At 39.9% G+C, this 139,743-nt stretch overlaps 15 protein-coding genes across 15 annotated transcripts; 6 read left to right on the forward strand and 9 right to left on the reverse strand.

Annotated features, from left to right (window-relative positions):
- Window positions 1-786: 786 nt before the first annotated feature.
- LOC128375737 (TOG array regulator of axonemal microtubules protein 1) lies at window positions 787-12,464 on the forward strand. Its single transcript, XM_053336153.1, has 22 exons — window positions 787-1,878; window positions 3,717-3,783; window positions 4,666-4,794; window positions 4,937-5,200; window positions 5,319-5,599; window positions 5,725-5,942; window positions 6,145-6,245; window positions 6,329-6,493; window positions 6,583-6,648; window positions 6,882-7,051; window positions 7,151-7,322; window positions 7,775-8,011; window positions 8,456-8,579; window positions 8,750-8,855; window positions 9,139-9,374; window positions 9,524-9,682; window positions 9,928-10,054; window positions 10,149-10,264; window positions 10,413-10,596; window positions 10,756-10,975; window positions 11,078-11,164; window positions 11,272-12,464. Exons 1-22 carry the CDS (start codon window positions 787-789, stop codon window positions 11,523-11,525), a joined length of 4,575 nt encoding a protein of 1,524 aa, XP_053192128.1. The 3' UTR covers window positions 11,526-12,464.
- A 345-nt stretch (window positions 12,465-12,809) lies between these two features.
- On the reverse strand, window positions 12,810-18,588 carry ccdc28b (coiled-coil domain containing 28B). Its single transcript, XM_053335550.1, has 6 exons — window positions 18,395-18,588; window positions 16,847-17,166; window positions 16,225-16,394; window positions 15,844-15,998; window positions 14,561-14,583; window positions 12,810-14,450 (listed from the first exon to the last, which is right to left on the reverse strand). Exons 2-6 carry the CDS (start codon window positions 17,080-17,082, stop codon window positions 14,396-14,398), a joined length of 639 nt encoding a protein of 212 aa, XP_053191525.1. The 5' UTR covers window positions 17,083-17,166; window positions 18,395-18,588; the 3' UTR covers window positions 12,810-14,395.
- Window positions 18,589-19,742: 1,154 nt separating this feature from the next.
- Window positions 19,743-24,027, reverse strand: tmem39b (transmembrane protein 39B). Its single transcript, XM_053335509.1, has 9 exons — window positions 23,861-24,027; window positions 22,997-23,199; window positions 22,677-22,896; window positions 22,419-22,502; window positions 21,948-22,102; window positions 20,798-21,131; window positions 20,478-20,665; window positions 20,202-20,322; window positions 19,743-20,110 (listed from the first exon to the last, which is right to left on the reverse strand). Exons 2-9 carry the CDS (start codon window positions 23,125-23,127, stop codon window positions 19,877-19,879), a joined length of 1,467 nt encoding a protein of 488 aa, XP_053191484.1. The 5' UTR covers window positions 23,128-23,199; window positions 23,861-24,027; the 3' UTR covers window positions 19,743-19,876.
- A 3,188-nt stretch (window positions 24,028-27,215) lies between these two features.
- Window positions 27,216-31,024, reverse strand: LOC128375321 (KH domain-containing, RNA-binding, signal transduction-associated protein 1-like). The gene is made up of 9 exons (XM_053335645.1): window positions 30,676-31,024; window positions 29,980-30,107; window positions 29,375-29,491; window positions 29,145-29,291; window positions 28,892-29,019; window positions 28,410-28,677; window positions 28,193-28,269; window positions 28,028-28,089; window positions 27,216-27,896 (listed from the first exon to the last, which is right to left on the reverse strand). The coding sequence occupies exons 1-9, from the start codon at window positions 30,839-30,841 to the stop codon at window positions 27,787-27,789; spliced, it is 1,203 nt and encodes a 400-aa protein (XP_053191620.1). The 5' UTR covers window positions 30,842-31,024; the 3' UTR covers window positions 27,216-27,786.
- A 2,870-nt stretch (window positions 31,025-33,894) lies between these two features.
- On the reverse strand, window positions 33,895-36,303 carry zbtb8os (zinc finger and BTB domain containing 8 opposite strand). Its single transcript, XM_053335527.1, has 7 exons — window positions 36,126-36,303; window positions 35,913-35,937; window positions 35,701-35,822; window positions 35,512-35,594; window positions 34,843-34,895; window positions 34,577-34,613; window positions 33,895-34,381 (listed from the first exon to the last, which is right to left on the reverse strand). Exons 1-7 carry the CDS (start codon window positions 36,205-36,207, stop codon window positions 34,295-34,297), a joined length of 489 nt encoding a protein of 162 aa, XP_053191502.1. The 5' UTR covers window positions 36,208-36,303; the 3' UTR covers window positions 33,895-34,294.
- A 124-nt stretch (window positions 36,304-36,427) lies between these two features.
- Window positions 36,428-40,598, forward strand: LOC128375146 (histone-binding protein RBBP4). Its single transcript, XM_053335420.1, has 11 exons — window positions 36,428-36,531; window positions 36,969-37,116; window positions 37,233-37,378; window positions 37,752-37,925; window positions 38,015-38,130; window positions 38,354-38,514; window positions 38,633-38,759; window positions 38,872-38,949; window positions 39,230-39,364; window positions 39,790-39,900; window positions 40,013-40,598. The coding sequence occupies exons 1-11, from the start codon at window positions 36,516-36,518 to the stop codon at window positions 40,073-40,075; spliced, it is 1,275 nt and encodes a 424-aa protein (XP_053191395.1). The 5' UTR covers window positions 36,428-36,515; the 3' UTR covers window positions 40,076-40,598.
- A 215-nt stretch (window positions 40,599-40,813) lies between these two features.
- sync (syncoilin, intermediate filament protein) lies at window positions 40,814-44,279 on the reverse strand. The gene is made up of 6 exons (XM_053335177.1): window positions 44,147-44,279; window positions 42,774-42,832; window positions 41,829-42,323; window positions 41,141-41,551; window positions 40,934-41,058; window positions 40,814-40,856 (listed from the first exon to the last, which is right to left on the reverse strand). Exons 1-6 carry the CDS (start codon window positions 44,277-44,279, stop codon window positions 40,814-40,816), a joined length of 1,266 nt encoding a protein of 421 aa, XP_053191152.1.
- LOC128375239 (uncharacterized protein KIAA1522 homolog) lies at window positions 44,178-72,333 on the forward strand. The gene is made up of 8 exons (XM_053335535.1): window positions 44,178-44,479; window positions 52,682-52,987; window positions 65,801-65,944; window positions 66,130-66,173; window positions 66,289-66,424; window positions 66,617-66,727; window positions 66,975-70,952; window positions 71,440-72,333. The coding sequence occupies exons 2-8, from the start codon at window positions 52,693-52,695 to the stop codon at window positions 71,496-71,498; spliced, it is 4,767 nt and encodes a 1,588-aa protein (XP_053191510.1). The 5' UTR covers window positions 44,178-44,479; window positions 52,682-52,692; the 3' UTR covers window positions 71,499-72,333.
- Window positions 72,334-72,653: 320 nt separating this feature from the next.
- Window positions 72,654-75,225, reverse strand: LOC128374958 (zona pellucida sperm-binding protein 3-like). The gene is made up of 8 exons (XM_053335178.1): window positions 74,746-75,225; window positions 74,547-74,659; window positions 74,354-74,460; window positions 74,044-74,218; window positions 73,839-73,953; window positions 73,682-73,761; window positions 73,502-73,590; window positions 72,654-73,330 (listed from the first exon to the last, which is right to left on the reverse strand). The coding sequence occupies exons 1-8, from the start codon at window positions 75,223-75,225 to the stop codon at window positions 72,654-72,656; spliced, it is 1,836 nt and encodes a 611-aa protein (XP_053191153.1).
- A 1,788-nt stretch (window positions 75,226-77,013) lies between these two features.
- LOC128375111 (sodium-dependent lysophosphatidylcholine symporter 1-B-like) lies at window positions 77,014-88,190 on the reverse strand. The gene is made up of 14 exons (XM_053335368.1): window positions 88,046-88,190; window positions 86,166-86,294; window positions 85,403-85,527; window positions 82,428-82,551; window positions 82,256-82,334; window positions 82,018-82,169; window positions 81,812-81,902; window positions 80,676-80,794; window positions 80,495-80,578; window positions 79,234-79,317; window positions 78,991-79,103; window positions 78,719-78,862; window positions 78,254-78,430; window positions 77,014-77,649 (listed from the first exon to the last, which is right to left on the reverse strand). The coding sequence occupies exons 1-14, from the start codon at window positions 88,127-88,129 to the stop codon at window positions 77,595-77,597; spliced, it is 1,560 nt and encodes a 519-aa protein (XP_053191343.1). The 5' UTR covers window positions 88,130-88,190; the 3' UTR covers window positions 77,014-77,594.
- Window positions 88,191-98,884: 10,694 nt separating this feature from the next.
- On the forward strand, window positions 98,885-102,327 carry LOC128375369 (protein L-Myc-1b-like). Its single transcript, XM_053335705.1, has 3 exons — window positions 98,885-99,097; window positions 99,576-100,196; window positions 100,868-102,327. The coding sequence occupies exons 2-3, from the start codon at window positions 99,650-99,652 to the stop codon at window positions 101,485-101,487; spliced, it is 1,167 nt and encodes a 388-aa protein (XP_053191680.1). The 5' UTR covers window positions 98,885-99,097; window positions 99,576-99,649; the 3' UTR covers window positions 101,488-102,327.
- Window positions 102,328-113,483: 11,156 nt separating this feature from the next.
- On the forward strand, window positions 113,484-119,629 carry LOC128375398 (cytosolic 5'-nucleotidase 1A-like). The gene is made up of 6 exons (XM_053335744.1): window positions 113,484-113,630; window positions 114,818-114,985; window positions 115,248-115,377; window positions 118,153-118,275; window positions 118,442-118,626; window positions 119,258-119,629. Exons 1-6 carry the CDS (start codon window positions 113,484-113,486, stop codon window positions 119,627-119,629), a joined length of 1,125 nt encoding a protein of 374 aa, XP_053191719.1.
- A 5,317-nt stretch (window positions 119,630-124,946) lies between these two features.
- Window positions 124,947-127,689, reverse strand: LOC128375306 (interferon alpha-inducible protein 27-like protein 2A). Its single transcript, XM_053335622.1, has 4 exons — window positions 127,602-127,689; window positions 127,437-127,457; window positions 125,570-125,731; window positions 124,947-125,222 (listed from the first exon to the last, which is right to left on the reverse strand). Exons 1-4 carry the CDS (start codon window positions 127,609-127,611, stop codon window positions 125,137-125,139), a joined length of 279 nt encoding a protein of 92 aa, XP_053191597.1. The 5' UTR covers window positions 127,612-127,689; the 3' UTR covers window positions 124,947-125,136.
- Window positions 127,690-127,816: 127 nt separating this feature from the next.
- On the forward strand, window positions 127,817-132,802 carry LOC128375628 (interferon alpha-inducible protein 27-like protein 2A). The gene is made up of 4 exons (XM_053336011.1): window positions 127,817-127,853; window positions 130,459-130,482; window positions 130,848-131,015; window positions 132,435-132,802. The coding sequence occupies exons 1-4, from the start codon at window positions 127,823-127,825 to the stop codon at window positions 132,542-132,544; spliced, it is 333 nt and encodes a 110-aa protein (XP_053191986.1). The 5' UTR covers window positions 127,817-127,822; the 3' UTR covers window positions 132,545-132,802.
- A 1,620-nt stretch (window positions 132,803-134,422) lies between these two features.
- LOC128375497 (cytosolic 5'-nucleotidase 1A-like) lies at window positions 134,423-139,622 on the reverse strand. The gene is made up of 7 exons (XM_053335860.1): window positions 139,391-139,622; window positions 137,764-137,840; window positions 137,443-137,556; window positions 136,687-136,813; window positions 135,973-136,101; window positions 135,684-135,865; window positions 134,423-135,027 (listed from the first exon to the last, which is right to left on the reverse strand). Exons 1-7 carry the CDS (start codon window positions 139,398-139,400, stop codon window positions 134,710-134,712), a joined length of 957 nt encoding a protein of 318 aa, XP_053191835.1. The 5' UTR covers window positions 139,401-139,622; the 3' UTR covers window positions 134,423-134,709.
- Window positions 139,623-139,743: the final 121 nt, after the last annotated feature.

Raw genomic sequence — 139,743 nt, forward strand, 5'->3', positions numbered from 1 at the left:
TATACTATCATACAACTGGTTACGACTACAACCGACATTTCTGATAATTATTTAATAGTAAGTAATGTTACATTCGCAGGGAATTGTCTACAGCAGTAGATGTTATCTGACCCACACTGGAGATAACTAGAGTGGCAGGAAGCCACAAGTGGTTGAACATCCATACGCTCCCATATAAGGTAGATAATGGTCATTTATCGTGATGTTGGATGAGTGCGATTACATGCGTAGTATCCCGATATGATTGGGTTTTTGGAAGAACCTGGTTATGTTTTCAGCTTACTCCAGTTTCAGAAACCTGAATAAGACCTTATCTCAATTTGAGAAATCTGGCTACAGACTACTGATAATAACCAAGATAAGTTACTGTGGTATGTAAACATCTTACCCAGGTTTATGATTCATTTCATAGTGGCTGAGATGGCCAGAAATCAAGACACACCTGCAGGCAGATGATCAGGAGCCTGGATACTGTTATGATAATGTTACAGAGAAATGAATTACCATTTCCCCCCGAATATAAACAAAAACATGATACGGATCAAAACCAGGATATTAATGCATATGTAAATGCACTCGTTTTTAAATGTTTAAATGCATTGTTAGTGAAACTGTTATGATACACTTTTTGCTTCGCTGTTAGTAAACAGCAATAATCAGTCCTGTATGTTGTGTTAATTTACTGTGTTTTGCTTTTACAGTCTGACTAACAGGAGAGCGGTTCTCCATCACCAACCTGCTCAGGATGAAAGCACATAGGAAAGAAGAGGAATATTATTGTCCTCAATGGATTGTGTTTGCTTCCTTGAATTCTCAAATTTGACCACATCCATAAGGCCATCAATAATGATACTTGGATTAATCTCCCAGGAGTTACACCAGCAGCTTCTGGACCTGAAGAATTACCAGAATCGCACAAATGGGGTGGAAGAGCTCAAACACATCCTCTCAGAAGTGGACATGAAATCAGTCCCATCTGACAGTATTGAAGAGTTCATAAATTTTCTCCCACGACTTCTGGATGACAGTAATTTTAAAGTGTTGTATGGTACCTTACAAGTTTTAAACTTACTCATTCAGAAGTTAGATACAAACGCAGACAAATACATCAAACAGATCGTTTTAGTGGCTCTCAAAGCCCTAGGGGACACTCGCACCCTCACCAGGAATGAATATATGAATGTGTTTCGACAGATCATGAAAACTGTTTCTCCGCAACAAGTATTAGATCTTGTCATTGGTAACTTGAAACACAAAAATTCTAGGGTCCGGGAAGATGTCCTTAACATTATTATTGCAGCTATGCTCACTCATCCCAGGAAAGATTTCAACATCCCCAAACTTTGTTTTGAGGTTGCACCATATCTGGCAGACAGCAAAAAGAAGGTCCGCCATGCAGCTCTTGAGCTGTTTGCTGTTTTTGACTATTGCCTTGACACAGGGAAAAAACAGCCTTTAATGAAGGCTTTGGACATGGTTGAACTCAACGAGGATGCTGAGGGTCTTATGGCAGCTGTACAGGCGAGGCGAGCAAGGCACGTCCTCCCAAAACTCTCCTCGGAGGGGGTAGTGGAGTATGGCCTGGTGGTGCCCAAACCAGGGCAGCGCTCCCACCCACAGTATGGTTCAGGAGCTGATCTGGACTGGGTGATGAACGGCGGCCGGGCTAGCAGTGCCAGGAGCCACAGAACTGAACCAGACTGTGAGCGGTTGTATGGATATGGCAGCTTAGGCTCCCTTACTGATGACCCTCCACTTCAAAGGAGGATTGTCAGTGCGGGTAAAGGGAAGAACAAACTACCCTGGGAGATGTCAAGCTTCTCATCCACTGAAAATGACCAGCAACGCAGTACACCCAATGGAAAGTACTCTAAACAGGTGGGGTCTATCACCACTCGCTATATTCTCACTTCTCGCTCATGCTAATTATGCCATTTGGGAAAATTCCTGGATTCAATGTATGTTTCCACAAGCTTTATGATTCTCAGTCAAAGTAAGACATACAGCTTAGAGGGCTATTCTGGTAAAGGTTAGGTTACCCAAAAGAACGAATGGAAATTTTGTCCTTTTTGTTGTCATTGATGGACATTAATGAAGCAGTTTTTGACTCAGCAAGCTGTATTCTCTGTTTTGTTTGAAAGGGCATCTAAAAATACTCTTTGAAATCCAAGGCAATTAGAGCTTAATCAGTCATTTGTTAACTGCCTGTACAGCGGTTCTAGGAGCACCAGTGTTATTCACAATGACTTTGAAATTACGGTGTATTTCGGTGGCCAGGCAGCTCTGTTGATTTGCTCCCAATCACTCAGTGAGTGCAGTCATCACAAAGGAACTGAAGAAGAGAGAATGAAAAGTGGTTATTTGTGGTTGCGCTTGCTTCCTTTAACTCTCTCTATCATCTGAGAAATGATCAAGCTAAACCACAGTAAGAATTGATTCATTTGAATAAATCTGGGGTCTTGACTATTTGCCTTTTTATACCTGCGTTTTGAACAAGCTGAGTCACACCCAAAGGCACCAGCCCGAGGAGACGACAGAGACACTTTCCTTTGAGACAGTTTTGGTGTTGTGGGAATTTAAATATAACTTTCTCGCCTGACGCAGTATGGATACCTCGCAGCAGAGACGAATAGTTGTATCAGAGGCCCTGTTCACACCTGGCATTAACATGTGTCTTGGGTAGACACATTTTAAATTAACCGCTGTCTCGTATGTATGATTTACATCAGAGCATCTTTTCATCTCTTTTTGTCTCAACAACCCATAATGCTTGATAACTTCTTTTATTTACATTATTTTAAAATAAATGAGTATCTTTTGGCAGAGTAACACTGTGCTATGTTGTATCAGTGGATATGTGGCTCTCAACTACTTTAAAAAGAGAGAAAGATAGATGGGTAACATTTCAGAGCACTCATAGATCACTGATGCCATTCCTTGAAGAAACACAGTAGGTGACTCATTTTCTTGAACAGTGACATTTGGCTGTTAGGATAAGCCTTTACTGTCACGAGAAGTAGCTTTGTATTTAAACACCAGGCCAACCTACCATTTTTAGGGTTAAAGGATGCAATGTGGAACACAAACTATATTTTATCAGCTAATGACCGAGAGTAATTAAAATGAAGCTCTTGTCAGCCCTTTTCTAATAATAGTGAGTGGCTTTGTTTCAGGATGTATTAATTCCACCATATTTTGTTTTGGGAACGATTACCCAGCTTAGACGCTTCCATTTGAAAACCTTCTGTTTACAGCAGCGTCTGTTTCCCAGCAACCCCATTACCACATGGCATACTTCTTGTAGGGGGCGTGAAACATAATTGCTAATATTACAGGGTTATGCTTGTAAAACATGGCTTATTTACAGCTCAAGTGTTGATTGCAATCACACCCCGTGCTGCACAGTGAGTGTTGATCAGATTGGAGGCAGTGGGACTAACCTCAGCCACAGGCTCTCACAGAGATGTAAGCACGGATGGAAAAAAATCTCTCATTACTCTCTTAGTGCTTCATTTGTTTATTTTAGACCACGGTTTCACAGGTTGCATTGTGACGGTAAAACTCTGGTGAGAACAGTCATTGAGTTAAGGTTGTTTAAAGGAGCAGAACGTCCACTACTCTAGTCTGACCTATCTGGTCTGTTTCAAGTTATTTGAACTTCCAACATCCTTTATTACTGTTGCTATTGAATGAGATCATTTTCTGTCTACTCATAGGTGGCCAATGAGGATTTCCTTCCCCTGTCCAGGAAGCTGAGTCCAGAGACATACATACCCAGTTTTAGTAAGTGCCAATACCTTCCTTCACTGATACTCATATTAATCCCACATGAGGTGACAAGTGCAGGTGAATGGTTGCCTTGGTACACCTTAGCCGGACTTAGATTAGAGCAGCTTTGAATTGGATTATCTTGCTGAGTCATAGGAGTCACACCGCCACATGTCAGCAGAAGCCCTGAGAGATGAGCGCGGTTGAAAGGCTGCTTGGCAGATGAGTGTCATGCCAGAAGAGACCATTACACCGTACCACCTTACACCACTCACCTGCTGTTTAGTTATCTAAATTCTAGCCTGATAGTGGGAGTACTCCCACAAGTTTGTCTCCAAATTCTTTAAGATTTTACCTGACATTGCTGTTTTTGCATCTGTTAACATTACAAAGAATAAGACAGCAGCGTGCATATTGCAAACATGATGTGACATTTTCCTTTTTTCACAAGTTATTTGTCCAGTGCTCAAATGAATGTGTTTGCAAGGCTTCATTAAGGCTAGAAATGTGCAGTGTTACTTTTGCTGTAACTATAGAAAGGGGTTGTAGGTTTATAGCAGCCTGTCAGTGCCGTCAAACGAGCAGCTGGCTTAAACTGACTTCAACTCTAATTTGTTTATGAACTGACCACAAGAAGAATTATTTTAACAATTAAAAATGAATTTCCTGTGATACTACCAGATAAAGTACAATCACCAAATGACTTTAATTCCTTTATTCATTGGAGCGGTCTATAGTGCAGTTTGTTCTTTTTTGTCATTAAATGTATTGTAACAAAGGACTGACAATACAATACGGCTTTTTTAACCACGGGTTGACTGGGGGGTTGTGTTACTGCCATGTTAGTTGACTATTGTGCAACCCTGTTAGCATTTCAAAAATATAATTTCCATGTAGGTTCAGCAGAGCCACCGAAGCCACAATCCTCCACAAGGAGGGAGTCCCCTGCACGCATCAGAAGAAGTGGAAGCCTAAACTTAGACCCTGACATCTTTAAGACCACCAACTTCACTGACTCCGATAACAGTAAGGAGTTATCATCCCAAAATTATTTGCTAACTTTTCAAAAATATTTTAGAAATGTATTCTGGACGTTATTACGTGTATGTGAAAATTGAATTGGCAGCTTTAAACATTCAGCCTGATGTGTGAACACCTTGTCTCACAGTGGCCTCTAAGGGGCGTGTGCTTCCAAGGAACCCCAGTGTTGAGCGCACGTTTTCTCTCCCCTCTAACCCAACCACACCTGGCTCCTTCCTACTGCCCTCCTACCCACTGGCTACACTCCCGGGAGGCATGCTTACTCCAACATTGTCCCGCCATCATGCTGACTCTTCCCTCTCTATGTCCAACACCTGGCCCAACAAGAAAGACAACACCCCTCACCAGCGAGACACCAGCCCCTGGAGAGACACAGCAGGCACAGCAAAGGGTAATCTAGTAAAAAGATGTCAGTCAATATGTGGTTGTCTGCTGCATGTGGAAATGTTGTTGTTTTATGTCATTAGTTCACTTCATCAGTTCTTTCTTTCCTGCCCTGCCCCCTCCAGGAGACTTCTCTAGCAGATGCTCTCCCAGGCCTCTTCGTGCCTCCCTTGTGAGTTCTCCTTCCACCTCGTCGTTCCGTCGGGCTCTGAGCAGCACCAGGGCAACCCTCTCTATCTCACCAGTTGTTCCTCAAGCAGAACAGGCCTATTCTCATAATGGGCAGAGGTCTAATGCTCCAGGAAGCCCTCAAAATCAGCAACTAGAAAGGGACCTTCACCTAGACCCTGTTAGCATCAATACAGCACAAGATCCACAAGAGGAAGATCCTCTGGATATGCAGGAGGTCAGCAAACTGCCTGTACATTTTTTTATGATCAATAATGTAATGGGAGGGTCATGTCTGCTATTCCAGGGTGCCACAGTTTAGATTCATCAATAATAATTCTCCAATATGTGTGTTGCTTACAGATGCTGAACTCACTGCGCTCATTGCGCAACAGTGCTGCCAAGAAGAGGGCCAAAGTGAGCCTTAGCAGTTCAGACCCAGACAGCCCTGACTCAGCTGTGAGGTTAGGTCTGGACTCACCATCGCACACCTCTCCCATGCTTACCAGTTCAACCAGTGAGAGTGGTCTTTTCAGTCTGAGCTCAGTTGCCAACTCCGGTTTCAATGGCATCAAAGCCAGGTAAAGGATCCGCTATTTTTGAGCCACCATATGTTTGGTCATTCGTCAGCACAAGCCTGTTGTTATATTTCAGTTAGAGTAAATATTATCATAGACTTAGTGCCAATCTTAACCAGTAACCATCTGGTGTTGGATAACCATGTGTTGAACAGTGCCGGGCAGTTTTCCAGCTTAATTTCTCACTTGTCACATCTGCCAACAGTCCTGGAAACTCTACCTCTTCAAGAGTTAAGCCTCGCATTGCAAGAGATCCTTCTGCAAAACTGAGATCTTCTGTGTCCATGGACTATAGCAGCCTCCAAGGTATAAAAGGGATTGAAATAGTATTGGGTATTGTGTTGAATTGGTTTCAGTCTAATTCTTGTTTTTGTTTTTGTTCTGTAAAGGATTGTCTCAGAGAAATGAAATGTCATCTGAGGTTGGTGTTGTTGGGCAGAGAGTCACTTACTCCAATGGAACAATCAAAGCCGAGGAAGAGACAACAGGATCCTCCCCTCCGTTGGTCAAATCAGCCTGCCGGGAGTCAGTCAGAGCTTTGAAACCTGCTAAAGGTAAGTCAGCAGTGATATCGAAAAGAACATTTTGTGATTTTATTTTTTGTGCTTAAATAATGAAATGAGTCATTTCATTTTACCTTTAGGGTCTCAGAACCACAACAGCAGGAACTCCACAGTCATGGACATGCCTGAAGGAGTCATCGGAAGAGGTCAGTGTGGTCATGAGTAATTATTTATCCAATATTTTGCTCTGTGGCTGAACTAGTATTTTATTTCAGTGTTGTTTTACAACAGACTGAAAGGAAAAGCTTCCCAAAGTCCTGTTTGAGTTTCAAAGAAACATATATAACACATTCTTCCAATCATGATCAAAATTAAACTGTGCACTCTTAAAATTTTAAGTAGATGTTATTACTAATTACACCACCCTCATGTTTCATAGGCATGTTTGACACTGCAGTGTCCTCCAGTCGTCCAGGAGTGGCCTTGACACTTGAGCAGGGTGATTCAGTGGCCAAACCTCCCACTGATCCCTCAGGAGGCATCTACAGCCATGCTATGTCTGCCACTCACCAAGACAGTGGTGACATCCCTCGTCCAGATGAGGTTAAGGTTAGTCACACTTTGTCTGATGGTAAATCATAGTACATGATGAAAAGTTTCCAGTTACCAAAGTAATACTTGGTGTGTTTTCTACTGTTGCATGCACAGGAGAGGGTGAAGAATGCGAGATTTAGCCGGGATAAAATGCGGCTGCAGCGTCAGGATCAGTCAGAAGGGCCGTTTTGTCAAGGGGACAACACACGAGACAAGATTCGCCACCGTGTCAGACAGATGCTGTCAGACTCACCTACAGAGGAGATCAAAGAATTATTCATCAAAGGCAAGAGACAAGTTGTAAATCGGTTGTTTTAATTTATGCATACATTCATATTTCCTCATAATGTGGACCTTAATTTAAAGTTCAAATTGTAGTCAATTTTTCTCTTTTTTTAGATTTTTACTGATGGTTGGAAATATTTATTCCAAGGATCCTCTTAGGTCCTCATAATGAAATAAATAAATATCTTAATCTCTGTATTTAACAAATGCAATAAATTTGTGTCTCAAAACACATAATAGTTATTTATGATAGTTACCCATATGTGAAATGTTCAGACAATCAATAGCAAAAGAAAAAACACTTTTAATTTACAGAAATTTTTAAATTTGTCTTTATTTACTATATTTGTACTTATATATTTTGTTTTTTGTCATTATCTTTAAAGAAATTAAATATAATATCTTTCAGTGTTTGTAGCCACAGACTTGAAATGATTCTCTTCTCTGCTGTAGATCTACATCTGAACGGAAGCACACTGATTTCCTCTAAAGCAGACCCTCCCTCTGACGAGTCGCCCATCAGCCCCACCAGTCCTGTCAGCCCACCCGGCCCCCAAAGCCCCATCAAGTGCTTCACTCCGCCCCACCAGCCAAGCCCCCCAACAGTGCCCCCCAACCCCAAAAACCTGTCCCGTCTCAGGAGGGCTCCTAGCCTCAGCAGGACCCGACCCTCGCTGTCCCACAGCTCCGGTCAGTGGATCTGAAAGCCCCATGTTTCATCTACATGCTCCACAAAATGTCTCTTTTTTTACTTTTTAAACAACCAAAGCATGTTGCTCCATATCTTCTCTCAGTTGGTCTTGACACTGGTTTGCAATTTAGCAATATTCCACTGCAATAGATAAAGACTTTATATAGACTTTATAGATTTTTCCAATAGATAAACCAGTGATTTAACAGGTCTTTGTTTATAGAAATAGAAAATGTTGGAACATTAATTAGACTGTCAAAGCCATCGGAGCATGGGTGAATAAGATGTTTGCTTTGGATAATGTGCAACAGTGCTTTGTTTTGACAACCTACTGTTAATGCACCGCCACCCACACACACTGCTTGTTTTCAGACTGATAGAGATGTAACATGAGACTGAATCTGTGTGTCTGCGTGTTGTGTGGTGACTGATGGGCCATTTAGATGAGCTGTCTCCTGGTGCTGTGGGCCACAAGAAAAATCTCTCAGAGCCTCCGGAGCTGTGTCCATTTTCCAAGCCCGAGCTGGCACTGACCCAGAGCTTCAACCTGCTGAGCTCAGAGGACTGGTGAGAAACACTCGCAATGTTTTACTGCTTCAGATGAGAATAGTTTTGATCCTCATACTGGACTCAAATCCAAGGGTCCTATGGAAGTTTATAGAATCTAGAATGAGAAAAAGTATTTAGCTGCTTTTGATGAGCTAATTACCTACCTTGTTTTTTTGTTTTTTTTTAAGGGAGAAGAAGATAGAAGGTCTGACGTTCCTGCGTTCTTTGGCCCACTACCACTCAGACACACTCCAGGGCAGGCTTCATGATGTCTGTTTGTCTCTCATTCAAGAGGTAGCTATTCTTGTTGTGTAACCATCCCACATCATTTTTGATACATATTACTGAAATTGAACTGCTTTTTTCTCATTTACATATCTGATATCTGATTTTGCAGATCAATTTCATTTGTCAGTTGTGTAGTCAGGGCACTGCATAGACACAAGACACTAACTGTTTTTGTTAATTGCTTTTCTTTAATTCTGTGTTTAATATACTGTGTATCTCCATGTTCTATTGTTTGGTGCTGAAAGTATGCTGTTGCCCATTACACATCAATAACATCCTTCTTATTCAGGTGAAGAATCTGCGGTCAGGTGTGTCCAGGGTTGCAGTGTGTACACTGGGTGACCTGTACAGCCACCTGCAGAAGACAATGGACCAGGAGCTGGAGGGCACAGTTAAAGCCTTACTGCAGAAGGCCGGGGAGACTAATGCCTTTATTAGGCAGGATGTTGATGCCGCACTGGACTGCATGGTGCAGCACTGCACCCCCACTCGTGGCATCAATGCGCTTCTCTCTGGGGGGCTCAGGTCAGTATGCACTTATCACATTCACATACAGTAAAGGGCTATTTCACTAAATATAGTGATAAATCTCTTTATCTTTCACATTATCCTAAAACTGAATTGTTAAACATTTTAATCATTAAATGCTGAATGGGTTTTCCCTCTGCTGTTAGTCATCTTAATGCAGTGGTAAGGAAGTGCACTGCCCAGCATCTGGCCAATCTGGTGGACAAGGTTGGTGCTGCCCGTCTCCTTTCTGGAGGAAAAGATGTCACTGACAGAATCTTGCCTGCAGTCACCAAGCTCGCACAAGACTCCTCACAGGAAGCCAGGTATGTAGAGAGTTTCAGTGACATTTTTACAAATCTTGTATGCACTGATTCAATCTACATGTATGTGTTTTACACAAATGAAGAACTTTATATTTATTTATATCTTCTGATTCACAAAATGTTGGATGATTAGTTGGTACCATGAAATCTGCCTTATGAATCAATTAAAATATATTTGAAATACAGATGATCTCCTTCAACTCCTATGGTCTTGTTGTTTATTATTACTCTGGTGTAACCCACAGGTACTATGGGCGTCGAATGTTGCTGTCCTTGTCGTCCCACCCAGACTTTGACAAGATCCTGGAGAAATATATCTCCACCAAAGACCAGCCAACTGTCAGAGACACCGTCTTCACTCTCAAGACAAAGGTGCAGTGTTTGCTCCTGCATGTAAATACAGTGTTGGTGTTTTTGCTAAAGGTCAAATACTGTCATCTTACATTGAGACTGTGGGTAATTTTAGGGTCTTGGTGAGATGCCTCAAGATACCCAATCTGCCAGAGGCAGACGCTCCCTTCCAGGCAGTGGCACAGTGAGGGCCTCATCTCTCACCAGAGAGCCACTCAACCAGACCTACAGGTGTGTGTAACTATTAAACAGTACAGTACCTCTGAGATAGAGGTATAGCTTACACAAACTGCAAAAATACATATGAAAAGTAAATTACTAATATTTAACTCACAGGTTTATAAAGATATACAATTGACTATTTTCTGCTTTTTTACAGGGAGTCCAATAGCAATTACAGCTGTAGATCTCAGACACAGAGTATTGCAGACAAAACTGAATACATCAAGCAGATCTCTGGTCTGCTGAATTCAAAGGACTTCAGAGAGAGGATCAAGGGAATCGACCAGCTAGTGATGGACTGCCAGCACAACCCCAACATGGTCATCAATAGTATATTCCCAGTTAGTAGAGATTTCATTCTAATTTCATCAGTATTTCTTTTATGTCCCTTATCATGGTTCTTAATTTTAATCATAAAAATCAATGGGAAAAACATCACTTAACTATCTCTCTTCCACTTTTAACCTTTGTTCTTCTCTCTGTATTCTCCCTTCTTTCAGGTGTTTGATGCCTTCAAGGCCAGGCTGCAGGAATCCAACAGCAAGGTCAATCTGTATGCACTCGAGTCACTACAGAAAATTATCCACTTGATGAAGGAAAACTTGTCCCAAGTGGTCAACATCCTAGTCCCAGCAATCGTGGACAATCACCTCAACTCCAAGAACAACGCTATCTACTCTGCTGCTATTGGAGCTATTGATGCACTAATCTTAAATATTGGTACTAATTTCTAGAATTCAGAAACTTTTGGTATAGGTGAAATTTGAGGTCCAGTCTGATTTGAGAAATTGTACGTGATATATTTTTTTCTTTCCTTGGCAGATAACATACTCCTTCTCCAGCCTTTTTGCACCAAGGCTCAGTTTTTAAGCGGCAAAGCAAAGGTGGACCTTATTGAAAAGGTTGCAGGTATGTCTGTTATAATCACTCTGTCAGATGTAGTAAGTTTTACTCTGAGCTTTTCAACCGGTTTGTATGATTAAGCACCTCTGTGAATTCCCACTTTTTATATCCAGATCTTGTGACAGAGCTGTACCCTCGCAAGCCTCAGATGGTGGAGCAGAAAGTGCTGCCCTTGCTGTGGCACCTCCTGGGCACCTCTACCCACAGTGGGACCATTCATGGCCGGGGCGGCAGTGTGCGCGGTGCTACCGCCAACCTGTGCCAAGCCCTTTATGTCCAGATGGGGCCCAGCCTGACTGAGTTTGCTGCCTCCCAACCTGCCAATGTCCACAAAGGTTTAAATGAGGTCCTGAGGACCTTGTCCTAAAGGTAAAGCAGAATCCAAACACTACCAAATGTTGGAAGAGAAGAGCATTGACACAACACTGACCTTACTTGAAGACAGAGATGTTCTACATTTCTTACAGTGCCTGCACTTTTATATCAATAAAGAGAAAGTCCTTAAAGATTAGGAGCTCTTATTCTTATCTCAGTGAGATTTCCTCTGGTACAGAAGCATGGATAATTGTAACATACTGACATCAGGTCTTACACATACTCAACCTGCTCTCTTTGCACTTTGAAAAGGTAGCTCATTATCATGATAAGACATCATGAATTTTACATTTTACCATCATTGTCATCCCTTTTTTTCATAATCTAAACATGTACTGTAGACAAATCAGAAAGACTATTGCAGAATGTAAAATCTAAATGCACAAAAAGAAGGAAGAAGACAGGGACCTGAAAAGTGTATATTTTTGCTGTTTCATCAAATGTGATGTGATATTTTTAAGATGTCTTATGTAGTTTTAAAGATTTGTAAATTGAGATTAACAAGAATAGTACAAAATACTTTTGTACAGCTCAAATGTGTATTTGCACAGTATTAGCCTGGTCTGTAATCATATGCTGTATGACGGTACAGTTAATTTATCTATTGTGTAATGGTTTAAAATCCTGTTAATGATGTGCTGAGTTCGTTCTGTCTTTTTCTTTTTTCTTTTTTGCATGACCAAAATGTACTGGCAGGATCAAAATTGTTTATATTTTTGTTAAATAAATATATATATATATATATCTATGTACACTGATGCCTAGATCAAGGTTGGTTTCAAAAGGATAAGGAGTTCAGCTTTACTCCTGCGGTTGCCTGAGAAACATTAAAGGCCCAGATCGATGATTCTGTCTCAGTATAGTGCCAGTCTTCAAGTAGCCTTTTAACTCATCTGTTGTTAAATTATATTAAACTTGTTTGTGAACAAGAGCAAAGACAGATTGATATATAATAAAGTGTTTTATTTCTGTAAAACTAGCTTGTGTGAGTGTCTCTTTCAAAATATAGTGGAATTGGGGTAGAGGGGGTTTTGACCTTTTTAATAAAGTTCAACAGCATGTTTTATCAGCATATTGGAAAGTAAGCTTTCTGCCAAAAAGCCCAAACTGAGATAACCCTGATAACTCCATGAGTTTTTCAAACTTTCCAGAGCCACAGAAGACCTTACACAATCATGTTGACAGGCTGTGTAGTACACCACATGACACGTGTAAAAACCTGGAAGAGGCATTACGTTCTGTCACTGAAACACGTATTGTCTTTTAAGTTGCCAAATTAACATTTATTGATGGGTACAGTCAATGATACACATGAGAGAATCTTCAGGTTCTCTTTCAGTAGTGTCTAAATCATATGGCATGTTGCCTAACTCATCTTCTGGCAAATTGCCTTCTAACATGTAAAACAACAGAAAATAGCTGTCTAGGACCTTTTTTTATATAGTGACATCATGAAATGTAGCTTGTCACTATAGAGGCTATCCAGGCCTAGGCCTTGGAAAAGAGGTAGGCTTAGCAAGCTGTACAAAACAACAAAAAAAGTTATTACATTTTTAAAAACTGGATGTAAGATGCTTTGAGAAATTACACGCCTTCATTCCTCTGATTCAACAGTAACGTCGCTTTAATGGGCTTGTCTGGGATTACATGTTATGGCCAAGTCTGGAATTCAATCTAATGCAAATCATTATCTCACCACCTGAACATTTAATCATGAAAGTAGCTGCCATTTTGAAATTGAACTGTACAGAGATGAATACCTGCTGCTTTGCTGTATGAATGTGCTATTCAACAGAGTGTCATGAGAGAGGAGTGGATGTCAGACTGGAGATGACCTACATGTTACAGTAGGTGATTTTACAGCATTTCAGTAGCAGGGTGGACTAGCTTGTGCTTGGAGGGATGCTGCTGCTGCTGCTGCTGCTGCTGCTGCTGCTGCTGCTGCTCTCATTCATATACATGAAGGCAGTTCTGAAGAAGCACTGATAAAATCTTCCAACTTCACTTACATACTAAACCATCAAATACAGTAGCTGAGCTGCACATTGGCAAAACATCATATCAACCATTTTACATTTAATTGAATCAAATACTTTGTACATTAGGTCTTCCCACATAGTCCCTTTTAAATGCAGTTATAAAGAAAGGGTTCACCAGCTTTTAATAAATCCAGTTGCTTCCAGTATTAAACTTTTAGCAAAGATATAAAAATGAGGGAGTGCACTCAGAATAATAGCAAAAGTGAAAATTCCCTTAAAACATGTAGGTTAAAACCACAGTGTTGTCAACAGGGGCCGAATATGGTTGCTACCTTAAATATGCCTACGTTTTCCTGATCTTTCCTAACAGCATGTAACATTATGGGGTCTATTAAAAGACCAAACATAATATAAAATAAGAAAACACAATATAAGTTCATTAAGTTAAGTTCATGAGATGTGCTTTTTGTAATGGAGACTAAAGGACTGAAGATTCTACTCACTTGGATTCAGATATTTGTTACCCAGTGATGTAACAACTAACTGAAGCCAAGTTAGTCGACGACAACATTTCCAAACTTTGACACAATGTTTTCCTTTCAACACAACTGTTCGGTAAACCCGCCGATCATTTCTTGTGCTATGAATGAGGGGGGGGGGGGTTTATGATTTTGGTTGGCATGTTCATTTAATGCTTTGCTGCTTTTGAGTCACTGTATTGTTCCCTCGGCTTCGCTGACCAAATGGAAAAAATAGCCCCTCCTCCCGTGGATCTTTCCATTCTGTTACTAAGGCAGCTGGATCAATGCCATGGCAACCTGGACTGGTTAGATGTTGTGAGAAGATGAGTGTGTGCGGTTGCCGTCCTCCACACCTCACTTTGTCAGGGGCCAGATGTCTTGGGCAGGTCCTGGTTCTCAGCCAAGTGGAGCTTTTGTCTAAACGCAGACACATTAAGGATTCACACAAAAAGGACTTTGAACTGGAAACATTATTCAAATCCGGTGTTCCTCCGTAAACAAACAGTCATTGGATTAGAAAAGGATACATTGAGGTGCTGAGCTCCTCCAGCTGCAGGAACAAATGAAAGACACAGTTGCATGAGACGTGTTGAAAATAGAAACAGTCAGAAATAGAAAATGCAAAATGCTGTGGTACTACAAGGGCCTAATCAGTAAATGTGATCACATTACATAACAGCCTGTGTGTGTGTGTGTGTGTGCGTGTGCGTGTGTGTTAGTGCTTGTTCGGTCAATATTTGAATTCAGCTCCCATCATCTGACTACAGTGTTTACAAAGGCAAATTCTCAATGTCCCTTCTTATCCACACAAAGGGAAGTCACTTCATAGCTCGTCTGCTCTGTGTCAGATCGCTGCTACAGCTCGCAAGTATTCCTGGCAGCTCCGATGTCAGTAATGAGCTGAAAGCTTTTTCTCGCCTCCCTCACACATACTGTAGCGCTGTAATTTCCACAGCCAGCATACCAGCCTCAGGCGTGGGTAACTAGGAGGCACACAACATGCCAACAATAGAAACTGTTTCAAGGCATTCATGGATCACTGTTTGTGCTAGATAATATTAACATTTTAGCATGCTAGTACCTCAGCACCTCTTAACAATTTGAACACGTATGTTGAATCTAATCTCAAACAGTCTTCATTATACAGTGTTGTATTTATATTAGTATATCACAGCTAAGAGTGAACCTGAGGGAAAAGTGGACACATGCACTGAATATGTTGTAAGTTATGAGCTTGACCCATTAAAGATCAAAATAAAATGTACACTGTAGTATTTCACCACTGACCCATTCATTTGATTTCCTCCTGATTTTATGTTCTTATTTTGAAAAGTGTTAATATTTGGTTTTTGAGCCAGAGCTGAACATGCTGTGGATAAACATAAGGGAAACTGAATGCAATCAGTGTGTGTAACAAGTTGGAAATGCATTCTTTTTTTTTTACAGATTTGTTTTTGGGCTTTTTGCCTTTATTTTGATATTAGGTGGAATAGAGGGAGACAGGAAACAGGGAAAGAGAGAGTGGGAAGTGACCTGCAGCAAAGGTACCTTGCCGGAAACCAGGGATGCTGTCATTATGTGGCATGCACGGTAAACATAATGCGCATAATGTTCCTTGTTTGAAATACAGTCTTCATTTAGGCACCTAACTGTTATTTTAAGGCATATTGTTAAATCTTCTTAAAGTGTCTCAGTGGTGAAGCAATGTCAGTGTTGTGTGGAAGTATTTTACTTCACAGCTTCAGTGAAATCTACAGTGAAACCTGCCTCATTCTTTTACTATATAAAAGACAACCAGGACTGTGCTTACATTACAGAGGAGGTGCTCCAGGTTGTGGTCAGAGGCACATTTCCTCTGGTCCTCTGAAAGCTCCTCCACATGGCTGTCAAGGCTGAAATGCAGTCGTGCAAGCTTCTCCTGCATCTCACGCACGTGCTCCAGCTGCTCGAAGGAGCACACCTTCCCTAAAATACAGAGGGATTGAACCAGACAGCTGTTTGTGAGTTTCCTATGGAACAAAGTGTAGTACCAAAGTCAAAAGTATTTCCATGGCAGCAGATGTGCCAAAATAGCACCACAGTCATTCGATTACAGCCTGTTTCATGTAACAAAGCCAGTTTTCACCTGGCTTTTTTTTCAGGCTGTAACAAAATATTCCCTCGGTGGCCTTTCTACACAAGGTTGTCTTACCGAAAGCCTGCAGTTTTCCTGAGTGGAAGTCGTTGAGGAGGTTTAAGAGCCCTCCCTCCATCTCTCTCACATCTGAGACATCTGTGAGAAAGGAGTGCTGCAGGGGGGAAGACTGGACTACTTTACTGGGCCCTGCTGGCTGGGGGGCCCGGGGTTTCTCCTTGTGGGGCCTGACATATTAAAAAAACAGGCAGAAAACATCAGGAACCTGTTGACCTGCTGTTGTAACTCACTGACAAATACTAAAAAAACACTCCAACCTTTAATCTTTTCATCACACGCATACAAAGTCAATATCAGTGATAGTGTTTATTTTTGTGATTACATTTTAAGGTGGAGTGCAAACTTCCTTATTTACTACAGATACACTTACACTACAAGTCAGTGCAATATGGTGAGTGTAGTGTCTTGGATCCTGAGGTACTCCAAAAATGTGGTATTTACTTATTTTTACCAATGACTTTTTTTTTTTTTTTTACTGTATTCACATATAGCTGAGTACACTGTGTGATCTCACATTATCTTATTTGGCCAGTTATCTGCATGAAAATGAGAAATAAGTTACAAAATAATTGCACACGATGTTCTCTGTAGCATTTTCCTGTTATTTTAAAACACAAACCTGGTGGTCTTTGGTGGAGCTACAACGGCGGTGAACACCTCTTTGGGCTGCCCTGGTGCTCCTATGGACCTTTTGTACTTGCCTCTGTTCTTAGGGGAGGGAGGCTGCGGCAGGCCCAGAGAAAAGGTGGCACTTTTGCTGGCAGGCAGGACGGAGAGTTTGCGAGGGTTGATGGGGGGAGGAGGGGGCTGAGGAAGAGAAACCTTTGGGCTCCGCTTCTTGCGTTTGTCTTCCATGATTATTTAATTGGATGTTTTCTTTGAGTGAAGCTCTCTGGGGTAAGATGAGAGGGTGCAGTCTTTTCTGATGGCCAGGATATCCTGAAACAACACAAAGGTAGGAAGTTCAAAACCAGTAGCTCCTTCAGAGAAGGGCTCTGCAGGATTCGGACTGTGCCAATATAAATGCTGCAGCTCAGGATTGTCCACTCTGCAAAAAAATAAACATTTACTGACACTTTCAACAGCATCCCGAAACTGAACACCTGCAACAAATATCCAGTGTTTGTACATGTTAGTAACAAGTAAAAAAAAAGGAAAGAGTGCACCATTAATCCAATTTAATAGGACAGCACCCAGAGGAAAGACATTTTTTGAAGTGAAACAGTAACCTTGACAGAATATTTTTAGACTAGCCCAAAAGAGGAGAACATTTGGATGAACTGGAGAAGTGTGGATTGACAGTTTCTCTCCAAACAAAACAATTCAATTAAAAAAAAAATCCAAGAAATCCCAGAAACTACATCACATATGCATTTATTTTCATCTCTTACTGCATGAAGAAGTGCAATGCATAGACATTTGACTGCACCAATATGCTCTCAGAGAAGCTTACAGTATGTCATATAGATGGACCTAATGTTTATCACTCAGACAAATGGCTGAATGAGAAAATCAATACACTGCATTCCTACTGAGACTTCTCTGTGGCAGGATAGAGGGATTTAAAGACCTTCTCATATCTGTTTACATTAGAAAAACACTTGTGTGATGCAATGCAGTTGAACAGTGATGCTTCAATACTAACTTAACATGCAATTAATGTCCCAAAGTCATTGTATTAAACTGCATTACAGTTTATGTTTTCATCTGGTGTACAGCCTACTTGGTATTGTAGACTACAGTCCTACAGTAAGGAGTGCAGTTGTGCAGTGATGCTGCTGCCTTCAAACTATGACAGCAGTGGAGTGGTTGTTTATCATTAAAGCGTCTTATTATTGAACCTTTAAGGCAATTATCATCTCTGGCACCGGGCCTATAACGCTTTATTCCATTATAATAGATGACAGTACTGTAATAACAGCTATAACCTCCTCAACACTGCGCCAGCCTCCGTTCAAAGTACGATCCAAAGATGGCCACTAGACGTACACAATACCAACTTTATACGCTAAAATCTGCCTTTTCTTGGATTTGATCAAAACTGCTGAAGCTCCAATTTAAGGGCGCTATTCAGGCAGGGAGTTTGTTCTACCCTATGTTTAAATGTACTGGTAGAAAAGGCGTGGAAACAGATGTATCGTCTACAAATGACACAAATAAGACTTACCGAATCAATTACGCACCGGAGAGCAGATCTGCTGGGCGCAGCGTCACATTTCTCCTGCCGGGATTTAAACACGTTTGACTTTAGATGAATCCACCTTTAGAAAGAGATGTTCAGATGTTGAATTATCCCTGAAGCACCGGTGTAAATGCCTGATGAGCTATAAACGCGCGGCACCGATGCGCTCGGCTTGTGCGGAGCTGTTGTCTTTATCCCCCCTTAAAGGGCCAGTCCGCCCCTTTATGTGACGGGGAGCAGTAGCCCTGCAGAGAGCCTGCTGCTGCCTGCCACTGCCTGTTTACTACAGCTGCACACACACACAGAGATGCTGGGTGCTGCTCAATCAGCACTATTATCTGGATGCTTCTTCCAGACTTCCTTTTTGTATGAGGCTATTCTTTTAAGTACTGTTGTTGAAGGATTGCTATTACACTTAGTTACACAGGAGCTGGTGAGACTGCAAACAGGCCACACGGTGTCGCTGATGATCTCCAAAACCAGTTCACTGATATCTCAAAATGTGTCCATGTGACTGCCTGTTTATTGGATGGTACACAAGATTAGGGTTAGGGTTCTTCTGATTTTACAAATGACAATGATCTTCTCATTAATGACTTATTAAATATCACTGCATGACTTTGAACATGTTGAATAACTTTTGAGTCATAATAAGTTAAGTGTGAGTTTAAGTTATCAGGGAAGATATATTGGATAAGTCATTCATTTAAATAAAATAATAATAAAACCTCCCCACACTTTGAATACGCCTGATTAATTATTTCATTGATTGAATTCTAACTTTGGTTGTCATTAACTATTAATTAAGGTATTAATGAATAGGCCTGTCTATAATCCCTTTATAAAGTGTGTCTTATCAGAAAGTGGTACATAACACATGGAGTTTGAAAGACAGACACTTCCAAGCTGGATAGTCTAATGCCACGATCACATGATGTGAGATAGATGTTAGTGGGGAAGATTCCCAAATCTAACAAAACATCATCTCAGTACAAAACTCAAGATAGCCACACAGTCGCAGAGTTGGTCGTGATGGTTGAGGGTTCTGTGCAGGTACAATATACCCCTTTATTTATTAACTTGTGTTTAATTACTTTAAATGTCAAACTCTAGCTGACATTCAGCTAAATAATTTCTGGCCATAATCAATAATACAATTTTTGATCTCTGCATCAGTTTTGACCATTATTTTTTTACACTTCATTGAAGTGCAACACTAAATTGCTTCCAAATAGCTCCTTTAATAATGCAATATATGAAATGACTTATTAGAGGTCTCATAGTCAGACAGGACACATATTTAGAACCCAATGAAAGCAAACCTTTAAAGTAATACAAAAATATTTATTTTTTTATTATGGCAGATCAGAACAAAAATGTGACACAAAATGCAGTTTGTAGAAAAAATACAGAGCTCTTAGACATTTGTCTTGTTCTAACGTGACTGTGACCAATAATAACTTTGGTCTAACTGACTTTCTGGTCTGATGAGCTGTTCGAGTACGAGTATGCCTTTCCTAGGACTATTCTGTCTCTTAGAAGCTTGAAGAAGGCGTAGTAGTTGCTGAAGAGAATCAAAGCCAACGATATCGTTTGATGCCACTTTTCTGAGCATATCAACGAGTACAGCTGGTAGAATATCATGGCACCTTCCAGGATGATGAGTATGTTCAATATTCGTAAAGGCTTGTTGAAGAAGAACTAGGGGATGGAAAGAGAAAAGAAAGAAAAACATCTGTATTCATTATTCCAATCACATAGCAACATGACTAACTTAACGAGGAATACTTACATAGAAGCGATAATGGGACACATCTGATGGTACTGCAACATTGTAGTGACCCATGGCTTTGTAGACGTTCTTATTATGTTTGACCAAGACGCCCTGTGGCCACATATACTCTTCTGTCCATCTGTGAGAAAAAGAGGCAGCAGAGCGAGATGAAGATTAGACTTCTGAAGAAATGCTCTAAATGTGTTACTCGCCTAATTCGATTTTGTTGGAAAACATGTGACGTGACTAATTTCTTTCACCTGATGCTAGTAATGAGCTGTGAGCGGTACATACATGTGCTGAAGAACGTTGGAGCAGAGCGATGGGTCGACTTTCTGCCAGCAGCCGAGGTGAGCCGCAGCTTTGTGAAGCAGGTCACAGTACCGAGGTGGCAATAAGTGCCTCATGAGGATGACTGACGTACTGACTGACACGAGGATGAACAGCTCACAGGACCAGCGTTTGTCCACGTACTGTGTACTCTGAAGGAATATATAGAAGTGTAGATGTTGGCAAGCATTTAGGTGATGAAGAAATTATTTTCATATTTAAAAAAAAAAGAAGAGAAACTAGTAATTCCACAGTAAGGCAACCCAAGTCAAACAGTTTCTCACCTTGACAAACCACACGGGCACAAAGGCCACATAGTAAGCACTGAGCATCGAGCTGACCAGCACCTCCTTCATCCTCCAGTTGAAGTCCATCTTCAGGTACTCCACCTCTTTACGGATGAGGTCCGGGGAGAGGCAGCAGGCGTGCGTTGGCATGGCCTGGACGCCATACAGCTGGCTGGTGTGCTGCTTCCACGTCTCCTTCAGCACAGTCAGATAGTCCCTTCCCCGGCTGACGCTACCCACCTCTTTGGAGCCGATGCTGGCAATGGGGGAGAGCGGACCTGCTCGCCGGAAGTCACAGCTCAGCCGAAAGAACGGAATATACATCCCAAATCTGTGGAAAAGAAGGGCAGAGATCATATTTTCCTAGATCTTAACTCTGAACATTGCCAAGACAGCCAAGCACATATTCTCAGTGATGCTCATAAGTCAAGTAAATATTGGTTGAGCATGTGCATAGTTACTATTTGCAAAGTTTTGTGCAACTGTGTTTTATCAGTTCTAAATACTTTTCAAAACTGTGACGTATCCTTAAAATGTTGTCCTCTTTTGGATCAACATTCAACCTGACCATAGTCTGCACTTCACTGTCTATCAACTGCGTGCTAGGTGTTACCACTGTGGCCAACCATGCTGAAGGTGTTTGCAAACAGACACTTGGGAAAACAATATCCAAGCAAAATGCTAACGAGGAAATGATGTGTGTCATAACTAAATAAGTGAGTCTAATTTCAAACCTCATTAAATGATAAATATATAATGAACCAAATGTTACAAAATAGTGTTTGAAGCACTGCTCTACAATGCAAACAAACACCAAACATAAAATAAGATTTGATTGAGCTCTTTTACAACTGAGCAATGCTTCAGTGTGAAAATGTGGTTCTTAGTTCTTAGTAAGAGCAAAGTTCTTGCTGACAATATCCTTTGACATGCCAGCAAAAACCAAAAAAGCTGCAGTGATGTAACAGATAAGTAAAACACACTGGAAATTCAATAAAGAAACAACATCGAAAATATCTTTTAAGTGGATTTGGAGAACAGGCTCATGTGTTAGAGTAGCCAAGAAAATCAGTGAAACAAGACTTTGGCTGCAGTGTGTGCAGCTGTTACGAATGCAACCCTCCTTGTTTCCCCCAAGGATACTTACGGGTAGCAGAGGAAGAGCAGGCTGAGGACAGAATATGTTCTGAAAAGGTAAATGAGGGAGCGGCACAGGCTCCAGCCTGTCAGTGTAAGCACTGCAAATCTTGCCATCACTAAAAAGATCGAATGAGGGAAGGAGAGTTTCCCACTCTGTGATGCCTGCAGGAGACGAGAGAGGCCAGACAAGAAGAGTCATATCCATTAAAAGTTATATACCTTCCCAACTTTATTCATCATGGAAACAACATCAAAAATGTATGAGAGAAACACGACAGTAACAAAGTCAAAAGGATGGTTCTTGTGGCATATGAATACAAGTACAAGACCTGTATCTGCTTTTAGTTTTGATTATTTTATTTTTATTCATATTTACATATTTTTGAATGGTGTAACAAACAAACATGCAAGAGTATTCTGAGAGCTTTATGGAGTTAAATAATTAGAAAAGTGCAGAAGTCAAAAATAGAATTCTTACCTCTTTAACAATTGCTGCAATTAACCTCCTTGCCAGTATGATGATTGTGAACAGTAGCATGTTATAATCGATGAGGTGAAAGTTCTGTGAATGATAACAATGACTTTAAATTTCACCAAACAAACTAAATCAACAGTACATTAACTTATATTATTTTGTCAACATAAATAAGCAGTTTGACAGTATGATATCCACAAAGCAAGAGACTGAAACTCAAACAAAAAAAGACCAGGTACTAGCTGATCACTGAGTACTCACCAGTGATGTGTGTGAAGGAGGGTGTGACGGGGGGTACCACCATACAGTCTTGTAGATGTTGACATAGTGCACAAAGAGGGCAATGAGATGGCAGAAGAAAAGATGGAGCTCAAACAGCACATTGCGGTCCACAGACAACTCAGGGATCTTACAGTGTTTCAGAGGGACCACCGTCTGTGCAGCCAGCGGTGGGCTGGACATGCATGTCCCTGAACCATTCCTGCAGACAAGGCAGAAGATGGTGCTTATACAGAAAAGGCTCTTTAAGTAGTTTATTATGGTGTTTATTGCTTTCATATGGTGCAGGACAACTCTCTTACCTTGTACGAGATCGCACCCCAGTGACCGGGGAGCTGGTCGAGTGGTTACCATTGCTGACAGAGCCCGGCTCATTGCTTAGTGGAGGTCTGCAGTATGTGGTACGGTTCGCCCCTCTTCTTCCACCAGCCATTGCAGACACACCCACGGCTCACTTCTCTAAGCTGCTTGTCAAGTTTTATGACGTCTCTCCTTATTCTTGGACCTGTTTACATGAAAGGAGTTGATCAGACACCACTGACCTGCTACATTTAGTACACATGTAATAAAATTGCTTGAGAAATGGGTGTCAATTATTTAAATCAAGCTGCAGTATGTATCAGATAGGGTAGAGTTTACAAGCACAGCATAGAGACGTGTTGGTCAGTGATTGGATTATGGTGAGACACTGTGTAGATAGTGAAAGGAGTCAAAACAAACACAGCAAAAATAAACAATCTCATGCTTTGACTGCCAGTCAAAATAAGTGCAATGCCAAATAAATCTGGTCCAGTGACACGCATTGATTGTCTCTCATACATATGTATCACAACACAAGTTTGCTCTCGCAGCTTAGCATCACCTTAATATGGTGCATGTTTTTGCGGAAGCTGACATTGCAAGCTAGCTTGGTAGCTACGTCGTTTCATCTCTACTGCAAACAAATATCTTTTGCGGGAGCCGTGTGTGTTAGAGCCATGAGGCAGCTGGGGGGGGGGGAGACAACGTGGAGCTGCACAATGAGGGAAGGACCCCAAGCTGTCTGCCAAGACCACGCTCGATTAAATACAAAGATTGAGGCCTAGCTTAGGCTACTCTTGTTAGCTAGCCAAATTAGCTCCCAATCAGCCTACCAAACAGGTTAGACAAGAAGTTGTTGATCTTACCAGCGCCAGTGTCTGCAGTGTGTGGATGTCAGATGCTGCCTTGCTGCATAGATAATCCTTTAAACACAATACAATGTGAGAGCAGTGAGTGAAATGCTGGCGGGGTTTACATTGAAATAAACGGAGACAGTCATTGTTGATGTGAAACTAGCCGCTGCTAGGGGCGCGGATACTCCTCTTCTTCTCTGGTTTTTATTGGCGGCTGACAAACCAGTTTAGAGGTGCATTACCTCCACCGAGGGGCGCGGTCTCGTCAACGTGCTGTGGGACGAGAGGCATTTAAAGTGGCATTTCGCAGATATTTCTGTCATGACGCCTTTCATTGTAATCATGACCTGAAAACAGGAAGAGCTGCTGTAGTTATGTATATTGTCTGTTTATAATAATGTTTGTAGTGTATGTCAAACCAGCTGCGGTGCAACCTGTGTACTAGAAATAGTCTTTTATTTGGGAATATCATGATTTTCCTAACAAATTTAAGTGAATATTTTGTTTTTAATTATCTGATAGTAAACTGATCATCTTTCATTTGTACACTACTGTTCGACACAATGAGACATTTTGGGGCTGCATCTTGGGCCCTGTGAACCAACAATCAACATTTTGTGGACCAAATAGTTTGAGAAAATAATTAAGATGAATCAATTAAGAGTATAATCATCAGTTGCAGTCCTATACAATACCTTTTTGACAAGGTCTGCAATTGTCCTGCTTAGTTGTAACCTCTTTAACATCCTGGTGCTTTTTAGTACTGAAGGATTCTTTGGTCTTAATGTGTTTTCCTACCTTACAGGCTCCACACTGTATAAAAATGGGGTATATCTGTATGTTAAAATTACATTATACAAACCACAGCAAGCCAGATAAATGCTGGTTAACAAACACGTATGTTTGACTTAAACATTTACAAATTGGGGACAAGCATTTATAGTTTGGCTGCATTCAAATGTGGAAATGCATCAACAGTTTTGCAAATGCAAAAGACACAGATCTTACAGTGTAACACACTGCTGCTTGTAGTGTCCCAACTCAAGGCCTTTTCAGACCTGGCTGACACTAGAGACCGAGACTCCAAATCCTGCATCCTCAGGTAGAAAATAGTCATCAAATAGAGGCAAAAATACATAACAGGGTATTGAGATCTGCAGTGTAAATGTGGCCTACAGACAGGAAGGTACGGCGCCCTGAATAACAAACAGCATGTTGTTGAGCCGCAGGCCTGATGTAGTCCACCAAGGCAATTTCAAACATATTGTTGCATATAAATAAAAACAAAATAAGTGTAAACAAGACATCATAATGGTAATTCAAACATGGAAGGATTGATCTACACAGACTGAACTAGGAAGGAATTTGGAAATTTCAAGATCAGACAAATGGTTCTGCAAATTCTATCAATCTTGTTCACACAAACTTCTTATACCTTAGATTTAAAAATAAATAAATACACAATTTAGATTAAAAAACCTTTATTTTCAATTTCATAAAAAAGGTATGGTTAAATATGTAAAAAAATAAACACATTAAATCAAAAGATAAATAAAGTGATTAATAATATAAAACATCCTCTTAAAAAAAATATATACTTTTAATCGCTACAGCAATATTTCAGAAGAGCAGAGCACTTTCTCCGCTGTGATGGAGAGAGATCCCTCTACACTCTTTTGGTCAGACAAACCCTTTGAGGGATCAGTATTGATCAAGAAGCCATCAGTCTCAGAGACACTGCAAGGCCCCTGCTCTGTCCAGGGACTTTCAATGGACATGACCTGTTAAAAACCACAAGAGTTCATGTTAAAAGTCAAACTCAAGGTTTTTGTCACTTAAAATAAAAATAAATTCATGTTCCAATTAATGGCTAATTAAATTAATGTTTTAGGATATATTTGCAGTATTTGTTCATGTGGTCATTTGAGACTATACATTTCATACATAGTCAGAAAAGCTCCTCAGGTAGAAGAATGTGCCAACTAACCGTAAAAGGCCTGGTGAGCTGGAGTTCATTGTCTCAACTGCACCTACACAACTCTGTGACAACCTAAGAAGAGAGAAAGAAATGAGATCTCTGACACACCAGAGCCTGCATGCACACAGTGGACAACACACATGCAAAACTAACAAACTACAAAAGTATCATGCAACTCAAGCTGAAGGGTTTTTGTCCACCAATGGGATGTTTTAACGCTTTGAGTGCATCTATTAATTTTCAGTTATCTACAGTCTACAGAAATTTACAAGATGGAAATTGGTTAAGTATTGAGTGAAATGGATGAACCATTGTTTTTATTTGAGCAAGAGTTGCATCACAACCATTTCTGATTGCTTTGTACGGCTTATTTTGCTCGGAATAACTACTGATAGCATATTTTGTACTTCAATGTTTTGGATGTTTTGGATGACTTGCATTACTTGATGTTTTTCACATAAAAGAAACAAAACAAAAAATTCTAACAAATGAGTGTTGGGTTAGTTTTACCTTCTTGTGGCGATCTTTAGGCTTTTAGAATCCTCTCCTCTGCGATTTTTTTCTTTTATAAAAACCAGCCAGCATGACTTTGCATCAAAGTCAAGTAAGATCCCTGCAAGCTTGATTTGAAATACTGTTGAAATTCAGTTATTTCAAGCGGCTGAAGATACATTGCTCTCTTGAGAGCTTGAAGAGATACACTAACTAAAGGTTGATGACAATACATGTTCAAGCACTATATCATTTTCAAGTCAAACATGTATTTGGCAGCACATTACGTCAAGGAATGATGAGCTTTATTATTTTTTTTTTTTGGGAAGGTGACATTACAAGTGTAATTTAGAAACGTTTTGAAAACAGACAAAGAGGATGAGCTCTTTGTCAAAACACTGTTTTTTTTTCTTTTTTCGTTTTTTGTTTTTTTAAATAAGGCTGACTTATACATACAGCTTTTTCAGCTTTGAGAAACACTGAGGACAACTTTCACAAACTGAAGGCATTCCTTTGGTACAACAAAGGCAAAATACCATGTTTAGACTGATTAAAAAGAAACTAGAAACTTTATTGAAACAACGCACTGCAGAAAAACATTTTGGGATATATTTAGTATCCTATTTAGCCAAAAAGGTACACAAGCATTATGCATTTTGGAGACGGCACGGCTTAAAAGCAAACACAGTTGTCCTACGGTTATGTACAAAATATTGAGTTGGCTGCAGCCCTGCTTACACACAGTAAGAATTGTTAATCCTTCAACATTTACAACAATTAGTCGATCAATGATGATTTTGCAAGTAATTGTACCACCAAGATCAAAATATACCAATTGCAAAGGTGGCAAAAATAGAGGCATTTTTCTTTGTCAAATGGATGTCAATTGTATTTTGAGAGATTCTATAACTTTACACAAGACTAGATTTGTATTATAGTATAAATAAGTATATAAGACATACTTTTTGTTTTTCAAAACAGCTCAGGGCTGTGTCCGAGTTTGCAACTAAATATATTCTAGTTATAGTGAGGTTACATTGAGGCATTATGAATAATTTTTGTCCAGTCATGAAGGACTTTTAATGCAGCCTACGTGAGAAGAATTTATCGCCACAATCACATTTTGTATAGGAACAGCTAACTGAAAAGATAACCATCAAATATCACTAAAATATCACTGTTGTTTCTTAGTTAGGTTTGTCACTAGGACCTTGACTGTCAACTATGCAACTGAAACAAACATTAAATGGAAACAGATAAACAATGAAAAACCTTGCATTCAAGTTTCTCCTCTGGCACTATGATACATCCAACAAAACGTCTCTACTGAGTTTAAAAAACAAAAAATAAAATAAAATCAAGCATAAAAAAAAAAAAAAAAGTTTAAGCGTGACGGGAATTACTTTTGAAAAGTTAAGTGAGTTACAATCGGAGACAGTTGCCATAGCAACTCTCTACCAGTAGCCGTTCAGTATCTTCCATACGGATGCTCTCTGTAGGACCCCTTCGCCTGCCTGGCTGGAGCGGATTTGCCTCCAGCCCCGGAGCCGGACCATGAGTTATCCCAATCATCTTGAGCTAAAAAACACAAAGACTCATCATTCATAGTGTGAAGCAGACATGAGTCCTTATCATTGCCTCTCAAGACTCCTCAGAAAGTGTGTTCATTATTTAAAAACAAACAAGGGGCTTAAAATTAAAGATCTTACCGTATGGCACATATGAGGAATCCTGAGCCTCTCCGTGTCCGTAATCATAATATTCTGTGTCCCTGAGGATAGATTGTAAAGAAATGTCAACACAGCACCTTTTCCATGTAAGAAGAGTAAATGGAGGATAAGTTACTCTGGAAATACAAATCCATTTTGACTTACGCAGGTGCAGACTGCTGACTGTAGTAGCTATCATATCCCTCATAGGCAGGCTCTGCGTAGGACTCTTCATATGGAGGCTGAAAGTGGGAAAAAACAGAAAAGAATAGGTAGTGTGAAAAAAAAACATAAAACCACACTCTCCAAGAAATCACTGCCACTCTCACTTCAGTGAGTGACTAAACATTTTTATGAATCAAAAGGGCACACAAAAACTTACATAATCATCATAGCCATCAACTTTAGGCTGTGATGCTGAGGGGGGAACCTGGAGCTGCTGGTGGGAAAGGGCAGAGGAGGGGAGCATCCTTGGTGCACCTCCTGAAGGGGGTCTAGAACGGGAAGCAGAACCACCTCTGTTAGGCACTGCAGGTGGTCCTCCTCTACCAGAGGGTGCACCTCTGGGAGCGTTGCCCCGTCCCATTCCTCCCCGTGGAGCTCCACCACGCATTTGTCCACGAGGGGCCCCACGTGGCATTCCTCGTCCCCTGTGGGAGAAAAAAAAAGCCCAGTTATAAAGTGCAAGGAATCATCGAAAACAGATTAGCAACCTAGGGTGATTGTGTCATGTGAGCAATTTGCTACAGGAGAATATTGAAGAGTACTACATAAATACAAGTTATTATTCATACATTGTGCTGTGGCAGATGTTAAACTTAAAGTCCGAATTAATACGCAACTAACAACCAGTAAGAGCCCTACCGTGGTCCTCCAGCACCGGGTGGTACACCTCTGCCTCTTCCTAAATGCCCGCCACGTCCTCTGCCTGAACCATCCTGGGATCCATTCAGGAAGTGAGGATCCATGTATGGGTCCTGCTCACCAGGTTCCTTCAAACAGAAACAAAAACAATCTGTTAAGTGGGGGGTTAGCCTCAGGGTGGCCAGAGAAGAAACTACTTCAATATCAACCAATACACTATTTGTGCATAAATAAGAGTTTATTGGACACATACTGGGATTAGGAACTTCTTGACTTCCTCCATTGCATGAGCCATGCGCAAGTATGCTTCTGGGATAGGTGCCGTCACCTCAATGAACACATGCAGCTCCATTGCAAGGTGAGCATATTTAGCTTCACCACCTTTCCTCAGCTCTTCCTCCTGAAGAATATGAAATACAAATAATTAATAGTCTGCTGTAAAGTGTAGCATCCTTTAAACAGTGCAAAGTCCTCCTCACATACCTTATTCTTGTCTCTCATGGAGCCTTTACCAAGGACTGAAATCTTTGCACCTGTCTCCTCTTGAAGTCTCTTGATTGTGCTGCCCTGAGGTCCCAAGAGCTTACCAACAAAGTTGACCTGTGAGAAGAAGTGAAAAAAAGAGTCAGTGCTGTATTGCTTCTTTCTATTACCGTTGCAGAAGTGAAGCAGAATAAATAGTCAAGTTTAGGTATGTCTGCTCATACATGAAACCAGATTATGGCAGTAACATTAACCACAATTTCCCTCCTTGACTCCACAGTAGATGCCAGAGCCACTCACCATCCTACACTGTCTTTTTTCACTACTGCAGACTTCCTCATGCAGAAATAAGCTTACTGTACGCATGACTTAACTCTGGAACAGTAAAGCTGGCAGAAGAGAGGGTCCTTCAATCAGCTACACAAAAAATATAAAATATGCCGTTTACATTTAAGGCCCTAAAAAAAAGGACTATTGAAGAGTCACTAAACACAGCTTTGGTGAGTGACCTGATTTGCCAAGGTGACCGAGCACACGGGATACATATTTATACTTTGATCAGACCCATGTGATAAAGACAAGCAGAAAAGAGGAAAAAAATTTACCCTGGGGTACTGCTTTGTAGGAATGAGTACTCGCTCCTTGAGTTTGAGATTCTTGGTGGCAAACAGGTCAAGATATGTCTCTTTCTCTGGTTCTTTCTTGGTTTCACCTTTCTGGATCCTCTCAATCTCTGCAGGCAAGAAAGAACAACAATATTTGAGAGCTTGTTTGGCATACACACATGCAGTAACATGCAACTAACAAACAACACTTGCAATGTCATTGAAAACAGGGCAAATTTAAGGTTATCTTACAAGAATATGCAGAGAACCAAAACAATGCTTTATATTCTTATTTCCAACTGAATTTCCAGCATCTTAACAATTTCCCGCCTTATCAACGCCCTTTTAAGAGCACTCGTGTATTTAAGGAGTGCAGTGAGTCACCGTCTAGGTCGAGCCTTTCAATTAACTTGTGTTATGCAACAAAGCGGTTTCCTGCATAAATCTAACATATTTATGCATCCTATACAATAAATATACCTGGCGAGTTAAATTTAAAAAAAACGTGACACATATATGAGCAGGAGGGTTTGACCCACATCTCTTAACAACCACGTGTTTGATGGGCCATTGTTCAGGCCTCAGTTGTGCCGCTGAAGACTCACACAAGGAGCAGAAAAAAGACAGCAGGCCTCACGCCGGTTACGGCTCGCTAGCCTGCGTTAGCTTTGATAAACTAGCAAATAATAACAATACCTGCAGAGATAAGTTTCATGGCGTGGGTGAACGATGAATCCAGACTGTCCTTCTCAGCCAGGAGCTCTGGGAGGTATTTAGTGTCTTCCATTTTGCTTTTCTTCTGTGCTGGGCTCGACTCTATGGCGTATTCTGGTTTGCTCTTGCTAGCATCCGTCTGGCTCATAATGCACGGGCACGGCCAGATTCAGTTACAGCTTCTGCCTGAGCGAAACTGCAGCTACTTAAATAACAGACGTTTCCCGAGGAGAGTAGCGTAGTAAACGAGCAGAGTTGCAGAGAAACACCCCGGTATCTTTACGCTGCAGGCCGTCGAGCTCTCCTCAGTGGACAAAGGAGGGATGGCGCAGCTGTATTTGAGCGCAGAGAGGAAGACACGCAAGAGGAGACAATGACGTCACCACCAGAGAGCACCAGAGCGGACTAAATACTGAGCAGTTATTGCTACATTTACTGATAATTTAACTGCATATGTTGTAATAATAATACAGAAACATTTTCTAACCTATTTTTTGATTGTTACATATTTCAAACATGTTTGACAGATGTAGAATTGATCTGGATCTGCTGCTGACTCTGTCTACTCTTTAAATCTAAGGAGTGGATCTGGTTTATTGTACTTTTATTATTAACCTACATTGTTTTCTTTGAAAAACAACAACCTTGCTTGCACTACTAGACAATATAACACAGTACTGAAGGCAATTTTTCAAGAAATGATTCCTCTAATTAAAGGCATGCTGACTTAGTGGTTATTCCACAGATGCCTTCATTAGTTAAAGATGGATGTAGCTTTTTGGATAAGAAAATGCAATAATTCATTATTAAGGACTACTCTCACTTCAATCTGTTTTCCATCACCCTTAAAGAGGAAACATATGCTACAGGAATACATCAGTAATGTCATAGTTAAGATAAGAACCAGTTATGTCTCCTTCTCAGTTCCAGTTCTAAAGAGGTTCATTTTAAAATGATGAATGAGGTTTACATGTGTAATGACTTATTGGGGACGAGAAGCTCCCCAATAAGTGAGCTTAGAAATATAATATATAATAAATATAATAAAGAGCTTAAAAATTGTTAGATTTCCTTTTCATATTTAATGACCCCGTGACGTTTGACTGGCCCTGACCGACTGCTCTACTATCTCTACAATAGATTAGATTATTTGTATTATTTATTGATACTGACTGCACTTTTTGAACTTTCTTATTTTGCCAAAATTGTCCTTGTGATTTCAGTCAGTGCCCAATAGCCAAAGCAACATGTGGACTCAGCAAGACTGCACACAATCCCTGATCTGTGGCAGAGGGATGTGGAAAAGTTTTTGCCTTCTGGGTAAGTTGTTGTGCACTTTATAATTAAAAAGTAAAGTAGCAATCACATGGTTCACTTTGGACATATCAGGTGGAGAAATAAGAAAGTATTTAATATAATAATATTTCAATCTCAGGATGTTATTTGTTACTATGATAATCCAGATGATGGCGCTGTCGGTTCTAAGATTAATTTCATTATTCAATATGGAAAGTTCAATCTACACACACATTTTCTAAATCACTACCTCGGATCTCACCTTTTCTCCTAAATTCTCAACTGAAATCACTCACTTTATTAGACAACAAAAAATGAATCAGCTATTGAAAATTATGGAAACTTTTTCCCTGTATGCTCTGATTTGATATATTTATATTTATGTATATCTGTACTCCTGTTATAACTTTTTTTTTTTTACTTAAAGACTATGTCAATGATCATATTCAGTAAGTTTAGATCATGACAATATCTCCAGGTTTATCCAGTGCCTCCCATTACATAACAGTTGTACTTGTTAGAGCTATGATGGAGACATTTTCTCAAAACTGAATTGAACTGTACAGTTCTCATTCTGGGTGGAGCATTGTGTTTACACACAGAGAGAAACTATAATCCAGTAATCACAACACAGTGTCTTTATTTGCTCAAGAAGTGTAGAGCTGCTGTCAGTCCCCTTGCTTTACACTGTGTCCTGATACGCAGTGCTTTGTACATGTAATACATCAATGACAATGAAACCAGTGTATAATCCAAAATAACATCAATGAGAAAGATTGTGATCATTTTAGTCAATATAATCTGTAATTTACTGTGAAAATACTGTTTTAGCCATATTATCAAAATCTCTGCTGCACATTTCTTTTATGTCATTAACTTAAATGTAGTTGTTTGTGCTGTGTCATTTTATTATGTTCCGTAATCTGAGCTATTCACTCAGAACAACTTTGAGAAGTCTGAGAAAACTTTGTTCAAATGTTGTTTTTAAAGACACAAGCCCAGACATGTACTTCCTTTATTCTATGGTGCACAAACATATTTTGTAGAATCTGCTCCTCTTTTATTTGATGTCTCACACATGACAGCAGGATTTGCTGTGATCCGCTTTGATCATGTTTGTCAGGTTTCATTGTTTTTCACTGAATGTCTTTGACATGATCACTCCAGCTAAACTAGTACATGCGGTTTGACGGGCAGCTTGACATGAAGAGCTCCAAGTTCACTCCTGACCTCTAGACTGATGATCACATGGACGGTGACATCATGCAGTAAGACACATTGGGTATTAGTGGTATATTCATGAATTCATGAGACCTATAAGCCCCAATAAAATCTAAATCCACCTGGGACACACAGACCAGAGGACTGAACACCAGGTATAATGAGAACCAGAATCACATCAACTGACTCCTCCTTAACATGACAAATCCACCTGTATGAAAATATGGCAAGTTTCCAATATCTTAAACCTATAATGTACTAATGTATGAATCTGTTTGTTCCTCTTTGGCATTCAGCCAATAAACCAGTGACTGGAGGTATTCTTCATTTTAATGTCACATATTCTCAAATTACAATCCTTTAAACAGGCATGGACCTGCACCATGAAGTAGTGTATCTTTAGCTTTCATTGTATATTTAACAGCCAAGTGACCCTGTTAATTCTATATGAAAAACAAATAGAACATCATTTTGTTTAAGCTTGTACTGTACTGTATTGTATTAACATTGTATTGAAGTAAAGTATCAGTTTATTCTCAGAGAATTTTTTAAGCAAAAAAAGATTAAAGATCTGATGTCAATATGTGTCAGTTTCTACTGTGTTGCACCTACAAAAAAAGTGTTAATTATGAATTAATTCGTATATGATGTTTACTGTTATTTTTTCTAAAGTCACCACATCTACTGAAAATATTCAAAAGAGAATTCTTTAAAAAAAAATTAACACAATTTCAAATTTGTGATAAATAGGAATAAGAATTTGCTAAACCATTTCAAGTAAACCTGGGTAAAATCAATCACATTATTCAAAATCAGAGAGTTTGTGATTCAATAATGACTCAAGAAAAAACATTATTTACATGCAATCCATTTCCCTAAATATTAACACATTCGAAGCCTTCTGAAATCATGTCAATTTCATATCACTGGTATGTAATCTGTCAGGGAACTTACTGATTGCATCATGTTTATTAACATCACTAGAAATGCTGAGAAATTATCTTGTTGGTACAAAACTAATTCAATAATCAATCAATAATAATCAGTGCCTCAGTTCCATTGAACCACAACTCTTGAGGTGTTGTCAGATATCAATTATGGCAAATATCTCTGGTTTTTCTATATCGTGGATCTGCATTGCGGAGTATGTAATGGCTTTCACTTCTGTACCCTAGAATGACAACACAGTGCATAACAGTTAGGAGCCTATCTTTGATTATTCATTTAGGTTAGTCTTCAAGTAGAACACATATGATTTGTACAATTTTATTTTAAATTTCATTCTTTACAGCATTATCTTCTGAGAATCTTTAAGTAAGATCCTTCTTGTGTATGCTGCATAAATTGACTTCCTGAACTGACTTACCTGTGGATGCTTTTCCAGAGAAAATTCTTCACCCCAACTTCAACAAACAAAAGAATAAGATTTTTTTTATTATTTGTTTTACAACGATCTGAGACATTTTGGAATAAAAGTATATATCTGGATTCAACAGTCTCACTAAAAATGTCATGAAGACAAAGAAACTGTGTAAACACCTAATAGAAATGACATTTTCTGTATCTAAAAACAATTCCACTTTATATATGAATAATAATTTTCATGTAAAAGTAAGAGGTACCCAAAATTACCCAATGGAGCGGATCTTGAAGTGCATTCTGTCTAGGTGCACAACTTTGACTTCCTGCAAGCAGAATATCATTAGAAAATCACTTCATAATTTAAACATACAGTATGTAACGGTCTACACACAATCTGCATCTATTACAAATTTTAAGCGACATTTACATTGCAGTTTAAGATAACTCGTGTTATGTTTGGATGTATATAGCACATGCCATGAGTCTGACTGATCATATCTCTCATAAATGATTTTAAATGTATGATATGATCAGCACTGCATAACTACCGTAATTTGTGGCAATTCAGTGTTGGGAAATAACTAGTTATATGTAACAGTGTTGCATAATTTCATTACAAAATAAATGTAAATGTAATTCATTAGAGTTATTGAGAAAAAAATGTGTAATTAAATGACAGTTACTTATGAAAATGTTGATTACAAAAGGGGGTTACATCTGAAGTCAGGCCTTTAAGATTTTGTTGATTTCCTTGTTTTTTAAAAATATAACATGTTACTGAATACATATATTGCTGTTTTTAATTTTTTGATTTTCTTCTTTCATTCTTTTTTGTAAAAAAATCATAACGTGGGCTTATTTGGAGAACACATGGGCTTATATGGGCTTATATTACATTTCCAAAGTAATCTTCCCAACCCTGGTGACCAATATACTCACCCTGGGAACAAAGAAGAGATCTGCACTAAACTTGTATAACCAGTCATCTAGAAAGTGGAAAAGAAGCGACTCCATGTCTTCACCTTTAGAGACGGGGTTACGTTTGAGTGATTTGGTAACAGCATGATATGAATAGGTATAATTGAGGCTTGTGGTGAAGTGACAGCGGCACATCACCAGTGCTCTCACCCTCTGACTCCACTTCAACAGTATCAAGGGGCTCCACAGTCTCTGTGTCCGTCATGTAGCCAAACATGCCCATGGCACACTGCTCAAAGGCTTCCTCCAGAGAGCCTCCCCAGGAGTGGATTCTTGTGAGAGAGACCACATCAGAGGTTAATACAGTTTATCCCTACTGAACAACAGAGAAACATGACATCTGACAGTTTTACCACACTCACTGTACATCTGCTGTATGATCCAAGTCTGTAATGATAATCAAACACATGCCGTATTAGACCAAAGCAGAAATGATGAATCTGTATATTGCATATGTCGTTCAATTTAGATACACAGCTTCATTTATTTCAAGAGTAAACTGGGGTCACTTAAAGGTAACTTGATTGCGAAAAGATAACAACATAGCTAAGCTATCTACAATATCTCAGACTCACATTCATATTTCTTGTTTATTGGCGGATATTTTGACTTTGTAGCTTTCTGTGCCTCTGTCAGGTCCAGCTCACGGTCATCCATTAGAGCTGTGAGTTTGTTTATCGTTTTAAAAAGTGAAAGAAACTCAACTTTAGCATGTTGCTGTGTGGTTACAACACGATGAAGATATGAGAAGGAAGTGCCGCATGTACTAAATAAACACCAAAGAAGAAGAAAGGGGGCGGATGTAGCGTTACGATTTCCTGTCGGCTTTGGTCGACGCTGATTGGCTGCTTGCTCTTCTATGGAGTTGGCGCCATTGCGAGCCTCTCGTGCCGTGCTGTTTCCAGAGCGGTCTCCCCCTAATTACTCCCCTCTTCCACCGGTATCAGCTGTTTAACGGCGACACAATGACTGATAAAGACGGTAAGAGCGTCCACCTGTCTGAATTGGGTGGTTCAAATGGTTTGTGTGTTGTCCATAAACATATACATTACAAGTGAGGATGGACCGGTGTGTATTGGCGCGCCTGGCAGCACCTCCTTTCATTGTCGCCAGCTAGCTTTTAGCTAATTTTAGCTGCTAGACAAGTTAATTTACCTGTGCTGGTTAACTTACTGTTCAACATAGGATGAGGTTTTGATTATGATTCTTGTGTCAACTCTGGCAATGTCCAGTAATGCAATAATGCAGGAGAACAAACCAAAGTGCAAGTAAACAAGAAGACTTTGCTGGATGGAGTATAACTTTTATGTCACCTTAAACACATGCTGTTCAGTACAGGTTGAATTGGTGCTGCATGACATAGTTCTTACTATCATTATAACACAGCTGTGTGTTGCTATTCAATGTTACTTGTGCAGCTGCATTTGATGATGCTGTGGAGGAAAGGGTGATCAATGAGGAGTACAAGATCTGGAAGAAGAACACCCCTTTCCTCTATGACCTGGTCATGACTCATGCCCTGGAGTGGCCCAGTCTCACCGCCCAGTGGCTGCCAGATGTTACCAGGTAGATCTCCTGGACCTTGACACACGCTCGCAACATGCCAGGAGATGGCAGCCTACGTTTTACTTCCTGGAATGAGCGAATGAATGAAAAACTTTTTGTTGTGTTCCTCTTCACAGACCAGAGGGAAAAGATTACAGTGTGCACCGGCTGGTTCTGGGGACACACACGTCCGATGAGCAAAATCACCTTGTGATTGCCAGTGTTCAGCTCCCAAATGATGATGCCCAGTTTGACGCCTCACATTATGATAGTGAAAAAGGAGGTGAGAGATTTTTATATGCATTTTAAGTGTCTTTATGTTTAAAGTTTTACACAAAATACATGAATCAATGGATAAAGTATGTTGTCAGTATCACATTTTTCATCACAACTGCAACAATTTCATATTGCAAGAGCAAATGCTTGATAAGTGCATGCATATCAACACAAAGTTGATATACATTTGAAGTCAACCTCTACTAAAACTTAAATTGGAGCAAAATCTCACTCAGAATTAGATGTTAAATGCTGTAAGACAAGGTTTTCATTATGGATACATTTTAGGAGAATACAATGCAGTTTTACTTAATGAGAGTAAGATCAATTACAGGGTAAATGTAATTGCCATGTTATGTTTTTCTTGTGTTTTGTTTCAGAGTTTGGAGGATTTGGATCAGTAAGTGGTAAAATCGAGATTGAGATCAAAATCAACCATGAGGGAGAGGTGAACAGAGCCCGCTACATGCCCCAGAATCCCTGCATCATTGCCACCAAGACCCCCACTAGTGACGTGTTGGTCTTTGATTACACAAAGCATCCCTCTAAACCAGGTAGGTTTACCGCTATGCCACTGTTGTGCCCATGGCAGATACTATTTCTGCACCGTTTTATAGCATTGATGGCTACTTTTACATTCTAGACCCCTCTGGAGAATGCACCCCTGACCTGCGGTTGAGAGGTCACCAGAAAGAAGGCTATGGCCTCTCCTGGAACCCAAACCTCAGCGGCTGCCTCCTCAGTGCTTCTGATGACCATGTGAGCAACATTTTAAAGCAAACCTGAATTTTCTGTTCCATGTTTCTGTTAGTTAGACTAGGGTTGTATTTTACTTTACTTACAATTAACCCGCTTGTTACTATTTTACTTCACTTATTTAACTAATGTGTTGATATGTCTTTTTTGTTTATTTGTTTTTGTGTTTGTTTTGTTTTTTGTTTCAAAGTGATTTGTTTCTTACCCATCTCTGCTTTCTTTACAGACTATTTGCTTGTGGGACATTAGCACTGTGCCCAAAGAAGGAAAAATTGTTGACGCCAAGACAATCTTCACAGGCCACACTGCTGTGGTCGAGGACGTCTCCTGGCACCTGCTCCATGAGTCACTCTTTGGATCTGTTGCTGATGACCAGAAACTCATGATGTAAGCTGTTTCCAACTTGACAACAATACTTGCTCAGCTCACAGACGACTTGTGAGAAACAAAGTTGTTGCTCGGTTTCGACTTTTTCTTGAACAATGGGGCCTTTGTTTTGGAACAGTTGGGACACACGGTCCAACAACACCTCCAAGCCCAGCCATGCAGTGGATGCCCACACCGCTGAGGTCAACTGCCTGTCCTTCAATCCCTACAGCGAGTTCATACTGGCCACTGGCTCAGCAGATAAAGTGGGTCCGCTCTCTGTTACACAGCACATTACTGTCCAAGTATCTGCTCTCATTTTTGTCTTGTTTGTGTAATGAGTTTAATCAGTGGAAGCTGACTACTTTTTATTTTTAGACTGTGGCTCTGTGGGACCTGAGGAACTTGAAACTGAAGCTGCACTCTTTTGAGTCACATAAAGACGAAATCTTCCAGGTAAGAAGTGAACCTCAGTTTAGTTAAAGTAACTTAAAATTAAGTTTGTTGCATGGTTATTTCTTGGCCAACCTGGAAAATGCTGACCGTTGAAATGTTAAAGGGAAACCGATGGTTAGTTGGCATAATCAGATTCAGTAGTGTAGTCATGAATCCACAGTATCCACAGAACAGGCTACAGATTGTTAGTCTTTATGATGGTGGTTATTTATGTTTAGTTTTATGTTTATGAAGCATGCTGTAGCAGAAATGTAACATTTGGCCCATCTCTCCCAAACAGGTTCAGTGGTCTCCTCATAATGAAACTATCCTGGCCTCCAGCGGCACAGACAGACGACTCAATGTCTGGGACCTCAGTAAGATCGGAGAGGAGCAGTCTCCTGAAGATGCTGAGGACGGCCCTCCTGAGTTGCTGGTGAGTTGTGGGAAAGGTGATGATAGCAGGTGCCTAAAGTTTGTGCATTTTAGAGCTGCAACTATAAGTGGATTAATTGATTATTTGCCATCTTTTAAATCAGTCGCTATTGATTATGGACTATTTTGATAATTGTTTTGAGTCATTAATTTGTTTAAAGAAAAAAGTCCACATTCTCTATTTCCAGCTTCTCAAATGTGATCATTTCGTCTTTCATGATGATAATCTGAATATCTTTTGGGTTCAAAGATATTCAGATTACCATTGTCTGATATTTTATGGACCTAATGGAATTTATTGAGAAAATAATTTACTGATTAATGGATACTAAAAAAAGTTGTTAGTTGCAGCCCTAGTGTATTTTTAAAGTAAGCCTTTTATGAATATTAAGTGTCATACAAATCCTGTTTTCTCTTCCTCTTTAGTTCATCCACGGCGGACACACAGCTAAGATCTCAGACTTCTCCTGGAACCCCAACGAGCCATGGGTCATCTGTTCTGTATCAGAGGACAATATTATGCAAGTCTGGCAGATGGTATGAACTTTGTTTGCTACATGGTTTTCATTTAATTATGTGGTTTCATCATTTTTGTAAAAGCTAAAGCAGCAGAAGGATGAGACATACTTTAAAATGGTTTCTTCTACAGGCTGAAAACATCTACAACGACGAGGACCCAGAAGGTGCTACAGATTCAGAGGTCCAGGCATGATTCCCATCTCCACATCTCTTCCTTCGACCTGCTTGTTAAAAATGGATATATTTTCCACTGCTGGGTGCGTTAGCAGTAATGTTTTTTTAATGAACATTTTGGGCAGCCGTGTTTTTTGTAGAAAACGAAAGAATAAATTGCTGAGCTGTCATCATGTTTAAGTATTTAAAACAAGTCTATCAGTTGGATTTTTAGGTCTTTTTAGTTTTTCAAACTTCCAGTACTCAACTCTGACTCTCATCTATGATCAAACCTGAAAGGTGTGCCCTTCATCATTCAGACTTGCCTTTTGTATGGTTTTATTTCTTCCCTCTGTGCAAAACATTTCTACCAAGATCCATTTTTATTAAAATTGTACATAACGTAGGTTTTACTTTATTTGCTTGATTCACATATGAATTTTCCAGATTGTTTGTTGCGTCTCTTATATGTGTTTTTCTCTGCATTTTTTTTGTGTTTTTCTGTGCTGCATCTGAACTTTTGTGCACTTAAGTATATTCATAATAAAATATTTACAGTTAATCTGTTTGCTTGATTTCTTGGCACAGCATGTTAGACATTAAATTGTACAAAAGAGTAATTTCATATACAACATGAATTGATTAAAAACTAAATGAATGAATACCAGGTTTAAATTGTGCAACATATTAGATCTTATCTTTGACATTAAATACACATGCAATGCTGTACTTTGGTCTGGTGGAGATTCTGGTTTAAGAGTATCCACTGAAAACAAAGTTAGGGATCCTCTGCAGTGGCTTCACTGGTTTCATCACGGCCTCTATAAAACAAGATAGTAATTTCAGTTTTTATCCTGATGCTTGCAGTCTATAGTCAAACAGTATAAAAGAAACCTACCTGAGAAATATCAGCTCTCTCAAAAGGCCCTCCTTAAGCTCCTCCAAATTATTCTTAGATTTTCTTTGAACTTCAAATTCCACTTGTAGCTCTCGCAGAGTCTCTTTTAATGTCTCCACCGTCCCCTGAAGTGGATAAATGTCTGTGTTGGCAGTTTTACCAAACACCTTTTGTATCTGTTACACTACCTGACTAAAACCACTGTACCTTATGTTGTGCGATACTCTCCTCCCTCTCCCTTTCCATCAGGTGGATTCTCTGCTCCAGACAGGATCTCTCCATCTCCAACCTCTGTATGTCCTCTCTCAGGGGCCTCAGTCTGCCCCTCAGGTCCATTGCCTGCTCCCTGCTTATTCTCAGGGCGTCCTCCCCAAACTGCCTCCTCTTCAGCAAGACCATGAACCGAGGCTCGTACCATCCCTCCAGTGCCTGCACACTGCCGCTGAGCCGACGTTGCAGTCTGACAGAAGCCTGCCGGCACTGGCTGAGGTCACTCATGGCTCTTGGTCTGCAGGGCTTACTGGCCTGGTCCCTTAAGGAGTTGAGCTCTTTCTGGTGAGCCTCCCGGAGCTGAGACAACTCCTGGATCAGACTTTGAATACGGGCCCTGAGCTCCTCCTGTGGATAGGTATAAAACTGATTTTAAAGAAACACAAATAATACTCAGTGGCATTATTGATTTAAGCTATGAAAGTAACTTTTACAGAAACTTGCAAATAAAGTGAGGGTGATTGTTTGTCATGATTTTATGAGGAAGGTCAGGATAAAATCTGAATTACAACCACATCAAAACAAAGAATTGAATTAGATGATAGGTATCAAAAGGAAACACTTCTCAAACTGCAGAATACTTCACACTGAAATTGTCTCAGTAAATGAATCATCAGAAGGTTACCTGTGTAACAGCAGACTGAGCCACCTCATACTCATGTGCAGACAGTGTCACCTGGTTCTGGATGCACTCTCTGACTGTGGCAAACATTTTCCTCTTCACCTGCTGTACTTCCTCATAAACAGCGATATAATCCAGCTGAGCCAGAGTGACCAGCCTCCGTGTGTCTACTAGCTTTCCTCTCAGATGTTCTACAACTCGCAGCATAGGTTCCTGTATTTGCAGGAACTCCTGTATCAACTCGTCCCTCTGCAGCTCTAGATGAGTCACATGCTGGATGCAGCACTCGAAAAGTTGTCCTAAGCTGTCCAAGTCCCCCTGGTCTATTTGTATCATGGGGAACTGTGTGCGCTCCTCTGGGGTGATGATTGTGTCTACTTCAGAGTCAATATGGCTGTTTTCTGTGACATCTTCAGCAAATCTGAATTCCATGTTTGAGTCTTCAGTTGATAACATGTCAGTCCTATCATCTGTTAATCTTTGATTGTCCATGACCTGCTAAAAAGATAGAAGGAAAGAGAAGGTTAAAACAAGAGAGCTGCCATTAATCAAAAGGCCAACATAAATAATTGATTAGACAAGGGTGGTAAAATACCTCTAATCAGGTCCTTCATTTCAGATTATTTTGCATAACAAATAAACTTAATGTAGCTGTTTACAATTGTGATTGCTGTAAACCCTAAAAAGGACATCCAAAGATCACACACAGGAGGGTCTTAACTTCTCAGTCATACACTCATCAATAACAATACATATTAACACATAGGGCCTATTTCTACTCACTCAGCTCCAAGAGGTACAGCCAGCTGTGAACCCAATTTGCTTTCAGCTTTAAGGATCTCTCTGCAGTGTGTCTGTCTCCAGGAAAACAGAGGCACACTTTGTGTTTATTAATAACAACTGGAGTCGTGGTAGAAATACTATCTCTGGGTTCGTCGGAGGACTCACATGCCCCCACATGGGAGCACAAACTGTGTCAGTGTTGGGAGCAGACAGGCCCACATGCTCTGAATGCACCAGTTAACACATGTCTGGACCAGCCTGGGTGCTAGCAAGTTATATTTATATAGCTTCACAGCCTGTTTTTATGTGACATCATTGTTGAAAATGGTTTGAGAATTAACTTTCCTCAAATTTCTACCTTGAACATTTTCCCGCAGACTACAAGCAGAGGTTTATTAGCAGGCACATGCAGGCTTTTCTTTTAATAGCTTCCTGAAGTATTAAGGTCAGCTGTCCATGAAGTTTGCATGGTTTATATACAGTATTTGTTTGTAGTGTTTTGCATTTCCCAAATACAAATGGTAACATATAAAACTACTCTTACAAGAGGGAATGTAATGAAGGAGACAAGATGAAGGGTTGTACTAATTTTTGTATAATATCCCATATTTTCCATTAGAAATACAATAAAACACATAAGGTATGAAAACAATGATGGCCCTGTCATAAATGGGTACTGTATGTTTATGTAAACTGCCTTTATGATAACATGACTGCATCAGTCCATGGCAACATTGTCCCCTTGTCACCCATTTAGCTAAACCTCATAATTTAGGCAAATGCATGCAAAGGTGCTTCTCTGTGGGGAGGAAATCAAACAGGCCTTATTAACTTAAACTTAAATTATTATTATATTTTATGAACTTTTTTTTAATGAAGTTGTTGTTCTAAAGACATGGTTTCCACAGGACAGAAACTAATGCCCATATGGTGCATATTAACTGTGTCTTCTGTGTTTTGCATGATTGTGTACTGTACAAAGGGTTTAAAATTACTGTTTGGCAGTATTTATATGATCTGCTGTGACTTGTCTGACTTGTAGATATTTTATTTCTCACTGTGCATGGAGGAATAATTTGTCCCCCTACATGGGATCAATAAAATGATAAAATGTAAAAATAATACTTACACAACTAATAATAATAATGATAAAATAAAAACAAACAAAAAGACAAAAAACAAAACAAAACTGGTGAGATCTAAGTAATACATTTTGATTTAACATTCAAATTGGAATTAACATGAATGTAAATCTTGTCTATTGATTGTTAGATATTATTATTCATAATATACTGGATGTTTGTAAAAGTATGTACAAAAAAATAGGAATCGTGATTTTCAACCTTCATTTAAAAGTAAAAACATTGTTTTAGCAGAATAAATGTTGACGTCACGCTGACAGTAACACGCAAACTAAGCGTGGAAAAGAAAATTCTTCATCTCTCTCCCTTGTTCAGATGTAAGGTGTTGTACACTTCCTACATCCCGCCACTAGATGTCCTCACAGCACTGACCGCAGCAGAGCACACGTCTCGCACCTGAGCCCTCGCCCAGCCTCCAGGTGGGACCTACAGGTCGATAGCAGCGCAACTTCTCTTCATTTCCCCCCGTGTGCTCCACTGGAGCGCCCGCAGGCAAACTACATAGACGGCGGGGAAGTCTAGCTGGCATCCGGATCTGTACCGGCCGGGTACGAACAAATCCAGATTGTCGCTTCCTCAAGTGTTTTTGTCACGGAAATGGTTCACCTGAAGTTTTCCTTCGGACGGTGAAAGTTTGTAGTTGGGGAGGAAGGACGCAGAAGGGAGACGCTTCAAATGGAGAGAGGCTGGAGTTAAATCAGCCCATCTGGATCATTAAAGTTAAACAAGGTATGATCACCAGTTGTTTAGATTTTTTTTAGATGTAAAGTTTTTCAAGTGTCAGTGTCTAACATGTCTTGTCATTTCCACTTAACACCCTCTTAAACTATATGTAGGCATGTTAAATGGTTGAAATATAGTTTAATTAAATTTAAATAATCTTAAAATGACACTAGAGTCGAATGAATCATCTTTTAAACAATTTCAGAAAGTAGCCTACATTTTTAATTCGTGTTGTGTGATCAATGTAACAATTGCTCTGCTTTAAAAATGTAAGATAGGATACAAAATAAAGAAAATAAAAGCCTCATGTCTTAACCAGCATTATCAAGTATACAGGGGCGGATATAGTGATTTTGGGGCCCCCGGCAAACTCTGTCTCCCTTTATTTTCACCTTTTCTCTAATTAAATGTTGGTATTGAAACACAGGCAAAAGAACAACAAACAAAAGGCTATATTCATTTATATGAGAAAGAGAGGTAGGCTATTATCAGCACAATGTACTTACATTTACCTTTTAACGTGTGAAGATTGAGCTTGTAATTCTTGTATATTGCTGGATTCAATTAATTATAATGAATCATATTTTATTTGTTGTTATTCTGTGAGTAAAGTTTGAATATTCAACATAACCAGTAACGTTTATCTGCCAGGTGAATGTAGTGATAGGGGCCTTTTGTAAGTTATTTTGGTATACATTGAGTTTGAATAGTATAATTAAATATTTGTCACATCTAAATATCATAAGAAAGTAGAGGTTTGGGGCCCCAGGCAGTTGCCTACCTTGCCTAATGGTAAAGTCCAACCCTGATTAAATAAACTGAGCTGCCAGTGGATGGCATGAGTATCAGCATTCATGAAAAACTAGGTGTGGGAGATTTGCTTAGCTTGGCCTTGAGGGATCCTAAGTGAATGTAATTTAAGACCAGTTGTGCTCCTCTGTGGAACCCATGACAATCAAAGCTATTGTGTTATTTCCATCACTGACCCAGCAAGTGACTGCTTGACAGCATACTCTGACACTTGGTTTAATCTGTTCCAGTCAATGCCCTCCATAATGCTAGACCCACTACATGTCGATTAACCTGACAGAAATAACAGATAACATGACCATCTCAGGACCTTCTGTGCCCCCCCCCCCTCTTTTTTTGTTTGTTTGTTTGTTTGTTTGTCTGCTGCTTCTCCTGGACTTTGGAATCAGAAATGGAATCAGAAAAGGGTTCTAAACTTTACTGAAAACTGTGCTTCCAACAATCTAGGGCTGTTGGCTGGTGTTTTTCAGCCGTATTGCTTCAAGTTTATCTCTTATACCCTGTAGTAGGTGAGGCTGAGACAGAGCCATTTGTTTAGAAAGGGTGTGTCTCATACTGGTGCTCTGTCTTCACCAGCCTGCCATGCCAGGGCTTGTACCCATGGAGATTACAGGTGTGTTATGTAAGCACCAAAGGCACAGCAGAACCTGGTAGATACCTGAGATTCAGAGATCAAGGTAGACATCAGGGTAGAGATGGGACAAGAACAGAGAGGCTGTGAGAGATGAGGGATATAACAGGATAAAGATTTCACTGGAAAGAGGACTGCTCCTAGGATATGGTGCAGTAGGTCTGATACTTGAGACAAGCAGGTAAGTAAAACAGTTTTAAAACTTTTTGAAAGTCACAACTGCATAACATGCTGTGTTGTCATTGATGAAGTGCCAGTTCAGTGGAGGAAAGGTGAAAGCTACCAGTCAAGAGAGAGTAACAGGAAGTATAATTGATGTAACAGTTAAAGACTCATGATTACGTAGAGTTTGCTAAATGATGTGTGTGTCTATGTGTCATGCAGGCTTGGAGAGGGGGAAGGGAGGGGGGGTACACACCTGGCTGATGAGTGGGCTGTTGATCAGCAAGATTAGTTTATGAGTAACTCATCAGTGGGTTCTTATCCCTTATCCCTTCTAAAAATGCAATCAATATCTGTAATGGGCTTTAGTGTGAAAGCAAACAGACATACCAATTTCACAGTGTCACATTAACACCCAGACTTTTGCTCTTCTTGTCCTTCTGAGAGTTCACATAAGTTCTGATCTACCCCCCCCCCCCCCCCCCCACACACACACACACATTGACTGCTGTCCTGTAGTCGGCTTTCAGACTGAGTGAGCTTCAGACTGAAAGAATTTCAATGTGGCTGCAGAGTTTCTGTTTTGACTGGAGCTGAGCAGAGACACTGAGATGCCAGGATGTATTTTTAAACTGCAGTGTCCGTGTTTGCCTTCGTTGTAAGATGGTCACTGCTGCCGCATAACAGTTGCTTTTTTACCACTGTCTGACCTGTCAGTTCAGGGGTCTTAAGCTCCACAGAGGCTGCGGTCCAGGCCTAGACCCCTGGCAACCTCTGGGAGCAAAGCAAACAACTGTGCAAAGTCTTTGTTGGCTTCCATCTCTGAACACTGCTGGAGAAAATGTATATTTCTACTAGGTTTCTGTCCTGTTTGTTGGAAATAAACAAAGAAGTAAACAATGGAAACTAAGATACTAGAGAGACTGAATCAAAAACATGATCTGAGGGTCCTGACTGAACATATTATATTGCAGAATATATTTAAAGTATTGCAATAGACATGTGAAATGAAATTTTTTTGTACACCCTGGGCTTCAGGAAATGGGCCATTTTGACTATTGTATTAACTGTTATATTCTCATATTTTATATACCAATCAATTAGTTGAAACATTAGGAAAATAATGAAATCACAATTAGTTTGAGACGTAGTTGCAACACAAACACAACTTTCTCTGCCATCTACATTTTAGGTACAGTATGTAACAAAATAGTAAAAATATAAGCTAGCCACTCAAAAAAAACAAACAAAAAAAACTTTTTATATGTGAAAATCCATCATTTTTCATATTTTGTGTGCACATAATTTCAACAGTGCTCAAATATTTGTGACTGCCCTCTGAAAAGGATACACAGTGAACAATAATGGCAAGCCAGTGCACACAACCACGTATTATAATGTTATCTCAAAATGACTCTCATGCGCCAGCCATTATCCGTTTTCTTTCATGGCTCGGTCTCCTAGGCCACTGAATTAGGGATGTGTGGCAGGGGAGGTGGGAGGGGGTGGCGAAAGGGAGAACAAGAGCAGGGGATGGAGGCGGAGGTGATGGTGGGTGGGTGAAAGCAGATTTGGAGAGAAGAGTTCCTCAGTTGGTAATTATCAATCTCTCAGGAATGCAGCCGCTGCTCTTACCAGACAAGCTGCTGCATGGCTTCAGTGGCCTCGCAGCACGCCAACTGCATTACCCTGTCCACAGATCTCTGCACGTTACCACTGCATGCACACACACTGTTCTGAACCCCTGTGACTTCAGTTACATAGCGTTTTGTTTTATTTGTGTCATTATTGTCTTACTGCGTTGTTGTGTTTATGCAGTGTTTATTTTTATAACTGTCATTATCTACATGGTCTTTTTCTGAAACTTTATCCTTTCTGCACCAAACAAAGGGACCACATAATGTCAGTAAGGGGTTGTCTTTCAGTCGAAGTCCTTCACCACTGTGTATTTATGATGATATGTTGGTTTAGAATCAAATTGTAGGAAACTTGTGGCCAACCTGTACTCTGGCTCTTGAGATAACATTTTTATTTTAGCTATTTGGCATCATTATCTTCCCTGTCAGTACAAAAATAAGTCAACTGTGAAAGAGGAGGCCACTTCGCTTAAGATCGGAAATCTTTCATTGATGCCTGACTCCTGCAGAGCTTAAGAGTCACCGCTTTTCATTGTTAAAGCTTCTCAGGCATTTACAGTTTATGTCTTGGTGGGCTCATTGTCCATCACAAGTTTTTCTAAACGTTTGTACATAAGGAGTGCGAGGAGTTCTACCCCAGACAAGTTTGCTTAAGTCTGCTTTTCGGTAGCAGTGCTCTCCTTTGTTTGATAATGCCCAGAGAAGACGGGCAACGCCCTGATTGATGCCTGCAGGTGCTGCACAGTAACACCAGTTTTCACACTGCTTAAACACTTGTCATTTACTCATTTTAAGAGTAGTTTAAAAACTGTTATTGCCCAAACAAGCTGTTATTTTTTGCTGGTTTCTGCAGGAAGACTGGAACAGATCCAAAACATCCCATTTTACACTCTGGAAATGAAAATTTTAACCTTGCTAATCTATTATTTCCTGCTTGTGAAGACTAGCTGTATTCAGCCCGACCTTAACCTGGCGCACTGATGGCTAGGTCATGCCATGTCAAACTCTGCTGTTCAGACGTACGTAGATGTGAACGGCCTCCTGGTTAAACTGAGCCAGTCCTAATTCAAACAAATGTGACTGCCTGTATCACCGCCACTCCCTCTTGGCTTTGGCTTATCCTTATGAAGCAGTGGAGTCTGCTCTGTCAGCTTCCCTCTGTGTAGTCAAAGATTCAGTTCCTGGAGACCCCCCACCCCCACCCCTTCCCACATGTGCCTGTGAAATTCACATTGTCCGTATTTGTCGGTGTCAACAAGGGTGTGATTACACTTCTCTTCTGCTTCAAAACAAGTGAGAGTCCACAGTATTTTTATGCTGTCAAACTCTGAATTAGGGTCAGATGGTGTTTTATGCATCATTCGAACCTACTTTCTGGCGACGTGGGTGCAGCGTGTTACATAAAACAATGGAAGGGGTGAGAATCTATTTTTAACTTCAGGACAGTTCTCTGAATTATACTGTGGTGTAAATCCCACTTTAAAGGCATTCTGTTTGATGACAGAGAATATATTTGCAATTCATCTTTGGCAAAGCTCTGTTCAGGGTGTGGACACTTAAGTCACATGGATTTAATGTAGTTTTCAAATATAACAAGAACTGGATCTCCCTCTTTTCATTCACACACCAGTTTGTTAAAGAAAGATTCAGACAACCCAGTGTCAGATCAAGATCTGTGGTTTTTAATCCTGGATTTGGGCTCTGGCTTAGTCTGCACAGTAACCTATGATTCTGTGCTTCGCTTGAGGCAAGCAGGTGTCAGTGCTCTGCGTTGCTTTAACTCTGTTGACCTGTCTGCATAAATATTAAGAGGGGACCCAGATTTGCTCTGGAATGTATGTCCCCGAGCTCCACAATATACAGCATAGCTGTCAAAAGTACACAATCAATACCTGCCATTTTCTGAGTCTCACTGTCTATTTCTTGACAGTGTGTAAACTATTATCAGTTCCAGGTTGCTTCAAGCTGATGTGTACACACTGCTGTCAATGTCAGATAATCAGTCACTGCTGCAGGTATTGACACTGCATTGAGGTTACCTGTGTTCAAGCAGTACCTCCTGTCCAATGTGAGAGCCTGACGTCTTTTGTAAAGGATAAGTAAACAGCATGTTGGAACACATGCCTGCTCCAGCAGGACTGGGGCTGGGCTGAAAAACCACAGCGGGTATAGTGTGTGTGAGAAACACGTACAAACTTTTTTGTTTGCAAGTCGGCTGAGAGCACATGACTAGGTTAGTCCTTCATGATAATATGATAGACTCTGATGTGACATGGTGTAGGTGTCACTAGGGTTTTTTGGTCAGGATTGTACTATAAATCTTCAAAAAAGATCAGGTTTGAAACTCTTTTGTGCATCAACTTTTATGAATTAAGAGGTGTGGTTGGGGGTTAAGTAATTGCGGGGTAAATGAAAGTCTGTAATTAAGATGTTGGTGTTTTAACTTTGAAATGTTTAACTTTTACTGTAAAGAAACCTAAGAGATGTGAAGTGTACTCAAGTAAACCTTTGGACAAATTGTAAATAAAAGGCACTCTGCTGCATGCGTCACACCATTAAATTTGTTTGCAAAACTGAAAATTGCAGGTTGCCATGTGTAACCATGGAAGTGGTAGTGTGAGTCAACTCCTTGTGACCGGACCAGAGGGCAGTTCACTGGGTGGTCCTCTGCTCTCTTACAGAGTTTTTAGCATTACTCTGGTCCCTATTTGGTGGAAATAATACAGGGAGTTATTTTACTCTCAGCAGCCCACGGGCTATAAATGAATGAACCAGCCCCCTTTTCCCAAGAGAGGCGTCTGATTATTGGCGACTGTTGCCAATACAGATGCACGGATCTTAGTCATGCCCAAATGACTGTAATTTCCAGCAGGAGAAACACAGGGCTTAGTGCAGGGAGAGGCCTGACGCTTTTCTCTAGAGAAGATGGATGCTCCGTCTTGTTAAAGGCCTTTCACTACAACTCACTCCTCGTAGTGCATCTACTCTGTACAAGATGTGCCACTTAAGATGCTGCAGTGAATAACAAGTACAGCTTGGCTACATGAATATAACAAACTACTTTAAAAATTTCCACATTTGTATAAAGTTTATAAAAGTATTCAAGTACTTCAAGTACTCATCTTAAGTCTTTCATACATGTGATTGGATGCAAACCACACTTTCTGCAGAAGGTAGAACCATATTTAACTTTACTTAATGTACTCAGTGCTGCCTGCTTTTGAAATGATGCTCTGCAAATTCCAGTGTTGAGATTCTGACATTGTCAAGATTAGACTGATAAAAGGTAAATTTATGGCTAGTGTATGTCAGGCGCCTGGCTTTGAAAAGTGTACTGTACATCTGCCCGGACATTTTCCATATGATACCCAACCAGTGTCTTCTTATTCCTCATCCCTCCCTGTTTTGATGACAAGAAGCTATTTGGAAAAGTCACATTTGTAATCCTCAGAGAAATCATGACTGGTTTCTGTGGTTTAGTTTCATACTCTTGTCTGGGGCTGTCACGTATTCCTAGAGACTCTTTTACCAAAAAGATGTGTGGTTATATTGCTCACACCTTGCATGTGTTAAAACTTCTCGGCAGTGTTTTTCACACATGACTGTGACGCATCATAGTAGCCAAAAACTTTTCATGAACTTTTCTCTATAGCAAATCAGAATTCTCATACTCTGACCAAACTCCCACCTTCCTTCTGACTTTGACTACTTATTTACTGACTTTTACTCCTGTCATTCTAAGAGCGGGCTCCTACTTTTAGCCTGTGATTTGGAGATAAGCGTCTCATAAAGTACACAGCTGGAAGACACTGAGTGTAAGCCACAGATCCCCATGAGCAAGGCTGGGAAATCTGTCTCAGAGAAGAGTTGAGCAAGGTGGAGGGCAGAGGAAGTTAGCAGAAGGAAGGCGATGAGCTCATTGCACTTACCACAAAAAAACACAATAATGGAAGACAATTAAACATAACAAGGAACATGAAACAGAAACTACTCTGATATGAAAGGACACCATTCGTTAAAAGAGTGCACATTTGCGACTGTTTATTTTTCTGTTCTTTACCTCTTCCTGATTTGTGCTGTTGCTCCTGTGTGTAAAAGTGCATGAGCTTACGGGTGCGGCTTTGTGAATTATGACTCCATGTTGTGGAATGAAGGGAGCGGTGCCAGGTCTTTCTTTGCAGAACTGTGAAGTTTGGTTTAGAGGCGGGAGGGGGGGTCAGTGTAGGCTGAGCGTGTGGGCTGAATGAGCGGTACCCACGGAGACATGCAGACACTAATACACACACATACCAAGTGGAGGGGTCTATAGAATAGGCAGCATTATGGGCATGTCCAATGCTGTGTTTAGTGTTTAATAGTGTTTATCTTACTGAATTTAAACTTAATTTGAAACCTTTAAAGCTAATTTCCTTCAAGACGAAAGTCACCTTGCCAGAACCTCAAACCTGTTTGGCATATATAATCCATCACTGAGACCTTGCTGCTCTTCTTGCCCTCACGTCCAGTAACTACAGAAAAGCATGCGTAAGTAGATATGAAAAGTCTTGTAAGGCGTCCAAATTTGGCAGCAGAGTTCCTTTGTGGCCATCAAATCTCACATTTCAGATGTTGTGATTTCCTTTAACATAACAGCAAACCAGCCCCTGCTTGCAGCTTCACACAATGACAGGATAACTTTTAATCACAAGTAATACAATCAAAGCAATAGCTTCAGCTTCTCTTTTTTGTCACTTTTCACCATGATGGACCACCTAAGCCTTGCAGCCTTAATAAGTTTGTGCAAGTTGAGTTCAGTACTGCATTGGCATTAATTGAAACCAGTGGGTGGCAGTAACGATAGAAATGAATCAAACAAATCTGTTGCCCTTTAGTCAACCACAGTTAGTACCTTTCTTCAAGTGCCAGCACATGTGGTTCTTGGACGATGATGACTGAAATTTGTATTTCTTTTTCCCTCTCTTTTTTCAGGGTGAAGTGGTATGTCAAACCGTGACTCACTGGGGTTTGGGGACCTGATTCCCCAGGATGTGGTTGAGATTTTTGCCCAGGAGAAGCACAACAAAAGGGGTCGGAAGAAGCGCAGTCACTCCCTGGGCAGGGCTCTGGGCTGGCTGAAAGGCAAGAAGAGGAAGGATCTCCGTGTTAATGGGCAGAGCCTGGGCCTAGGTCCTGCGCTTGACTTGGCCTTGGATGGGCACCCTGCTGGGCATCAGGGTGGACACAAGGGAGGACAGAAGTCAGGAAAGCAGAGCCATCCACAGGGAAACAGTCATGGTAAGAACCCACAGGATGCTCAACTGCCATTTAATCCCCTTTAATATTTTGTGAGGGTGTTTCCGTCCTCTTAGTTGTGGTGTAGTTATCCTTAGTCAAATCCTAGACTGTAGACTATTTCCAAAATATTAAATTAAATGATGCCTCCACAATGTTAAAACAGCATACCATTTAACTATTAACTTGCCTCTATTTTGCATATAAAATAATAATTTCCCAAACCAAACCATTGATGGAGTACCAAGATTTATTTCCTGCTTTCCAGGAAGTTGTTAGTTTTCGTTTCAGTCTTAAAAGCTGCTTGAGATAGCCGATCCTCTATTTTTTGTCAGTTATGTTGATGCTGTGGAAAACTCTGTTCATTTAAAACTGGTTTGACCAAATGTATTTAAACTTCTTAATGAAATAATGTTTGCTCCAATAACATAACTCGGTCATGTAGTTTCGTTTTTGGATGCCAAAACACCCTTGAATTGCATCACCACAGGGAGATCAGAATATGGTCCCAACTTGGAAAATATAATCAGCTTTATAAAATTGCCAAGTGAAGCAATTTGTTGCTAACAGTCTAAAACCCATCAGTGTGATTCTGTACCCTATCATAGTAATGAACTCTTTGGAGGCACATTAAAATGAATTTCCATTGAGAGCAGTTTAGTTTAATAACCTGGCATCTAAGAAAAGAAATAAGTTGCTGGGAACCAGTTGAAGATCCTGCTCCTTAGCTCCCAGGCATGTGTATTTGTTCACTGGAGGGATGTTTGAACAGACTGACTTCCCACTCACCCTCTGACCCTCAGCTCTCTTTGTTTGCTGTGAAAAATCTCTGTCTGTCCTGTTCTGTGATACCATACCTTACTTACCTGGTCTTCAGATTACATGGAGGGTGAAAGGCTGCACTCTGGCTGCCATCCACACGGCACATACACAAAATGGAGCTTACTTAATGTGTCGTCACACACACTATAAATACTTAAACAACAAACCAACTCACACACATTGTGAACTCATAAAAAGACGTATTCACAGTCTTCAAGAAAGAAACTGCAAGAAATTTGCAGCAACACTTTGACTTTTCCCAGTGTTGTGCTCAGCAGATCTTGTTGGAGCTTGCACATGTGCACTCATATGTCAGCACAGTCCACTATCCCAATCCGGTTTTCCTCTTTGCACTCTGTGCAACAAGTTGAGTGAACAGAACTTTCTGTTTTGTTCAGTTTTCAGCGTGAATTGTGAGAACAAACTTTAGTTTTATACCCTCATTAATTGCACCTTCTTCTTAGCGAACTGGAACAGGACAACCTTGTCCTACAGAGACAGGTCATGCAAAAACCCAAAAGTTGCATTTGGTTAGGATTGTTTTATGTGTGTTTGTCTGGCACTGCTTGTGCAGTCTTGGCTAATTGCTTTACAGACAGAGGAGACTCCGCCTGTTTCTCTTGCTGCCATTTCTCCAAGTGGAAGCCCAGAGCTTGTAGTTTAGCAGGAACAGTATTGTGGGGATTTCCACAAGATTCAAACACATTCAGTGTCACACAGACAACTATACACACTACAGAAGATGAATATGTAGAAACATGCTCTCAGTCAAATCTGCAGCTTTGGTAGATGATGAACGCATAAACAGCGTGTTAAGATTGGCTGTTATATATGTATGTGGACTGCATTACTCAATCTTTGCCCTATATTGTGCTACCCGTGGTTAGTTACAACATTGGTGAAGCTGAGAGTTTTGTAAGAGAAAGTAAACTGTGAAGAGAGATAAGGTATTTCTCTCCTACCAAGGTCAATTTAGAGGCTACCTCCCACATCGGGCAGGGGCCATGAATTCCTCTTTTTCACTTTCACTTTTTTCATATGTCCATTCTACTAGATTGCAAAGTGTAAGTTTGATGGATTTTTATAAAGTTGGAACCCACTTTTGAACATTGTTGTGATGGCAACCACAATAAATGTTGTTGTAAATGGTATATGAACTGCCAAAATAGGCCTTGAGGTTACAGAAATTAGTATAAAGCTGGAAGTGTCAGCTATTCAGTGTGAATTATGTGCCAGTTATTAACGTGCTGCTATTGAGCTCTCAGCAATGATTGTGTTGTGTATGATTGTTGGTGCTGGCAATAATCACAGCAAACTCTTTGCCAGACCCTTCCTCTGATTTAGGAAAGAGTTCAGCTATCCCCAAATTACAATCAGAGGAGGTTTAATGCAGGAGTGGGACACAATACTGTGTAACACACTTGCCCAGAAAATTGAATACCTCCAACTGAGCCCCTGATGATGATCTGTATTGATGCCAGAGGGGCCTCCTGCCCACTAAATGCCTGGTATGGCAGGCACAGTGCCAGTTAATTAAAAGCCATGCCAGGACTGTTACAGTGCAGGAGGAACAAGGGGTTCTGTTTTTCCTGACCCCTCTGCTCACATTGTTCCTCCTCCTCCTCTTCCATTTATCTGACTAGTATGAAAGCCTTAGTATTGAACCTCAATACTGCTGAAATGTAACAAACTCTAACTTTGAGAGACACACAGTGAGCTGCAGACAAGAGAGAGCTTTAATACAATTCAAACTTCAGTACTGAATCAAATATGATTCCATGATTTTTTTGTATATGATATAAAAGAGGGGGCTACTGGGCCAAGATTAAGATAAATGATGTTGGTCAAAGGCTGTGGTCCAAATAAAATAACTTCATTCTTATTGTGCTGGAGAATATGTGCAGCCATCCAGGATCTGATGTCTTGAAGTTGTGTTATTGAGATAATTTTGTTAGTAGTGATTAGGCTCTAGGGTGATTTAGATCTGTGTAGTGTTTTTGAATAATGTGGCCTAGCTGAAGTAAATAGATGGAGAAAAGGACTGGACCTAGTATGGAGCCTTGCAATACACCACAGGACATGGGAGCTGAGGAAGACAGAAAAAAGACTCTGGCTCATTGATTTAACCTGTGAATAAGAATTAAATTATCTACTGCAGTTAGATTTGATTGATTGACAGATTTTTTTATTAATGTGTCATGCACCAGAAGTGCCCAGCCCAAATGGGCTTACAAGACACCAAAACAAAAAAAAGAAAAGAACAAATAATAATAAATGAAAACCAGATAACAGACATTAGAGCAATTAAACATTTAGATGCTTTTTCCAGGCTTCAGATACATGACAAACTTAAAGACATTAAAGTTGAACAACCAGTCCATTCTGTCATTATCAGAGCACCAGAACATTTCTTGCTTTTTAGCAGACATTTCAGGAAATGTTAGATCTAGGAGCACAAGGACAGAGCAGTTATCTGAGTCAGCAGCTAGAAGGAGATTATTAGTTGTGAGCCATTTTCATTAGGGCCCAACCAATACAGATTTAAGGGAGTAAAAATAAATTCTAATTTGCGATATATCAGCTAATAATATAAAGACTATAAACATAAACAACATTTTTTTGCGGTGAATGATCCCTCACATGTGATTATCAATCATCTGTGGAGGCATGATATTTTACACCTTAACAATAAACTTTATTGTATAAAATGGCATCAGTGGTCTGAAACAGTAAACTTCGCTGCAAATTTAGTAATTATAAATAACTATAAATAAATAAAAACACAACAAAACAACCTTATATTTTTATATATATTTAACTTGAAATAAGAAAAAGGATCAAATATACATAAAATGCTGCCTTCATAACTTACAAAAATAAAAAGTATTGGCACATATCAGACAACATATACACCAATACCGATGTATGTGTGATAGGCTAATAACAGCTTATAATATTGGCTGACCGATATATCGGTCACACTAGTTTTCATAATAACCAAAGATAATCAAGTATTGTTTTGTTATCAGTTGTAGTTGTCGAATAGTAATAACCCTCACAAATATACACACAAATTGATATGATAGGTCTTCAATCATATGATAATACAAACACAGTTCACTGCTAATAACACATAAAATAATTGAATCTCTTCATGTGGTGTCTTTTCAATTTCATTTAGGAATGACATCTGGATTCTGCATCTAAACCCTGTATAGATTTACCATAACCTTTGCTCTTTGCTAGTTTTGTACTAATTTTGTAAACAAGGCTTATGGAGTTTGACCAGAAGGAAAGCTGCACTGTAGCAGCTTTGTAGCGATAAACTCTGGCCTTATGGACCCACTGTCCTACTAACTGTGTATTGTTGTCTCTGATAATGGCGATATTGTGAGCGAAAACAACAGAGGTAATCTTGTCTTTACATGTTGATTTAGTTTCATGGATCTCATACCATTAGCAGTTAACATGAGCCTTTGCGTAACTGTCTGACAGTAGCTTATGTCCTTGCTGTACTTTCAGTTTGCGTGATCCTGTGTTAAATGGAAATAAGGGGAAAGGAAGACTGATTAGGTCATGCAGTCCTAACAAGGTACCTTCAGAAAGGTCACCTGTTTGCTCGAAACACTCCCTCTGAGATTCCTCAAATTCCTGAGCATTATGAATATATTTCTTTGAGGAAGATAGGGAGCCCTTTGTATGTGTGAGTGTGTTTTTGGCATGCATGCCAGGTTCAGATCATATGAGTCACCTTTGTTGAATATTTTGTCACAGATATGCAGGATTGTTAATAAGTGTGTGTGTATCTGTTGATTTATGTACTTTCTGTCTATGTATCATGTGGTGTAAAGCCCTGTCGGTTAGAGGGGCTACGTGTTACAGATGCAAGTTTCATCAGGTTCATCACCAGGTTAGTTTTAGTATCAAATCTGCTCGATTGCAATCAAGGCCCAAAGGCAGAATGCACTGTAGCATAGAAAGGAAGGAGGTGAGTTTTTATGGCAAGTTTTTCACTTTGGGATGGGAGATAAAAATAACTTACAACAATTTAGCCAAATTTAGGAAGGTGAAAGAAAATAAAAATCTCAGTACCAGCATGAAGGGGTACGAGGTACAAGTTACAGCATCCTTTACAAAGGAACTTTGGGGCTTATTGGAAGTGTAGTTATTTTTTCAACAACCTATAACCAGTTTCTGAGGCCGAAAATATTGGTTGTGGTTCTTTTAACAAGTGAACCTAATGAATTGTAAATATATTGCTGCTAAAAGTAGTTAAAAATGACCTTTAATACTGTAAAAACTCTTTAGTTTTGTGGGAAGATGTCTTATTGTCATTATGTTGTGATGATGACACAACAACAATGAAGGGCAGGAGAACAGGTTTGAGAAAAACGACAATAAAAATAGAGTTTCACTTTCTTGTTCTCATGGCGGGAAGTAATCAACTGCCTTTTTATACACCACCGCAGGGAGGATTATTCCTCTGAGAGATGACCTCATTATTTTGCCTTTACATGAAAATCACAATGTTGATTCTATCTTATTCTTTTTTTGTGAATTAGAAGGCCTTTATGGAGAAGGATGTAAAGGATGAGGTACATGTTTGGGGTATTGAGGAGATGATTGCGAGCTTTGTCATTTTACATGTAAATGATCTAAAAGATGGGTTCAGGCTGAAAACTCTCACAAGCATGTACATAATAAATGCAGGTACAGACTGCTGTGTGTTTTGTGAGGGTAAGAATCAAGATCATGGGATTTTTTATAGTTGAGAATTGTATATTAAGTAGTTACACAAATGCTTGTTTATAATAACAGGGTTTTATGGGCATTTAGGAGAATTTTGTTTCAATAGGTGAAGAGTCACCACGCCCAAATGGCAGAGGAGATCATATTCAGGTCATTCAAACTGTAAGAGAGGTTTTACTAAGTGCCAGTTTGCCCTCTGGTCCCATTTGAATAATGTGTTCCAGTTTCATATCATCAAGTTCCTTTTTCTTCTTTGCAATCTTCTAATGTTAGGTTTGTTAACGCTGACACCAAACAGGACGGCCAGAAGCAACAACTTATGAAATCATACATTGTTTCATTGTCAAGATATGCAGATATGTTACAGTGGCTTTGCACCAACTGCACAGACTATTGTCACGAAAGGAAAATGTTTGCCAACACACTGCGGCAAGTCTACAGAAAGACTGATAAATATGTGCTTGGAAAGTTTCGTGAGTCACCAGTCAGTACTTCTGTAGTCAAACAATGCTAACTTTGGAGCAACAGGATATTATATATACAACAATATATATATATATATTGCATAAGACACGTTTGTACTCCAAAGGAACTTTCAGTAACAAAGGTGGTGGTCACAGTGCTTGTTGTTAATGTAGTTTTCCTGTCCCAGAACACACTGTACTTTCTGTATTCAAGGACTGGAGCATGCAGTGATAAGCTCCCCTTGTATATATTAGAGGAACTTTAAATCAGCCCAACTTTCTGCTTTAGTGCCCAGAGGCATTAGGATGGTGATCTATCATTTCATTTATTCAAAAAGTGTAGAATTAATGCTAAAGAAGAGTCTACAGCCACACTAGCATCATTGTGAGAGGTACTAAAGCACAGAGGGGCTTTGAGTTAAATGTCATAATGCTAAAAAGCCACTAATGACAATGTTAACATGCTTTTTTTTATCAGGTATGTTTTCTCTGGTCGCCATTTTACTACAGTGTGTTAGCATGCTGATAACCACTAAACATAGCTCAGGCTGATGGAGATGTCTTTGGTTTATGTCCAAATAAAAAAAACTCTGGACAAGTTCAAAGTGTTAGATGACCAGTTAGATCACACAAAACACAGTTGTATTGTCTGTAATAACAGACAGTAAACACCTGTAGCAAAGTTGTGCTTACATTAAACAGACACTAGCAGCACTGAATACTCCTGCACAGCTTTTAAATGGGATTTGATTTGTTGCTTATGGTCTGTCCAGAGGGCCATATCCCCTCTGAAGCTGGTACTGATGTCTTTTGAGTTTGAAATGACAGATACAAGTTGTTGATTTAATATTCAGGACATACGTTAGTATAATGACTCTGGTGCCAACAATGACAATCCTGACATACATTTATTTGTGTGCATCCTGGAGATATTTGTGGATGTGTCTGATGCATACTGATCTGCTGGCATACAGATTGTGTTGTCTTACAGTGAATTAGAGTGTAACCCTGCGGGCCAGTTGATGCAGGTCTATGTCTATGACCTGGATTGTAATCAACATTTCTTCCTTCCTTTTTTGCTCAGCTTTGATGTTGATGTTTGATTAATTAAAATGCAAGAGTGTGAAAATAGTCAATGGAGCACACAAGCTTTGACCAGGATGCATGGCCACACTATGTTGACTGTACATGTACTTGGACTCACAGAGACACAGCGAGCCGGCAGCTCTTTCCCACTGTCATTGCAGTGTGTTCAGTTGGTTTTGTGCTGATTAGAGAGGCTTAAGCACCTGGCAGACAGCACCCTCAGAGCTGGAGAGAATGTTTCTGCATGGCTGTCTGCCTGGTGCTGCAAAACAAAAGAGAGGGGCAAGTTAGGGCAGGGACATGAGGTGTGTGTGGGATATTGCACCTGATTTGATTGTTATCAGCCTATTGAATAGGGGTTGTCATCCCACATCTGTCTCAAATATATGATGTATGAGGTAGTAGGGACCTACTTAACCTACTAGTAGGTTCAGGAGACTGTTACTACCCATTTATTTCAATGAGCCAGTGTTGGTGGAGCCCAGTAGGCACAGACAGCTTGTTATTAAGCATGTGACTGTCACGTTTCTCTGTGAAAACAAACAAAATGGCTGACATTGCTTCTATTCTCAGTGGAAAGTGCAATATTTTGTATAGTGTGTGTGTGTGTGTGTGTGTGTGTGTGTGTGTGTCAGTGTGTCAAATCTTCGTCCCATGGCCATATAAACAGGATGAAGATGGGGTTGTCAAACTGGACTTTCTGGACTTTATGCAGTGCAATGCATTCAGCCTTCACTGTTACATCATTTATTTATTTATGCACATGTCACATTTAATTGCTGTAATAATTAATATTTAATTTAGAGTTTTATATACCATTTAATAACTATTCAATTTTAAAATTTCAATTTATTTAAAATTGAACTTTATTATTATTATTATTAGTAGTAGTAGTGTTATTGTTATCATACTTTTGTCTATTTTTATTCTTCTGTGTTTTTCTGTGTGTTTTTGGGAGCAAACACCAAGACACATACTTTGAATGCTTGCACACAAAGACCTGTGATGGCTTGTGTCAAGGAAATGAGCAAATTAAAACTTAGTTGTGGAGCTAAACCAAATACATTGTTGGAAAGTCCCGACCTGGCGAGTAAAATATGTCCGTATGAAGATTCTACACAGCTCCTACTTTGAAATACTGACTGATTCAGTATTTACAACTTCCAATTCTATGGAGAAAAAAAAATTCTATTTTAAAATTTTAAATTACAATGCCATAGAGCTGTGCCATGCAGCCTGATACAAATCAGTACCACAGTTGTAGTTCTTCCGGTTTGCAAAGTAGGGTTGTAAAACAGGGTCATCAAAAGATATATCTACTGAATATATCAAATATCTACAGCCTATCTAGTAATTACAGTGCAGTGATCTATATGAAGGAAAGTAAAGATGTTGGTTTATATCAGATATTTTAGCTAGTATTCTAGAAATGGGGTTTTGGGTTTGTGGTTCTTCCAGTTTCCGTTTTGGCAAATACAACTTTTATTTCTCAGAATACAAGGAGACCTATCGACTTCGCAAGGACTTTTTTTTGTTGAGAAATCTTTAAAATATAATTAAAAGAAAACTTGAACACAGTGACAGTGAGGAAAATAATTTCATTCAGCCAATTGCAAAGCTTCAAACTCTGAACAAATTCAGTTCATCTTAATCTGAAAAAGTCTTCATACTAAATGGCAAACTAAGCATCTTATACGTACACTGAAAATTCAAATTCTGCCAGAAGTGTCATCAAAACAAATTGTAATGCCAAAATTCTGTTAAAATATTGCACTTTCCAATGAGAATAAAAGGAATGTCTGCAGTTTTGTTTGTTTTTTCAGATAAACTTGACAGTCATGTGACAGTCACATGCCTGATAATAAGCTTTCTGCACCTGCTGGGCTGCACCAACACTGGCTCACTGAAATAAATGGGTGATAGTGGGTGATACTAGGGTGACTAGTAGGGTTAGTAGGCCTCTATTAGCACATAGACGTGTGCTGATTACACCTATTCAACAGGCTAACAGGTAAATCGAGTGGGTATATGCATCTGGGGGTTAACTTTCTACAATTAAAATTGAGGTACACACTTTGGTGTTTTGTAGTCTGATTCCAGTGTTTCTTTATACTGAACTAAACTAAGATATTTTTCCATCCTGGCTGCAGTCCTGGTGTAAGATGTGCTGTGGTCAGTGTTAATGTAGACTGGTTGCACAGTTAGTCACAACTAGTTAAAGTCAAATATGAGATAAAAAGCCAAAATGTATACTCTGATTTGTGGCCTTGATAGAAAAAATGATTAAAGTAAAAATCTAAATGGGTGAAAAACCACAATGGGCTAGATTCAACAATAAATTCAAACACGTGATAGCTCTTCTTGTCTTATGGGCCAGATCTGGCTCCAAGGAAGGTAGTTGGAGACCGCTGATCTCAATTTACGACTCCTATACATGTCAGTGGTGACTCTGTCTTTCTTTTAAGCTTAGATTTCTGCTCTGATACCTCCTGGGTAATTTCTCTGTCTCTCTTTTTTAACATCTTAATCAATCACAGAACAGTATTGCTCATCTAAAATGGGTAGTCATAGCTTCAAGTTACTTAGTATCTCCATGGTTGCAAATAACAAACACTCCTCACTGCTGTCCGTTTGGCTCTTTACAAACATGTTTTCTTCTGTCTCTGTCTAGTTCCAGAAAATCCATATTTTATCAAAACAAAACTTGCCAACAGCTGTTTACTCATTTAATACGTTCTCCTTTAAAGCCACTATTATTTACAACTAATCTGATCAAATGTAAGCATAATTCCTCAAGAGGATTTCAACACATTGTTTTTCCTCTCTGGGGGCTGCAACTTGAATTGGTCACACAGAATCATTAGATTTAGTGTGTTTACCCAGATCCGAGATGTAAACATCAGTTTGGGGTTCATACATAATCACTTCCAGCCCGTTAATGTCGCCAGCAATCCAACAGTGACAGATGCCGTCTTTAGTATGTCAGTGATTAATATGGACACAATTACAATGTGATCACAGAACCAGTGATAATTTGAGCCCCTCATTAACGTGTAGCTGTGTCCCATACACCACTCCATGCCTCTCCAGTAAGGAGTATTCAGTCATGGTAACTAGATACTGTTAGTGTTGTCCTAGACTGAATTTACCCTACACACACATATCAACTTTCTGTTTATCTACAAACAGAGCTATCCACTTTAGTTGTGATCTACAGTATTTATATGCGTTACTAGGTACTGGTAACACATGCGATTAATTTCTGCTTTTTTCCTTGTAAACCGCTTTCGTTTGAGTCACTCAGTAGGATCACAACCATGGGAATGTTTTCCACTTGTTCAGATGTCATACATTCCATGTCATGTCTGCTCAGCACACCAGGAAGTGAATAAAACCCTTTCAGTGCAGATGAGCTTGAGGTGTCCTAAATAGAAAGTGAAAAGGAAAAGACATAGTTACAACAAAGTATTTGTCCCAACATCAGAAATTTGACTCAAGAACAAGTTTAATAAAAGTTTGATGCTTTTATAGTTCAGAAAATACATTTCTAGTTTTCAGTTCTCAGTGAATTGAGAAATTAACCCCCTGTTGTTGTCTGTATTCTTAACACATTACAATCCTAACGTACTGCTGCTAGAAACAATAGGGAACATATTTCACATGTGTGACCATGTGCTGTGTGGAGCTGCAGGCCTCTTTTTAAACATGTTTTTAATCTTGTATAAGGAATGAATTAGTTCAATTCACTTACTCCCCCTTGTGGCTACATGATAAAACTAGATATCTCTTAATAAATGAATGTGAGGAAGTAAAACATTTGTTATGTTGGATTTCTATAGTGATAATGCCACAGGATGTAACAAAGTATTATAGTAGTTATGAACACAACTCAAGCTGCGGCTCAAGAGGGAGCCACCCTGATGCCCTGAAATCCTTGACAACAGCTTTCTCCTTTCTGTGTTTATATGCATGATCTCAGTTTGATCTGTGTGCTGACTGACCAATCCCAGAGCAAGCGTATTTGCAGATGGGGAACAAGAGGGATGGCAGGAATTAGGCTGCAGAGGATTAGTGTCTGAGCTCTGATTGTGTATTGGCTGTTGAGAACTTCTCCTCTCCGCATGGACCTGAACTGACAAAAACAACTTCATCTAAAAAACAATCAAGATCATCCTTTCTTCATCTTCTTTTTTTGAAACTGATGGCAAACTGATAAACGGTATCTGTAGATCTGACAAGACTTTGATTTTCTTCCACTTCCTTTAAAACATCTTTGTCATAGTTTTTGGTGCACTTTTGGATTATTTGAAGAGATATAAGCGAAGTCATGGTGGTGCTTCTGACTAATGACCTCAATACTAATTTCTACTGCTTTCCAGCAGTCTTCAAAAAGAAAGGTGAGTGAAAGCAGTAAATGTCTACTGATTGTAACAATCAACAGACCTGATTGGTTTATGACTCAAACCAATTACACCTGTCCTGATTGTTGAAATGTATTTGCTATTCAAGTGTGACCAGGACAGGCTGGGTCAACTGGCTCTCCTAAGACAAGCAGTAAAGTAATTTAAGTGTAGACTATGAAAAAAACAAACAAAAAAAGGGTTAGCTTGTCAGCTTGTAATGTTTACTCTGCTGATGCAGATTGTGCTGTGATTCATATTACACCTGTTCTAAATGGCAGGGAAATAAAATATAATTTGAATTTTGCACATTTATAGATAATTGATTATTGGGATTTTCTATACTGGAGCACTTCTAATACTGTTACAGAAGCGACAGTGGTAATAATTAGTAGCGATCACTGAGCACATGGCTGTCAAGGCTAATTCCAGCATGGTCTTACTGCGACAGTGTGGACTAGAGAACAGTAGGTGTCTAAATGTAGAGCAACTGCCACTGTTACATAAATGTGTCTTTGCAGGTTGTTAGCCCAATGATCCCACACTGTGGCCTGGAAATGTGAGGACACAACCTGTATTACACAGTTGCATCACATGTCAGGTGGTCAGCTGTCCACAAAAAATGTAGCCAGCTACTCTTTTTGTTGATTTTTATCAGGGTTTTATTGAGTTTCCTATTTGAAATGATTATGTTTTCTTTTTAAATTTAGTCAGTATGCAGTAATTCATTCTGAGTTTTGCATGTTCTAAGTACACAGCAATATTGAAACCAGTAAATCCACTTCACTGTGTAAGGCATTAGAAGAGGTTTTTCAGGTTTAAAGTTCATGTGACTGAGTGTAATTTGTATCTCTATTTTTTTGGCTGGTGCCAATGGTTATGGCATGATACTATGGTTTTTAAAAATATAGTTATTTACTACAGATAGAATTGATGCAGTTCTAACTCTAGTCTAGCCCTGCATTGCAAGTAGAAGTGATACCAGTTGTATTAATTTCCTTCTCACTGTTGGTTGGTAAAATGGGTAAAACTGAGCAAACATTTCTGGGTTTTTATATAACCCCTTCTTAGAAGTTGTTGTCAAACTCACCAGCGTTTAATCCTGGGGTTTCAACCCTTCAGTTTGTTTTTATTTATACATCTTATTAACTCTGAAACAGTATTTATTGTTTCTAGGCTTAAATGTGTCCAGCAGAGACCTGAATGCTCTTGCCCTGTCCATATGGCTTCTTTATCTACTGTTAAAGTAGAGTTGATCCATGCTGATCCCCTCTCCCCTCTCTCTCTACTTCAAGCCGTCCCAAAGCGAGATGATGATGACAAGACCCCTGCACCCCCATTGCTGCAGGAGAACGTGTTCATTGAGGCCAGCAGGCCAAAGTACTTGGAGGACCTCCACACGGAGGCCCTGGAAGGATTGAAAATGATGCAGCAAGAAGGTACAAAACACAAGTGATGCAATCTTACAGCTCAGCACTAAATTAGAGGTGTCCTGTGCCAACATGTTGATAACTGTCTGCTGATTGTTTTTTTAAGAGGGTGTGTACCTGAGGGTATAAACACGACTAAGAATTTTAAATGGCATTGTAAATCTGCACAGAGTTAAATATTGCTCTCTTTGCAGAAACCAATAATGGAGTGGTGTACCAAGATAACGAAAGCACAGTTGTAAGTGACACATCACACCCAGAATTGCTGTTTGCACACACTACAAATGCACAGTTCGGTTATTTTTTTTCCTTCCAAAGGGATTAACAGATAATTGTATTTCTGCTTCTGCCAGTCCGCAATGACAGTCCAAACAGAAGGTGATGGTGAAGGGTTTATGACAGACAGCACTGTTGCTGATACATCTTCGGTTGTCTCAGTACAATCATCTGTGTCCACAAGATCCTCCCGCTCTGGACTCACCAGGCAAGGTAACTTCATCACAAGCAAAACGCTGTTCATATCCACTCTTGGTCATTATGGAACATCTGGTGATGTACACACATAAACTTACTGATATGAACAGGTTTGGATTTAGTTACAATTTTGGCGTTTTAAGGATTCATGACAGGATTGTGTTTGTAGCTAATATCATAATTTCTCCACTGTCTGTGTTTCCCAAGGATCAACATTCAGGCCCTTAAACTCTGGGAAAAAGTCAGAAAAGGCCAAGACAAGAAGACGACACAGGAAGACTGTTGGGGGTATCCCACAGCATGTCCAGAGAGAGCTGGGTATGTAGCTTATCTTTTAAGTGTATGACTTACAAAAGAAATCTGTTTGTGGATTCAATTATATGACTGGAGAACATTCTATATTCAAAAATATAATGGTATCAAATTAGTTAATGTCTTCTATTGTTACATTTTTGTCTTAATGTGATTGTTTTACCCCTGTAACCCTACACAGTGTCCATTACAAGTCCATTCCCTTAACTTTTAATATGAAGTTGTATTAATTCATCCTTTTATCTTCCATCAGGTCTGGACAGAGTGGGCTGGACAGCGTCTTCGAAGTTAGAAGAGGAACAGCTTTTTAATGGTGAGACTGATGACAGCATGACCATTGATGAGCCACAGCTGGCAGCAGAGTCCCAAAAAGAAGCCAGTCCCAGCTTTCGGGTTACAAAAGTCATCCAGCCCATCAGAAAACACCAAGATGAGCAGCTTTGTGCCACCCATGCTAGTCATAAGGATGACTTGGCCCTGCTGCATCGCTTGGGCCCTGACTTGTCAGGTGGGCAGAGGCCTCGGTCCCTGGCTGTTCCCTGGATGACTACTGCCAACAGCCTCCAGCAGGAGCCACCCAGCCCCGTCATGTCAATGTCTCCCCAGGCTGCTTACATGTCCAAAATCATTCCCAATGCTGTGTTGCCACCCTCCATCGAGGTGGTGGAAATCAGTCGTGGGCGGAGCCGCAGCAGCGTCCGCACTGTCAGCAAGACCAGCCTGCTGCTGTCCAGCCCGGCTCCCTCCCGTGCTTCCACCAGATCAACTTCCTCGAGATCCTCGAACATCACCTCCGCTTCTCAATACAATGCCTCCCATCTGTCTGATAGCTCTTGTTGGAGCAACTCTGAGTCCTCAGAGACCTTGGTATCTGACTCATCAACCATCTCCAGCAGCAGCACCCCTAGACAGAAGAGGTCGCAAGATGGAGATGCTTCTGGTAAGGAAGACAAAGTCAGTGTTCGCTCCTCCATCAGCAAGGCTTCAACATGCACCTCCAATGGCAAGCTCATTAGTAAGGGAGACAAGGCTAAAAATGAGGGGCCCTTTGTGCGTAGCCTCTCTGTCATGAAGCCCAAGCGGGCTCCTCCTCCTCCAAACCGCTCCTATTCCCTTCACAATAAGCTGAAGCGACGCTCACGGGATCTGGCAGAAGTTAGGACCAATTCAGGGGAATCCTCTCTCCATAACGTCTCAGGTGAGGAAAATGAAAAAAACAAACCTGGACCTTCTCCTTTGTCTTTGAGGATCATGGACAGTCCAGACTACAATGCTGACACTAGCTCTCTGGATGACTCTACAGGCTCTGGGTCATTCAGTCCATTTAAATCCCAGCTGCAGGCAGTGAAGACAGAAAAAGCTGCAAAAGTAGAAGAATCTAAAGATGCTACAAAAGAGAAGCAGGAACCACTTCAGGAGAATAAGCTAAGCAAAATGATCTCCCCGTCCAGTGGCTACTCAAGTCAAGATTGCACATCCCCACAGCTTTCTAAACAGCCCCACAGCTCATCTCCAAGGCACAAGAGAGGCATTTTAGCCAAGCTTCAAAGGTTATTTCCTGGATCCACTCCTGCTGGTTCAGCTCCATCCCCTCTCACAGAGCCACAGGCCTCTGAAGACACAAAATCCACTGCTGATGCTTCACTTGACACTGTCAGTGTTAACCCCTCTGTACAGGCGTTGAAAGAGCTATTTAATATCCCTCCGCCACCTAAAGTACATGCACCTCCTCCTCCTCCCCCAGAGGTATGGGCTCACAATAAGCGTACCTTTGAGTTGCTGCTGGGACCCCCAGCACCTGATAACACTTACGCCATCATAAAGAAGAATCCTAAGGACAGGCGACAACAAAGGCAGTCTCCCTCTGCATCTGCAGAGGGCTCTGTGAAAACAAAGAAAGTTCAAGAAAGTGAGTTTTTGAATGTAGAGATTCTCAAAGAGAACAATGAAAGACTGGCTGAGCAGAATGATTTGAAAGGAAGTAGCAAAGTGACAGAAAAAGATGAAACAGTAAGAGTAAGTGAGAAATTAAATGGCATGTTAGCTAAGGCTGTAGAGAAACGTGGAGAAAGGCTGGCAGCAATGAAGGAAGAAGAAGCAAAGAAGACATCTACACAAGCAACAGAAGGAAAGACTAACACTGATACATTACCCACCATTTCATTAGTACACATTTCTCCATCTCCCTCTTCACCTCCAGTGCAAGCTGTTGTGTCCCCTGAGTCATCCTGGCCCCCACCACCTCCAGCAATAGACCAAGCGGGTCCATTGCTTAATGGGCCTGATGACATAGATTTCCCATGCCCACCTCCCCCGTTATTTTATGAGGAAAGGTTAGTTATGGCTGTGCAGGTGCCACCAGAGAAGTCCATTCCTAGTACAGTACACAGTGAGCAGGTTAACTCCTCTTGCCCAACTACGTCTGTTGTACCAGTTGTGAAAACAGATTGTGTTAATGTGACCACAGAGGTTGAAACATTGAAGCCTAGTTCATCCCAGGGGATTGCATCACCACCCCTTAATATCCCTCCTCCACCACCCTATACAGCTCCCCCTCCACCAGTTAAAGAAGTCTCTCCTCCCACGAGTAAAGAGGTCATTTTTTCCCCACCCAAAGAGTTTTCTCCTCCACCACCTGAAGAAATTGCTCCTCTACCACTTAAAGAGGTTTCTCCTCCGCCCCCTGAAGAAGTCTCTCCTCTGCCACCTAAAGAGGTTTCTCCTCCACCACCTGAAGAAGTCTCTCCTCTGCCACCTAAAGAGGTTTCTCCTCCACCACCTGAAGAAGTCTCTCCTCTGCCACCTAAACAGGTTTCTCCTGTGCCACCTAAAGATATATCTCCTCCACCACCCATAAAGGTTTCTCCTGAGATGCCTAAAGAGTCTTCTCCTCCCCTGGTACAAGTCATTCCTCCTCCTGTCACGGGTGTCTCCCCCACATTAGTTAATGTGGTATCTCCTCCACCAGTTAAAGAGGTCTCTCCTCCTCTGGTTATCAAGGACTCCGTTTTGCCTGCTGAAGAATTTGCTCCTCCATCTTGTCAAAAAAATGTACCTCAAACTTTGGAAGAAGCAGCACCTGAAAGCAAACTTCCTCAACCACAAAGTATTTCACCTCCACTGCCCACTGAACCTGTGACTTCCCTTCAGTCACAACCCCAGTCAACAGAGCAAAAAAATGATGTTCCCCTTGAGAGCATCTCATCTGAATCTGAAACTAACCCTGTTTCCTGTACCAGTATTCTCACTCCCCCTCAGAGTATTCCACCTCCGCCTCCCTCAGAGTTTCTCCCTCAGTCTCAGGTTACATCCCAGAACACTGTTGGTCCAGCAACCCAGGAGGCCTCCCTTTCATTACCACATGAAGCCTCCATCCCACCAGCTCTTGAAACCACTCCTCCTCCATCTGCAAATATTTCTTCACCTCCACCTCTTCCTGCGCAGGATCTTGCCAGCATCGAGCCTAGCCCAGCAGGTACAGAAAACCAAAGCCCAGAGCTGCTCTCTGTCCCTGTTGTACAAGAGGAACCCACTCCCATTGTCACGCCCTCCCTTCTTCAGATGGTCAAGCTGCGGTCTGTCAATAGCAGCCCTGAGCCTCCCAAAGCTCAAGAACATGCCCAGGCTGAGGTCACCATGATGACTGAGCAGCCCAACAATCAGGTGCCAGGTCCATCTGCCAGTGGTGAGGCTCCTCAGAAACCCATAAGACGATCTCTGATCATGACATCTCCCACATCCACTTCTCCACCTGTCACAATCCCATCAGAGCCAACTCTGCCCAAGTCCCAGTCTGCTGTGATCTCAACCGCATCTTCAGCCACAGTCCTCTCACCTATGCCCAAAAAGTCTCCTCCTGCCACGACCACCTCACCTTCCATGAACCTACAGGAGGCCATCCGCCTGAGGACAGCAGCCAGATCAAAAGACAGCCCTGCATCTCGCCTCAGCCTGCACTCACCTACATCACCAGTAGACTCCCGAAAGTCCCCCTCCAGCACAGCCAGCTTTATCTTCTCTAAGAGCAACAACAAGGCAGTGATAGAGACCAAGCCTACAGTGGAATTGACAGAAACCTCACAGAAAAACCCAGATGTTTCCTCTGTAACAAAGGGAGTCAAGATGCCACCGCCTGTTGCGAAGAAACCCAAAACAAAGGCCAAAGAGATGGAGACCAGTGAAGGGGCGGAGCAAACTGCAGGACAGGAAGCACAGCCAGAGAGTGTTGGGGGTAAGAGAGATAACCAACTGTAATTAATACACGAGACTATAATGATGTGATGTTTGAAACAAGAATATGAAAAAGGCTAAGCGTCTACAGCCACATTAGCAGCTCTGTGAGGTTGTACTTGGGCACAGCAGTCCTTAGAGCTAATATCAACACGCTAACATTAGCACAGTGTTTACATGCTTGTTGCCATTCGTCTAGTATAATGATTACCATGTGCACCATTTTTGTTTAGAGTGTTAACATGGTAACAATTTCTAATTGGCAACAAACACAATGTACAGCTGAGGTTGATGGGAATTTGTTATGCACGTGTTTGATAATGTGGCCCACATGTTTTATTATTATTTCATAGCAATTCATCCAATAGTTTTTAAGATATTTCAATCTGGACCGACAATACCATTCTTAGAAAAATCCAATAATTTTATAATTGTACAATCTTTCTACACTCCATTAAACTAACTTTGCCTATATTTTCCAACCTCAGATACTTCAGAGAAAACAAACATGACAGCAGCAGGTTCTGTTGAAGGAGGAGCCACATGATGGTATTGACTGAAGACAATGACCTGGGAAGGACCTACCAGTAACACTGACTTTGCTGCAAGTTGGTGTTCACGTGAGAGACAAGAAACTGGATTTTTTCAGAAATGGGATTTAAATCTGATGTTTATGGTGTGGGTATTAATTTTCTAAAGTATGTATTTTGCATTTTACTAAGCGTAAATACAGTATAATTTTGCCAGATGGTCCTCTGAGCTTTACTGTTGCAAAAGATGGGAATATACTGCCCTCTAGTGTCTAAAAATGATTGTACCACTTACGTCCTGCTGAATCAGAGCTTGTAGTCAATGATCTTGACAATGGGACTTTTGGGGGCTCATCTGTAAATATAGCATACATTTGTAAATTCAACAGTAATGATGAGTTCTGCTGTTTTCCCAAAGGAGTTTCTGCACCATTTATATATAATTATCAAAGTATAATGATCTTAAGTTATTTTTCTTTCATGCTCAGAGGATGGTCTTAACAGACATTGATGTCTGTCATTAATCAATTTATATATAAATTCATGTTTTCTGGAAAATCCCACATCATTCTTTGTTTCAAGACTTTGCATGAACACAACCATTAATGTAAATCATTTTCACAAACAATGAGCATACATGTCAAGTTATATTAAAAATAATTATTTTGGAGCATTTTTTCTGCTGCTTTTAGTTACTGATAATGGGGGGGGGGGCTTGGCCTTTCCTCATAGTTGTTGCTCCAACAATGGTATATTTCTGTGTTTCAGTTTAATATATTTCAAACTGGTTTCAGAGACTAATGTAATAAATGATTTATAAAAGAATAAAGATCTATGGAGAGATGAAATTGGGTCAGTGACTGAGCAAGATCTTGTGTTCCAATGTTGCAGTTTTCCTGAAATTTCTTCCCAAGTCTGTATGGCACAGTATGATACAAAGTATGTAGTTGGAGTCACTAATATCTCTTGCACTTGTAATTGTCAGAAATCATAATTTTATAGCTACTATTGGCAATCTTTGAACAATTCATATACTTTAACATTTTAGACATAGTTTGATGTCAAGTTATGCCACTAAAGTCCAATGCATTTTCATGTTTCTTTTTATTGAAGTTACTCACACAAGCTTTATGTTATGAGAGTTAGAACAGCATTGATTCATTAAACCAATACTACCTCCATGTGAAATACCAGGTCAGCTGCTCATCATCCACAACATCTGTCAGATCATCATTTCTCTTCTCCACTTCAGAGGCTCTTGTGCTCTCAGCCTCTTCACTTCTACCTGTGTACTTCCTACGTTCTTCCTCACCTTTAGAGTTCAACAGCTGTACCTCTCTCTGTATCCCATCATGTGATAATAATTGCTCTAACTGCACCCTATTACGCAACACTTCACCTTCCTTCTGATGATTCAAGTGGACCAATTGCTCACCTTCCCTTCCCTCAAATCCTTCCTCCTCTCCACTCTCTAAAAAATTCTCTTCTACTTCATACCCTGATCCATCCTCACTGAATCCACTTGAATCCTTCTCTTCAGAATTTTTCCTCTCCTCCACTAAGACCCTGTCCCTGAAAACAAATGTCTCTGGCTCAGGTTCTGTCATCACTCCAAGGATAAGCCACCTTCTGCTTTCTTCTTCAAGCTCCTCCTCCTCCTCCTCTTCTGCCGTGGAGCCTTCTCCATCGTGATACTGGAGTACATCCACATTTTCCCACAGGTTCTCTTGCGCCGTTGTGGTCTCTCCCTCTCTTCTCATGGTGATTAGGGAGGGACTGACTGGGAGAAAGCCATCTTCTGTTGTGTATGGCTGATCAGAGACCAACAAAGACCCACTGCTGGCAGAGCCTTGGAAAAATTAGATGTCAGATGTCATTTTTTATGATTAGAAGATTTTGAATCACTTTGCAGTAATGCAGCTCATTTTGCATGTAGTTAAAACAACCACTAAACATCCAATCTGACTAGGCATCGGTGCCTAAATAAAAATCTAATAAAAGCTAAAAGAAATTTACAGACCTTCCATAATGGCTCTCCGGGGTTTAGAGGTCACACATTGTGAGTTACAGCATTCACATATAGAGTTGTCACCAGCTAGGGCCTCCCACCTAGTATCAAGACAGATGTGCAAATGTGCTCAGTCTGGTCAAATTCTGCTCGTAGTCCTGGTAAGCAAATTAATGTAGTGTTAAAATTCACCTATTGCTTCTGTAGGTGCATGATTTATGAGCAGGACCCAGTTCCTCTGATGTAACAAATAATTTGCAGTGAAGGCGGACCTGAAAATGGAGACAGGATTAAGCCTTTGTCTAAAATTATGTGAATTCAGGGAATCCTAAAACTACTTGACACTTGCCTCAGTGTCAGGGTCAGAGATGAACTGGAAGGCATTCATGGAGAATCTCAGGGTCTTGTCTGTGCGAGAAATGAACTGAGAGGCCCCTGGGTCCCTCTTGCTGTCTAGCATACAACTATGGATGGCAACAAGATCACACTGACCTCAGCTGATTGCAAGTCAGAGCACCATGGGCAAAATCAATACATCGGTCCACAATACATACCCAAAATTGTCAATGATTGTGTATTTGAGGGACGATTTAGAGCCACTGGATGGAGCAGCATAGCAGGTACTGATGTACAGTTTCCATCCAGTGGGAAGTTGAGAAGCAGACACTTGAAAGTTAACTGTATGCCCAAGCTGGTATACCTGAGACATGGCTGGTCTGCTCCATGAATCTAAGAGTTGGTGAAAAGGGAATCACATCACATGGAGCCATTTGATTGACATTTCTCAAAAAAAATTACTTCCTAATTTGCTACGAATAATGCAGTACTTTTAAAAGTCACCAGTCCAGAATTCTTTATGCATACCGTCCATCAGTTCAATTTGGAAGTCATTAGGACGTCCTTTCAGCTTTTTACGCACAACAGCAGTTTGCCAGGTGGGCTGCACAGCCAGTTGGTAAACATGATGGTTCCTGAGCAGGATGGAGGTTTTGAAAATTGTAATTAGTGGGCCAAGACTTGACACACAAGATGCTGAACATAGAGGAACAAGTCCGACCTCTGATAACGACATTCAATCTCGACATCCACCCGATGCGCTCTGCTCGGGAATCGTTTTGGCGACGGCTCATAATGGAGCACGAATTTGTAGACCAGATAACCATGGGGCAGCTGTCAGGAGGGATTGTAAATTGAGATTTAAAACTTTAAAAAAGTAGGTATAATCTGGGAACAAGTAACAGTCTTGGACACAATACCTCACGCTGGAAATCGCACGCTGTCAAAGGATATGTGAAGAGCAGGTCGCCATATGGTCTAAGAACCCCGTTGCTTTTGCAGGTGCTGCCCAATTTCAGCTCCGTAGCTTCAGCACCCAGCCCGTAGAAAGCTGGTTTGACTCGCACGACAAAATCAGACGTGGAGCAGGTCACAGAAACGTCTGGAAGTGCAGCAAAGTCCGACCGGATCTTTGCTTCAGGCTTTTCTGGAGGCGTTACAGGTGACGTGTGGGAGCTGATTTGAAACAATGGAGAGGAGCCTGGAATCACCCTCTGGCTGGATTTTCTCTCGCCTGTTACTGACAGTTTGATTGCGTCGGGTTTGGATTTCGTAGCGCCCAGTTTGACAATCTTTTTCCTTCTAACAGCAGTTGTATATTCATTAGTGTCCGCTGCACAGCTGAGGAGGCCAAGTGATAAAACACACCACATAATATAGAGATGCCACTTTGTTTTCATCGCAACAGATTGCTATCCTTCTATCTTTCCTCATCGATCTTCGCGTAAAACCACCACTCAGCCACAGCTGGAGGTAATTAGTGACGATGATAAATTGGCAGCCTGCTGTCAAACTGGCTTAGTTAAGCCTCGTTACAGTTGATTTCATTCTCTAAAGGGTAGCTTTCCTTGGCTACAGATGTCTTTGTGTAAATACTTTCTTGATTCATGACACAATAACTTGATATAATGGCTATATCAATTAAAGTCAATTTAGGAAACAAGCTGACTTTAAGAAACGCACTAATGGTTTCAGCCATAACTTTCATATTAAATTAAATAAAGTTGAATTATAAGTTATAATATATAGTAATATGGCTTATTAAGGACCTTGTGACAGTGTTTAGTATACTGGTAGAAAGCTGACCGTTACATCAACTTGCATGAATTTAATGCTGCAAAATATATTGGGAAATAAGTGCTGAGGTGGAGGTTTTGGTTTTTAACTACAGTGTCTGTTGGTATCTTACAAAGAATAATGAAACTGTTTTTTTCCGTTTTGACAAACTTTATTCAACAACATTAAATTACAAATTTACAGAACATCATCTCTTCACTGATTTATGTATATTGCTCATCATGGTCAAACTTAGAAAACAGTATTTACACTTTATACATACAGCAGCATATAAACACCAAGTAGAGAGTCATTTTGCTTCATTCAGTGTATTTAGTGCAATTTCAAAGCCCTAAAGATGAAAACTATGCAGGAATACACTGGTATTAAGATGTAGAAGTCATTTTTGAAATCTTAACCAGTAAGGATGTAAAATAATTTAAGATTATATAAAGTCATCTATAGTGCGGACTAATGTCTCCTGCATAATACTGTAAATGCAGTTCATCTTTCACATTACAGCACATTGTGGTGTATAAAATCCTTCATTTTCATGTTCAAAATGTTTTCCACAGGACTTGAAAAATCACTTGTCACAGCCACCAATAACCATACACCAATCTGTACTGTTAATAAATTATTTCATAAGAATCCCTTAGATAGTTTGTTTAAATAAATAGTTAAATAAAGCATTTTCCTCCTTTGGGAAGTGAGAATATGCAAGGTGAAATGACTTCACACTGAAGCTGACTTCACTGTAAAGCACATTCAGAAATGTATATTAAACCTGACGGAGACTTGTTGAAATGTTAAAGCCCAAAAGGTGTGACCAAGAGTTTAACGGAAAATCTCATTGCAAATAATATAAATACAAGCTGTGTTTGTAAGGCAGTAATTCAGATAACCTACATACAGCAGGCTACATGATGCCATGAAGTGCCTTTCCCCATTCAGAAAATTCAAGTACACTTAAAGTTATTTGACTTCATAAAGTGATCAGTAGGAAACAGCAGCCCCCAAAGAAATGTAGAAATGTAGAAAGCACAGCTCCATACAACTCTGATTAGTGGAATAGTGCTGGTATGCCCTTTATAAATAAGGGCTACTACTGTATTCTTTCCTCAGTGCACAGTCTGAATGGAAAGTCAAACACAGCTGACCTACACATGGTAAACATCAAAGATAACATCACACTCAGGTCAGCTTAAGTGAAGGTCTCATATTGCAACAGCAATAAACACTTTACTGACAATACAGCAAATCAAAAGCTGTGTTCCACCTGCAGCCTATTCTAATCTGGTTTTGAGTATGAAGCGCATCAAGTTATTGATTAACTCCATTATCCCACATTATAATCCACAAAATAGAGGGGCTGCTTGTAGACAGTTCAAGGAACTTTTTTCTTTAAAAAAAAAAAAAGTGAAATCTTTGGAAAACAATTTGCTTTCTTTGTTGAGTTTCCATGTCGACTACAGCTCCCACAAGTCTTTGCAATGGGATTGCAGGAGTTGTAGCAATTGAACATCTCAAACAAAAAGCATGTTTTTCTTTGTTAGATTATTGAGGTGAACAAATTTTACTGTCCAGTTCATTTAAGTTAATCTATGGACAGATCCCAGTACTGTGCTTTAGCTTTTCAGAAGGAACAATGAAAGAAGAAAACTTCTGTTGGAAAAAAAGGAACTGAAAGCAAGAAAAAAAAAATCTAGCTTGGGACTTTGGGGCCGTGAAGATTTCTATATCATGTATACTTAGGAAATACAGTTTAACTGGGACACAACTGGAGAGAGTGGAGAACAGAAAATACTAATCTCACATGAGATGACACTTGATAGCCACTAGAGGGCGAAATACACTCGCGTGATCCAAGGCCAATGTGTGGGCTCAGCAAGGCAGCAGTGTGGTCTGTGGTTCCTCTGTTGGTCCAGATAGCTGGTGGTCTTGTCCCTCTTCACAGCCTGTGCAAACATGGAAAACAACAATGCCACTGCAGCTACACGTTGCTCCCAAGTGCTGAAGTTTCAGACTCAGAATCTGCTTCAGAATCTCTGTTAAAGAATAGAAAATAGCCAGGAGTCACACACAGAGGACTTAGCTTGTCCAGACTGAATTAATTAATGAATTAGATTATTTAAAAACCACTGCACTGCAGTCATTACATATGCTAATATCACAGAGGATGAAATCACAAAAAAGCCCAAAGGCTTATTTCCATTGCCATCCTCTAGTATAACACTTAATACACCATAAGATAAAAGCAAACAAAAACAACAACAATACAGCAAGCAAAGACAATACAATCAATATATATAGCAGACGGCAGGGTAGTTATGTCAATGTGCTCATATTTACTTGGTCATAATGTACTGTACTGCCGCACTGCAGAGAAATGTGTTTTAGCCCATTAGGCTACTGAATCGACAGGATGCATAATATATGCCAACACTGGGGCAAAACAGTTTTTTTTCAATGTTTCATTTGAATTTAGCTTAGGTTGACAGAACAAAGCTGAATTTAGCATCTCACTGTGAAACATTTGTCTTTTTACAGTGGTCACACAATAGTCCTGCATCCTGGTCAGTTGGTGTCACCCAGGATCAAGTTTAAACCTCTGTTATTTAGTAGTTGTGCATGTGTATTACTCTCACTTACAGCATTTCTTGCAGTAGTTTTCGGTTGCCCTGCCTCTTTTCCTCATCAATAGGGTAGGTCCATATTATTAACAACCCCACAGCGATAAGAACCACTGGCACAGGAGAGACCAGCACCTTTAGGGTTGTACTGACCGTTTCGGGTTGTGAACACTCCCCAGTCATGTAGCCGGCAAATCTGCGAAAAAATGCAGAAAGATGGAGAAATGTTGAGCTGATGCAAATACAGTTTGGCAAGATTGTTAGAGGAAGGATTATGTGATTGTTGACCACATGACCAGTGGACTGATGAATGAATGTTGAGCTAATCTCAAATAGTGTTAGATCAAGATAGTCTTAAAATTCCTGTCTTATGCTCTAAGATCACAGCAGACTAGAGTATTAACACAATTTTAAGGATGACAGGTGAGGGTGAAAAGAAAAAAGAACACAATATGGATGGTGAAAAAAAAAGAGATTAACTTACTTTAAACTGAGGGTCGAGATACCCAGTGATATTCCAGAGGCAAACTTGAGGAAGAAGACATAGAAGGAGTAGAAGAGGGCTTCATGACCATGAATGTCTGGGTTCTTGACCTTAAAGTCATCCACAACATCAGGAAGCATTGACCTGTGAGCACATAGAAAATATTTGGAAGTAAAAAATTAGACACAGTCAACAAAACTCCACCAGTGACACGTCTGCATTCAGGGATTCAGGGATTCAGGGAAGAACTCTGTGGATAAACTTATGCTCACCATGGCAGGAGGAAAGCTGCTGCCACGCTCACACCTGCTGCTACTGAGACCAAGTAGGAAATGATCAGATGGCTCTCAACGGAGATGATCAGGATCATGAAGGGTACTGCCCACTATAGAGAGACAGAATAATTATTCCATAAGAACACAATGTATTTTGGTTTTAGACTGTTGGTTGGACAAAAATAAACACTTTTAAAACATTAGTTCAAGCATTACACATCAATAGCATCCTGTACTAACCGATGTGCCAACAAAAACGGCTGTCTTCTTCCCATACCGGGTCAGGAACCACTGCCACCACGGGATGGTTAGAGTGCCAGACACCTGGAAAAAATGTGACAGAATTATCAGTATTGTTATTATATTAAATTTGCTTACATAAGTGTCCAGAAGAGCTACAGAACAAGGGGGTTACACAGTTAATTGAGAATTGATTATTACAATAAAAACATCTGATTAATCTGGAATGGATCAATTAGATAAAACTTAAGACTAACAATGCTCAGATGTGTTTAGTTCTATTCTATTCTATTCTATAACTATTTGTATACTTTTTTTAATCCTTTGCGCTGCTGTGTTTAAAAGTCAGAGGGTAGAGATGTTAAATTCTATAAACTTTTTTTTTTTTTTTTTTTAAGAGCCTACTTTCTTTGTCCCCATGTATCTATCTTCTTGGTAATATTTCAGTTGCATCACAAATGGGGCAAAAACAAAAAGACAAACAAACCATGCTTGTCATAATTAACATTCATGTAAAGGAATTGCATGAAATGGTTACTCCTAAAGAAACATATTCTATATTGAAGTAATGAAGCTGTTGAAATTTCATTCAAGATTGTAATAAATGTGGGAACTAGAAAACATAAAAGTGTAGACTGGAGGAGGAGCTCAAGGGACCAGGACACAATGTGCTACATGGGGTCTTGACTTGCCCTTGCAGGGGGGACCTTTGACCTCTTGGCCAAATGACCACACAAGAACAAGCTTTCTACTGAAACCTCAGCAGCCTGAGAAAGGACATGAGCATCAACTGTGAGCAAATACAGTGGAAAATAATTCCTTTCTCCCACTCAACTCCCACCTCCCCAAAATATGATACTTGGTGCCCAAAAATGTTTCCACTCCTAATCAGAGGGAAAGGCACCAGAGAAGAAAGAAACGGGAGGAGGATGGAAAGGAGTGTGCAAGCAATGGTGACAGTTCCCATGGTGGCATTGAAGGATCGTCAAGGCAACAAAAGCTCCACTGTGTGCCTGACTCGCCCTTGATCTGCTGCTAACGCAGAGCGAGTATGTGACTGGGAGACAGGTTCCCATGGACCCAAACAACAACTCCTCTCACCCTGAAAATCTGCCCTCTCGGCCCTGATGCCATGGCTGTTCTCAACTCAGAAAGGCCTCTGAGTATCGCCCGTAGCTTGTGCAGATGTCCTCCAAATCTCATACCGACTGATTTTTACAAGCAGGTAAAGAGCCCCTCAGAGGAAATTAGAAATACTCACCATTATTACCAAGAGAATATTCTGATAGTCATTCCGATGGCCAAGGGCATGTGTGATGAAAAGGGCAAAGTTTCCTTCCAGTAGCTGTAAAAGACAAATGAAGACAGTTGCTGTTAATTAGTACCAATTAATACAAAACCTCTGCATCATATATGAAGTAAATAATGAAATGCATTATTACCATGAAGGCAAGAGAGGTGAAGAGGAAGCCAGTGACTAGTTTGACATACGGTCCGTGACTCATCACCACCCTCAGGCCCTGGCAGAAGCCGAGGGGCTCTGTTTTTTTCCGCCCGGTGTCTACAACCCGATAAAAAGAAGAGAACACAATTAAAACATCTTGATATCATACACCATTATATGGAATTTAATACACAAAACTGAGCCGCTGATGTTCTCGTCTTTGTCTCATTTGTAAGTAGGAAAAAGGTGTTGCTAACTCCATATGCATTTCTTTTATTTTGATGACATTTCAGCCATCAGACCTTCTTCAAGATCAACAATAATAGTAGGACACAGGCGGTCACTGATATGTTATGTAGGCTAGACCCTAGTAACACATCTGATGGTGATAAGACAATCATTTTCCATCATTAGAGTTAGAAACGCAATCAAGAGGCCTTCAGCGAATCAAAACTCTTAAAAAAGGAACTACAGCCAATCAAATCACTCTAAATAAAGTGACCTTAACCATTATGCCTTGTACCACACATAAAGATTTAAATGTTACATTATTTTGATTAAATATTGTTTAATGATAATATGACACTGCAGTGCCTATGCAGATATAAAGGACTCATCCTAAGGTAACAAAAAGAGAACAATTTTTATTTGTAGGAGACTATACTGTGATTAAAAACATACTTATGAATTTATATTCCATTTCTGCCAAAAGCCTTCCACTAGATGCCACTAAATTCTACACACTTCAGCTTTAAGTTAGCGGGATGTGTCAAATGGTTTGTTACACAGAACCATCAGAGAAGTCATGGAAAGGTGATTGGATGAACCATCAGCCTATCCTGGTTTGTCACCGTCTATGTCTTATCTTGCAAGGCAGCTGGATTAACAATGCTGATCGGTCTGAAACACCAGAGGTTCAGACACAAGTACATAACTTGAAGCCTGGCAAGATAGATTTGTGTGATCATGATGTTGTGATCTTGTGAATCCAGCTTCACAAGGAAAACTTTAAGTCGGGTCTGAAATCATAGGATTTATGATGTCATGTATCTTGAGTATACAGCTCTACTTCGAATATTATAAATATTCCACAGTCACATTTGACAAATGAAAACGCATCTAATGGGTTCATACCTTTTTTCTCTTTCACACCCAAAAACAAGACTGCGGCACAGAAGACGTAGATGATGCATATCACTCCTGAAGCAATCAGGTAAGCTTGTTTCTGAGGACAGAAGAGAAAACATTAGCTTGGACAAACACTCATGTATACACTGTATGAAACAGTTATCAATATCATAATTTGTCTGATAAAATATGCAAGACCAAAAAAGTCTCACCGTCTCATCCAGTGAAACTCTGGATATGTTGATTTGGGACATGTTTCTACTGTCTGGTGCATCAGACTCAGTGGGGCAAACTTGGGCTCCACCTACTATCTGTCCCTGGATGGCAGTGCCCAAAACTGAGCCTAGCACCTCCACCATCATACCTGAGAGCAACAGAGGAACTGAGTGTCAACGCATGAACAACATAAGCCATGTCAAACTATTTGATCACATAGTGGAGGTGGCGTACGGTAAGCAGTGGCAGAATCTCGTTCTTTCTGCTCGTTGCTGATGAACATGGTGAGGGCTGAGTAGGGCACATGGAAGCACTGGAAAGGGTGCAAAACACACAGTTAGACTAGTGTACATAATGGGACCAAGGGGAACAAAGTGCAGGGTAATAGTCAACTTGTAGTACTAACCGTCTGCATTGTCTGGAAGAGGCAGTAAAAGATCAGGTACCAGATGACCTTCCCTTCTTCAAAAGGAGGCACATACCAGATCATGAGGTAAGTCAACACAGCAAATGGAGTAGAGACAAGGATCCTGGGAAAAAAGGGGTGGAGGATTGTTTAGAAGAAAAATTGACAATTTGCAGCATTCTCAAACAAAAAGTGAAGATGTTTTTTTCTCATTTGAGTCACTAAAGGGAGGTTGACCTTGCATTCTGCCTGCTGTTTCACACCGCTACAAATGTGTTGTTTGAATTCTGCCAACTGTTACTGTAGCTTTACCCTCTGCCCCCCACCCACCCCCTACATTATTCTTTCCTTGCAGTCACTTCTTTTTCTCTCTATCCCTGCCGTTTTGTGAATAATCCCCCTAATCCTGCCTTGTTAGAGCTCGTGTATGGTGAAAGGGCTGCATAAGGAGATGAGGGTGGGCTGGTGGGGGCACTCTGGCCCACCTCACTCTCACCCCACTCACAGTCACAAAAGCCTTTTCCTCACTTTTGTATGCTCTCTAGCTGACCTATGACAAGATATTTCTGTGCCAATGGGAAATCACATGTCTATTGCTTCCAGATGCAACAACAATACACATCTCAACAAATAATTCTGTAGAGCTGAAACAACTTGTACATTAACCAAGTAGGAAAAAGCTGTTTTGGTGATTAATTAATCATTTCAGTAATTTTTCAAACAAAACAAAGCCTCGCATTCTCTAGCTCCAGCCTCTCAAATATGAGGGTTTCCTGTGTTGCTTCTTGAATGAGAGTCAACTGAATATCTTGGACTGTTGGTCGAACAAAGCAAACTGTGGAAATGTGTCACTTTTTAAAACTGTTTTCCGATATCTAATGGATAAAACAATAAATTGAGAAAATGCTAGTTGCAGCCCTGTGTAGTGCTGTGAAATAAAAATTTAACATCTAAATCAATATTTTTGCCTTTACTTTGTTTTTGAGTCATTACACAGTAGAGATAAATACTGACTATCACTAAACACAGAGAGATGTTTCTTGTTTTTAATAGGGCACTTCTTCACACATGCTTAGTCATATGAAACTACCGAAACCGCCTTCTTGTGTGACACATACAGACACGTGGGACATAAGAAAGCCCCTCCTGGTTCCTTCTAATGTCTGACTGAACTAGGTTAATGAAAGCTAATTTAAACCTAGGAGCATTTTGACTGACTGTTTTGCACACTAACATGGACAATTGAACACAGACAAGACTCTGTATGTATCACATTTAGAGGTCAGTAACACACAGGAAATAACCTTGACTAACATTTTGTATGTATGTACATAGCACATATATCAAGAAGAAATTAACATAGCGCATTCACGAAAGGACTGTTAACATGTTTCTATTTCATATAAAAAATACATTTGCACAAAAACAAAACAGCAACAATATTTTCATGTGAAATATTTTCAGCATGAATAGACATCTGTTTAATGATGTCACTTGTTCTGACAGCTGGGTGCTTCACTTCTGTTTGAGAAACTAAACAGGCCAAAGAGGATCATGTACATGTTGCCTTCATAAGAATGACTTCCTTTATTTCCATCGTGTGTGCCTCTTGACCCAAGGTAACCTCTCTCTGCTTTTACCAAAGCACCCCCCCCCCAAACAGTTGGGGAAATCGAATACACACACATACAGACACACCCCTATTGGTTTTGAGCTGATGGTGTGTTGTGGGTTGGACCAATCACAGCAGAAGCCGGTAAAACCCCCTCCCCCACAACATGCTGCTCGACATGCACAGCCGGCATTTCTGTTTTGAATACCCACGATGCTCAAGATATCTCTATGACATCATACAAAAATGCCTGTAAAATATTCAGATCTGTTCTTGTGCAAATGAAATGATAGTGTGGCCTTAAGTAACAGTTTCTGAGCCCGACACACACACACACACGCACACACGCACACACGCACACACGCACACACGCACACACACACACACACACCTCAACCTGCAGGCAGAATATCAAGGTCACCCGTCTTCACCATGGAGAGAGCCATGGAGAGAGCTAGTTTTTATAATGCCATTTTATAATCTGTAGCCTTTGCACTACATAGCAATGTCATCCTGTGTGTCTAAATTTAGTTGCACACTTTCATTTCAATTTTACAACCATACAACCTGCACGTCTCCCTGCTTCATGTTGAGCCTCTCAGTCAGTGGCACATTCATACATACATAAGACTGACAATACATTGTATACTGTGAGATAATGGGAATTTGTCAGCAGAAATATTTTTGATATATTATTTATAGCAAGTTACATACATTAATAGCAGAACATTGTGGCAATAATTGATGTATATTACAACAATTTCTAATTATAATTATATAATTTAATTAATTAATGTTATCTGTACAAGCAGCGTAAAATGGATGGCTGGATCAACCAATGAAAAATGATTAATTCACTTAAGTTTTGGTTAAAGTTTTTGCTTTTTTAAGACTTTTCTAGACCTGACGATACGCTGAGGACATAATGAGTTTTGAGGAGTAATGCTTATTGTAAATTAACTTACAATTACTTACAAAGAAAACTCCGCAAGGCACCTTTAAAATTTGCCTGAGTCCATTTCAAAGAGTGAATTTCACCATACATCAGCAACCAGGAAGAAATGAAAACAAAGCACACTTCAACTGCTGTATGTGCATGAAAAGGGTCTCTGCTGTGGCTATAGTATGTGCCATAAGGATATCTGACGCACATATTTAATGCACCATTTTCCTCAGTAGCCACTTCAACCTTGTTGCCACGGTTACTGCTGACAGCTCACGAGTTCCCTCACGAGTTCCCTCACAACTCTCTCACCACTCAATAAGCTCCACTTATTTTCAAGATTTTCTTATTGTTGCTTAATTTCATCTTTGAGCCTGTCTTGAAATGCATATGCTGCTCATGTGTGACTTAGACTCCTACCAGGGCATCATGCGGCCAACGCTGGTCCATCTACTTCGGCTCACAAGGAAACCCACTGTTGGGTCCGTGACTCCATCCCATGCGCGGCCCACAAACAGGATGATAGAGGCATAGAAGGGATCCAACTAGAAGGAAAGATAGGAAAAAGAGTGAGACATGAAACCAAAATAAAGAGAATGCCAAACATTACCTCATATGGTACTGCTGACTGGCTTCAGTGAATCGTTCAAAAGAGCCACAACACCAAGTAGGTTAAGGGGACATTTTGGGGCTTTGTAACTGCTTAGAGTACACCAGCAGTGGACTATACAACATTGTTAAGAACAAAGTAGCCATTCATTGCCATGTTAATGATCTCATACCCTAGGCTGAATAGCCTTTATTTAAGTTCTTGCTGTGTACAGTGGAAATCTTTAATTTGTTAATTGAGTAACAAAGCAAAGCAGTAGGAGTTCAGGTTAATGCGCTTGACCAGCTACTGCAGGATGGAGACTGTTAAACTGATACTTAGCTGATAAATAGTGAATACAAGCTTTGACCTTGAAGCTTATCAATGTGTGCTAATACAACAATGCAGAGATTTTACAACTATCTTGCAGAATTCACAGATAAACTTTGAAAGAGTAGTTTTCTTGATATGCAAAATATCTTTTTTGTCAGTGAATCAAAACTACAAAGAACATCATGTTTTCTGGCTCTGACAAATGAGGGGCCAAAGTGTGTCTTTTGTGGAACATGTGTGTAGCTTTGTGTGTAGAAGCACCTGGGCAACTTCTAGCAGGTAGATCTGGAGGAAGAAGCCGAGAGCGCTGCCTGTGATCTGGTAGGGAGCCCCACCGATCGCATAGCACAGTTTGCTGAGCACACACAGGCGACTTCTCTGGTGCGTCCGCTGGAAGATATAGATGAGAGGAGGACATGCAGTTAGTTTGGCCTTAAAACAGGTTGTGACTCTTTCTGTGTAATCAATGAAATGCTCATATTGCTGGTGGTAATGTGAATGAAGGTAAAGTGATGTGTGTAGTTGTGTGTTACATGAACACCAAAGCTCTCTTCTGTACTCTGGAGTTTTTTTTAATCACTGTTTTCTTCCGTTCAAAACTCTTGGCAGGAAATATGTCGTGTTAAACAATCTGTTACTGTGAGGAACTAAGATTGGCTAAATTCCCTCACCCCACCGCTCAGAATGTCAGATTAGAGATAAATCCCCAATAATGATGTCGTCTGAGCCTATACACTGCAGTCTAAAAGTGATGTGAAACTGTGAGGTTACTCTAGTTCACACACACGCCACTCCATGAAGAATGCAGCGCAGCCATTGGCTCTAGCAATAGGATGTTAGAGGTAGTGTGACATTTCATGCTGAGTAGCCAATAGTCTGCGGACTATGATAGAGTGTAGTTCTGTGGCTGTAGCTAAACACCTGTCTGATGATGTCAGCCAGCAGGAGTTTAAAGACCCTGATTCACATCCACCACGGACACAAAAGCAGCATCACTTGATGCCAGGAGCAAAATGCTGTCTTGTCACAAATCAGGAATTATACTTAAACTAAAATTAAAACAATAATAAAGCTACATGAAAGAATAGAGCCTGTGGTGAGGAAACTCCATACATGATCAAATGGATTTTTACAGGAAGTCAGTGGTCACAACAACATGACTCAAGATACAAGGAAACACTCACAGGAAGCTTCAAGGGGATATTTTTGAAAAAGAGATATTTAGGGCTGCAACTGGAAAACATCTTCATTATTGATGAGTCTCCTGACTAGATTACATATTTTATGTAAATGTCACAAAATTGAGAAATGAGATATATTGAAAAATCCCATACCCCAAGGTGATGTATTCAAACCCTTGTCCAAAACCACAATACACAGTTTGCTTAACTGACAGAAAACGACAAAAGGAAAAGCTTCAAATTCTCACAGAGAAACTGAACTCAGTGACTTTTGCTTGAAATATGACTGTAATGATGAATAAAACATTTTTTTATTAAAATTGATGAATACATGTGATCATGTGATCTGTAATCTGAGATGTAGCGATGACAAGGAATGTATTTTCAGCAGTAGATGTGTAAAATGTAGTCCTGAGTACCTTCCTCTTTTATGAAACAAAAAAAATATTAGAACTGTTTTTCATATACAATTTGAACAGCTAGTGATTATCTGCTTAAATCGTGATAACGCTCTGATGCACATAAAAGTCACTGCATACCAACTCCAAGAAGCTGGCTGAGATGCTTTGGAACATAACCATCCCCACTGACGCAAATACACCTGACTCCCAAATCAAATGTATCATGCATCTCTGAAGCCGCTCCAACACGGCTCCTTTCTGCAGTAGTATATCTGTCAGCATTAAGGCTTAAGGCTGCTAGATATTTGAACCTACTGCACAGTTAAAGTGACCGCTTTCATTTAGATGTGGCCTCTTTAAAGCCGGTGTATTGGCCTCAGCAGCAGCTACTCTAAGGACCGCCGGGTGAAATTCAAATCTCGAGGACAGAGAGACATCGAAAGGAAGTAACCCATTTTGTCTAACGTGACACTCTCCTGAGTAAACGGAAGCAATAAATGAAAACAGCTTCATAGAATAAGCTCGATAAAAAATTAGATAAGGAAATTCTTTCACTCACCGGTGCTGTCTTTATCTCTGTATTTATAGGTTTTATTGATAACAGAGTGGCGGAGTACTGCTCGGTGCCCTCTCCTCGTGCCATTCTGCTTTCAAGATGATGAAGTTGAATGTTTTTTTCCTCTTTATTTTTTCAATCAAAGTCAGCAGTATTATTCAGTGCCAGAAGAAAGCCCGCTTCGCATTGCCCAGCTGTGTCGTGCTCTGCTTGTCAGGTTGAACACTCAGTCGTGCTCTCTGTCTTTGGCTCATTCATTCTACTACGGATCCTACGTCACCATCATGACGTGTCAATGGCGTGTTCCTGAAGGCTGCATCGACTTTGTGATACCGAACAGTATAATGAATCATGTGATGGGAATAAAAAGGAAGAGCAATAAGATAAGATAAGATAAACTTTTTTTGATCCCACAGTGGGGATAATCCACCGCTACAGCAACTCAAAAAGATATGGATATGAGAAAAACAATTAAAAAAACAGCCTATGTATATAACTACAATACAATTAAATACTAAAAAAGTACCTTGAAGTGCAATGTAGTGCAGCATTGTACAGTCTGACTGCAGTGGGAATGAAGGACCTGAGGAAGCGCTCCTTCTTACATATAGGGTGTATGAGTCTGTCGCTGATGGAGCTGCTTAAGGCCCTCACAGTCTGATGCAGAGGTGATGATGGTGGACACACATATATATTTGAACCAAACTTTTTATTCATGGTGAAACTCGGCTATCAATAACAAAGAACACACAACATGAAGACAATAAGAATTAAGATGAAATATCCTCCCTGAATAGATTTTTTAAAGGCCTTAAAAAAAGAAAAGAAAGAAAAGAAAATAGACCATAGTCAGTACTGCCCTTAGATGGTTATGTAGGCTCATCCCCTGCATGGTGTGGAGCTTAGTAGGTTTGACTTGAGGCCAGGAGGAGCGAGCTGCTGGCAGATCCGAGGATGTTATAAAATAGTGGGCACCAATGTTAAAATCACCTTGATAGGAAGTTTTATAGTGAACACTTTCATGCTGCTAAGGCGTGTAGTCACAGATTTTGTAAAATATTCATCACCCATCAAATATACATGTGTTGTAGGTCCATGTTTACCTGGAAGAGGATGTCATATGGTTGTTTTTGTACTAGAGGAGAAGGACTTTGCAGTAGCTCGTGAAGGATAAGTTCACAGTTTTCATGTCTGTCCTGAAACAATTCAGGTTCCCATATGAAAACTGACACAGAGTTCTTGCTGTAATCATTCCTCCTGTTCATACTGGATCTTAAGAGATACCATAATAATGAACTTTATTATTTAAATATGGGGGACAAAATCCACAGCCCTCCATCTGTACAAAGATGCTTATAAAAGTTAATCTGAAACTAATGTGATGCTTTGGCCTGTCAAATTAGTCAAATCAAGTTAATCTTTTTCAAAGTGTACAGTCTTTTAAGTGCTAAACTCCCTATTTTTTTATTGCTCTGTCAATGCAACTGAACAGGACAATGCTGTCCATTGAGACACAGAGAAGGATTCTTTTTTTTCTTTTCTTGTTTTTACTAAAAGGACTGTAGCTATGGAAGATATCCACTTCATCTTATATTTAGATTTTTTTCATACATTTTTGCTCAAATGGAGGACTGTGTATTTTGTGCCCCATAATTGTAAGCACGTTTGAAGAGGATCCTCTGATTGTTAATATCAAAAGAAGGAATTACAAAGAACAAAGCATGTTTCAACAGTCATATGGGCGCCTGACTGTTGTTTTAAGACAGCAGCGAACAGGAAGTTTGTTTAAAATCTTTGTATGAATATAATGTATTTTAATATATTTTCCTTGTTTAACATGTTTGGTTTTTTTCATTTAAAGTAAAGATATTGACAATATTGTAAGACTGAAAAATATGCAGTGTCACCAATCTAGCTTTAGCCAGATTTCCCTTTAAATGTTTACTTTTATTGAAAGTTAGAGGAAAGAGATTTTTCTTTTTTTTTAGGAATTTTTTTATGTGGTGGGCAATAGACTGTTGGTCCACAAAACTCATTTCTACATAACTTTATCCTGATAATATGTACTGAAGAAACTGATCATGTGATATGTTTGACAGTTCCAGAAAAAATCCAGTAAATCCAGAGTTGAGAGTGTGTTTTAATTTTTTGTCAAAAATGGTCTACTTTTCACTCTCAAGGCCTTTTAAGAGCAATATGAGAGATCATAAGCTTCCTCTGGCGATTACAAAGCACGCATGAGTTCTCTTTGACATAACTTCAAATTGAAGGGGGTGGGGTGGGGGTGAGGGGTGTTAGTCCTGCTATCTTACATTATCTCTTTGATAATGTAATGCTGTCAGGGGTTGGCAGTTACTTTTCTCTACATACACACACAGTATCACAGTGCAGAATAATTTCATGTTTAATCATTATTAATTATACATGAAGCAGGGGAATACCATTTGTTAATTGGGCCACAGAATACTGTAAACAAGCCAATTCATCTGAATGATAGACATAAATGTTTCTGAAGCACGATAAGGTTTCCCTGAGTATTTTTCTCCTTCTGGCAGTAGAATTCCTAAACAGAGTGCTGCCATACAAGAGAGATTATGCTGCTTATGGTCAACTGCATCCACAAAATCTGTTTTAACATCCACAGTTTTTTCATAATGCATGAAAACCTGCTATTAAACATTCCTCATTGGTTTCCTTATTTTGCAACTTGTTGCTGTGATCCAGCAGTGAAATAAAACCTATTATATCTGCTACAGTCATGTTGTCAGACAAGAGACACAAAATGGGATTTCTCCTATTGGGAGAATGATGTGTCAACACTATCTCTGCCTTCATAACCAAATTCAGCAATGTTGCAGGTAAGTAGTAAAAGCAGTATAAATATCACATGGTGACAGTGAAGTCTTCTCATGCTTCTGTGATTTCAGTATATCACAATGCAGACAATATACAACAAGTCAAGTCCAGAGAGAAGGCTTGGGTCTATTATTGTGGTTGACATTTTGTGTGTGCAACCTGGGAGCTTTTCCTGAAACCAGATGCCACCTGTTTACTTACATATTCACTTCTACAATGCTTAAAAACAGGTCACATTAAAGCATTTTATGTAATGACAGATTTCAGTAAAGCTGTGTTTCACTTTGGACAGGGGACTGAATGTGCAGTGAATGTAAGGAGGTTAAATAGGAATTCAGTCTTTAAGTTGCACAATATTTAATACCACTGCAATTTTTACTGGCACAGTACCACCTTTATTTCTTTTCCAGCAAAATGTGGTGATGGAGCATTTCTCATATTCTATCTTGTGTCTCAGCTTAAAACATGGAGCCTTGTGTCACCTGGCTGTTCACTGTTGTTTTATTCAATTTGTTTGTTGCCTCCTTTCTAAATATGATTCATTGTTTTTTCCACTTTACATATAGACACAAACACTCTCTAATTATTTGCGCAAAAACATCTTACAGTGAGTGAGGGTAATGAGTTTTCATAAAACAACATGTACATTTGCTCATTTGCTGTTATCATGAGGACCAATCCAAGCCACAGTAGATCAAGGAGAAGCCTTTGAGAATAAGTGTCGACACACCACAAGTGTCACAAGGCATGACACCATATGAGTGACAATTTCTTGTTATACTTTCCTCTCTTCACCATCTCAGTCACCATCTGACTGGACTGATCCTGAACAACATTCTCAAATACATTAGTAAAAGCTTCTTCTGCTTCTTCAAGAGTTTGAGGTTGTTTTATATGACCGAGTACATACTCTGTATGCCCCAAATTATTAAGACATTAAATAAATTAATTAATGAAAATTAAAATCTAGTTTTATCTGGGGCCCTTTCATCCCTTTACAGTTGAATCACAAGACACAAGAAGCCCTCCATAACTTTGACTTTAATACATTTAGATTTTGATATTTGTTCAAATTCAAGCAGGGGGCTGATACACTAGTATGTAACACAGTTGAGTCAGATGCATTTTTTTTATATAGATTTTGTCAGACACCTTTATTAAGTAGTAGACAGACAGGAAACATGGGAGAGAGAGGGGGGTGTGACATGCAGCAAAGGACCTCCGACCGGGATTCAAACCAGGGTCAGCTGCGTATATGGTATGTGCTCTACCACCTGCGCTCCTGAGTCAGCTGCATTTTTGAACAACTTTACATAGCTTAATGTTTATAGGACAGACACAAATACGTTTTGTACTTGCAAATAACCACGTTAACATTTTTTTCTCTCTTTCTGGGGATATTTACATTATGTTTAATGACAAACCATGTACATGCGCACTCTTTTGTGTTAAAACTGCATTTTTAAAAGTTATTTATTTATTGGTAAAATAATATTTCAGTGATGTTACCTGGGGTCATTAGTTGTTTCAGGTCTTTTAACAATCAGACATTCTCACCCAGGAGACCCAGCCAGGGTTGATCAAGCCAGGGTTGCTTGTGTCCACGTAGCACCACCCCACCCATTGCTCTCCTCCCTGTTTCACATCACCTTGGCACAACTTCTGCTGTTTGGGTGGCCAACTTGATGTCACTTGGCCTGTTGTGATGCCGAGTGTGTTGTAGGCTCTGCAGAGGCACTGGCCTGCAAATCCTCTGCATTTCACCTCAATGGGCTTTGGCATTCTTCGACTAGCTCAACGTACTTTGCCCTCTTCCTGTCGTTGGCCTCCCAAGCAATGGGGAGCTCCAAAAGAATGACCTGCTTGGAGGCTCCCAAGACTAGCACCATGTCTGGCCTTAGCGTAGTTGTGGGAATAGTTTCTGAGAACTTCAGTTGTTTCCCCTGGTCATCTTTCAGCTCTATAGGTTGTCTTGACCATGGATTGCCCAGATAAAAGAGACAGACTTCTTTACTGGGTGTTGGAGCACAGCAGATTGTGTCCACTATGGCTAACAGGATATGGTACCAAAAGTAGTGCCCCTCATTCAGGGCTTTCAAACAGCAGCTGAAAATATGCTCTAGGTTCCCTATCTGGAAGTTGGATGGGCTTGGTATAATGTCACAGTCTACCTGGATTAAGAGTTTTATTCAATGGGACATAGCTAGGCCCATGAGACTTTGCACTCTACCACTTGCCTTCTTTGGCAAGCCACAACTGTCTGGAACTTCAAATTATCTTTCTGGAAATCTCGTTTCCCTGCGCCTTTTGGTAGTATGGTGTTAAGTTTCTACCCAGGCCAGCCCTTCCAAGAGACACTGCTCCTACCAGCGACCTGTGCCTTTGCCACGACTCAGCAACGTCCACTGCCTTTGCTGCCCTCCATTTCCATCCTGTCCTGACCTTGATGCCTGCCTGAGAAACTTTGGGTCACAGGACTCTCAGTATTAGTATTGCAACACCTCCCTAGTATGTGTAAAAATGAATTCCTCCCATACAAAGTAATGCTGGGTTCCTATATAGACCCTCAGGCTCCTGTAGGAACCTGCAGGACTAGCCTGTGGGAACCCTCTCAAAGCCCTTGACTGTGGAGATGTGATCTTATAGATCAAGAGAGGCCACAGAATCTATTGTAGGATACCATGTTGTTATATCCAGGCCTTAAACTTTCCAGGTCTTATTCACTGCAGCTAGCCAGGCTTCCAGCTCTTGGTTGGTTGCTCGGATGGATGCTGTGTCTCACACTTTCACTTTCTCATTGATGTGGATGGGAAAGTGTGTCCAAACTTTTGACTGGTACTGTATGTTTATTTTATACCATATTATGACCAAAAGTAGACAGGGTATGATGTGGATGACCCAGTGCAGAGGCTGACAGTGATGAAGGAAGAAGTAACTTATGGGTAATAGTTTGGATGTCTTACAGTCTTTTCATACTGGTATGAGGTATTTGCATCCCTAGGAGGTGTAAAAAGGGAATCCAGTGGTGTAAAAAAGTGTAGAATTATAAAGTAATAAAAAAAATATAGAATTGTACTTGATTAAATGTGCTTAGTTACTTTGCAGGACTGAAGAATATCTGTAGTCTAAAACCTGACCAAACCTTAAATAACCTGATGTTAAAACTTTTACCATGGCGCCATCTACTGGCACTGGCCAGTGACCCTTTAAAGTGGCACCATGGCTTCTTTTGACCTCTCAAACCACATCGGAAATGTCTATAAATTGGCAGCAGTTTAAAAAAACCCCGATGTCCCATTCTCAGATTTTAATAGTTGTAAATATTAATGTTAATATTAAGACTTTATTGAAAAAGTCTGGGAAAGAAAGAAGGAAATAGTGATGATGTTTTGTCTTTTTCGTATGTTTTTAATCATCTCATGACCTCATCAGTTTGCCTCACGGACATCCTCAACACGAGGCAATCAGTGGTGAAAAGCAATTTACACACATTAATTAAAGTACAATTTTGACATAGCCTACTTTACAATACTTTTATACTTTTTACTGTTTTACACTATTACCCTTGTTAGACAGCTATATTAGTTACTTTATTGTACATAATAAAATATGATAAGCTTACAAAATACAGTGCAGTTTTATAGATTACACATACTAATACATAAATAACAATAATTTAGTAATATAACAGCATGACTACACACAATTAGTTTATCTTATTGCTTTAAATAATTGAAGTAGCTTACATTTTGCTGATATACTTCAGTACTTTTATTTAACATTTTGAATAAAATACTTACTGTACATTGTAATTTACCTAATTTGATCATCTGAGCACTTCAGCCACTGGGCAATCCCTTAGTTGTTAAGGTACATTTACAAGTAGAAAACACCAGGTGGCAGCCTAAGTCAGCCCATGTGTGCTGCAATGAACCAGTGGTTGTACACAATTGTCTGTCCACTTCTTCAGCTGTTACAGTTATGTTTGGACTTCACATGAAGTTCTCACTCCTCCTAACTTTTTAAAAACATGCTTTAAAAAATGACAGCTTGCTTTGAGTTGTACTACTGTAATGTGATGTAAAATTCACTTTCATTGGCAAACATAGCACTAATGTGCCCAATACCCAATATATTTATTGCATGTGAATGTCCTTTATTCATCATGATCTAAGATGTGTGGTAGTGGCCATTTGAATATGTGAAATATTCATCTGAAAAGTAACTAAAGCTGTAAAATAACTGTAGTGGTGTAGTGGAAATATAAAGTAGCATCAAATTGAAATATTCAAGTAAAATAGAAGTAACACAAAATTGTACTTAAGTACAGTATTTGAGTAAATATACTTAGTTACTTTTCAACACAGCTAATCTTTTTAGTTTTGCAGACTTTCCTGAGGAAGAAATGAAAAGACAAGTGATAACATCGTCAGTGAAAGCCTGATGTAATGCATGCACTTCAGATATGGATGTTTGGTATGTGAACTGTTAGCAGGTAAGCTGGCACCCTGCTGGCATTCTTACTCTCATGGTATTTGGGGGTGTGTCTGAATATGGTGTTTTACATCCCTGGGGAGCAATAACACTTGTGTGAATTATTTATGTTGTCTTTCTAATCTGCATTGCTTTTCTCTGAGCTCTGGTTGACTGGTCCCATTTTAAAACGTGCCCCAGATTGTTTTTTTTTCTCCTTTTAGATGGGACAAAAAGGTCAGAGATCAGGGTTAGGGGTTCCTGTGTCATGAAGGCCGTGGGGAAAAGGAGGACACCACTTGTATAGCACATGGGGATGATTCCACAGAGTCCCCCAAAAGCCATCCAAATGCCTTCACTGCATTGTGTCCAATATTCTTCAGGCGACTGAGTGGGCGTTGGAGACTACATGAGTACTCTGCAGAGGTGGATCCTGACCCCCCCACCCCCCTTTTAGCATTCTCACACATATGCTACTATAGCAATAAAGGACAATGGCGGGTACTTGAAGTTAAGCTGGGAGAAGACTTGGGGAGCAGGCTATTGTTAGTGTTAAGCATTGTTACCCCAACAATGTCCCTGCTGAGGAAAAGATCTCAGAGTTTTAATGAGGGAACATGAGGGAGAGGAGAAGGAGAAGGGCCCTCATCTGAGTTTTATGGGACCAACATTTTTTCTTTCTTCTCTTTGGCAGTGATGAAATATTCCTAACATAGCAGATTGAGGGTTGGTCCACTGTGTAATTATAGGTTGTGAAGTTACAGGATCGACAGGCTGTTATCATCGCTCGTTGGGCGAATGAACTCACATTCACATTTGGTGACGTTTGAAGCTGAAATATATTTTTGTTAAAAAAGTTAAATTTATTTCAGTTTCAAATCATATCAAAACTTCACACCTTGAGGTTTGCGTGTTTAATACTACTCTTTAAAAAAATAAAATGTGAGATTATCTTGCTAGAAGTGATATCAAATCAATGTTTTGTATGCCAAAAGTAAGTCCCGAGTCCCAGATCAATATAGCTAAGTTCCAAGAAAAGTCTGAGTTCTTATACAGTTTGCGTTTTAATGTAGATTGTAGTTTCAGATGGAAAAAAGGAAATGTGGGTATATATAATTTTCGTCTGCTGAGGAAGTTCTTGTAATATTTTGTTTAAAAGCCTCACAACAGCTACTACACTGACTTTGTTTTGGACTGTTCTGTCAGCTATTATTAACATTTCTGCAATGTTTACCTATAAAAGAAGATCATGAGTCATGTTGTTTTGTATTTGAGTGTGCCGCCAAATTATCATTTCCCTCCTGCTGGTGCAATATGATTGGCCACTATGGAATTGTTCCAAAGTAAAGTTGCTCTCATGACAGGCTTGATTCCCCTGCACACTCTTTTATTTTCATCTTTCTGCTATGCCTGATATGATGCTGAATACACTGATTGATATTGTCTTCAGCACACTTCAGATGTGGAGTGGTCACGCAGTCAGGGACATGTGTCTGACCTCAGGCCAGTCGCTGACAACAGATGTCCATCACTAATCAGTGTCATCAACGTGGCCTGATACAACCAGGGATGCTAAAGGTTTTGTCTTGTCCACTGAGACGCTTAATTAAGGAGGTGATGGGCACGCTATGGACCAAACTGATCAATATGTTCCACAGGGAGAGGCTGAGGTCAAGGGTGGTGTACGATTTTGACCTAGCATTGTCTAGTCATGAGATGTTGGTGAACTTTGACCTTTTGCTTGCGAGTGACCATAAAGCATTTGTTCATTCCAGACAATACGTAGACAGATCATGTCTCTACTTAATAATTGCCTGGTTCAATATGGTTATGTCATTTTTAGTGTTCAAATAATTAAATGTTTCAGGCTGGGTAGTGTATTGGGGTTCCACAGGGTGGTCCTTCCTTCCCCTTTTTCTATGGCAAAGCTGTTACTGTGGCCAGTAAACAGGCCAAATACACTCATGTTTGTTTAGGTTGTTAACTTGTTTGCTGCTGAAGAAGAAGATTAAGCACCTCAGCAGTTCAACACCTGCAACATTCCAGCAGCTGAATCTCAACTGTTGTATGCTCTTTTGTGTTAAAATGCACCACACCCGTCACTATAAAAATGTGTTGCTGATGGCAAAGCAACCTTAAATTACCATTACCTTTTCTATGTCAAGATGTTGAATAAGGAAATGAAAGTCTTTCTGCAATGAATTCCTGTCTTTTGTCATTCACATTGGGAGACATGCTGCTGCAGATCAACAACTTTTTATACCAATTGAACTTTGTGAAACTGTTGGTTAAAAAATGTCCATTATTAATACATTTTAAAAACAGCCAGATCATGGTAAGCATTTGTAACTATTTCAATGAGTTAGAAACAGCATGAATCAACAGAAAAGGGCATAATATCAGTCGGAGCTATTGGGAAAGGGGGCTTTGACCCTCTTTTAAACCTCATAGGTCTGCTGATTTTAACGGGATTAGGGGAAAGAGGATCAGCTAAAAACTAATGTTTGGCGCCAAGGTTAAGACATGACAGCTTTACATCTCTTAGTGTAGAGACTTAATACTGAAGACCTCAGGACACAGTCATTTTGCCAACTGCTGAATCTGAAGCCAATCTCAAATGCATGGATATAATGCATATAAATTAAAGTATGAATTTAGTGCTATGTATAGTATCATTTGTCAATGCATGGATGTAATCAAATCCTTTACATAAGTAAGCAATATCAAAAATATTGCATTACAAGCAAAGTCCTACATTCAAACACATGTGCATGTGTGCTTAAAGTATCAAAAGTGAAAGTACTCATTGTGCAAAGAACGTGTATGACATGTACAGTATCATATATTATAAAAGCAGCAAGTAACAATTATTTTAATATTGATACATTTGGTGATTAATTTATTTCATTATCATTTATTGTTTGATCTATAAAGTCTCAGAAAATAGTAAAAGAAAACCAGCAAACCCTTACTTTTTGGAAGCTGGGACTATATTTGGCATTTTCTCTTGATAGTTGCCTTTGAACAATTATCAGAATTGTTGCTCGATTATTTTTATGATGTCTAGTTTAACACCAAAAATTGTAATAAAGTAATTGGTCAACTAAAGCTGTGAAAGGTAATGTAATGGAATAAAAGTTACAATAAGCTCCTTAAAGTATAATACATAATGGTAATAACCTACTCAAGTATAGAGCAGCTACAATTACTTGGGTACATGGCTAATGACTTTATTCTTCAATAACTACTACTGTTGCTGCTAATAAAACAACTAGGCTATACCATTGATCCCCATCAAGAATTGTGACCATAATTGTTGGTGTAGACTGGGCGGGGCTGTGCGCCTCCCCCCGCCTCTGATGCAAATGAAGGGGCTTACCCGGATCTACCGCTGCAGATATTTCCGAGGCTCCTCCCTATACTTTTATCGTCTTATAACAGGATATCTCACTGGCGCGAAAAACGCACTGTGCGGCTTTCTATTACACATTGTGGGGCGGAACTGAACTAGTGCTTGTTGTTTGAGCCTCAGCATATGGTTTTTTTTTTGCCTTTTCTGCTAAACTAAAACAAAGTACAGACTGGGTGGGAACACTGCATGTGTGGATCCAGCTACAACTCGGACAGCTTTTATCCGCTTGATCTCCACCAGTGGACACTTTGCTCTTTAGCTGCCGAGGGATTTTCCATGCCCTGAATTTCGCATTAGGATTTTACTAAGAGCCGGTGAGTAGTTTTATTCTGGTATGTGCCTTAAAAGTTTCAGTTGAGAAAATAGAAGGCTTTGTAAGAGGCTGAACCCTCCCTGTGACTGTGAAGCACTTTTCTGCTTTGCCGGTTCACATATGGAACAAAGCGCAGTCTACATTTCAGGAAATGCAGCCATGTGAGTTTAACGCAGGATAGTCCTGCAAAACTAAGTCTGCACCCAGCCCATGTTCTCTCCTCTTCAATGAATTATAGTTGACGCCTATATATAACTACATTATGTAATAACCTTGTGTGGCTGGGCAGTTTGAGTCCATCACTGCAAAGAGAGCATCCGCAAGATGCAATCAATTATTAATGTGGTCCCATTTGTAGAACGCTGTAAGAGGAGTGGGCTATCCTAATAGTCCATTAGATGGATACTAGAACTGTGATCATATCTGGTGGAAACTAATTAAATAAGATCAAGGCTAATTACTGGATATTTTTTCCGCAGGTTGTTCTTCAGAGGCCACTGGTGTCATTTGATCATTTTTTGGGATAAACTTGAGGATTTTATCAGCTTGAAAAATGGAGTTCGACTGTTATCAGCACTATTTTCTCGATGATTTTGACACTGAGGAGGATTTTTACAAGTCAACCGCACCAAGCGAGGACATTTGGAAAAAGTTCGAGTTGCTGCCCACCCCTCCCATGTCTCCAACCCGGACTCTGAGCGGTGCTGCTCTGCACCTCTCCTCGGGACATAAGCGGAGCTGGCTGTCCAGCGTCTTGGGTCAGGACGAGGAGGGTGAGGGTCAGTTCATCCCGGACACGGAGGAGCTGTTCGGCAACCTCAGTTCCATCATCATCCAGGACTGCATGTGGAGTAGTTTCTCTGCTAGTAAGCAGCTTGAGAAGGTCAACGGGAGACTGTCAGCTGCGGCACAGACCGGCGTCCCCCCGGTGGCACACATCTCCGTGAGACAGAGCAAAGCGCAGTGCGTCTCGCCCCCCGGTGGCCCTCTCGCCACCTCAGCGACAGACTGCGTCGACCCCGCAGCTGTTCTCACCTTCCCGGCAAGCAGCTGCAGGAAGCCGGCGTCGTCTGGCTCCGAGTCTCGCTCTGATTCCTCTGGTAAGGAAGCAGTCATGCTCTAAATTGCCCCACCCTGCCCCAGCCTCGGGATTATATTGCCCTCTAACAATGCGTAATTTAGAAAGCTGCTCTGCTGTTGCATAATAACTGGTCTTTGGTGCAGCGAGGTTATCAAGTGCAGCAAAGTCACCTCAAGGCAGAATTTTTGCTCTCGCTTTGTCAACGGCATGCTTATTCTGAAAGCTCATGCAATCTTTTAAAAACCGCGCCCCCATCACTTTTGCTTGAATTTCCCCCTTTCAATATCATCCACTGGCTCTGCATTACAGTCAGAGTGCGGTAGAGGGGCGGGGTGACCGAGTCCTGCTGATTTATTACTACTACACCATGAGAGCAACTCTTTCAGATTACCCAAATTAGGGAATGCCCCCTGCCCGCAGATCTCCTCATTTAAATTGTTGATGAATGCTCTTTACTCCATGACAAAAGCTTGAATTCCTGCAAGCTTTGGCATGAATGACCACTGCTGTTAACACCTCAGCTCCTGCTCTGCCCTTTTCAGACTGGGCAATAGTAATTTGCATGCTTGACTGTGGAATGCACTTCCTCATAGCTGGTTTTTAGTTCAATTTTGATTTGTAAGAGAAGGCTCACTTTTTTCTTTATGTGTATTGATGGGTATATGGTTGTTTTTCCTTATGTGATCACAGATGATGAAGAGGAAATTGATGTGGTCACTGTGGAGAGCAAGCAGAACCGGGTGCGGCTGGTGAATGTCCGAAAACCAGTGACCATCACGGTCCGTGCAGACCCCTGCCCAAAACGCTTCCACATGTCTGTGCACCGGCAGCAGCACAACTACGCCGCCCGCTCCCCAGACAGTGAGCCAGAAGCTGAAGAAGAAGACGAAGAAGAAGATGACGACGAAGAGGAGGAGGAAGAGGAAGAGGAGTATGAGGAAGAACCTCAAAGCAAACGTACATGCACAGGGTCCAGTCAGCGCCTGAGCTCATCGGCTTGTGTCTCCCAGACATCGTCCCCATCAGAGTCCCCTCAGAACTCAGACACAGAAGACACAGACCGCAGAAGGAATCACAACTTCCTGGAGAGGAAGAGGAGGAATGACCTCAGGTCCCGCTTCCTCGCCCTGCGGGATCAGATCCCTGGTCTGGAGTCAGCCAAGACTCCGAAGGTGGCCATCCTGACTCAGGCAACAGAGTACCTCACGGAGCTGCACACCAAGGAGAAACGGCAGCTCCAGGAGAGGAAGCGCCTCAAATCCCGACAGCAGCAGCTTCTCCGCAGGTTATCTGAACTGAAGCGCTCTTGAGGCTGCTTCCAAAATAAACTGCTTCACACAGACCAGAACTTTTCCCTCAAGTTATCTGTCACTTTTGAAAAGCTACCATTTTTTTTATAACAACATGCCTCATGTAAATAGTTGTGATTTTTTGTTTGGAAAAATGCTGTGGGCTTCCTATGAATTGACTGTGCTGCCCTATGAACCTGTTATTGGGGAGGAGCAGTTAGTGTGCTGTGTTTTTTTTTCTTTCTGTTGCACAGTGTCTTAGTCATGGACAGGGGGTAATTGAATTGATTTTTATAGCTATGACCAAGATATTTCCTGGTATGCTGTGATGGGAAATGAGAGCAGAGCGTGTTAATAGTTTACCCGTGTGATAGTGAATTTGTAGCCTTTGAAATTTGTGTGGAATGTGTGTGTTGCTTTGAAATGTCTTCATTTCATCGTTGCACACTTACATTGGAGTGAATTGTAAAAAGGCCTTGCTGTGTACATATGAATGAGTGAGTCAGTTTGTTGTTTAATGACTGATTGCTTGATGTACAAAATGTTGAGTAAATTATAGCTTATTACTCCTGGTGAAGGAGACAAAAATCAAAAGTTGGCATCGAATTTTTCTCCTCCTGGATGACGTGCCAGCAGGCACCGAGGAGCTTCTATTTTGTTAAGAAAATAAGAAAAAAATCACAAAAAAAGTAATAAATAGCACTGCTGTACTTTATTCACACGTCACTTTGTAATTACAATGCTTCTTCTGATTTTGGTTGATTTTAAGCATGCTAACAGCAACATTAAATTTTATACCACATTTGCATACAAACCCGAATTCTTTGTTTTTTATTTAAATAAAACACATTACACTGTTGAACACAAGTTCCTGTTTTGTCTTTGTTTTTTTCTGAAGTGACAATCCTGCATCAGAACATTTTGACCTCTCCATCAGATTGGATTTGAGCTCATGTCAAAACTAGTGCCTATTCGTTTCTATGTCAAACTAAGGAAAATTCACACCAAAGTGAAATCCTGATTCAAAGTTTCAAGGCAGATGTAACAAATAACGCTTATCCATAACTCCTCACACTGACAGCGTGGGGAAGATCCACCACATGCTGATGTGCCACTGCCTCTCCAGCAACACCCCCAAACTAGCTTTGAATGAGGGCAGATCATAAAAAAATGAGCCAACTGGTTGATTTCTCACCTCTGTGTCACTTTGCGGTATCTGTTGTATAAACTAGTGTGTCTTATGCGCCAGCTGCTGGTTTAAAGAAGGTTAGACAAAGCTTGTCCTTGAGACTTGCCCTTGAAGTGTGAGTGTGTGATACTGTCGTAGATCCACCCCTCTGCAGTGGCTGCTGCATGCTGGGCACCTGATGTGCTCTGAATTAGGTTACACTCACACACACATACAGTACAATCGGTATCTTTAGAACAGTCCCCTGAGTCCGGAGACAGGTTGTGTGGACTGCTGCTGGGATCCAGTGCAGTGCTATTCACACAGGTATGCAGTCAGAGAAGAGCACTGCTTCATGGCTGTGAAGCATGGCTGTAAAATGGCCTGCAAAGGAAAAAAAGTGCCATAGCAATTTCTACATTATTGGATGGGACTTCCCTCGTACCCCATTGTATTTATTATTTGACATGCCTTTTATTAACATTACTTGTTTTGTATTCCATGTAGGTATTCATGCTGATCAGATGCAGCTCCCCTTGGATGTGATGTCACAAAATCATGCTTCTATGTACACACTTTAACCTCAGATATCAAGTGAGCACAACAGATGAATGAGAAATCAGCCTATCTAGTGTCAAACGCTGCACATACATCATTCTGGACAATGAGGGTTGAACATTCAAGTGAAGAAACAAGAAGAAAAGCACAGTTTTTAGCAAGCAGGAACTTTAAATAGTAATCTAAGAGTACACAGAAAAAAGCTAAGATTTCCTTGTTTCAGCCCCAGTGGAATTTATAACTGTCATGTCAAAATCCCCACATGGACATACTGTATATTGTGGTTACCTTTACAGGCACGCCAACACCCTAAAACTAACACTAACCTGGCATCACAGCATATTGAGTTCAGGCCGTAAGAAAGACACTGCTCCCCTTATGGAATTCACTCTGGATAAAATTGAACTAAATGGACTAGCATGCACTAACGTCTTGCATAATATGCAATTCCTTATATAAGAAAGTGAGTTCCTGAATGATGCTGCCCTATTGATGACCTCACTGACGAGTCTCTGCGTGCCTGGATGATTCAAGTTTGAGCTCCAGTCATTTATATTATAAACTCAAACAACCATTTCATTCAAGCACAGCCTGACAGAGGAGTCAGACACACCCTGAACTCCAACCGTCTCACACCTCACTGGTCCTTGTTATGGCTGAGATTGGTTGGTGTTTGACCTGCCTGTGTTCACTCTCAGTGCCCCATTTTCAGCCCTGAGGGCACTATTCCTGGCACAGTTGTATATTTCCTTTACAAAAAACAACTCTTTTGTCTCAGCAGGCTCAGTTAGATTATCCCAACTACAATAGATTATAATGAGAACAACATATGGCCACAACTGTTTTGACTTTAGTACATTTTTATTAAGAAATCTTTATAAGATTCCTGCAGAACTCAGTGCTTTGTCATAAATATATATATACATATTCCCTTGGTGAACTGAGAGCAGTTCATCCAGCATATCAAGTATACAAGATTTAGTGGATTTATGATCAAGTCTAGCCACAGTAAACAAATCAGACAACTCCTTTGACTGGCCTCAGCTGCAGCTGCTGGGCTGTTTGTACTGTATACTACATCAGGAAGTGAAAGCAAAATGCAATCAGATATCAGGTCCTGGACCAGATAGGAGTAACACGTCTTATACGTTTCCTGTTACCTACCAACTATGAATTCATCTGAGGCAGCACAATAGGAAATCAATGATTAACTTAACAGTGTAGTCGAGGTTCAAAGACTTTCTCCATAAAATTCATTGTTAGTTGCTGATTCAAATTATGACAATAACATTATACAACACAGATATGTTCTGTACACAGAGCGTTTCAGGGGATGCAAATGAGAATATTGCTGGTGTTTCGGGAAAGATCATATCTCCATGTTATCACTTTTTGGGAACTAAAGTAAACAGGCTTGAAAAAAATAAACAGCTTGAAATACCCAGAGAGATTGTTAAAGATATGGTCAAATCATTTTCTCGACTCATAGATTACAATTGTTCATTTGGAGTTAAAAGATAAAAATGACTCAAACTGGTATGAGGTTCTCAATAGCAGCTGCGTGTGTGCTAATGCTGACCATAAACACTTAGTGGTTATGATGATTCTATGTTTCAAAAAATGGGCACGTTTTTCCCAAAGGAAACAATGAGGTAAGAGGATCTCTTTGTCTTGTGGGATGCTCTGCACTGACGGTTAAACTCCACAAACTTGCTCATCCAGATTGTCTGCTCTCAAGTTCATGTCACGCCCACACAGATCAACTCCTGAAGTGTATGTGTGATCACTTTCACACACATTTTCAGAGCGTGGGTGTCTTCTTTTACCAGATATGTCTTTTATTTCCCACATTTGAGGGCTTCTTTCCCATGATAAAGTTAGTCCCAAACAGTTCAACCTTTCTGTCCACTATAATATACATATATCCGATATGTAAGAGGGGATCTGCTGCATCATACATATTCCCCAGACAGCAGGACAGCATGTGACAGCTTTGTTGGTGGCCAGTCATATGTGTGCAGTGAGGGTGGGACTGTGGAGAATTGATGATTTGCCTGAGCAGAGGGCCGCCTATGTCTGATTTATACCACTTCTGTCTACACACCACACACGCTTGTGTAAAAAGCAATCTGAATGATCTTCCCTTTTCTGAAAATATATCTTTCTTGGCTGTGACACTTGGGAAGGTTAGAAGACCTCATAGCTCACTATTTGCTAGATTTAAAGGATCATTCTGCTTTAACACGCAATAATGCTCAGGAAATGCTTTAATTGAATACTTAACTTCTATGATTTATAGGCTAATTTATTCAAACTGTGTTTAACAAAGCAGATCTGGACTGTGTAACTAGGTGAGATAAGAGAAGAATGTTCCCTGGAAAGCTACTATAAAACTGACTACCTAGGAAATCACATATTAATGTATGCATGAGGGTGTGTAACCCTCCCTAATTTACTTCATAACATATAGCTGTGTGGTAATTTCACCCTAATAATATTCCTATGACCTCATTTTTGTATGAGAGTGAATGTATAATCAGTGTGTTTGTGCATGTGTTACCTTTGGCACACACTGCATTACCTCAGAACAATGACTACCTGCTAACATTGGCAGTAAAGGAGAAAGCTGATAAGAAAGGAGCACCACCAGTCATACTCGCCACTCCGGCATTTCTTGCTGAAAAACCACCAATCAGGTCACACAAGTGTAAATCTGCAGTTTGAAAAGTGAATAATATGATGTGAATTGAAACTTACTTTTGCAGGCATTTAATTGAGCAACTCATAAAGTACATCAGTGTTACTGGAAAGAGGGAGGCTACATTTTCGCAACTGTTAACATCCCGTTCGCTGACGCTGTAATGAATCTCTTACCTCTGCACTTTAAAAGAGAAAAAAACACACAGACACACAGGCACATTGAGCAATATTTCCACCATGTTAACTGGTTGGGTTCTGACTGGCCTGACTTGTATGGCGTGTATACATTGCATGTTTACACAGTGAGCCAGAGGAGGAAACGGACCATAAACAGACAGCACTGGTTTGTGATTCTAAGAGCATGGTTGAACTGGCTGCTTATCTCTGACCTACATGTGCATGAATATAGGACATATAATATAGGCGGAAGAGAAATAGGCTTATCTTATGATAACTTGTGATCTGCTGTGTAAGAATGAGCTGTAGAGGAATTGAATAATCTCCCATTAGGAGACTTGGTTCAGGTTGTGTGAAAATATTTCATGCAGCTACATGCACGTCTTACTCAACACTCAACACACACCCTTCCCCTTATTCTATTTTCAAGCTGACGGTCAAGGAAGATGTGGAAAACATAAGTGGAAAGGGATGCAGATACAGAGGGACACACATCTGCTTGTGGGGGCACATACATACACACAGACAAGCTTACAGAAAACTTTCCCTGATCGCAGTCCTCCATCTCTCTGCCTACTGACCCACATTCCAGCCTGATTGTGTCACTGGAACTCAGCCGGGCTTGTGCGGCTACTGTCCATCTGAACCTAATGAGGCTGTGAGCCTACCACTGAAAAAAAAACAACAACCCATGAATATGCTGGCATGCAAGAAATCACATTTTTTAAACCTCCTGTCTACCTGTTTCTCTCTGTCTTTGCTACTAACTTCATGTTTCCCAGTCTTCCTCTCTATATCCCCTCTTCCCTGACAGCCCCCCTCAGGAATGGTTTGCTGGCCCTCCCCTCAGGTACTTATCTCCACCATTTGCTGATCTAGGTCAGTCTTCTGAGCTCAGTTTCTCTCACTGTCTGCGTTGCTCACCCTCCCCATCCTAAGGCCAGTGTTACATAACAGTGATGATTCAGTGGGAACAGGCTGTATATGTTCCTCTCTCTCTGGATACATCTGGCCCTAGCTAAAAGCAGTGCTTTACTTTAAACCTCAGCCAGTCAAACAAATTGGTCTGCCTTAAAACCAAATGAACACACTAGGTGTCAGTTCCTGTGTGGCACCTGTTGTGCAGCACAACAGTCTCCCAGGCTTTTTCTGTAGCTGCCACTTTCTGACAGTACCTTCCTTACCCTCCACAGTTGACAGCTATCTTGTCTGTTGTTGTTTAGTAGTATCAGAGATAAATTCAGGAGGGGTAGCGTGGGGCCGGGCTGCCATGTCGTGTCAGTGGAGCAGGCCTTTCAACTCGCCTGTCTAATCTGGAGCTAATCCTAATCCCGTTAGTGTAAACACTGCTGCCATCTGGGCCCAGACACACTGCAGCTCTGATTATAATGAACCCATCAAAAGGTCTTCAAACCATCACACTGCATGAGCTGTCAGTGGCTCACACTAAACTCTCTGACCCGCACCTATGACACAATCACGCTAAAGATGGACAGTCCAACAGTTGCTGGATAAACAAACGAATACACAGCCAACACTGTACATGAGGCGCTGATAATAAATCTGGCAATTAAGAATGGGTGACAAGGAAAAAAAGGACACATACATATATCTATAGAAACAAACATGAGTCATTTGTTTCTATAGGGTCTTTGGCCACTGGAGATGTAAGAGGGAGCTTTAGCAGCGCTGATGTAACCATGGTGCTGGTTAATGGATAAGCAGGAGGAGAGAGGGGGCAAGAGGGCCTCAGTAGTGGGAACTGTTGTGCTGGCCTCATCCCGGCAACCCCCCACCCCTCCTAACACACATACACGCAGGGTGAGAAAGGGTGAGGGTGCACAATTTAAGATGCCAGTATCTTGCAATATATGTTTACATGCACACTAGTGTTCTAGTTTTGATTATATTCAGGATATTGTGGTCACATTGACATGCCTGTATACGTGACTCAACAGTATCCAGTTTCTGTTTGGTTCCTCTGTTTTCATCCTCTCATTGTCATTTCTGGACCATTTGATTTACTTCAGTTGGTTGGGATGAAGTCACTTGGGTGTCTGGAAGCCTGGACTTTCTGCATTAATCTCACTGTTGAGTTTGGCTTCTCTGGTACTGTGAGACAAGAGCAACAGACAATAAAATTAAAGTAAAACATTCTTAGAGCTGCTTTAAAGAACACTTTTATGTGAATGGGGTTGTGTGATGACTAAATCACAGAAGAATTAACACTGACTGCAGTTCCCCTCAGTTCTACGGAGCATGTTTGTGCCTTTCAGCTCATTGTTTTGCTTTGTTTTTTTCAGCCCACAACTTTTCTGTTTTGGTCCATTTTTACAATTCTTATAGTCAGTAAACGGTACACAGGCAACAAGCTGGTAAACACAGTGGTGCATCTAGCATCTAAAAAGCTTGGTATTATCCCCAGGTGCTGGTTGAGGCCAAAACAGAGCTTCAAGGGGAACACTGGACACACATTCTGGCAACAGTAAGAGGGTAACAATAGCTTTCATTACTGCATTAACTTTGTCAAACTTTAAGGCAGAATCAATTATCACACCTAGGTTTTTGACATGAGGTTTGAAAAGGGTGGAGAGGTTGCCAAGACTATAATCACTTTGTCAAAGTCAGCAGGGCCAAATTGGACAACTTCAAACTTGCCTTCATTCAAATTTATAAAGTTTTGTTCCATCCAACACGTTATGTCCTCAAGGCAGTTCAAGAGGCTGAATAGGTCGGACAGGCTGTTTGGTTTCAGCGGGAGATAAAACTGAATGTCATTGGGATAACAGTGGAAGGAAATTACTTGTTTAAAAAAAAATCATTTGACTACAAGGAAGCACGTATATAAAGGAAAGAATGGGACCTAGGATGAAACCTTGAAATGAGCTAGGGAAGAGGAAAAAATGCCTATGTTGACAGAGAAGCTTCTATTTTTGAGGTAGGATGGGAATCATTTCAGTGCAGTACCATCAACACCAACCCTGTACAGGTCTATTTAAATGTCATGGTCCACAGTATTGAACACCACACTGAGGTAAAGAAGAATCTGGGTGGCACAGTCACTGGAGTAGATAGGGAGGAGCAGGTCAATGTATACTTTCAGCAAGATCAGATATTTGTATGACACAGTGCCTAGATTTTTATTTGAGATGAGTATCATTCTCAAAACTGAAAGGAATACTTATCCAGGTTTCTGAAACCAGGACATGAAGCACAAACAGGGATGCAATTCAGCATGTTCCAAAACTACTTTTGAATAGAATCAACTTACATTCTACATCACATTAAAAAGTATTTTATGCTTTCAAAATGAGGTGAGGCAATCTAATCAGATGTGCCAAGGGAAGTAATTCGATGCCAAGTATCTATGATCTAAGGAATATGTTGAAACCTGTTGCTATTGCTGAGGGGGTTTTATCCACTGAGTAGCAGTTTAAAACACAGCCACTGCTGCTCTCACAGTGAACTGCTGGCTTTGTCAGCCAGCAGATGTTCCATTGTTTGGCCTGGTGGTGTAAGGTTGCTTCAGTTGAAGTTGGGACACTTGCTGCATCTTTTGAATTTAGTCCCATTGAGTTCCACTAACCACCAACCCCCACCTCATTCTACCCCCAAGCTACTGAGAGAGGGGCTTTACCCCTCCCTTGTCCCCTTTAACCCCCTGCAGACCTCATCGTTGTCGCCTCACCACCACTATAACCCCCTCTAGATCTCTCTACTTTACTGCTTGTGGTCTTTGTCTCCACCTCAGTCAGGCCCCCACTAATCAGCACCCCCCACCACAAACACATCAAAAGCTAATTTATTGAGCAATTACTGCAGTGTAAGAGTGTATATGGAGAGTGTATTTGCATCAATATACATTTAAATGCTTAAAATGCAGATACAAACACACATACACACCCATACAAAGTCAGTTATCAGATTGTCTGTTATCAGATGGTGAATGTATAGTGTATAGATGCCTCTGTTTGTTCTGCATGGTTACAATTCCTTCTTTTCAGCCTGCTTCTGAATGTGACTGCTGTTGTAGTCAAGGCCTGAGTGACCACCACTGTGGAGCTTATGTAATAATCAGTGCCCTGCTTTCCTCTACCACACTATGTGCCTGTGTGTGAATCACAGACAGACAGACACTGTTATAAGGAAATACACAGGCAACACACACTTCCTGTTTTTGTGTCAAAGCCATTGGAGGCAGGAAGTGAGAGGAACCACTGCTCTGCTTTTTCTGCTCGCTGACGAGAAGAAGCTAGTGCTCAGTCAGCTGCCACCCACTTACACTAAAGATTTAGGAGGGTGGGATAGATCTAGACTGTTGCCTCTCTGAAAGCCAATAACAACAAATCCAATTATGTCACTTGAGTGCAATGTGGATGCCGTTAATGGTCTGTGATGAAATGACCTTCATATGAGTCCTTTACCATGGACGATCGCCAACTCTTATCCCAATGAGAAAAGGAAGAAAGGCCTCTGCTTGTGTTTAATAGCGTGTGTATGTGTGTGTGTGTGTGTGTGTACATGTGCATGGAAACTGGGTAGGGGTTCAAGCCAAAATCAAGTAGAACCTCAAAAGAACAAAGAATTTGGTGATGGCAAACAAGCCTGAGTGGTTGCTTTGAAGGACTGATTAAGGTTATAGTCATCAGTCTTGCTTCGAGCCTCCAGGCTGCGTGTTTGGGGGGTGGGGCCTTGATAAGGAGTAGGGGGTAGTCCAGGCTGCTACCCTCTTTGTTCTGTCCCACTCCACTCATGCCTGCTTTTGTCTCCACCCACAGTCTACCACTGAGAGAGCATTATCTCTCTATCCGTCTCGCGCCAAAACAGGGAGGGGGGCGTGTTGCTTGTTCTTCCTCCTTTCTTTTTCTCTGTCCCTTTTCTAAGGTATAATTTGTATCTGACACCTTTCCAGGGCAACCCAGTAACTGCATGTACAGAGTAGATGTGCAAAAGCTTCTTGAGTCCAGCAAGTACAGATATACTTCTCTATAATTCAGCTTCTCTTTCTGTCAAGCATTTCCCGCCACTCCAGGGTGCTCAGGGAGGGGAGTGGTGTCACAGCCTGTATGTAGAAAGGCCGGCTCCTCTGAGCCTCGCGCCAAATGCCGGCGTTATTCAAATCAGCTCAGTGGGTGCGGCCCAACTGTCTCCATGTCCTGTTAACCCCCTCAGAGCTTCATACAGGAAAGCAGAACACAAAGGCAGAGCCAAGCTTTGTCTCAGAAATAGCAAATGTTTTACTCTTCTTTTCACTTCTGTACATTATGTGAAGTGTTTTATTATCACACATTACAACCTTTTCTTTCATGAAACACAATGTTCCCTATAACATTACTGTGAGTTTTTGGCTCACAGTAATTCAAATTTATTCTCACAGACACATTAAAAGTCCATGTGGAAAGGAGTATAATTTACTATTTCAAGTTAAGATACCAAACACTCAGGATTTCAAAACAACTTCCTCTCTCAGACAAGCAGAAGTCTCTCTTTCATATCCTCTTTGTCTACAGGACACAGAGGAATGAATGAACCATTGTGACCACACTAGAGGGTTGAAAGACTTATTTATCCTCTACTACACTCTAGTGGACATGAGCATGCAATGCAAGTAATGTTTGCACTTTTAATACCACCAGACCTAGAGACTTTACATGATGAAGCAAGCAAAGTGGCACATGTTTTTCAGATTTAATCTAAATGGTCTTAATTCAGGAACCTATGCATACATAAGTGTTTATACAAATTTATAAATGTGTATGTTTAATTTCTAATTATGTCCAACATATCTAATACTAAAGGGAAGAGATACATTATATTGTATGTTTTTTCAGATGGTACAGTGACAGACAATAAAAGACACATAATCTTTCTTCCAGTCAATCGATAAAAGCTCTTTGCACCTGGTCTCTGAAGAGACTGGAGGAGAGTGCGGTCACAATTGCAAATGGTACTTTGCACTGTTGGTTTCACGTGTGCTGTCTCTAGAGGTATTGGACAGATAATAGTAATGAACCCTGGCTGCTTTGTAATTTGATACAATTTGGATGTCATTGCCTGGAAAATATATGAAGCATCACAAAAGTAGGGGAAAGATATATTTAACACCTTTATTTAAAAAAGTGTTGCCTGATGTCAATAGTTTGTATCTTTATTTCCTTGTCAGCACTACAAAGGTAGCAAAACCTTTGTAGTGCTGACAAGGAAATAAAGATGATGGCAGTAATGGATATATCCTGCAGCAGGCTGAGTTTCTAATATCCTTTTGTTCCTTTAGTCCCTGCATGGATCTCTGCTCAATATCATCTTCCCAGAAACCATCTGCAGTTGGTAAATTGCCCATTTGTTGTGATAAAAGCATAGTTAACAATATTTAACCCTAACCCTCAAAACAAGGTCTACACTTTCATCTTTGCTCACAGCATCACCTGTCTCTCTGACTGATGCCATATCTGGAGGGGTCTATATGCAGTCTCATGTCCCAACAGCCAATCAGATCCTGGCATCTCAGCCAGTCTGACTCCCTGGTGGTTGCCTGGCAACTGAGACCACTGCTCTGTAATTCAATCCATGGAAAGATCCTGCAGGGGTTTACACAAGGAAGAAGACATTATCATTAGATGCACAGTGAGAAGCAAATGACCAAGGATGGACTCCATTTCCCACACTGCTGAGCAGGAACAGGAACATGGTAGTGTATGTTGGGGGTAGAGATCAGATGGGATAAAATGTACCTAAACTGTTTTTGTAGTTATAATATCTAAAACAAAAACAATAACCATATTTTTATTAAATTAACCAATCCTGCACTGAGTGAGAAAAGATTAGATTACTCCTAAGATGCTATATTAGGAGAAGTGAAGCATGAATACATTACAAGCATCATGACACAGCAGTGCTTTGACATACTGGCATGTTCTGTCCAATAGGGTGCAGTTGTCACATAGGTTCAATCACATGCTCTGCTGATGCTACAGGGAAATGCACACAGAAAGGGTTAAAAAGGGGGAGGATGCAAGATGGCTTGAAATCAGTTGTGTGTATGAGAGAGGGACGCACAGAGAAAGACAAGCACAGAGGAGCTGAACGAGGAACATAATACGCAGGATGCCAGAGATTAGAAGAACTACTCATAGCTTGAATTGTGCTTTTCCTGAATCCCTCTTTTATTCATCTCGTGCCTGCTCTGCCTTGTTCAGAGCATTTAGCTGAGTGGCTCTGCGGCAAAAGTCAGATTGATCTTGTCTCCTGAGTGCACCAGGACTGAATTCAAATTGCTAATGTGCTAGAGTGAGTAAGGACTTTGTTGGGAATTCCTGCCAGAAAGAGGGAGACTATAAAGAGAGCTATCGAGGGACACACTGGGACTCAGTGTGGACCTGAGAGAGTTAGGAAAGTGGTGAGCTGAAGAGGTAAGATGAATCTTAATAACGGACAAACTCTGACCGTTGGTGGACAGGACTTGACCAGGAATGGCAGCAACAGCAGGAGCAGCAATCGAGCCCCCTGCGAAGATGCTGGGATAGTTTTGAAGCCCTCCACCCCCACCAGGAAACCTAAACCAGTGAGTATCCCTACAGCCTCATGCAGCATCCATTGACAGTCACAGTTTGTTTTTTGTCTTTATCCAAATTGTTGTGTTGACATGAGGACAAGAAGAATCAATAATGGTTATTTTATTTTTATCTAGGATGAATTCAAGTCAAATTTAATCTTGTTGTCATCACTTTGGAACTGTATTGTGTTGCTCTTTCTTGGCAGTGAAAACCTTGCACACACATTTGAGGTGGCTCATTTAACAGTGCCCGAGACTGATACCACATGATAAATGACACATGAGAGAAGACAGACGCACTGGCCTTTCAACTTTATCTGAGTCTGGGTCTGGCACATTACAGTAGGAGAGTGTAATTGTGAGTGTAGCAGCCTTCAGTTTAGTTAGTGAACAGAAAGTTACGCAGAAATTTATTTGTAAGAAACAGGATACAGAGGCTCAGTGAGGCTTTATTGGGTCAGCTGGAAACTGAGCAGAGCATAGAGGGATCTTGTTTCAGATCAGGTGGATAGCTCTCCCTAAAGATTCGATTGGATTTCTTACCTGAAGAAGATGTATCCAAATACAAAAACAGATACAACAACTACAGATTCAGGCCATGGCAGGATGCACACAGTTGTCACTGTTGTAAGTCCAGCACAAATATTTCTATTTCTTAAGTAATTTAAGTAATTGGTCATGTTTAGATAATTATTTTAATAACTAACTAACTTTAACTAACTAAATGACTACTGTTAGTACTCTTTTCTTATGGCTATTAGTCAAAATATGATCAAAACATGTATGTTTACAGTAACAATAATTACTGTGTGTTATATTTGGGGCCTCCAAAGAGTTACCAGGTGTCAGCAATTTCTGGTATGTGCATGCACTATCAGAGTTTTGCAGGGGAAAGTATTTCATATCACACTGTCACTTCTATTCTGTCACATCAGCACACTCAGATTACCCATTGTTATATATTAGGCAGTGGCAATAAAGCCTTTGTTCAATTATTCTTGTCTATTGAGAACAGTCAGAGTCAAAAAGTTTCAAGAGACAACAGTTTCATTATGCTTATACAGCTGCTGAGAACATTAATAATCTTCTCCACAAGATTTTGCTTAGTAAAAAAGGTATGAATGAATTTCAAGAACAGTTGCAACAATGAAACCTGGTTGTATGACACAATAAACATTTAACCTCTGATCCTCCAGCCTAAGCCGGAGAATGCCATCACTATCGCTGTTTCGTCGAGAGTCCTCTTCAACATGGAGAAGGAGCAGCAGATTTACGAGCAGCAAGGCATGGAGGAGTACATCAAGTATCAGGTGGAACATGAAACGGAGCCTTTCAGCCCTGGCCCTGCCTTCTCCTTTGTCAAGGTCAGAGAGAGGAAGAGGTGGAGAAACATACACAAGCACATCCAAGCACACACTCAAAAACTCATACACATACACACTATATCAAACCAAATTTAGAGTGATTCCTTGGTATCAGTGTTATGTTTTAGGATGTGACTCTGGAGGAGGTGGATGGATAATATACGTTAAACACCAACCCACTCAAACAAACACACTCACACACACTGCAGGGATTCAGTATGATCTGTTTTATAGCTCAAATCGTTTTTGGACTTGTTCCCAGGCTCTGGAGGCTGTGAACACTCAACTGAGGGAGCTTTATCCCGAGAGCGAGGAGCTCTTTGATGTGGTGCTCATGACCAATAACCACGCATATGTTGGCCTGCGACTCATCAATACCATTAATCACCACCGTGAGTTACTGATACACAGGGATGATGAAAACCTGTGTATCGCGCAAACACACATGCACACACACATGTTTTTGATGGATGGTGTTCATGCACTTACAATTTTCTCAATATACTGAAGGTTTACATGTAATATAATATTATTGCTGACTGTAGCTCACTTAATGGCTAACACTTTCACTAATGAGAGGGAATTTCTGAATTTCACATAGAACCTTTAAGCTAAATAAACAAGACTACTCTCTCTCTATCACATTTTGGAGATGTCTGGTTTTCATAGGACACTGACAAAACTGCAGACTTAATGGAAAATTGTACAGTAGTGGAAGAACCCCTGATTAATGAGTTACTAACCTTTATTACTGCGGTTGAAACATAGTCATCCGGCAAATTGCTGTTGAATTAAGTGTTTCTCAGTTCAAGAACAGCAGACCTCCAGAGAAAAGAAGGGACTGGAGGACACCAATTAATTTACAGCATTTAATTGTGCAAACAGACTTGTCTATTCCAGTCTCCTTTGTTCTCTGGGAGATTTATTATTGCTCACCATAAGGTTTATAATCTGAGCAACTCTGGACTCTTTATCTCGCTCTTTTAATTAAGGCATCATATCTACAGTTGGTAAATTGGTAAATTGTTAATGAAGGGTGATGTTTTTATCATTTTACAATCATCTCTCATATCCAATGGATAAAAATCAAAGAGATTTTTTATTGAATACCAAATAATGTAACTTTAAGTGGTGCTATAATTTTATTTTTATTAGAACATCAAATGAAAAGCCAAACTCTGATTCAGTTTATTTCTCTGTGCTATACAGCACTATTGTATATGTTAAAGACAAAATAACTAAAAACACATGAATGAGTCACATTGTTACATAGGTGACTTTTCCCCTTTCCGTGTGCTGCAGTGCTCCCGCACACAGTTTATCGCAAGTCAATCCAACATATACTATTCAAACACTCACCAGTGTGACAAATCCACAGCAGAAAGCAGTTCCCAACCAATGCATTATTTACTCTTTGACATCACTCTCTCTCCGCCTGCTGCTTGTGTGGTTGCTTTGCTCTCCTGGCTCAGGAGCCAATATGCAGAATTCTCTTCTCTTCTCTCTAGACCTCCACAAGCCAGATTGGTTAGGGTTTCATGAATTCTTTGCATGCATTACACACTACACTCATCTGCACACTTCATTTATTCAAAATAATATTATTAAATGTCAATTTTAGACACTTCATTCATGTGTGATTCCAATATCATCTGAATGAACTGAGGTAGTATTTGCTGTGCAGCTGATTTTCTGACCTACTCAGTGAAAGCTGTCAAGTCATCAACTCAGCAAGGTTGCCCCTTTTTATTTCCTTTTAGATCAATAACAAGCCTGTAAACTGAACTGGAATTAAGCATTCTGTGTGTGTTTAATGTGGTTACTTGGACAGTTGGTATCAATTTCACAAAACCTGTGGGTTTTCATTGTGTGATCTCCTGACATAGTGCAAGACCAAGCACAGATCCATGTGTTGACACGCACAGAAACACACTGCTGGACTGTTGTAGACTCTGTACAGCTGGTCCTCTCTATTCCCACACTGTGAATGACTTTATGACCCAGTGTCCCTCTTCAAGTCACATGAAATCTACTCAAGACATCACAGTATCCTCTGTTGACTCGGTGAGAAGAAGAGAGAAGAAGACAAAGACCAAGAGAAAAGGAAAGGAAAATTAACTGGCTTGTACTCTAAGAATCTCTTGTTCTGTGATGAAGGTTCAACTGAAGCTATTTTGTTTATTTCCTTCATGAAGCCCTGCATATCCACCAATTCCCATTCAATATAAAGGGTCATCCTCCTCCCTGTCGATGAATGGGGACTGCCGTTGGTTATGATGGGATCTTTCTCATGGTCCACAACCCACATAATGTCCCCCAGGGGAAGTGATGGGAATCGGGGATCCCACACCCGCCATCACCCACTGATGTAGTCAAGCCAAGCGGAAAAATCTGCACTGCCCGAGACAAGATCTCAGGCTCTTTGCTTTCACATCACACCGGGTTCAATGTTCCTTTCCCTGCTCTGCTGCATAGAGTAACACATCGCTGGCAACCGATGTTTTATGTTATGGTAATGAATGTAAAAATAGGTGGTTTTGCCACCAGTCGCCCCTGAATCTTCATTCCTTGTTGTTACTTTCTAAAATTGCAGAAACATGATCTATCTCAGGTTGGAAGCATGGAAGCATACCTGGTACTTAAATGTTATTCATGAAAATTGTGAGAACAACATTCAAAGGACCAGTGTGTAGGCTTTAGTTGCATCTAGCGGTGACCAACCAATTGAATATCCCACTTGCACCCATTCAAGTATGAGAGAGAACATACAAAAGTTGTGAACGGCCCTCTCTAGAGCCAGTGTTTGGTTTGTCTGTTCTGGGCCTCTGTAGAAACAAAGTGGTGCAACATGGTGGCACCTGTGGAAGAGGACCTGATCCCTATGTAGATGTAAAGGGCTCATTCTAAGGTAACAATGAAAACATAATCACATTTACACACTGGTCACACTGGTCCTTTAACTTACATTGCCATTCATACAGAAATATACAGGCTAAATATGAGTGGTGTACACACAACAACAATAACTAACGTACGTGGCTCATTTAGAAATCTTTACTAAACAGTTGACCTTTTTGTGTGAACTGCTGTGATCAATTGGCTTCTCAACATTTTAAATTTTATGCATAGTGACTGTTGACTGAACTTTTGCTTCCCCCTGTCTGCAGAGTTGTTCATCGAGCGCTTCTGTATGACTGGGGGAAACAGTCCCATAGGTTACCTGAAGGCTTACCACACTAACTTATACCTGTCTGCTGATGCATCAAAGGTTCGAGAAGCTCTGCAGGAAGGTCAGTACAGAGTCAAATTTCACTAACAAACTGTAACACCAGAAGTCCAATATAGTGTGTGATATGTGCTGCTAAGATCTGGTGATGTGGAACTGATTTTCAACAGCAGTTGAACTCTGTCAGTGTACATAAACTGTAAGATGTGTATGTACTGTGTGTGAATCAGGTATAGCAGCAGCCACCATGTTCACCCGAGAGAAGATGAAGGAAGTGTCAGAGACTCAGCTGCGTGTTGCATTCGATGGCGACGCCGTCCTCTTCTCTGATGAGTCCGAACGCATTTTTAAGGCCCACGGACTGGACAAGTTCTTTGAGCATGAGAAGGCACACGAAAACAAGCCACTGGACCATGTACAGTATACACAGAGTGACAATTATCGCAGCTATTGAAAATATAGTACATTCAGTATATTCAATTCTGGGTTATTAAAATCTGGGTATTATTACTTTTTACCTTAATTTCAATCAGAATCATAATTTGTATGAACTGTGAACTGAACATGGGGTTATAGCTACAACAAAATCTGACATGACAAGAAACAAACAATTAGACAAAGTGAGCACACCTGAGTTGTCGACAATAGTCCTTAATTGAGCAGGAAAACATTGTGCATGCACACCTGTATTCAGTACAGTTGGTCAAACTGTGATGGTTACAACAGCCAGTTTGAGTCATAATTTTATATTTGTTAAGTTTGTTTTTTTGCTCTGTCACAGCATTTCAAGATCATAATGATTAATTTGGTCAGTATGATGTAATTAGGCCTGGGTGGATGAACGATGGCTATGAAGAGATTAAAGTAATACCTAAGTTATTATAAACTGAAATTGTCCTTTAACTTGGTGAAGTGCTTAGGGGGCACAGTTTGTTTACTTGGCTGAGATTTTAACAGATATGAATATAATGTCCCCTGACCCAAATGTACACAGAAAACATCCGAAGTGCACTGTGGGCTGACTGCATCCTCCCTTCTGTCTGCAGGGGCCACTGAAGGGCTTCCTGGAGGCTTTAGGAAAGCTGCAGAAGAAGTTTTATGGCAAAGGCCAGCGCATGGACTGCCCTATCCGCACCTACCTGGTGACAGCTCGCAGCGCAGCCAGTTCTGGTACCAGAGCCCTAAAAACTCTTCGCTCATGGGGACTAGAGATTGATGAGGCTCTCTTTCTGGCAGGGGCACCCAAGGGTCCCATGCTAGAGAAGATCCGACCACATATTTTCTTTGATGACCAGATGTTTCATGTGGAAGGAGCAGCGGAGCTGGGGACAGTGGCCTGCCATGTGCCCTATGGGATTGCTCAGAGGGTTGCTAAGAAAGAAATTAAGGACAAAGAGACATCTTCAGCACTCAAGTAACCTTTTTTGAGGAGGACATCACCGTGCATAAGCAGAGGAGAGTAAAGGGACATGTCAGTTTGGCATTCAGCAGCTGAAGTTGGAATTGATGGAAAATGTTATCAAAACTATAGTTTTGATAACATTTTGATGATAAAAGTTTTTGATTATGATTATAATGATAATAATAATAATAATAATAATAATAATAATAATAATAATAATAATAATAATAATAAGAAAATCTTACTTGATGCAGTATAACTAATATATAATACAAATTTGATGTCATTTCAATAAATCACGTTATTATATTATGAGTTTATATGTTTCCTGTTAAACATTTCAATCCATTCAGAGGGTAAGTGTACCTGTTTTGGTTATTATCAGTTTATAGATTAGTCCCACCTACAACAGTTTATAGGGAGTTTATAAATTGTGACTAATGGGTTTATAGATTACTGTCATAATGCTTATTGATGAATTCTAAGCCATTATTTAGATCAGTATTTGTCTTGCTACGTTGTCAAAAATTTGCTTGACTTTTTGGATTTATTAATGGCTTTTGTAATGGCTTATAACTGTATTATAACTAAACAGATAGGATTATCACTAACCAAAGGATTTATTCACAATAGTCAGTTATCTTAAATCTGTAAATGAATTACTGAATTACTTATTACTGCTCTATAAAGCAGTTGTAAATAATTTGATAACCATTATTAAAAAACATGAATTACATCTTTTAAACCCTTTATTTGAAAAAAGTGCCTTCTTAGAAATTGGTACTCAAAACTGGTTGTGTAAAATATCCTTTGCAGTGAGAAATTTTCCTGATATACCAGCAATCTGCTGTATTATTTTCTGTACTGATATACAGGTAATCATTAACACTGCATGACCCTTCGAATGACAAGGAAGCCTGTTAAAATAAATTAAAATAGAAAAAAACAGAACCAAATAATAGAAATATAGGAAATTATACAAGTGTTATAGTAACTTAAACATCAAGTGACTTGTTAAAACTATTTTTGATAAGAAGTCAGTCTGGATGTGCTAACATAATTAAAAGCAGCAGATCACTTTGTGCAGAGTCATCGTTTGGATTCATCATTTTATCATTTTACTGTTTGTCTGTATGCTTCAGAGTTTGTTTGTTAAACTCGTGCCTTCTCTCACTATTGTTTTATGCATGTTGGTGGTATGTTGTACATGTGGTTGCTTGATTATTGATTATCTGAATGTATTTTAATGTTGCAAATTGACTATATAAGTAAAACAATTTAATATTTAACTTTATATTTATTATTATTGTTGAAGGCAATAAAGACAACTTATTCGGCTCTTATGGACATCCATTGAGAGTAAATTTGATTTCTGGTAGTCGTCACTTAAGTGCCAAAATTTCAGTGTCTCTTTTCCTGTCATTAACTGTCATTAACTGTAGGTGTCTTGTTATTCATACTGTTGCTCCACTTTTCTGTCTGCATGTGAAGCAAATTGTTAGAGAGGAAGGCCTAACTCGCTTTGATGAAGAACCTGAGTAAATCCATGTCAATTAGTATTGTGGACTGTTATGCAATTCAGTTTTTATTGCTTCAGATTTAAAGTAAAACTTGACTGTATTAATATCTGTTTCTTGTTTCATTCACAACTAACTAAATGAATAAAATTAGAATATAAAATAAAAAAGCAAGGTCCAGTAATAGAGAATGAGTAAATCTCACCACAGCAGGGGGAGACAGAGACCAATAAGCATTCAGGTGAATTTGTCAGCTGATTCTAAGTTGACAGACAAGTTTATGTGACTGTGATTGAATGTGAATTTCAAGGAATACCCTCCAGTAAATGGTGTCTTGCATTGTTACTTAAGACCTTTATTCCCTTTCACACTCACTATTTAATACAGTTAAAATGTATCTACTTTCCCATCTTCTTCAACATCCAAAAAATATTTATAATATTTACTATTATTACTGTATGTATATTTTTAGTGAGAAAAAAGTTCAGGAATTATTAAAAGATGTGGTGATTTTGTGTCAAAGCAATTAAGGGAATCCTCAGTTTAATCCATGTTGACTTCTGTTGTGCTGACTGAGTGAAGAGTTTTGAAAAAGTCAACTGAGTTTTGAGAAATATCTTATACAAATAAAATGTCTTTTGTAATTTTTTTTAAAATTTGGATCTTGATTAGCAACTACCAAGGTAGCAACTACTCTTTGGATCTACCGAAGTCAAACCATTATATCATAAAATCCAAGGTAAAAGGGAGCAAACAAACAATGAATCAGATAACAAACAAGCAACATAAAGGGGAACAAACATAGAGCTATTGAAAATGGTGTTACAGTTGAACAGATGTAGAGTAAAACACAAGTGCACAATAAATACATTTTAGATCAATGTATGCTGAACTTAAGAAGGATTCTGGTTAAAAAAAGGAATACTTTTGTTTTTGTTTACATATTTGTTGCTCGTAAGTTTCAGTTCCTCAGAAATGACAAAAGCAGGATATATATAGCCTCACCTGGGCAACAGGTTGTACATTACATACAACACCCTCATTAAAGGCTGATCTGTCAAAAAGCTTGGAAGACATGGACATGGAAGAACTTTGTGAGTATAAATGCTGACAATGCTGTTTCTTAATATTAATCAGCACATCAAACATATGTGCTCAACATGACTTATATGGTAATCTTTTGTTTTCTATTGACAGGTAAGATCCTCCTTGAAGGTAAGATATTAGCCAACTCTTTGGAAATCAATCAGAAACACCACATGTTAAAAAGTTTGTCACAAAAATCTTTTACAGTTTTTCTCAGTAATTATATTCTGGTCAATAGGCACAAAGTTTCTTCTGCTGTGTTCTTGTCCAGGTGACCCCATGAATGTGTACCTACCGTTTTCTATTATTATTGCTATTCTGAATATGCTGGGTAACTTTGGAAGATTTGCAGCCTTACTTCTCACCGGAGTGATAAAAGTTTGTTCATGTGGAATGACATTTGGGTGTCTGCTGGAATTCCTGCGAACATGGGGTAAAGTAAACATTTTATTCATACCGATTTTCATCTAACTGAATACATATACCTGACAAATTAAAAGACATAAATAGATAATTATGTTTCCATAGTAAAGAGGAACACCCATAATCTGCCGATACTTAAGTTATTTTACACTCTACAGTAATAGCTTTGATTGAAAAGTGTAACAAGGAGATAATGATCTTTTGGTATTCCTTGTGTCTCATTCTAGGCATGTCTCAGCAAGACACTGAAGAAACTGCAAAATGGCTAATATCAGTCATCTGTAATGGAACTGAAACCAATTAAAAATACACAATATAAATATTCACCTGATTTTGTTGTGAGTTATTTTGTTTGTTGTAAATATGTTGTGACACAATTTAACTGAATCTGAATGTAGTTACAATGCTCAAAGTCAAAATAAAATGCATTAAAAAAGCCAGCTTTCCTCTGTTATTGTTGCTGCAGTAGTATTAACAATTCAAAGTATTTTCACAGAGTCCATAAAATCACTATTATTTTTAAAAAAGAGAGAAGAAGCATAACAAGACCAGGTGCCGCTATGCATTTTCCCCACACATAATCATTGGTAAAGTAGCAGCTGTAAAATGGTACATAGAATGGCGAAATGACTCGTTTCACTAGCAGAATTTGATCCATTCATAACATTTGGAAAGTCTAGAAGAGACTGTTTTATCCCTGTTCAAGTTAGCCTCAGCCAGGCCGGGGGGGGGGGGGGGCAACAGAAGCTGAGTCTTAGCCCTGCCACAGCACTGTGTCTGTTGATCATAGACTGCATTTTTCAGCGGTGCAACCCACATACTCAGCTCGAGCTCTACTGCTCATCCCACAAATTCATGTTCCTTACAAATGTGGCACCATTTCAAAGAAAAATAAACAGGCTTTCCAAGGGTGTAAGATTTATTGCCAAGAAGCATTGCTACAACAAAGAAATAATCTACCAAACACACATTTCCTTACTTTTTGTGCTATGTTTAGATAAATTAGTCATGGTAAGCCACCAGAGGGCAATAATATCAAATAGAGCATAGCATAGGGCTTGACAAAAGTTTAGAGGAAAGACAAGATCTTTAAGTTGAGTCAGAGAATGTGATATAAACAGGTTTCTTGTTTATTTGTAGCTTAAGAACATATGTTTTAACGCCAGTTATCCTGGAACTTAAATGTACAGTATGTACATAAAACATTGGCTGCTCCAGCTGACTGAAAACATCCAATCATATTCTTACAGGTGTAACAAACATTGGCACATGGCTTACAAGTTCAAGATTGACCTACCACCCTTCATTCACTCTATATATAAAAAAGATAAAAACATATTATAGTCAGGATATCTAGGGAATAATTTGTGTGCGTGTGTGCATGTGTGTGTGTGTGTGTGTGTGCAGCTGGCTCATTTGTGCTGTGCAGTCATCCTGATTAATCAGTTTTCTGTTTCTAGTTCAAGTTTATTAACAGTATTATTATGTTTTTAGATATCTGTGCAGTCTGTCAACTACTTCACTGACAATGCTGTCAAAGTCTAGATCAAACCAAAGTACAAGAGCATGACCTACAAACATATCTACAGGTTTCACTGGAAATAAGTTCCTCTACTGTTTGATTCATCAAAGTGTTGGCAGTTAATTTCAGTTGCTCAGTCTAAATGTCTACACAGACAGAGAGAGAGAGAGAGAGAGAGTGTGAGTGTGTGTGTGTGTTTGTGTGTGTATGTGTGAGTGAGTGTGTTTTTGTGTGTTTGTGTATATGTGTGAATGTGTGTGTTTGTGTGTGTGTATATGTGTGAGTGTGTTTGTGTGTGTGAGTGTGTGTGTGTGTAATGTATATCTACTTATTGCAGTGTCTGATAAAAGCCCTGGTCTGAAGACATCTAAATGCCCCTAACGGAAACCTTTCCGCTTCGCCAAAGCCCGACGTGCACAAAGGTGCAAGGTCCCGCCCAACGCTGCTTGCAGCTTTAATTTAAATATGATTTTGTTATTTAATCTGAAAAAAGGATACCAAAGCATTTTCTGACACAAGATCTTATAGAAATTCTGTTTTTTCATTCACAAATGTCATTTTTCTTGAAAAGGAACTCTATCTAGGATTAATATTATCCCAACTCATCAACCTTATTAATAACAGGTACAAAATTGACAGTTCAGTGATACTGTGTCCAGTCCAGACACACACAATACAATGAAACTCATGTTTAACATTTCTGAGATGATAAGATCTCTCTAATTTGAGCATCAGAGTTTATTACTGTTACCTACATTTAAAAAACAAGATAATAAACCACTTAATACTTTTCAGCCGCATTTTATTTAGTTAAAGTTCAGTATGTTTGCAGAAATGTCAAAACATAATCTCAAATTAAATGCATATAAGGAAACATTTCAAAGCACAAACGCTCTCCTTCATTGATAGAATTTCCAATTGTTTCCATCAGATAAGCGTATGTACTATTCCTTATACATTATTCCATCAGGATTTTCAGCTGATGAAGCTAGCCAGCCATCCCACTGCTGCTCCAGCACCACCCACAACTGCAGTGGCAGCTCCAGACAGACCAGCCGCACCTGCAGTGATATAACACATATTGGATGATTCTCAAAAAGACATAAATGGATTTGAACAACTTATTAGCTAAAAGCCCCAAATCTCAATGAAACAGTGGTATTATTGTCATCTTAGTATATATATAAGTATCATTATTGTACTTACCTGTATTACACAAATTTGTTTTGTGATGTGACGTTTAAATTTCAGGTATGCCACTTAAATATTATTTAATGTTGATGTTGTTGCAGTTATTGAAAGTTAAAAAGTTTTTAATGGCCCTGTGATTATTGTTCCAGCAATGATGATGTTACCATGAAAATACAACAACTAAGTCCACAACAAAATTTCCACTTATGGCTTTTACCTGCTGACTGTAGAGTAGCCACCACACCTCCTGCTGCCACTCCTCCTCCATTTGCAACTGCAGCAACTGACATCATTTTAGAAGCCACAGAGCCTGCTGCTATCCCGGCTGAGGTGAAACCTGCTGCCCCCAGAACAAAAGGAGCTGCCACAACAGCTCCTACTGCATATGGACAAGAACACAGCACAATCAATTTAGTTTCTAGTGCTGACTAAGTGGACAGCTTTAAAATGTAAGAAGGTTATTGCATTCACCAAATTAAAAGGAAGCATTTTCTTAGTCTCTTAATTAGGATGTCTGAATCTCATGATTTGGGCCTACAGGACAGCTGGCACATAATACTGTTTATTGTTTGAAGAGCAATAAAATGTTTTGACCAGTTTCTCATGAAAAAGAATCTGTGTTTTGTAGTCTTCTTAGTATTGGTAGATTTATGGTACTCTCTGTTGTACAACACTGAAATGCAACACTTTGTTTTCTGTGCTGTGGTTTGAGTTTAGTGAGACATGGAAAATTCATGTCACAGTCAAGAGCAACTTATTTAGTTATTAAAGACAAAAAGCTAAATGACACGTCATTTAACATGTTTTTTTCTTTTAATTATGGCAGTTGGGAGTCAGGTTAGGGGTATCTCTTTTGTAATGATGGAGAGATAGTAGGCATAATGATGAGATACGGTCTCCAATATTTTCTTTGGTAAATGAAGAGATGCCTCTATATCTGTGGCGGTTCTTCCACATGGCGGCCCTTTCGGTCCTCTCCACATCTCCTACTTCTGACTGTGAGATACTCTCAGCAGGCAGACACTGCTAGTTCACAAACTAGGAGGGTGACCACTCCAACAAGGTGAGTTCATCCACACACAGTGACATTCAGTGTTGTGCATGAACGCGTCCATTGAACGAAAGTTCATGAACTCGTTCATAATTTTGGTGAACTTGAACGAACGAACGGTATTTCTGCCTGATGAACGATACTATGAACGCGTTCATTCTGGTGTCTGTGAACGTCACGTTCACTCTTTTTTAATTTCGTTCAATAAGGTTCAGGCAAAAAACACATCGCACTAAAGTGTTGCCCAACCGTTGCGTGTGCTTCTTTGTCTGTGCCAGATTACAAGTGCGAGAGCGCCACAGTTGAGTAGAGCTCAACTTGAGTGGATCTGGCAACCAAAGGCAACGGCAGCCAGTGTCGCACTGCCATCATCAAAACAAAACAAAAAACAGCATGGAGGCGACAGCAGCATGTGGACATAAGGAGGTATCATATAATTATCTTAGCGATTTTTATGAGAAAATCGACAAGGAAGGGAACAATCTAACGGATGAAATCTGACACATAGTTTCAGTGTTAAACTAATGAAATAATTGCGGCAACAATTTTAAAAGAGTATAGTTCGCAACGTATTGAAAAAAAAGAACTGAACTAGTTCATTTTTTGGAGCTGTGAACTTAGTTCATAATTTGGAATTATGAACTATGAACTGAACTAATTCATTTTAAAATGTGTGAACTATGAACTGAACTAGTTCATGTAGAACGTGAACTTTCCCAACACTAGTGACATTACAAAAAAGTATACGTGACGAACAAATGAGCGATAGAAAACCCATCGTTTTTGTTTTTCGTTTTGTTTTTTATGTGCGTGCGCCATGTTCCGCCCCCGCATGATGCCCACATCACCCCTATCACAATCTGCACGTATAGCCCCTATCAGAATCTGCAGGCATAGCCCCTATCAGAATCTGCCCCTGCTCTAAATATAAGTAATGCATGATAAAAATGTCAGCATGTTCAGTAACTTTTCAAGAGGAAGTCTTTAAACTGAGTAAAAAAAAAAAAAAAGTAGCTGAGTCATCAAGTCTCACCTGCTCCTGCTGCAGCTGTAACTGAGGCACGAGACAAAAACAAGCATTAAAACCAAAGATTTTTAGGATGCATTCATTAATCACCTGAAATATGTTACATTATACATATAAGTATTAACTTTCAAAGTCATGTATCAGTATTGTAAAAGGAACAGTGACACTCACCAGGGTCCATGTCTTTCTGTGCTCAGACCTGCCTTAACTGTACTGAGATCTAAACACTGAATGATAGTTTCGATTACTGAGAAACAAAACTATGTTAAGATCTGAACAGAAGAGGGAGCCAGAGAGTTTCCTCAATGCAACTGTGAAGTGGGTTTGTGAGCATCAAGACCAGGAAACAAATTTGTCAAATGTAAATTTGTTCTGCAGAAAACACACACCTGATGAGTTTGAGCATGGATATGGAAGACATTTGTGAGTATAAATACCTCTTTGATTCCATTGTTTCACAGCCAGGATATAAAATATACATGTGGTCTGTTCCATAAAGTGGTTAGTGTTATACTGCTGAGATGATGGACACTGTGTGTTTTCCTTTTCAGAAAGAGGTAAGTCTGATTGTATTTTCTGTCTATTCAACACAGCAATGGGTGGACTACGGAAGCGCTGAGCTGCCAAGCCCAATATATATTTGGCTCAGTATCATGTTATTACGTACGGCGACGTAGAGCTGCCAACCATGTAAATATAGTTTGACTCAGTAACATGTTATAACGTGATATTTATTACGTCATAACGTACGGAAGCGCTGAGCTGCCAAGCCCAATATATATTTGGCTCAGTATCATGTTATTACGTGAAAAGTTTCATGTTATAACGTGATATTTATCATGTTATAACGTGATAATTATCACGTTATTTCATGATGTGAAATTATCATGTTATTTCATGATGCAGTATTTTCATGTTATAACAAGAAATTATCATGTTATAACATGAAAATATCACGTTATTTCGTGATATGCAATTATCACGTTATTCTGAGATAATACATTATCACGTTATTCTGAGATATGCAATTATCACGTTATTCTGAGATAATACATTATCACGTTATTCTGAGATAATACATTATCACGTTATTCTGAGATAACACATTATCACGTTATTCTGAGATAACACATTATCACGTTATTCTGAGATAATACATTATCACGTTATTCTGAGATAATACATTATCACGTTATTCTGAGATAATACATTATCACGTTATTCTGAGATAATACATTATCACGTTATTCTGAGATAACACATTATCACGTTATTCTGAGATAATACATTATCACGTTATTCTGAGATAATACATTATCACGTTATTCTGAGATAACACATTATCACGTTATTCTGAGATATGCAACTATCACGTTATTTCATGTTAAGCATTCATCATGTTATTTCATGATATTAGGCCATTCAGCACTCCAACACTTCACAGGTTCAGTCAAGGACCATGGCTCGTCTACATGACTTGATTCAGTTCTATTTCAAGCTTGGTTTAAGACATGGTGACATTCTACAGTTGTTGAACACTGTAGATGGTATTGTTGTCAGTATGCGCACTCTCCGAAGGATTTTGAAAAGCATGGGGTTGTACCGAACAAAGAATGAATCCGACCCGCTTGACGTTGCATCATTTCTCATTAAGAAATAACATGATAATTTCACGTTATAACGTGAAAATACCATATCATGTAATAACATGATGGTTTCCTATCATGAAATAACGTGATATATATCACGTTATGACGTAATAAATATCACGTTATAACGTGAAACCTTTCACGTTATAACATGTTACTGAGTCAAACTATATTTACATGGTTGGCAGCTCTACGTCGCCGTAGCATCACAAAGACAATAACAGCAAAACACTATTGAGCAACACACAGTACAGGTTGTGTTTCTTCTGGAGAATTTCCTCTGTCCTGTCAAGTTGATAACTTCAGTTTTTGTAGGCTAGAGACAATACTGCCAGAGACATTTCTAATCTTTACGCACAGGGTCAAGTTTTGAGGCTCACACAAGACAGGTTATGTATGTATTATAACAAGGGGGGGGGGGGTGATCTTGTTGTGGGCAGTGGAGTTTCTTCTTCTTTGAATATTTTCAAATAACACATTACAAACGTTTAGTTCATGTTACATCACCTTCAGTTATTGGCTGAAGGCAGCTCAGGAACCAAGTACATTTCTCTGCAACTTATTTCAACAGTTCTGTTTTACCACATATTCAACACTCACATCAAGTCAACAATAAATCAAGTTTATAATTATTTATTTCCCAACATACATTTTATTAATATTTAGTGTTAAAAATATATTGTGTAGAGGCAGATATGTGTGCATCATAAGTGAAATGTGAGTTGGGGATGTCGTATGGAGTTGTTTTTACCATATTGATATTCCCAAAGGAGATCAGGACATCAATACTTACGAGTAGAATTCCAGGAAACCGAATCTTGGCTGGAACATTCCAGGTCAAGTTGACCTGATTTGACACAATGACATGTGACACACACACGCCAACAGTAGTATAAAGAGTCTGGAGAGGGCGTGCCTCGGGGCTGTTTTGCTGTTTTACCATTCTGATGTTGATGTGTCATTGACATGTGCAGTATTTGACTGTGTCATCAATAAAGATCCCAGTCGGCTGTTCGGCCACTTCTGTTCTCAGTCGCTTACTTTAAAGATTACTGAAGTTAAGTAATCAAGTAGTTTTCTTACAATTGCTCACTGGCAGGTTTACTTTAACAAACACTGAATTGTTCTGTCTCCTTCATCCTGCAGAGCCTGAAGCATGTACACCTTTGCATTTCCTCATTCATTAAGTCATCACCCCTGTCAGTTTATCACACAACGACTATACCTAAAGATCTAAGGTTGCCCAGTTGTGCATGTCTTCTTTTATAATACTGTGACTCTGTGTTTCTGTTATTTTGCTCTACATTGTACATTATGTTCATGATAGCTCAGGGTGAATTAATATGCTCATATTTGCTTTTTGTGTGTTTCATTGACAGGTAAGATCATTGTTACAGCTGCAGGTAAGACATTTACAAAATCTCTGGATTTAATGTTTAAAGGTTTTTGAACCAGTTAATCTGATCTCAGTTGCTTTGGCACAATGTCAAATGAAAATTGTGAAACTCAAAACACTGCACTTTCTTAAATTCATAGTTCAACATTCTCACAGCACAATTAAAATGTTTAAAAGCAATACATTTGATTGTCTTGATCTAAATAATACTAAAGGGATGTCATTTTTTTGCAGCAACACAGTAGTTGATCGATTTATTTACTTTTGCCAGATGAGAGCGTGAAGTCCATGTTCTTAAGTAATTGAGGGGAAAATCCCCCATATTTTATACTCTCATTAATAGAATGTGACTTCTGTTGTGCTCTTGTCCAGGTGGGGCCGGTGCTGTGGTCTTGACTCCTACTCTCCTGGCCTCCCTGGGTTTCACCTCAACTGGGATAGCAGCAGGCTCCCTTGCTGCCAAACTAATGGCATATTTTGCAGTTGCTAATGGAGGAGGTGTGGCAGCTGGGGGTCTGGTGGCATTCCTCCAGTCACTGGGTAAATTACTATTATATTTTATTTATATTATTCATCTTAATGAAAGTCTATCTTCAGGTATTACAAATACATTGAAAACATTGGGCCGACAAAAAAAAAGGATATTTCCACAGCCTAAACTAATGTCCTATTTATCCTTTCCTTAATTTATCCTTCATTTATTTGCAGTTTTGAACATTTTATTCAATTCAAATATTCAATCTTGCTTTTATTGTAGGGGTGGCTCAATCCGATACTCAGGATCGGTATCAGTCCGATATTGGTCAAAATTTCAGGATCGAACATTGAAAAAAACAACTAGCCTATAGCCCGTCCGATCTGATACCTAAGCCCAAATGCTCAACTTAACTTTGCGCGACATGCCGTAAACAGAAACGCAGCTGCTGCAGCGAGTGACAGTGACAGGGAATTCGCCTAGCACTCTTATCATGTCAGTGTGGAATTACTTTGCACGCAAGGAAGAGAAATGTTGCCTGTGTGGTATGCAGAGGAGGCAAAAGTACTACAGATACTTGTAAAAACGTATGTGTAAAAAAGACGTACTGATTCAACTCTCCGTACTGATTCAACTCTCCAGTAAAAGTAGAAAGTTCAATCACTTCCAGTGATCATTCAGTTTAGTTTAACTGAATGACTTAGAAGTCGCCAAATTTTGACTTTTGTTAGTTTATATAATGCAGATTTGTAAAATATTACTTTTATGAGAGTCACAGTCACCGACTGTATAAACTTAGCATTTGATAATTGTGGTAGCAGCGGTGCAGCAGATGTAATGAAGTCCACGCAGCACGCTGGATGCAAACTAATATTAAGCCTATAGCCTATTCATTATAATGTCAAATTGAGTTCTTTTGCCTTAATAATTATAAAATAATACACCAAAAATGGTCGGATTGGGAACCCATATATGGATAATGTCTCCTTGTTGCATTTAGTGTTGATTGTTTTACATACATTTCGACCCCAGAGGTTACATGTGAAAGAAGAAACATTCAGTTTGCAGTTTACACTGATTTGAAGTTTAAATAAAGAGCTTATGGCTTGAGGAACATCATGGGCTATTTTATTTCTTCGTTTAGGGGAGCAGAATATTTGTTGCACAGTTTGAACATGGTATTTTTAGATGTCCATATTAAGCAAAGTACATCTATACAAACTATATGTATTATTAATAACTTAACAGAGGAGAAAAGAAGGTATCAGATTGATATCGGTATCGGCAGATATTCCAAGTTGCGGTATCGGTATTGGACATGACAAAGTTGTATCGAGCCATCCCCTACTATGTACACATGCAGGGCATCACTGCACGGTCCAAACACAGTGAACTGCTCTCCGTATACACCTTTTGTAAATAAAACTTGAACGGATGAACAAAGAGATGATGATCTTGGTATTACTCATATTTATCTCCTGTAGGTGCAGGTGGTTTTTCAGGAGCAGGAAGTGTACTTACGGCCGGCGCTGGAGGAGCTGTAGGATGGCTGATATCAACCATTTGTAATGTAACTGTAATCAGTGGGGAGTAACTACTTAAATGTAACAGTGTTACATAATTTAAGTGTAACTGTAATCCTTACAATTACTGAGTAAAAATATGTAATTAAATTACAAGTACTCATGAAAATGTTGACGATTACAAAGGATGTTACAGCTGAAGGATTCTGTAAAAATCTTAGGCTATATGTTGAATAATATTCATTTTGTTGCTTTGCATGTTTTTGATGTGCACAATACCCTCTTTTGTCATTTCCAGTCAAGGCCATTATTAAAGCCGTTTGATGCTATTCTGATGGTTTTGATTGGCTCTTTGAATTTGCAGCACCCCAAGTCTGCCAATGAAATCAATCCACATTGTTGGTCAAAGCAAAACAACCTGCCTGAGAGTGACTGTCTATGGATAAAAACATCTTCCAGTGCTGGAAACTTAAAAAGCATTTTATTCAAAAATTAGAAAAGGGCTTGAACATAACAGTGCAATGCTGTTATGTCCACCAGCTGTTAAAATGCTATTGACTTATTTGGAACACACATGGGCTTACATGGTATCACAGTACCAATTAGGTCCATGCCAGACATTTGGTTTTTCCCATAAAATATCTTTATTCTATATTCCAAAATCTACATGAACTAAATGATGATAATGATAAATGATCTCCCTTATAAATGATGTCAGTATCCTTAGATACACTAGTTGAAAGATTAGAAATGTTATTTAAAAAGTAATAAGTTACATTACTTTGATTAAGTAATTGAAATAGTTACATTACTTGTTACATTTTAAATAGGGTAACTACCACCTCCAACCTCCTCACAGTCCCACACACCAAGCTGTCCACCTTGGGAGGCCGGTCCTTCATTACCACGGCCCCCAAGCTCTGGAATGATCTCCCACGATCCCTCCCTGACTACCCCTCCGTCTCCATTTTCAAGTCCCAGTTAAAAATCTGTAGAGTATTTAGTCTGCTTGCTTCTACTTTCTGTGCCAGTTCTTGTTGTTCCCCAGTAACAGCATCTCAGCCTTTCTTTCATTTCCCTTGTGAGTCTTTGATTTTTGCCTGCCGTTTCTGTACCTTTGTCTCTGCTGACTGATCATCTGTGTACTAACTTTGGCTTCATTAAAGGACTGTCTTTATGTTACCACCAAGCATGACTCTGTTTTTAAGTCCCAGCTCACGTCAGCCGTTACATTCATGTGTACTGACTACCCTAAAATTAGCCATTCTTTGAAATAACTGTCTTTATGTCTATACCTTTAAGTAAATGTAAAGATTTTTACATTTTGAATTGGGTGAAATCCAACATAATTGTTATCTAATATATAATTTAACCAAATGATTCAATCCCTTGTGGACACGAGAGCAAAGCAAGAGCACTGATACTGTAGATTATTACTGTTACCTACAGACAAAAATGAGGAGAAGGAGAAGGAGAAGGAGAAATTATTTTTGACAATAAATATAAATCACTAATGCACAATATATTTATGACAAACAGACACAGCCAAATAACACAGGTCTCATATTTTTAAATTACTCCACAAAATGTACTCGCTGTCTTAAGAGGGCACGCAGCATCTTGAAAGATAGCACACACCCAGGACACCATGACACCATGTGTCTGAGCTGCTGCCCTCTGGCAGGAGATTCAGGGCTTTAAAATCATGTATAAACAGACTGAGACAGTTTTTTTTAACAAGGCAATAACAATACTAAATGTAAACATCTAACATGACTCATCTCTATTGCACTTTTATGCACTGCTACTTTTGTATTTATTTGAATTTATATGTGATTGGTTGAACTTGCTTGTTTGCATCGGAGGAGACAGTAGTCCAATTTCGTTGTACTATTGTACTTGGTATGATGATGCAATGACAACACAGATTTATCTCATCTTTCTTTCTTTCTTTATTTTACAAACAGGCCTTTACAAAGAGTCTGTATCCCTTTTGTGGTCCTATCCCTGTCTTACCTGCTGATTCAGGTGTTCCACTGCCTTTTGTGTTTCTATTTTATGGACTTTTATGGACTTGTAATTACATTACACACACATGATTGTATTTTAAATCATCTTACATTTGTGTTTGTTACATTTTGATGCATAATGGGGATATATTATTGTAGTTTACATTTTTTTTTATCAGTATAACATAATAACTGTTGCCTTCCAATTACATTAATTTTCCTGTTGCTTACTCTGAGCTACATTTCACATGACATGACACAATGCCATACTGCAATGCATTTGTAATATGACAGTCCTGGTCATCAAAGAAGATGTGGGGCCTGATTACCTCCAGCATGGGGCCTTTCTTAGACCCTCTTAGAAAGACAGCCTCATCAATCTCCAGACCCCATGAGCGCAGAGTGTTTAAGGCTCTGTACCCGTCATAGCCTGCACTACGAGATGTCACCAGGTAGGTACGGATGGGGCAGTTCCTGGTCAGGCCTTTATTGCGCAATTTAATCTGCAGTCTCTTTAAAACTTCCAGAAATTTCTTGAATGGCCCCTAAGGAAGGAAAAGAGAAGAGGAACAATTTTTTTTATTGTTTATGGTCAAAATAGAAAAGTAAGTTAAGAGTAGTCATACTGTAAGATCATATAAATTATATTTCTGTATTTTTTGACTATTCTTCTAAATATAATAAATGGTATACCATGAACCATGACAATCTAAGTGTTACATTCACGGTTAGGGTTAGGGTTAGGGTTAGATGACAATGAAAAAAGCAAGTTGCAATTTATGCTGTATGCTATATTATCTATCTTTACAGTATTTACTGTATATGTAGCTGATGTAGTGTTGCAGCCTAATACTAACTTGATTATTAAACAGACTTGTTATGAGATTATGGCAAAAATGTCCAGTTTAATGTCACTAAAATGTCTGATGTGGCATAAACAATGCTCAGTTAGTGGTCTACAAGTATTGTTGTATAAAGAGAACTTGATGCAGCATCAGAGCCAGGGCCCTGGCTGATTCAATTTCTGTGAAAGCTGCTCAGCATTGCATCAAGCCAAAAAAGCCAATATGTGAAAACATACTACACATATTCCCTGGGCCCAATATGCCCATATAGAGCCTGCACACTAGAGACCTCCACCGGAGGTAATAATGTAAAAAGTAAGAGATTCATTGATAACTGAATGTGTCACTATCCATACATCTTTCATTGGCACGTCAACATTTTTCCTCTCGTGCTCATGGAATGCTGCAAGTCCTGTTCTGAAAACACGCTCCGACTCATCAGAGAAGAGGACGGCATCACCATCAAAGACAACACGCAGCTGAGTCTCTGACACTTCCACGGCTGTCTCTGGGATGTTCATGATAGCTGCTGTTATACCTGGTGCAGAGATATTCATTCACATTAACATGCAGAATCAAAATAGTTGTGTATGCTGTCCCTCTATAACATTTGGTTTGTTTGTTTAGTACTGTCTTTACACTTACCTTCCCTCAGTGCTTCTTGAACCTCTAACCCTGGTGCTGCAGCCAGGTAGAGATGAGTATTGTTCTTCTTTAATTCATTTATGAGACACTCTTTCTCCATTATCAAGGGAGTAATTAGTTCTTCCAACTCTGCAAACAAGAATAAATAACAAGCCTTCAATCAGTTGACCAAACATAGCTGATACAAATACATTACAAATCCATCCATACATAATGCATACATGCATTGCAGAGACATGTATAAGACAATATTTCATAGTACTGTTAATCATAGAAAGAATGACAATACATTCTTCCTAAAACATAACACTTTTATGCCATTTGGTGAGACAATTATCTTTAATCTTATGTTTAAACACGGATGAATGGTTTCCTATTGTTGAATTGGCCTCTAAACTTAACCCAACATCAGTTGAAAGAGTATTTTGTAATGCTATGATCTCAATACTGACAGAGAACTTGAGACTTTAAATGACAGATCTCATACATCAGGTTGATGTGCGAAAGGAAGGAAGAGTGAAAAGGAGTGAGCCAAGAATAATTTGAAAGAAAAGTGCCTGAGATTGTCTCAGTGTGAATTTTTCCCTCTGCCATGGTTCTTTCAGACACTGCATGGTTGCTGATAAGCCATCTGTATTCGAAATGTGTTTGAAATTTGCTGACAAAGCTCCATCATCCCTGAAGTTGTCTTGTTTGGATGTATCAGATACTCACCTTGTATTTTGATAGCGTTGTTGAGTCTGTCGAATTCTGATGGACTGTCGTTAATGAGTAAAACCTTAAAGAGCTCCTGACTCTCAGGATAATGCTCTTTAAGTTTTACATTCACTTCCTGCAGAGCCTGAAAACACAAGTGTCAATTTCAGATTTAGGTCACAGCTTGACCAATTAGGAACAAAAGCTACCCAAATCAGAAAAAGCTCATTTTTGTGTCAGAGGTTCAAGTTTATTGTGAGCATTGGGTTTAGGCATGTAGTGGCAGTCAAGTCTCCGGGATATTAGTGTTAGTTTATCTCCCCAGAAGTGATCATGACGTGTGTGTATAATTAACAAATTAGTGATGTATATGTCACTCTAGTTTGTATCACTTTGTGTGTAAATTGACTTTTCTAGTCATTATGACCACTCAAAGCACTTTTACATGTCTCATTCACAGACATTCATACAACTTCCTCATCAGGAAGCTAATTTTCACACTGTTGGCACAGCAACAGGGGGTTAATTTGGGTCTTGCTGTGGACTGGAGGTGGAAATCGAACCACCAAACTTCCGATTGGTGGACAATCGCTCTACCTCCTGAGCCACAGCCACCCTATATTATGCAATGAATACAATCAGTAAGCTTTCTCACTAAATACATTTTATTTATTGGGTTTGAAAGTGTGTCTATGTGTCTCTGCATGCTTTAACTATATGTGCTTGCCTATGCCTGTGTATGTTTCCCTGTGTTTTCTCAATGTAACATCTTACCTTGACAAAGGAGAGGGCAGGGCCAAGACTTGTTGATATGCCACTCTGTGGCTGCTTCTCCATGTTGAAGACTTTTGATGACATTGCGACGGTGATGGGAATCTCTGACTGAGACTGGAATACCAAAGGGAGCAAATGTGTGATATTTTAACAGCAACATTTACACTGACTTATTCTGAATAACACTAGGTTTTTCAACAATCTGGGTTTATTTTTAAGGCTTATTTTACACAAACCCTTTAATCATTTAAACTGAATTGTGAAAATAAAACTTACAAATGAGGATTCAAATGTTTATTAAAGGTGTGTGCTTTTTCATACCTCATATTTCCTTTTGCTCTGTGTGGACATGTCACACATGTTTGTCAATCTTGAATGTGCAATCTCACCATTCATTACTGCAATGAATGAAATCCACATCAAAAATAATAATAACAGCTGTTCTGTCAGCAGCTACTGATGAGCTGAGAGGACAGTGGCCGGCCAAACTGTCTTCACCAGGCTGACTGACAGCAGAAATATCCTGAAAATACATATTTCATGTGTGGTTATGTTATGGTTAGGCCCAGCAGAGATAACTGGATAGGGTCAAGGTGAAGTTGAGGTTAGGTTATGGTTATATTATGGTTAGAGTCAAGGTGAGTTTGGGGTTAAACTCAGCATACCAATATGCCTTGAGTTACAGATAATGTTGGCTGGTTGGGAACATAGTTAATTTAAATGTTGCTGATTATTTTTGTTTTAATGTGATGATAAATGATTAAAAACACACACTAGATGATCAATGATGAGTAATCTAACAGCACCCAATTTAGGAAGCACTGCTGTGTTGGATAAATGTGCTTCAGTCAGTGAACATGATCAAGGCAGTCAAGGCCGTAGCCAGGACTTTTCAAACACCGAGGTCAAAACACTACAACAAATATATCAATAGTGTAATCCACGATGTATTTATAATACTTTCTTTCTGTGCATTTCTCAGTCATGGTTATTTTTGTGGGCCACTTCTTTCTTATCACTTCCACATTTGCAACTTAAATCAACTCCTATTTCAATATTCTACAACTTCCATTGTTGTATATTTAAAACATTATAACTGCAATTATTTTCTTTGTTTGTTCTTAAAATGTGGAATGGAGCACAGCCCGTTGGGAAAGGGAGAAAGGGGCTCATCCAATGAATGAACAGTTTGCAAAATCGGGTCAAGTCCAATTCACAAAAGTATTGTTTCTGGCGATTTTCAAGTCGCTGTTCACATCTACTGCAGCTAATATTTGTTCTGAAAGTGAACACTATATAACTGCGACTTCAAAATTCTCCAGTAATATGCTGTGTATATGTGTGAATTTGTGACGAATCTGCTGACTGAAGTGCAACACAGCTGAAGTTGTTCGGTAAGGAAAGCAGTTAAATTGGAAACTAGTTGGGACATAACACCGGGGCCGGTGGATTTCAAGACCTCACTCCGCCGCTGGCTATACTACTACTTTCGTTTTGACATGGCAACGGTATCTGCAAGTACGTGAGACGTGACCGTCCAATGATGCTATTTTCATTTCACAATGAAACAAAACTTCAAGAAAAAAATACTGAGGACATGACCTCTGTGTCCTCAATGGTAGCTACTGCCATGCAGGCAGTCCTTACATTCACCACAACATGAATTAGAAACCAATTGGGTTGCAAGTCCCAGACAATGAAAAGTATTTTAGGAAACTAGTGAGTTAATCCAAGCTCTGAATGATTCTCTGCTCTTACAGCTCAGCTGATTTTAATAAAAATATAAATGATACCATCTTTAGTTAACTGAAATAAAGTGTTAACCTTCCCAGACATCCATGCAACATTTATTTAGACTCTGATATACATTGAGGTAGTGACCTTATCTACAAAACAGCCGAGTCAAACACAGACATGTAGACCTATCAGTATTTTCAGTGACACTCACCAGGGTCCATGTCTTTTTCTGCGTTGACGAGCCTAAAACTGGACTGAGGTGGTTTAAATAATGACCATCATCAAAGCCCCTTACATGCATTGCAGCCCTGTAATGTTCTGTATGTGAAAGTGAATGTCTGAAGCAGTCGAACCGGTCATTAAATGGACTTTACTCTGCCACACAAAGTCAAAGTGCAGTACAGTACAAAGTCCGTGTAATGTCTGATTGACTTCATATGTGAATACAGTAGTTCAACAGCTGTTCACTGCTGTAAGTGCAACAAACACCGGCAGTAAGGGAGACAGCAATTTATCAAGCGTCAGCTGTCAACTCTCCTCTAAAAGCAGTTTTAATTCTGGTGA

The sequence above is a fragment of the Scomber japonicus genome, chromosome 16, assembly GCF_027409825.1.
Source record: "Scomber japonicus isolate fScoJap1 chromosome 16, fScoJap1.pri, whole genome shotgun sequence".
In the NCBI taxonomy this organism is placed as follows: domain Eukaryota; kingdom Metazoa; phylum Chordata; class Actinopteri; order Scombriformes; family Scombridae; genus Scomber; species Scomber japonicus.

Excerpts from the sequence above, each read along its gene's own strand:
- LOC128375737 (XM_053336153.1), top strand. The coding sequence starts at position 787 with ATGGATTGTGTTTGCTTCCTTGAATTCTCAAATTTGACCACATCCATA. Across the intron at positions 1,879-3,716 it reads ATGGAAAGTACTCTAAACAG|GTGGCCAATGAGGATTTCCT; the intron begins GTGGGGTCTATC and ends GTCTACTCATAG. Across the intron at positions 8,580-8,749 it reads CTGCTGAGCTCAGAGGACTG|GGAGAAGAAGATAGAAGGTC; the intron begins GTGAGAAACACT and ends TTTTTTTTTAAG.
- ccdc28b (XM_053335550.1), bottom strand. The coding sequence starts at position 17,082 with ATGGAAGACAAACGCAAGAAGCGGAGCCCAAAGGTTTCTCTTCCTCAG. Across the intron at positions 14,584-15,843 it reads TGGAGCACCTCCTCTGTAAT|CTGGAGGAGCTCAGCACCTC; the intron begins GTAAGCACAGTC and ends TTGTTCCTGCAG. Across the intron at positions 14,451-14,560 it reads GAGGAGCTCAGCACCTCAAT|ACAAAAGCTCCACTTGGCTG; the intron begins GTATCCTTTTCT and ends GTCTGCGTTTAG.
- tmem39b (XM_053335509.1), bottom strand. The coding sequence starts at position 23,127 with ATGGCTGGTGGAAGAAGAGGGGCGAACCGTACCACATACTGCAGACCT. Across the intron at positions 22,103-22,418 it reads TTGCAGCAATTGTTAAAGAG|GCATCACAGAGTGGGAAACT; the intron begins GTAAGAATTCTA and ends CGTCTCCTGCAG. Across the intron at positions 21,132-21,947 it reads CTGCTCTTCCTCTGCTACCC|ATTTGGGATGTATATTCCGT; the intron begins GTAAGTATCCTT and ends TCTTTTCCACAG.
- LOC128375321 (XM_053335645.1), bottom strand. The coding sequence starts at position 30,841 with ATGAGCCAGACGGATGCTAGCAAGAGCAAACCAGAATACGCCATAGAG. Across the intron at positions 30,108-30,675 it reads CATGAAACTTATCTCTGCAG|AGATTGAGAGGATCCAGAAA; the intron begins GTATTGTTATTA and ends TCTTGCCTGCAG. Across the intron at positions 28,090-28,192 it reads AGTCAGCAGTCTGCACCTGC|GGACACAGAATATTATGATT; the intron begins GTAAGTCAAAAT and ends ATCTATCCTCAG.
- zbtb8os (XM_053335527.1), bottom strand. The coding sequence starts at position 36,207 with ATGGATGACCGTGAGCTGGACCTGACAGAGGCACAGAAAGCTACAAAG. Across the intron at positions 34,614-34,842 it reads TTCAAGATCCGCTCCATTGG|TTGGGGTGAAGAATTTTCTC; the intron begins GTAATTTTGGGT and ends TGTTTGTTGAAG. Across the intron at positions 34,382-34,576 it reads CTCTGGAAAAGCATCCACAG|GGTACAGAAGTGAAAGCCAT; the intron begins GTAAGTCAGTTC and ends TTGTCATTCTAG.
- LOC128375146 (XM_053335420.1), top strand. Across the intron at positions 38,515-38,632 it reads GATGACCAGAAACTCATGAT|TTGGGACACACGGTCCAACA; the intron begins GTAAGCTGTTTC and ends GTTTTGGAACAG. Across the intron at positions 38,950-39,229 it reads ATAAAGACGAAATCTTCCAG|GTTCAGTGGTCTCCTCATAA; the intron begins GTAAGAAGTGAA and ends TCTCCCAAACAG.
- sync (XM_053335177.1), bottom strand. The coding sequence starts at position 44,279 with ATGCCAGCTAGACTTCCCCGCCGTCTATGTAGTTTGCCTGCGGGCGCT. Across the intron at positions 42,833-44,146 it reads GAGGCTGGGCGAGGGCTCAG|AGCATGTGGGCCTGTCTGCT; the intron begins GTGCGAGACGTG and ends TGGTGCATTCAG. Across the intron at positions 40,857-40,933 it reads AGAGAGCTGATATTTCTCAG|AGGCCGTGATGAAACCAGTG; the intron begins GTAGGTTTCTTT and ends CTTGTTTTATAG.
- LOC128375239 (XM_053335535.1), top strand. The coding sequence starts at position 52,693 with ATGTCAAACCGTGACTCACTGGGGTTTGGGGACCTGATTCCCCAGGAT. Across the intron at positions 52,988-65,800 it reads TCCACAGGGAAACAGTCATG|CCGTCCCAAAGCGAGATGAT; the intron begins GTAAGAACCCAC and ends CTCTACTTCAAG. Across the intron at positions 66,174-66,288 it reads AAGATAACGAAAGCACAGTT|TCCGCAATGACAGTCCAAAC; the intron begins GTAAGTGACACA and ends TGCTTCTGCCAG.
- LOC128374958 (XM_053335178.1), bottom strand. The coding sequence starts at position 75,225 with ATGAAAACAAAGTGGCATCTCTATATTATGTGGTGTGTTTTATCACTT. Across the intron at positions 74,461-74,546 it reads ATTGAATGTCGTTATCAGAG|GAACCATCATGTTTACCAAC; the intron begins GTCGGACTTGTT and ends CATCCTGCTCAG. Across the intron at positions 73,331-73,501 it reads CCGGAGAGCCATTATGGAAG|GCTCTGCCAGCAGTGGGTCT; the intron begins GTCTGTAAATTT and ends AATTTTTCCAAG.
- LOC128375111 (XM_053335368.1), bottom strand. The coding sequence starts at position 88,129 with ATGGCACGAGGAGAGGGCACCGAGCAGTACTCCGCCACTCTGTTATCA. Across the intron at positions 82,170-82,255 it reads AGATTCTGCCACTGCTTACC|GTATGATGGTGGAGGTGCTA; the intron begins GTACGCCACCTC and ends TGTTGCTCTCAG. Across the intron at positions 78,863-78,990 it reads GCAGCTTTCCTCCTGCCATG|GTCAATGCTTCCTGATGTTG; the intron begins GTGAGCATAAGT and ends ATGTGCTCACAG.
- LOC128375369 (XM_053335705.1), top strand. The coding sequence starts at position 99,650 with ATGGAGTTCGACTGTTATCAGCACTATTTTCTCGATGATTTTGACACT. Across the intron at positions 100,197-100,867 it reads GTCTCGCTCTGATTCCTCTG|ATGATGAAGAGGAAATTGAT; the intron begins GTAAGGAAGCAG and ends ATGTGATCACAG.
- LOC128375398 (XM_053335744.1), top strand. The coding sequence starts at position 113,484 with ATGAATCTTAATAACGGACAAACTCTGACCGTTGGTGGACAGGACTTG. Across the intron at positions 118,276-118,441 it reads TCGAGAAGCTCTGCAGGAAG|GTATAGCAGCAGCCACCATG; the intron begins GTCAGTACAGAG and ends TGTGTGAATCAG. Across the intron at positions 118,627-119,257 it reads AAAACAAGCCACTGGACCAT|GGGCCACTGAAGGGCTTCCT; the intron begins GTACAGTATACA and ends TTCTGTCTGCAG.
- LOC128375306 (XM_053335622.1), bottom strand. Across the intron at positions 125,732-127,436 it reads TACAGCTGCAGCAGGAGCAG|TAGGAGCTGTTGTGGCAGCT; the intron begins GTGAGACTTGAT and ends GTCCATATGCAG. Across the intron at positions 125,223-125,569 it reads GGCTACTCTACAGTCAGCAG|GTGCGGCTGGTCTGTCTGGA; the intron begins GTAAAAGCCATA and ends ATATCACTGCAG.
- LOC128375628 (XM_053336011.1), top strand. The coding sequence starts at position 127,823 with ATGAGTTTGAGCATGGATATGGAAGACATTT. Across the intron at positions 127,854-130,458 it reads CATGGATATGGAAGACATTT|GTAAGATCATTGTTACAGCT; the intron begins GTGAGTATAAAT and ends TTTCATTGACAG. Across the intron at positions 131,016-132,434 it reads GGCATTCCTCCAGTCACTGG|GTGCAGGTGGTTTTTCAGGA; the intron begins GTAAATTACTAT and ends TATCTCCTGTAG.
- LOC128375497 (XM_053335860.1), bottom strand. Across the intron at positions 135,866-135,972 it reads TCAAGAAGCACTGAGGGAAG|GTATAACAGCAGCTATCATG; the intron begins GTAAGTGTAAAG and ends TCTCTGCACCAG. Across the intron at positions 135,028-135,683 it reads TTGACGTGCCAATGAAAGAT|GGGCCATTCAAGAAATTTCT; the intron begins GTATGGATAGTG and ends TTCCTTCCTTAG.